General features: G+C 38.6%; 6 protein-coding genes across 18 annotated transcripts; 1 reads left to right on the top strand and 5 right to left on the bottom strand.

Moving 5' to 3' along the window:
- Window positions 1-2,838: 2,838 nt before the first annotated feature.
- tnk2a (tyrosine kinase, non-receptor, 2a) lies at window positions 2,839-14,254 on the bottom strand. Of its 7 annotated transcripts, none has more exons than XM_056738787.1 (18): window positions 14,088-14,254; window positions 12,941-13,071; window positions 11,606-11,655; window positions 11,323-11,500; window positions 10,680-10,750; window positions 9,959-10,186; window positions 9,655-9,807; window positions 9,294-9,571; window positions 9,086-9,212; window positions 8,861-9,007; window positions 8,686-8,780; window positions 8,162-8,356; window positions 6,645-6,736; window positions 6,454-6,498; window positions 4,999-6,356; window positions 4,827-4,922; window positions 4,613-4,740; window positions 2,839-4,248 (listed from the first exon to the last, which is right to left on the bottom strand). In XM_056738787.1, the coding sequence occupies exons 3-18, from the start codon at window positions 11,651-11,653 to the stop codon at window positions 4,242-4,244; spliced, it is 3,246 nt and encodes a 1,081-aa protein (XP_056594765.1). In that variant the 5' UTR covers window positions 11,654-11,655; window positions 12,941-13,071; window positions 14,088-14,254; the 3' UTR covers window positions 2,839-4,241. The 7 variants fall into 7 exon arrangements, with proteins under 7 accessions (XP_056594765.1, XP_056594770.1, XP_056594768.1 ...); XM_056738792.1 differs by having other exon boundaries at window positions 9,959-10,165; XM_056738790.1 differs by having other exon boundaries at window positions 12,941-13,006.
- Window positions 14,255-14,775: 521 nt separating this feature from the next.
- On the bottom strand, window positions 14,776-23,520 carry tfr1b (transferrin receptor 1b). Of its 2 annotated transcripts, none has more exons than XM_056738870.1 (19): window positions 23,373-23,520; window positions 21,604-21,653; window positions 21,285-21,507; window positions 20,911-21,085; window positions 20,631-20,765; window positions 20,335-20,422; window positions 19,934-20,056; window positions 19,622-19,717; window positions 19,402-19,541; window positions 18,957-19,120; window positions 18,751-18,867; window positions 18,590-18,678; window positions 18,424-18,487; window positions 18,190-18,257; window positions 17,987-18,051; window positions 17,816-17,906; window positions 17,203-17,445; window positions 16,955-17,104; window positions 14,776-16,656 (listed from the first exon to the last, which is right to left on the bottom strand). In XM_056738870.1, exons 2-19 carry the CDS (start codon window positions 21,646-21,648, stop codon window positions 16,414-16,416), a joined length of 2,319 nt encoding a protein of 772 aa, XP_056594848.1. In that variant the 5' UTR covers window positions 21,649-21,653; window positions 23,373-23,520; the 3' UTR covers window positions 14,776-16,413. The 2 variants fall into 2 exon arrangements, with proteins under 2 accessions (XP_056594848.1, XP_056594849.1); XM_056738871.1 differs by having other exon boundaries at window positions 17,203-17,442.
- A 1,304-nt stretch (window positions 23,521-24,824) lies between these two features.
- On the bottom strand, window positions 24,825-27,108 carry ccl20b (chemokine (C-C motif) ligand 20b). The gene is made up of 4 exons (XM_056738549.1): window positions 26,896-27,108; window positions 25,988-26,090; window positions 25,647-25,724; window positions 24,825-25,541 (listed from the first exon to the last, which is right to left on the bottom strand). Exons 1-4 carry the CDS (start codon window positions 26,963-26,965, stop codon window positions 25,502-25,504), a joined length of 291 nt encoding a protein of 96 aa, XP_056594527.1. The 5' UTR covers window positions 26,966-27,108; the 3' UTR covers window positions 24,825-25,501.
- A 3,282-nt stretch (window positions 27,109-30,390) lies between these two features.
- Window positions 30,391-53,039, bottom strand: map3k15 (mitogen-activated protein kinase kinase kinase 15). Of its 4 annotated transcripts, none has more exons than XR_008905468.1 (31): window positions 51,982-53,038; window positions 50,648-50,787; window positions 49,116-49,139; window positions 46,471-46,548; window positions 45,677-45,870; window positions 44,594-44,762; window positions 44,399-44,505; window positions 44,099-44,269; window positions 43,499-43,611; window positions 43,233-43,392; window positions 42,903-43,053; window positions 42,354-42,461; window positions 42,217-42,266; window positions 41,654-41,749; window positions 41,451-41,538; window positions 41,241-41,374; window positions 40,532-40,659; window positions 40,324-40,454; window positions 40,149-40,254; window positions 39,396-39,553; window positions 38,410-38,593; window positions 37,109-37,286; window positions 35,938-36,112; window positions 35,677-35,862; window positions 35,200-35,305; window positions 34,817-35,048; window positions 34,018-34,133; window positions 33,054-33,172; window positions 32,856-32,932; window positions 31,521-31,671; window positions 30,391-31,369 (listed from the first exon to the last, which is right to left on the bottom strand). XR_008905468.1 is itself a non-coding variant. In XM_056738363.1 (31 exons), the coding sequence occupies exons 1-30, from the start codon at window positions 52,286-52,288 to the stop codon at window positions 31,575-31,577; spliced, it is 4,083 nt and encodes a 1,360-aa protein (XP_056594341.1). In that variant the 5' UTR covers window positions 52,289-53,039; the 3' UTR covers window positions 30,391-31,369; window positions 31,568-31,574. The 4 variants fall into 4 exon arrangements, 3 of the variants coding, with proteins under 3 accessions (XP_056594341.1, XP_056594342.1, XP_056594343.1); XM_056738363.1 differs by having other exon boundaries at window positions 31,568-31,671; window positions 51,982-53,039; XM_056738364.1 differs by having other exon boundaries at window positions 30,391-31,671; window positions 42,217-42,263.
- Window positions 53,040-54,895: 1,856 nt separating this feature from the next.
- Window positions 54,896-88,756, bottom strand: sh3kbp1 (SH3-domain kinase binding protein 1). Of its 2 annotated transcripts, none has more exons than XM_056738711.1 (18): window positions 88,438-88,756; window positions 77,771-77,928; window positions 67,624-67,747; window positions 66,482-66,588; window positions 66,257-66,386; window positions 65,774-65,967; window positions 61,334-61,409; window positions 60,742-60,836; window positions 60,421-60,522; window positions 60,019-60,070; window positions 59,697-59,768; window positions 59,262-59,412; window positions 57,976-58,049; window positions 57,626-57,735; window positions 57,092-57,229; window positions 56,657-56,874; window positions 56,441-56,504; window positions 54,896-55,717 (listed from the first exon to the last, which is right to left on the bottom strand). In XM_056738711.1, the coding sequence occupies exons 1-18, from the start codon at window positions 88,439-88,441 to the stop codon at window positions 55,679-55,681; spliced, it is 1,908 nt and encodes a 635-aa protein (XP_056594689.1). In that variant the 5' UTR covers window positions 88,442-88,756; the 3' UTR covers window positions 54,896-55,678. The 2 variants fall into 2 exon arrangements, with proteins under 2 accessions (XP_056594689.1, XP_056594690.1); XM_056738712.1 differs by having other exon boundaries at window positions 57,626-57,732.
- Window positions 88,757-90,444: 1,688 nt separating this feature from the next.
- On the top strand, window positions 90,445-105,550 carry klhl24b (kelch-like family member 24b). Of its 2 annotated transcripts, none has more exons than XM_056738210.1 (7): window positions 90,445-90,603; window positions 91,636-92,608; window positions 94,903-95,087; window positions 97,173-97,291; window positions 101,221-101,409; window positions 102,965-103,153; window positions 103,531-105,550. In XM_056738210.1, the coding sequence occupies exons 2-7, from the start codon at window positions 91,689-91,691 to the stop codon at window positions 103,729-103,731; spliced, it is 1,803 nt and encodes a 600-aa protein (XP_056594188.1). In that variant the 5' UTR covers window positions 90,445-90,603; window positions 91,636-91,688; the 3' UTR covers window positions 103,732-105,550. The 2 variants fall into 2 exon arrangements, with proteins under 2 accessions (XP_056594188.1, XP_056594189.1); XM_056738211.1 differs by having other exon boundaries at window positions 90,447-90,603; window positions 91,639-92,608.
- The last annotated feature ends 290 nt before the right edge of the window (window positions 105,551-105,840 follow it).

Here is a 105,840-nt window from a genome sequence, read left to right as displayed (position 1 = left end):
CATAAAGAGAGATGTGGCTTAAGACACCATGCAACACGCTTGCGTGTTTTCCTCGTATTCTTGTTTCAGGACAGCATAAAAAACCTTTTCACACTTGTGAATCACACCTAGAGAGTGAGCATAATTATTATGACAAGAATTCTGAAAAAGCGCATGGCCTTAAGCAAAAGAACAGTATGAGCGGAGGTGTAAAAGGAAGTACTTAAAATTTCACACCACAGACTGCACCGCGAAAACAAACGCAGGCCAAAGACGTCTGCTTAATGAGAAGGGAAAAATGAAAAGGCACAGAGCATAAAGCAGAAATAGAGAGACTGTGTACACGTCACATATTTCAGAAGCTCACCTGATGTTTTTTATATTTAATAGATAACTCTGAACTTTAATGGCAGTATATTTGTCTGTTAGTCATCAAGGTGTAAATTAATTCCTGTCTGCTTTTTATCAAGACTGGGGGCTGGTGCACATTGGTGTAATAATGGTGGGGAGTATATTTTGCGACCCACAGTTATCAGTCGCTGTGGAAATTAAAGTTATTGAATTGATAGATGGAGAGCTGTTTGAACTACAGCCATGGTCTTATCTTAAGACGAGCCACCTGTACACAAGGTCCTGTCCCCGCAAACGGCCCACGCTACAAGAAGCATTAAAGGAAAATGTCAACCTTCTTTCTCTGTCTGCCCTTCAAACCTTTTACAACACAGGGAAATATGTTTACGAAATACAGTCTTTGACGATTTGCTGATAAGTTCATGACTCGTATGTAAAGAAAAATGTGCACGTCACATCCAACCTCAACTGGTATTGTTAATTTTTAATTACTTATACACAGTGATGGAATAAAATTAATTAATATAACTTCTGAGTGCGAATCACTGAGTATAAGGAATATGTTTTGAAGATTAACGCACCACTGTAACCAAGGAAATACAAGAACGAAGTGCAAGTCACTAGGAATAATGTTTAATTACTGACATTCAAATTTTATCATGATGTTAAATAATTGGTAATTGACAGATGTCAAAAATCTAAATGATATTTCATCAAGGATTCTCCTGTAGCATTGGGTCACAAATAAACACAAAGTGGGTCACTTGGGTTTAACACATTTGTATGAACCTTGAGAAGAGTGAGACATCATCCAAATGTGACGGGATCAATATATCCAGCGGAATGCGTCACGGACCTTTAAAGTCTCCAGCCAAGGGAATACGGGAATACAGATAGGGAATACGTCCCGTCCTGTGTTGACAACAAGCATTGCAGACAGCACTTTCCTTTCTCTTGGTAATAACAAACAACACACCCTTTGCTGATATTTAAGGCCATCCAACTGTGTCATCTTCCTCCTGAGATCCACCAGATGAAAAGCCTGTATATAAAGTCTTAGTGCAGCTGCTTTGAGATGCCAGAGCAACTCGGGGCCATGAGAAGCACAGCTTTGTTTACAACACAAGTGCTATCGATCGGACGGAATATCTCAGCTGTCTGAGTTGTTTCTGTGATAGCGGTCAGCAGAAGCTTGAACTAGCCTACATGTGGTTGCAGTAAACGGATTTGACTCGTGGCATATGATCTTTGCAGGAATATTAAACATATGAATGTCTTGGGGCTTTTTCGGTACGAAATAAACTTTGATACCCTTTGGTGTGCCTCTTTGTAAGATGTGAAATCCACAAATCGCAAATGATCATGAAATGGCTAACAGTTTAAGATCTCGATTTTAATGATGTCTAAATAATGTCATTAATAAATGAAAGAGCACCTGTTAACGTCCAAATCCTCTATGAGCGGAAAGAATGACTAATATTTCCAAAAACCTGCAGCACTCGGACAACCAAAAGTGTGTACGTCTGCTCAGACCCCGACGTGGCGCTAAGCACTTTTTATTTTTATAAATACGAACGTTGGCATGGATGTTTGCGTAGGTGTGAAAATATACATGGGGCCTCATTTATAAAACGGATCTGATCGTAAAGTGCGCAGGTTTTATAAATGAGGCCCCATATTTATTTTCACACCTTTTTTTTTCAACGGCACAGTAATCGTGTTTTTTCTTGTGTATTTCTTCATTAAAAGCTGAATTATTAAATATATTGGACATGTAAATTAAAGAAGAAAATAAGTTGGATGTAGATCAATGTGATGTGATTAAAACAGTATCTAACAAATAAATAATTGAAATAATCAATGAGCCACTGAAAGACCAAGAGACGAAGCTTAGCCATGGCTATGGGATTTTGAGACCCCTCACCCCTCAAATCAATTATTGATTAAACTGGTAATTTGCACACTTGAAGTGGAATTTAATAGGAGACTGGGGTGCATGCATAACCATAGAGCTTAAAGGGATACTTCAACCGAAAATTCAAATGATGTTATATTATAGGATATTACCAGTGAATTGGAAAAATTTAACTTCAGAGAAGACCTCAAACTAAACCCCAGACACAGCAGCATATTTTTAATCTGAATAACTATTAGATATAATTAAGCAATCAAATGTTCTGATTATATGGTTGACACCCAGATGAAAACAGATCTCTCATCAGGGTTATTTAGTCAACAGACTAATGATTAGTTAATAAAATTAGAGTCTTGACTATTTGAAAGTTATATAATAACAGTAATTCCACATCATCACTGACATGGTTTATTAGGGGCAGAAATGGTTTCCTTATATTTATAACGTACGTCGGTGGTAAATGAGTTCCAGTATATGTAGCAAGTCAACATGAATGTAATTACAAAGGTGCATGCGCATCCTGTAAAGTAAACCTATTCAGTTCATTAAAAAATAAAAACAAGCCATATAAGCCATAAAGAATGCTATCCCTGTGACAAGTTTTAAAGATTTAATTTATTACAAAAATACAGATAAATAGGTATGCAATACACATGTATAAAGCTTTTACAATAAGCCCGTCATTCTGCAAACCACTTCCGAAAGAGTGGAGTGAACTACATGATGAGGTGAGCACTGACACAGGCTATATTTTAAAAACTGTATTGCACCAACGATTGCATAGACATTTACACAATACAAGTGCAGTAAACGCTAGTTATAAGCATCTGGACACAGAGATGATGAACATTACACAATGCAAAGCAGAAGCCTCCGTGTGTGATTGATTCAAAGTGTGACGCGTAATTGTAAACTATCGACAAACTTAAATAAACTACTTTCTAATAGAAGACTAAAGCACATCAAGGCTGTTAAAGGCTACCATTCCACGTGTATAACAAATGCTTATAATAATACATGTGATCCACTCTTCGCCAAAAGACTAATTATAGTTGTTGAACCTGAGAAAAATCGCAAAGCGTGCAACAAAGTTCAGTCCAGCGTTCACTTATCCAAAACTAAAAAGCTTGTTCTTCATTCAAAATGGCTGATGAAGCAGTGACTGTGTAAACAAATGAAAGAACGTGACGCATGTCTTTGGTGGTCTTGTGAATAAACACAAGAGACTGAAGACTTCTGGCAAAGAAACGAATAAATACAATAAATATTGTAGTCATGGCACATGATAAATCGAGCACTGAAAATCCTGAAAATCTAGCGAAAGCTCATAAGCATCAATGAGATCTGTGTTCAGCATGCAACTTCATGAACGAGAGTTATAAGGAGGACTGGAGTGTTAGCCCTGTTTCATACGTCAGTGTAGCAGCACATTAAACTTTCACGCCGCGTCAGAAAACTGTAGTGCTATATACAAAATACAATAATTTCTGTGTTAGCACGTTAAGCATTCATTTATTCAAAGCCATAAATTAAATGACATTACACTTGAAATGAGAGTTTTGACCATACGCTCCTTATTTTCTACTGATTTCAGCACGACAAAACAAAAAGGCTCTGACAATACCTAAACTGTATATGCTTCTGCTAAGCAGTGCCACACCGCCAACAGTTGAAATTTGTGTGAAACAGGCCTAATACAGGTCCATACATCCAAAGTTTTTTGTGCTAGTGCAACATCTTCACAATAAATACACTGAATAAACTACAGGCATTTCTCAGACTGAAGAAAGAAGTCTTGGAAAATCACGACATATGCAGTCAAGCAATGGATTTGAAAACTTACTAAGCGGGCGTTGGGTACAACAAAACCTTGTACGCTGTCCCTTTTTGTAATTCACAGTATTTTATGTCAAGCAAGTGAACTTTGCATTTATTATAAGCACTACTGATGTGGCGTCTGTGAAGCTTGATTATCATTGGCTCCATCCTCTTACTGTTAGAACCTGACACACAAAATGAGAGATTTCAGTCTGATATGCGCTTAATCACCCGTAATACTGTATAAACAGTAACACTTTAAAAGAACGTTGTATTTGTTAACATTAGTAAATGCATTAACAAACATAAACAACAATGACCAATGTACTTAAGTTAAGCTAAGTTAAGTGTGCATTAACTAATGTTAAAAACTACAACGTTTAATTGAAAAATGTATTAGTGAAGGCTGAAATTACCATTTAGGATTCATAAATGCCGTAGGAGTTTTGGTCACTGTCAGCTCATGCTTTTACTAATGTTAACAAATACAACCTTATTGCAAAGTCTTGCCGTATAAATTAATAATCATGCATAAGTATACTACTGTACCTATGTCTAGATGGACTATAGGAATCCAGCATTTGGGTGCTGGCCTGCTCCAGATTCCAGCCACATTGCTCCAGAACTTCCACACATTCAGATCGAGGCTTCAGACCGAGTCGGAACAGCTGCTCCACCTACAAAAAAAAGAAAAAAATATACAATTGGATGCTTTACTAAACCACAAATACCCTCCTTTTCCGAGTCCCTCAGACTCTTGTACCTTCAAGTATTTCACAGACTCCTGAACGTTCCAAGTGTGAGTCTGAAGGGCCGATTGACACTCCTCTACAGTTACGCCATGAACCGCCTCCTGAACCTACAAACACAGAACCGCGCCAATAAATCATCACAACACAACATTATTCATTGCTTTAATAATGGCATTTTCTCACCTGTTGTAGTGGGACACGGCTGTAGACACCGGATTGTGCGGGTGTACTCGGCCATGCCAGACTTTGTGAGTTAACGCTGTTGTTAGGTGCAGGCAGGGGATTACTGACTTGCTGTTGGACCATGGGCCTCACGGTGGCCATATTTGTGATTCTTTTATCATCATTTCCCTCTGGGTCCTTCACGAAGCGATCAAACCTCTCCATATTCGCTGGTTTCTCTGGCAGAAGATAATAATGAGTAGTGGTGGCCTTCACACCTCCGTACACTGAAGGCAGGATGGGGATCTTTGCCGGAGTCTGCTTTATGTCAGTTGAGCCATATTGGGAGCTGTTTGTGGTGGATGTCAACGTGGAAGAGGTTGTGGAGGAGCTGGAGGGCGCTGATGAGTACGACGATGGGGAGAGGCAGGAACCTAGCGACCCGACGCAGCAAAGGCTAGATCTTTGTTGAGGAGAGCCGCCCTGCGGTGCCAAAGGACTTGGAGCCCGGGAGTTGGGCTGGGACACGGCGTGATCCCTTGGGGGTATCTGAGGAGGACAACGGCTCACATCGACGGGGTCACCAAGTGAGACCGAAAGCCTGCTGCCGTATATTCCTGCCCGCTTAGAGGGCCGCATGGGTGGGACAGGGAGTCTAGGGGGGACTTGAGGCTTGTCCTCATAGGAGGAGGGCAGGATGATCTGGCGGTGGGGTGTGAGAGTCGAAGGCACGAGAAGGGGTGAAGACGGAAGGGAACGTCCCGTTGGAGGGACCCGCAGCTTCACCATCACTTCCTTCTGAAGCTCCTTGAAGATGTCTGCCGACTGTGAAAATAAGTGGCTCTCCTCAAAACGTTTGGATGGTAGGAAGAGGTTGTCCTCTATTGTGCGATTATGGTCTGTTTTAGTGTCGTCTTCTGATCGCATCTCGTCTACATGCGCGGCAGATGCGTTTATGGAACGCACCTCGATGTCTTCTTGCTCCTCAAACTCCACAGCCACCTCGTCATACGCCGGGAGAGGAGGCAGGGGACGCACGTCCCAATCCACCACGGGTGTGGGGTGCAAGGGGTTAGGCAGGGAGCGGTTGGGGCTCTGCGGTGGTGCCATATCCAGGATGGAAGCGGCGGAGGACAGGGTTGGTTTTGGCGTGCTGGGATTGGGCGTCTCTGTAATGGGGGAGGGCGAGGTGGAGCTGAAACTGTCGTCTCCAAAGTCAATAAGAGAGACTTCGCTGAGGAAGTCCCTCGGGCTGGTGCTTTCCCAAGGCCGGAGGCGCAAACCCAGGTATGTGGGGGTTTTAAGAGAGAGCTTCTTTACACCCGTCACTATCAGGTCGTCGTCGTCATCATCATCAAGCACAGAATCATAGAACGGTTCTGGGAACATGAATAAAAAATTAACAATCAAAGGAAATAAGGCAAGAAAGAAACGTTCTACCAGAGATTCTCAAATAGGAATAGAAATGGTTCTTACTCTTAAGAAGAACTGCTGGCTTAGGAGGCCTTGGAGGAGGTTGTTCTGACACAGATAGAAAAACAAAGATAAGAAACAGACGGCAGAGGGAGAGCATGAAAGAGAATATGTGATGAATTCAAAGAAGAGCAGAATGTTGTGGATAGCAGAACAGTTGAGCTCCGGCTCAGTAAGATCAAGTGGTTGTTTACTTTTGGCGCGGTTTGGCAATTTGGTAGGCTTGGCTGAAGTCGAATCAAACCCAAGAACATCCGGAGGATCCATTGGATTGCCAAGATACAGGCTGAACACAAAGCACAAAGAATGTGGTAAATAAGTAAGTGCACCTCCACATAAAAGTTTTCAGTTTTTCTGATTAGAAAGTTTCATTAAGCCTTCTTTTTATTCACAAATTTCATCTTGGCCTGCTCTCAGTCTTTAACATTGCCGTTGAAGTGTGCTTTTGTCTGACACGGGATTAAAATGTCTGAAAAACACTAACAATGTTTTCATAGGATTGCTCAAAGGGATTGTTCAGCCAAAAATGAAAACTCTGTCACCCTCAGATTGTTCCAAACTTCCAAAGATATTTGTAGGATTGTCAGTCACCAAACAAATCCATACCTGCAAACTCGGAAGAGGAGGAAAAGGTGTCAGCCATACGTGGGGGGGGGGGTAGATGTAAGGGGGATGTATTGTCCTTTAGTTTCAGGTTTTGGCCTGCACAAGTTATTTAAGTGCAAAACATGACACCAATTGAGCAGCAGCTAATAACATAACAATTTTGAGCTACAGGAAAAATACGGATTTTGTGAGAATTTGAGCTTTTCATAGAAAATAAATATATTGTCCTCGTCTCACGATCCCGATGCTCCAAGTCATAATTAAACATCTAAAATGATCTTCATTTGTTTAAGTTTTCAGAGAGGTGCACCTTTCCTAATCCAAACTGCATGCGTGTCCATTGGAGCCAAAGCGTTTGCGCATCTGGGGTTTTGGTTTCAGTGCAGGACTGAGAAAATAAAGTGCGGGACTGATGTTTAGAGAGATGAAGGGCAGGACCTGATTGATGAGAGGTATAAGAGCTATCATAAAAAAGAAAGGTCAAAAAGTAGATCCAAGCAATTCAAAAGTAATCCCCGCGGCTCCTGACAACATATTAACATATTATGAAGCGAATTGATCGGTCCCTAAAATAATTTTTAAATATCATGTGTAAACTACAGCGTCTGCGACTGAAACCTCAGACGAATATCTATTGCACCCAAGTGCCTTACTCAGAAGGGCAGAGCTCTAGAACTTGAAGTTCGAAAGGGAGACTAGCAACTGTCTCTCATAACATAGCCGTTTCCATCCCAGGGGTGACCTGAATAATAACTATCAACGCCGTTTTCTCTTTGACAGACAATTTGCAGCCGTCGCTTTCAGACCGGGCGCAAACATGAAATTTAAGGATGCAAATCTCATTCACTATTGACTCCCATAGTCTTTATTTTCCTACTATGGCAGTGAATGGGAAATGAGATCTGTTTGGTTACTGACATTCTTCCAAATATCTTCCTTCGTGTTTAGCAGAACAAAGAAATGTATACAGGATTGGAACAATAATCACAGAATTTTAATTTTTGGGGAACTATACCTTTAAAACAACACATTGCTGCCCTCTAGTGGTCAAAACATGTAAAGCAAAGAGATCTATGAGATATATTTTATACTGCTAGTGTCTTACTCGTCGATCTTGTCAGGGGCGCCCCAGCTGCGGTGCGGGTCTGTGTCTCCGTGTCCTGTGTGGATGAAACTGTGTTTGAGAGGTCGGCTGATGTCCTGAGCAGACAGGCCAGCCACAGAGGTCACCACATTTCTGGGAAACTGTCCCACTTTCAAAGTCTGTCTGTTCTGACCCCTCCACCAGTAATTCTCCGCTCTGCACCACAGAGAATAGGATTGTATATGAAAAGATGTAAATATACAATGAGTCCAATTATTATGATTACTGCCGAATTACAGATGTGCTGTATTTAACATGCCTTGGTTAGAAGCTACACAAATTAGATTCACCTGGATGATGTGACATGCTATCATGATGTACACTAGAGGTCTGTGTTGTCATCTAACCACTACGTATTATTATTCTGTACTTTGTCTGAGAATGCACATTCAGATTTTGCAGAAATGCAGACCTTCAATGTGCATTCATGTCTCTTGGGTTTACCCAAATCTAAATGAAAGAAAAGGCAAAGGTGACATGCAGACCTGCCCTCGATGATGGTGATGATGTCATTGGCATGAATTTTAAGTTTGTCAGGCTCGTCAAAGTCCTGGAGTGCCCTCATGTCTGTGGGCATGGTCTACAAACAAGTTGCAACTTTAATATGAGAACAACATAACACAAAACTGTACCAGTACAAGTGGTCATCTGATATCTCACCTCCACCAGAAAGTCCCTGAGGGACACAAATGTCGGTCTGTCTTCTGGTTTGGGTGACCAGCATTGTAGCATGACATTATAAATGTCCTGCGGGCAGTCTTCTGGTTTGATAAGCCTCTCTCCCTCCCTATCGATCTTGTGAAGAATCTATACAGAAGGGCACAAAAAATATAAATACTAACTTGTACGGCTACACAAATGGTCATGTAATGTATGCGCGTATACCTGGCTTCCATTGAGCCCAACCCATGGCTCTTGACCGTGAGTGAACATTTCCCACAATGAAACTCCAAACATCCAAGTGTCACTGGCATGCGAGAAGGTACGTGTCTTCAGGCTCTCTGGAGCACACCTGGGAAGCAGAGAAAGTCAACAAGGCCTGGATCACAAAAATCGATCATAAATAAAAAGCGAAAGAAAATTGAGTTCTTACCAGGCAAAAGGGACTTTGTGGTGTTCCTGCATGACGTAATGATCATCGTTTTTAGGCAGGGCTCTCATGAGACCAAAGTCACCGATCTTGATCAGGTCATTAGAGGCTAAAAGGATGTTGCGTGCGGCCAGGTCTCTGTGGATAAACCGCCGGGACTCTAGGTACGCCATGCCACAGGCGATCTGAACGGTGTAACGACACAGCACTGATATCAATATATGACCCTGTCGCTTCCTCAGGCGGTCCAATAAAGAACCCAATGGGGCAAGTTCTGTCACCTGAAACAAAAATGTTACGATTTTTAGATATTTGTTACTTAATTATCACATTTTTAGTTTTCCGGATGATTCTCCGCCCTCACCATCTTCATGGGGTGCGTAAGGACGACGCCATATAGGCGAATGAGATTGTGGTGATCGAGCGAGTGCATGGCATTCACTTCCCTTATGAAGTCATCTAGACCATCACCCTGCTCCAACAGATCAGTCTTCAGGCACTTCACGGCCACATTCAGCTTTAACACAGACAGAAGTGCACATTTACATTAAAACACAGAGCACACTGATTTTTTATTGGCATGCGTGTTCAAACGCACAACCTTTGCGCTGCTGATACAATGCTTCACAATTTGAGCTACAGGAAAACTATTATTAGGAGTTTCTTACGACTCTTCCTGAGGGGGCTTGCCATTCTCCACGTTTCACCACTCCAAAGGATCCATCTCCTAGTTTCTCGTTGAGGGTGAGGTCTCGGTCAACGATAAGGCAGGTGAGATCCGCTGGCTGGCCTTCTGGCTGTGCCGGGGAGGGGGATAAACTTCGGAGTGATGTTGGGGTGTGGACATCAGAGTCGGGTCGCTTTCCGGTGAATACCTGCTGGCCCAAGCACAGAGACTACGGCTGAGGGTGATTCTACCTGCCTCTGTCTGCAAGGTATGGGAATGCCAGAACTATGTCTCAAAGTATCTTTAAGGCAGTTGTGATACACTATAGCAGATGTTCTCAAAGATTTTAAGGTAGTGGAGAATTATGACACAGTATTTACAAAAATGCTCTAAGGGAACGGTTCACCCAAAAATAAAAAATCATCCTGGAATTGTTCCGAATCTGTATACATGTCTTTGTTATGATGAACACAGAGGAAGATATTTGGAAGAATGCTTGTAACCAAACAGTTCTTGGCCGCCATTGACTACCATAGGAGAATTAACAATGGTAGTCAAGAGTGCCCCAGAACTGTTTGTTTTCCTACAACCTTTAAATTATCTTCTGTTGTGTTCAACAGAACAAAGAAACTTATAAACAACTTTTTCCCACTATGGTAGTCAATGGGAAAGACAGAATTTTCTTTTTTAGGTGAACTGTTCCTTTAAGATCCACACCATACCTTGCTCATCCACGACTTGCGCTTACACATGGCCCTTCTTCTTTTCACTGCATCCCACAGACGCCTCTGTCCTAAAGAACCACAAACACACAGCAACAATGATAGGAACCCAAAGCTGAAATGCACAGAGAAATAACTATTAAAACTCTTTCCAAGAGTAGTTTTTTATTCATTATAATTATAATTTATATGAAAAAATCATAAAATCAATTCTATATAAATTCCTTTGTTCGAATAAAGAGAAAAGAAAGATATTTGGAGGAATGTTCAGTTATGGGACATTATTCGATTACCACAGTCGAAAAAATATTATATCATTTTTTTGTTCTGCTAATCGCAAAATTAGATATTTCAAAGAATTTAGGAACATCAACAGTTCTGGGGCACTTTTGACTGACAATTTAATTTCTTCTACTAGTGTTACATGTCCCACAGCTGAAAATTGCTGAGATTCTTCTAAATATTTACCTATTTGTTCAACAGAGCAAATACATTTATACAGGTTTGAAACAACTTTGGGGTAAGTAAATAACAGACTGTTCATTTTTGGGAGAACTATCCCTTTAATAGTAAACATATATTAGTCCTACTGACTAGTTGGTTGGATGTGAGCATTTAACAAGTGACTGTCCTGCCCATTCACCTGGGCGGCCCATGCCAATCTTTTCAAGGTCCTCGTTTTTGACATAGTCAAAGTGTGAGAGACGTGTGACATTGAGGTCGTCACGGATACGCAGGAAGTACTGCTGGAGCTGCACATCCGTCAGCAGCTCTGTCAGCCACTCCGTCCCCTCGTCCGACTGCATCTCCACACCGTCTACCTACATGTGCACGCAAACACACACAAAACAGCAAAACAGTATGCACACAGTATTTCAAAAAATCACCTGGCATTACAGTAAAAAAACAGTAAATGTTGTATTTACCTCATCTTTCACATTATAGTGCCTCTGGTAATCTGAGGCAGTCGCCATTTCTGCGAGTAAAGCAAAGATTTTAGTGAGTGTGTGTAAATCGCACTCCCTCAGGGTGTGTCCTGTTTTCACAGAAAACTCTTGAGCTTTTCCTCTGATGTATGAGATATTTCGGTATGATTTTCACTCCCATCAGCAGCTCGAAACTCTCTTTCGTAAGCTAAAGTTGCAGGGAGAATAAAAAGTGTAATTTGATTCTGCGGCCATGCAATACAGTGCACAACAGTCTCTTGTGGGTCTTCTGTTGCAAAACCTTCTGAGAATGAATGTGAAAGATTATTCCCACCCTTCTCGATTCACGTTTTTAGTGTGCTGGCTAACTGCAGCATCGTCCGGTTTTCCAAACAAAATGTCAACATCCGCCGTGTTCTTCATCTTAAGTCTCCAGTCTGGGTCTGGTGAATAAAAGGCTTGTTAATAGCCCGTCTTGAGTCATTTTTGTCCGTTTTTAGTCTCTCATCCCGTATCCTGCGTTGTGTTTACTCTTGCTGAGTCACTGAGAGCTGCAGTACAAGTGAGGCAGACCTCAAAACACTCTCTCTTTGTCAGCATCTACCTGGAAATACTACCGTTTAAATTATAGGATCTGAAATTTGTACCCAACCCGACTATATGTTGGATCTGGACTCAATGTACAAATCACACTAAACAGTTTAAGTGAGAGATACTAAACTAGTACAGAAATGAAATGAATTAAGTATCTAGGACAACAGTAATGACCTCATACGAACATATTTAAATATGCAATGACCAAATTGACCAATCAGAAGCAAGCTTTTATATATAAAGCAAGTATATGGAGAAAGAGTGTGTACAACATAGCTTTTTATGGGAGGTATGCACATAACACATGCAGACACATTCATTACTGATGAATTATGCAGTCTCCAATGCGAGTATGTGTGAGAAGTAAAGTGTGTGCAGACTGTATGAGTTTCCAAACACCCTGAATGAACATAGTTTGCCCGCAGACACAAATGACATCAATCATTTGTTACATTTATATAGCGCTTTTTTAGACACTGAACAAACATATATATTCACACTCTGCCTCTAAACATACAAACCTTCATAAACGGAGGTCGATGACAGCACATCATCACCATGACAGTGACGCAACTACCCTTAGTGACTAGAACATGAGTAAGAGGTGTCAACAGATGGCACATGCTATCTCTAACCCACCTACATGCCTACAAACATTAGGACTTCATAATGTAGGCTGTTCAAATTTTTTGATACATCCTTGTCTTTAGCTTTAGATGAAATATCCAGAAGTGGTCTTACCAATGTTTGGGTCTGCCCTGAGGTCTTCAGACAGTGTCTACTGAATTCAGACAGGTGTCCAGCATCCTGTGTTTGACAGGTCCATGATAGGCACATGAATTCAAGGTTCCCTCAGTGTAATAAACATTTAACTGCAAAATAAAATGATATATAGAGGCCTACATGACCCACGTCACAGAGAGACTGAGCGTTTATAACCTTTGTAAGTCGTGACAAACCTTCTTTTGAAACCCTGTATCTCCATATTTCGTGGTTTTTAATTTTAGCCATAAACCATTATGATTAGTCTCCCTTTATATTTGTCACTGGGTTTGGCAAACATCTAACAAATAAAAAGTATGCACGACAACGCAGTATGCAATCATTTAATATGTATTTTTTTCCATTTCTTGAAAAACAGAAATATAGTTCCCACGTCTTTTGTTTTTATTTAGGAGGGTGATAAAAGGATTTAACATTTAACAGATCGAGAAACTCCGAATTTGATGAAATGTTCATGTTTTGTATATAAATGTAACAAAAACATTCGTATCACAAGGAAAATACATCTTAGATCATATCGTATATAAAACTGAACTATGATGATCGTGTGAATCTCTAATGTATGACTTGTGTTCTATTGGTGGGATGTTACCTGATGGATGTGAATCAACGCCATTAAATCCTAATGAAATAAGGCCCAAAACACACTACGTAAAGGAATTGTAATGGTTTTAATGTTACACAAATTCATAATGGTATCTCTTATGGGAAACATTACAATTTGTGTTGTTATTTTTCACTAGGAAAATCACTGTCGTTCAAGGCCTCTCGTTGAATATAGCTTTTAAATAATTGTTTAAACTAGATACACATTTAATATAAATAAGAGTCGATAACTAGAAATCTACCCGTGTCCAAAACAGTCGCTAATGATGCAAATTTGTGACGTTACATTATTTAGTCGGCGCGTGCCCGGGCTGTATAACCAGTGCGCGCTTTACATTTGATATAGAGATATAGTCATATATAAGCGTTTCAATCATTCGTAAGGTAATATATATATATATATTTATATATGCAGTTACAATCAAGCACATTAGATGCCGATAAGGACCACAGGCTGGCTACTGTATGTTGTAATGATGCAGCAATAGGATTCGGTTACCTGCGGTGATTCGTGATCACCATGAACGCCGACTCGGTCCTATATCACGCAAGCAAAGGATTTTAACAGGCAGACAAATCATTTACTTGGACATCATTTTAATTTTAACTAAAGACAATTAGCTTCTTAGCGGCTGTAATCCTTCAGCTTGTTCATTCAGGATTGATCTCTTAAAGGGACAGCGCACGCTCACGAGCACACAGAGTGGGCGGGGTCTCAGTATCAGTGCGGTTCAAAGCATGCGATTTTGTTCTTAAACTTATTCATAAAGCTGTTAATATCATGTTTAATAAGCAGACAAATGTCCCCTATGGATTGGTCCCCAAGAACATACTTTAAACACTAGCCAAACATTGTATTGTACACACATCTTTACTAGCCTACTACACACAATACCACCAATTTGAAAACTTTATTTACAAAAAATAATGTGAACTTCAAGTTCTAGTTGGCACAATATAGGGATTTTTTTGTCACTTCGCTTGGTCCATAATTGTTGAACTGGTAAAGACTTGTTTTACTGCATTGGAGAATGCTGTAAAAAGTTTAGTCCTCACAAATATAGCAAAACAGGTACACACAGATGCCTAAGATTGAGGGAATGGTACCAAAATAAACAAAAATCTTTTTTTCAGTTCTTGTTTTTATAAAGGTGTAATTCACACACAAAAACAAACACACTAGACAGTCAGAGTAAAGCCAAGGTTTATTAAAGTTGAAAGCTTTTGCACACATAGATCAGTTCTAAGATGACAATCAACAGTTCATAACCCCTACGCATGTTACATTATGACAAACTATGACCAACTTAAGCTCATCAAATGGATGACTGCTGAAAAAACTAAGATTGAATCATGTAACTGGCAAGAAATAAGAGTTGAAATGTCTAAGTAACTTCGCTTTTAAAACGTTGCAACGTTTAGTTATGTTTCATGCAAGGAACGACCAAACAAGCATTGTTACTATCTGGTAAGTGCCACAAGAAAAGACAGAGATTGAAAAAGGGACTAGTATGTGATATGCAAACTTTAACAGAAGTACCTTCATTCATAAAGCCATAACATAAAATCAACAGTACCCCTTATACCTTAAACAATATTCGCATTATGCCAATTGACCACATCCTTTTTCAAACACCTGCTTTGAAATATGAAAAAAGTGCAAACTCAAACAACACTCAAAAGACAAGAAAGTGCCCAGACCGAGGAGAGACAGCCGATAAGATGAAAACCCACAACCTACAATGACTGCCCACAGATCACGTGTAGCTTTTAATAGTAAAGCAGAAAAGAGCCACACAATTAAATGAAAAACAAATATATACATAAACTATGGGAAACACTGTCCCCGATAATTCGATCCACGCTAGTGAAATATGAAGGTCTCTGCCCTCGATATATACACACTGGTAGGCAAAAACTACCTTCAAACACTCTACATTATGGAAGACACTGCTCCCGATAATGGTTTTAGAATAGAAATATAAATGTTACAGAAATGCGTTGTCACAGAAATCTTCGAGTCAGCCAAAATGGAAATTGCTTACCAATTCATATTGGTTTCAACCAACAAAACATAATAACTGAAATAATAAAGTTGTTGTCCTAAATGCCTTTTCTTTATTTTTCATTTAATTTCCAATTTTTTTTAGAAAAAAGGAACTGTATTAAAATGATTATGTTGTGTGTATTTGCACCTGTAACAACAGACATTTCTGGTGACAGCTGTTGGTCACATGTATTTCTGTAGCAGATGCTGCTTTTGAAGAACTGACAGTATAACCGTCATAATTATGGAAGGCACTGCTTCCGATAATTAAAAAAAAAAAAAAAAACTTTTATAGTGAACACTGTCACTGATAAATAAATAAATAAATACAGAACTCAGTCACTGCTAAATGGGTATAAAAGCAGAGACTTTCCCTGCAAAAGTTCAAGGTTTACATTAGTGCGAATCAGTTTTCACATAGCAGCCAAATACAAAAATGTCTCGATATGCACCTAAACAAAATCATAAAAGCATCAATTTTGACGATATAACTGGGGACGATAACTTCAGCCTGAAATTAACCTTAAAACAAGGTTATGGCAATAGCATTAGATTATGGCGTTGTGCTCAGATTCCTTTATCGATTACATCAACAAAACTCTAAATATGGACTTAACCATATTCAACTTCTTTTGCGTATTTCAAAGTCAAACGTCGAAATTTTCTCGATACACGGCTGCCAGATCACTCAATTTGTTTATATAAATTGTTTTGTTGTGTGGTTTACGTTTTCTTATTCATGTATCGAAACACTTTTTAGATCAAATCAAGGTTCTCGTTAGATCTGATTGTCTAAGGACCAGATATCTCCAGCCAGGTCATTGGCGCAGCCCTGAATGGTCCAGGTGAGGAGAGCAAATTTGCTTAAAATACGGTCCACGTCCAGGGTTGCCTTGCCTTCAATCACATCTTTCAAGTCGTTTTCCAGGTCTGAGGCCGTTTGCCACCCGTTACCGAAGAAAATATGACGGAATGGGACATCTCTCAGAGAGACGTAAGGAGAGAGTAAATTACGCTCCACCTTTAAAGAGGAAACAAACGACAAGAACGTGAGATTTTGACCTTTATCTATCAGTGGCACTTATACACCATCCGCAAAAGCAGATATGAAACAAGAAACATCAAATCATTGATATGGGATAATTATTGGCACAGTAGGCCAATATAAAAGAGCACCTGCGACCAATTTTACTTCCAAAAAATGAACACAGTTTAATGAAAAAAAAAAAAAAGTGTTTTAAAACAAATGCTTATTAATGTAAATCAAGTCAGGTTGCGTGTTTTATGAATGCTTCGTATGCACAAAAAAATGACTTCACCTTCATTTTACGATTATTGATGATACGAGACATCTCCAAATCTTCCTCATCACTGTTCCTCATATCATTTATTAGGCCTGTCGAGGCCCGATCAAAAGAGCCCTTTGCTTCCAACAGCCACTTCGTAGACACAGACTCAATTTTATTGACCTGTAATATTTGAAGAGAACACGGAAAAGGTTAATTTGGAGATGCAAACTTAAACAGGCATTTTTTATACAACGTGCATTTGAAAGGGATGGCGTCACCTCTGCATTTTTGAGTTGGTTAGTGTAACCGACGATGGCGCTGACATGTTTGTCAATCTCGACAGTATACTTGGTAAAGTCCAGTTTGAGAATGCGGTCGTGAACGAGACGAAGTGCCATCTGTCCGGCCACCTGGGCGCCGCCCAATGCCAGCTCAACCACTTTATTTTTAGTGACACATTCCAGATTACCCTTATCATCCTGAGCCGTTCCAAAATTCTGGTAGTCAAACAACCTATTCTGCTGGATGGTAGTCATAAAATCATAAAATCAGTACACTTTGTAGGCAGTCATCTCAATGCTTTTTGTATACAGTCTTTAAAAAAGGAACCCACCCTTTTAAGAATCATTTCATAACACCATCATAAGATACCAAAACCATCTTGAATTGCAAAAACAGACCGGAATTTGATGTCAAATAATTAACAAAATAATCCAAGTAAGAAAACAAGGACATAGATTTATTATTAGTGACTATTTGCATTAAAGGTCCAATGCGTCATTTTTTGTCGGATCTATTGAAATAAATGCAATGTATAAAGACCTTACAATACATAATGAAGCGTTGAATACACTGGACCTTTAAATGTTCAGCTCCACAACAAACACTTACCCCCTCAGATGTAAAACCAAATGACACAGAAGGGATTCCAGAGAAAGTCAGGAAAGGATATGCCCCATCTTCCATCTCCATGGGTTTCAGACTGAGAATGGCAACCGATAAGAATAAAAAGCAAGCACCTTACCAACATCATATCAAGAAAAACAAGACAGATTCACTCACAGAGATGAAAGAGTGCCACCATAGTTCTTCAGTAGGCTTGTTTTTGGATTAACTGGACTTTTTACCTTTCGAAGAGAAAAGAGAGATTGAAAAACTGTGGAAAAAGCTGATTTTTGCTTCTCATGAATAGCCAACATATGCCGTTACGATTTCAAAATGTAACACAAATATAACACAAAAAGTGACTGTTGCAGATGCTTCACCTTCTCCAGGGTCATCTGCAGAAGACCCTCCAACAACGGACTGGCAGAAGCTTTGAAAGATCCCTCACCTGCCGTGGCAAAACAAGTGCATTCAAGATTTCACAGTATTCTCTATCTACATCAATAGTTTAAAACAGCAAACATGTAACAATACATTACATGACAGTGAGTCATCCAGTAATAAAGTGGGACCAATTTGTAATTTGTAATTTGTAATGCGACCAGTCAACTCACCAGTAACAACTCCATCCAGGCTGATGTAGGTAAAGGCTTTTTTGTCCAGTGATGTTGCGTAGCCCTGAATAACACAAATCACACATTACTGTACAGTCGCAACTGCATTCCAAACAAAATCGTTCACTCTCGCCAGAGCATCATGTGTCACAATCCCCATACAAACCTCAAGCCATTCGGTAAGGCCGACGTTACCGAAATCCCCCGCGCTCCAGCTGGCGAACACAATGCTCCTCTTGGGTCTGAAATCACCTACTGCAAAGAGATCGAAAAGTGAGTGCAAAACACAAACCACCACAACTAACAAACACAGGGAGATGAGTGTACCTTTCACCATCTCTGAGAAAGCTCTCGCAAGCTCCATCAAAAGAGCAGTGCCAACTGCAGACTTGGCAAAACCCGAGCTCATGGAATCTCTATTTGCTCCGATCACGACGTAACGATCTGCAGGAGTCATTTGTAAGATCATTGGGTCCACCGATGTGTACAATGACGTGCATTTACGCAAAGCGCAATGTAAGACTGAAACTCACCAGCGTCTATGAAGCCTTTGATGACTCCAAACACGTTATGAATCTTGGTATCGTTAAGTTCGTTGTTGACTTCTACGGTGAGCAGAGGGCCACTTTCGTTTCCTAACTTGTAAGTGGACAAGCCACTCTGAAAGCTTTTTGGGGCAATGTTTCCACCCGTTTTACTGCAAGAAATTTGAAAATAACCCTTGAAAATGGTTCAAAGAAGAAAATAAAATGTAGCATGCAATTTCTGCACAAAGTCATCGCAAAAGGCAACCGCAAAAATTACTTTTCAAACTTTTTTTGTTTAGCCAATACAATAAATGGAGCAAAGTCATAACAGTGATAATGCTGATCAACTTTAAAACAAAATATTTCTGTGAACCATATTTAACTGGGACAGGAGAACGTATTCTAGTAACAAATAAAAAAGATTTACATTCAATCTAAACTTATAACATACTTGAAGATTTTGTCTGCCATGTCAGCAGTGATCGTCTGGGCCAGAATATCAGGAAGACCAGAAGACCTTATAGGAGAAAACTGGGTTTGCTTAAAGGACGGGAATCCTGGAGTATAAGGATCACCTGATCCCAAGTGGACCTACAATAATACAAAAAAAATCAAAAACTCCGCAAAACCACATTGTGAAGACACTTAAACACAAGAATGGCATAACTTACGTGACCATAGAGATCAATATTTTGAGGCCTGCCTACATAGTCTGGGTCTGGATAGATCAGAGCTGCTACGGCACCTTTCTTTGCAACATTCGCAACCTAGAGAAACAACAAATAAATGTTGGACAACAGTAACAAAACGTCAAAAGTTATTAAATTGTTCCCACCAACTATACATGCTCTTCTAGGGACCATGTGAGCGAGTAGAAAATAAACGTTTTTTTTAATATTTTACAAGTTAGGTTACTGTACAGTGTAACTAGCTGTAAATATAAAGCGTGCATTAAATTAAATAAGTAAGAGTATCGTAATTACCTTCTGTGCCATACTGATTTTCCCAGCCCGCATCAGTACAACAGATCCATTTAGATTTACTTTATTCATCTCCAAGATGGCCAGGTCCTGTGGCTCCCCATAGTTGGCATACATGACTCTACCCTGTGAGAGAAAGGCATGCTATGTAATGCTATTCAACCATTTTTATTACCACATAAAATATTCACACCTCTGATTTAATTAAAAACATTAAATTACCCAAAAATTAAAAGACTTATCGATCAATAAGTATACAATAATAAAAAAGCAAGTTTACAAACATCAGTACTGCATATAAAAGTAAACCATGCTTTTTTCACTCGGCTCTCTGAATCGACATTAAACTAAAAGCCTTTTTTGACTCCCAAACGAAACAACATATTAAGACATATTTAGCTCACCTGTTTCATTCCTGTTGCACTGTAGGCCAAGAACCCATTTGTACTTCCAATCTCTTCTGAACCAAAGCTCACTTTGTTTGGTTTTGACCTGTTTCAGTTTAAAAATGTCTGAATTACAAACATGCAAGCAATGCAAATATTCCATCTTTAAGTCTATACGATATTTACATTTCAAAATATGTCTACGGTCTGTAAATGAAAGCTAGTGTGCAAAAATCATGCTTGTTCTTTCATTCTCCCCCTCATTTGAGGCATATATCATATTGTGTGCAGTTTCTAAAGAAAAAAGCGCTGACCTGTTAGGATACTGTAGCTTCACAAAGTGATCATCAACCCAGGTTTTCATGGACAGATTTCGCAAATACACATGGATTTTGTCAGCTAAAGTACTATCTTCAGATGATCCTGCCTTATCGACACCTGAAAACTCACTTAAAAGAAAAAGAACATTGAACATCAGAATTACATAAGGACGGTACAAATTAAATGTGTACATTTAAAAATAAAAGTCTTTCATTTTTTGCTCTATGTAAAACAAGCTTAAGCAGCAATGTACAATCGTATAAGAACAGATACCTGATTCTTTCCTGAACGCTTTCAGCTGTCAGTATCGTATTCAGAAGTTCAACAACATCACTCCAATCCATACTGGGTTTCGGATTATCAAATATCGGTGATTGAACTTCTTGGCTCGATAATGGGCAGGGAGGCGTCTCGGGCTGATGGTGGACAGAATAGCCGATGAGGAAACCTGATACATAGGAAGAGGAAAACTATGAGTGCCATTTCAACCAAGGGTATTAGAAACGGAGAACATCTCGACAAACAAACCTTTATCTTTTCAGAATACATGTTTCTCATTGGTCAATACTTAAAATGCAACTTAAACTGTGCATCACGTTAACAAAAATATACAAATATATAAAGAAATATATTGCAAAAGCAATCACCAATGCAGAGGAGGAGCAGCACAACTGTGAATGAAGCGCAAATCTTCCATTTGTTCCACGACGGGGGACGTCTGGGGGATCTCGTGTAAATCTCATGCTCTATATGACCCTGCTCAGCACCGTCCATTTCCTCTTCTTCAGTGTCCGCAGACATCTTCACCTCCACGTGACTGCCCTCTCCATCAGGGTTCTGATTGAACCTGGTGTACGAGCGACTGTTAACCTGTCAAAAAGGAAACAAAACATTCATCAGATTACAATAAATCCGATTTACAAACACAATTAGGGATTTATAAAACATGTCAAAAACAAAACTTACGATTTTTGAAAACTTCATTTTTGCTTGATCTATTGTTCCAGCCATTGAATCTGAAATGAAAGAGATGGTCTTTAATCACCAAGGTTTTTATGAAATTCTGCCCAGACAAAGCCCCTTATGAGGTCTTGTGAATTCATACACGCGGCCCCCCCAAATTCAAAGTCCAAGTGCGGTTTGATCTTTTAACAACAAGACTGTCTTTTGATTCGCTGAAATCCATCCAAAAGCAGAGCCACCCTCTGCAGTGGCTCCACGGCTAGTAAAAGGCTTATCAACGCTGATAAAAATCGATTGACTTTATATAATAATGAGTTTGACATTACGCATAGATCACGAGTCCACAAACAATCGGCAATGCATTCAGCCTCATGTAAAGTTAAACCACAAACTAATTCACCTTAAAAAGCTTGTGACAAAAAAACACCAGCCAGATGTCACAAGATCAGTGTTTCAGATGTGTAAAGAAAAACTAAACGGAACAGGCCGTGTCAGTCTGGGACATCAAGTTTTTTTTTTTTCAACACCTCAAAACCACAGTTGGCGCCTTTTTTACAACCGATTTATCAACCCCAAACAGCGTCTAGTTTCACAGTAACAGGACAAAAGGTTTATCAGTTAAGACTTGCAACAGAATCAGAGGGCTAAAGAATGAGTCATTCAGGACATCTACGAATAAACTCATTTCGCCTAAACTAAGCCCAACCCAAACCGATATAACGCTACTTTACGTGTTGCTTTGCATGAATGTAAACTCACATCACTGTTAACAATGTAGGTTTCGGGTATTTCACATAATGTCGTGGCGCCTTAAATAAGCTTAGAAATGTGCTTAAAAAAAATCAAGTCATTACTTTAATGGACCAAGACATGTTCCAGCAAATTACCCAATTGGATCTGGGTGCATTTAAGTTTTATCCAATAAAGCATAGCCTAAAGACCATGAAGAACTGAAGAGAAGAGAGTATGACGACAAGGGTACATGAGACATGTGAGAGTCACAATCACAATGCGACGTTCATCAGGAATGATGCTGCATAATGATTGTAAATCTGACTATTTCTTGAAGAGAATTTCACTTTGAAAAACAGCTATAAAGAACTAGTATTTATTATAATTTTGATTTTACAGTAAAATGTAAAGAAAACTCCATAGGACAACTCTGAGCTGACCCAGAAATCACAAGTTAAAGTGCATGCCATGTGTCATTTAAATGAGTTTTTAAATGAACAGTTTTAACGTAATTTAAATGCATGAATAAAAAAATCAAAGCATGTATTTAATGTCAGCACGATAAGGTCAAATATTGACAGCACGATAAAGGTCAAACATTCTAGGCACTTCCTGCCCACGTGCACGAAGCAAGAATATTAAAGCTGTAATTTATTTGTGGTAAGGAAACAATTAATCAGAAACAAAATAAATAAGAAACGATATCCAAGTATGATTCTTTAAGAAGACCTAAATATGATTGTTGCGATATTAAAACATGTTTTTAACAAAAGAAATAAATCAATGGACTTCCGCATATGAGCCATTTTCTTTATCAAGGTGACTGCCGTGTCAGTTCTATCCATTCATAATTGAACAATTATTTTACACGATTCGTATCGAAGAATAAAAAACAAAAAGTATTACGCAATATATAATCGTGTCACACACATCTTGCAAGTTCATGGTACTTGACATTCCCATTAAACTGTCAAAGGCCACCCGACTCATTTATAAAATATCATTTCACTTCGCTGGCGTACAGAAAAAAATCAACTTACTTTTCACGGGTGAACTGATCCTTATACAATGTTTCTTCTTTTGTTCAATTTGTCAGCTATTATTAAAGCGAGGATGGATATTTCTGCGCTGCACCATGCGCTCAGCCACTGCACCGGTGTGGTTCTGCACGCACGCACGGAGACGTCTTCTTCAGGTCTTTGGCACGTTGCATCTTTCCGTGATATCGCCACCTACTGGTCACTATGTGAATTTAGATCATTTTTATACATATTAATTTCCTTCTTAAATCAGAATTGCTATTTCTAATATTTCAAATACACATTCGGGATTATCGATGTTGGTTTTCCTCCATATATCTGCAATCTGATATTTCGTTGCTAACTGATTTATATTCCATCCACGCCCCCTTCCTTTTTAATTTACAAAGCAGTTTTTTAAAACACCATCATTAATATGATTTCCAGCAAGACTCTTTGAAAATAGTCCAATAGCCTATGCCAAGAATCTACACTTTACATAAATCCAGTTGCCTCAACAGTATAGACTTATTATTTAAAGTGATAGTTCACCCAAAAATGCTTTTCCTCGCACCCTTGTCATTTCAAACTTGTGTGACTTTCTTCTTCCGCAGAACACAAAAGAAGATATTTTGAAGAATGTTGGTAACCGAACGATGGCAGTACACATTCATTTCTATTGTATTGGCGCAAAACCTCAATTGTTTGATTACCAGTTTCTAAACATATTCCATACACTGTAATGTAGTCCTGTTGTCTTTTTACTTATGTCCCTGATACAAACATGTGTTTATTGTGTAACTTCATACTTTTCATCTTGGTTGAAAAAACTTTGCCATCTTGGTTGAAGGTGAAATCTGAAAGGCTTACAAAACCAGAGGAAAAGGAAGTCGAATAAAAAAAAAACCCTTCACTGAGATTAGTCATGCTATCCAAACACCTGCAGAAATCTTCAGTTGAGTGTATACGTGTAAATCGATGGGTACTGAAACTATTCACTCAGATGATATTCAGACACCTTTACCATATAGTTTACATACAGTAGTCAGCAAGCTATTTTAAAGCAGCTTTAAAAATTGTCTAATGCAGCCTTTTTTATTATTATTACTTAATATATGGGCAACTCTTATACTCTCATGCACCTACTGTACATACATGTGTTTTATGTACACCCATACACGACAGGTACTGCTCAGACTGCTTCATCTTTTTTAGACTTCTCAAAACAAGAGACTGTTAGTTTTAGTTGAGATGTTTGACAAAAAGTGTCAGATCACATAGATGCAGTATAACTGAATACTTTAGAGGTCTGTTTCATTTAGTTATTTCTTTAAAGGCTTTATTCGTGAGCTTTAAGCCCTCTTAAGATTGTGTTTCCTTAAATTATAGTCTTCGGTACATTTCAGTGCACATGCCTTCGATTCAATTTCAGAAAATATGAAAAACCTGCTGAGTAGATACACAACAGCAATGAAAAGTGAAATGAAGGACGTTTATTTAGAAATACAACAGCAAATAAAAATTATTAAAATTTAATTTACAATTAGTTTAAACAATTACATTGAATATTTAATTTCACCCAAAGGCAAAAACACATAGCTTACTATACTAGCTTTGAACAGAAGAGGTCAGCACTAGGCCGTTCCACAAAAGAGAACGTTCTGAACATAAGAACATACGTTCAATATACAACTTTTAACATTTAATTTACAGAAACCATGTGGAATAATCTCTAATATGCGTGTCTCTTAAATACGTACACATTTTAAATCCATATTAAAATATAAACCATTATTTAAAAAAAAACATTTACAAACTTTAACCTAAAAACTTAACTTCATAAGCTGCCTGACATTTTTAGGTTTGGTCAATTGGTTCAACTATAAATTATAAGAAAAGCAACTAAAGCCAGGGACAAATTAAGGCTGTCTGCAGAATATAATATCAATAATATATTAATATATAACATATATTTTACAGTGAGTGTAACAAGCTGTAAAAAAACATTTTGTCTTATAAAACACAAAACTTTCCAAATTTATTAACAACATCCCATAAGAGGCTTACAAACCAACACATTTTTAACAGGTTCACACTAGCTGTAACAAATATATGTTTTATTAAACTTCTTTTTGCGCACTGTAGACATCCTAAAACATATTGACACTCTTCATTTTTTCTGCCTTCATTCTAAAGGAAAGAGACAATTTGATTAGTCAATTACATAAAAAAACACAAAATTTGGTTGGACAGTATTTCTTAATGTTAGTGATTGATAATTCACTTTTCACATACTTCAGGCATGAGACTCGGTTTTGAGTCCAGTTTTCCTTTGGGTCTGCACATATTAATCTTCCTGTCACCGTCTGAAAGCTGCAATGATATGAAATACATTGAACCCTAATACATGCAACATTATCGGCAACCTTATCTCTCTCTAGTATATAAATCAGAAAACAAGGTCGTTGACAACATTGTTTGTTATTCTATCCTGATATATGCTATGCAACCAACCATACAAACAAATGTATAAACCTCCTCCATCACAATAGATCTAAAACACTTTTACTGCCGATTTCATGTTGCAGGCATAATTGGACAAATGTGTCATACATAAAAAATGAAGTGATACATACACAATTGCAGGGATGTCACATCTTTTGGTGATGTCCTGGATATAGTAGCCTTTCATATTTCGACAGTCTATCGGTGATTTACGATAGTTGAGGCAACATCTTGCTGTGTCGGGAGTGAAAGGATTGTTAGATGTGTGTAAAACGCTCATGCTTTTAAATCATGACAACTTTAAATGATATACCTCAAATAGTCATAATTATAGTATAGTTTAGCAAATACTGTAGTATTACTATAGTTATAAAAGTAGGGTCTTATTTACACAAAAATAAAAATTCTGTCATCATTTACTCTATAAAGTTGTTCCAATTCTCAAAAATTTCTATTTTATGATGAACACAGAGAAAACTATTTGGAAGAATTCTTATAAACAATTGGCCACCATTGACTACCATAGTAGGAAAAATGACAAAGTTATTCAAAAGTGCCCCAGAATTGTCTGCTCTCCGAAACTCTTCAAAATATCTTATAAAGCAAGACATTTATAAAGCAACTTTTCCTACTATGGTAGTCAATGGCAGCCAAGAACTGTTTGACTACAAGCAATCTTTGCCACATCATTCTCTGTGTTCATCAGAGCAAAGGAATTTTACTTGGAACAACTCGAGGGTGAGTAAATGAAGCCAGAAGTTTCTGTTTCTTTAAGGCTTCTTGAGCTGCCAATCGAGGTTGCCGGTATGAAATAAGCTGGGAATTTGTAGAGGTAATAAGATCCGTCTTCTGTATTACTATTTTGCCCTCAAGAAAGTTGTAAGTTAACATATAATAGACGTGCATTTAATGCAGAATAAAAAACATTTCAAAGCAAATGCTTAATACTAAGAAGTTGCTTTTTCAACCGTTTGCAATATAACATACATGACTATACAATTCAGCAGAATAATGTTGTTAAACACAGCAGCTCACTGACCTGCCTCTGTCTCCGTGCTGAAAAGGACAAATAAGATGAGGCACAATGTGCAGATTTTAATGTTCAACATCTTTGAAAAGAGTTAGTGTTCAAGTTCAGTTAAGGAGAAATCCAAACCAATCCAAAGACCTTGTGGAGATATGCACCAGCCCTCCTTTAATTTATACACGTCAAATGGGGTTTACCCCACCCCCAGAAACTACGTTTACCCTCCTTCACCTCTCCAGGTCTGAGGCCATGTCGCTCTTATTACAAACAGTACAGGTGCGTGTGTATGTGTGAGAAAGAGAGAAAACAAGTTGCCAACTTCCTGCTTTCATCATCACATTCCACTGGTCAGCACATTGAGGTCATAAAACACACACATACAGCAGTTTTTTACTGTGTGAATAAAAACATTTTTGATTATATATTTGATTACTTTTAAAAGAAATCTCTTTTTCCAGGTCTTTATAACAAGTCTGTATATGAGGAATGTCATTGCTTCCCCGTAGAAGAAGTAAAAAAAGTGTCCATTTATTGTGTATCATCAAAGTTTGCAGTGGCATCTAACGGTACAGTTTAATACATAATGTTTCTACTATGAGATACAATGAGACATGTAACAGGTTATAAATGTTATGTCTTACACATACGTATCATAATAAATGTGGTGTTTTATTTAAATTTTTTATTCAAAAATATTATTTAACATGACTGTATCAACCTGTAAGGTTCCAATATCAAAATCAAGTTCCAGATTAGATCAAAATAATTAACTGTAACAGCAACACGCTTTCACTTTTTACAATAAAAAAATTGCTTAAGCAAATAAAGCTGCATGCTCACACCTACAATGTTGTCATGAATTCAACCTCAGTTTATTTTTTATGGCTGTAAATAGAAACGCAAAACGTCATATAGCTTAAATATTAATTTAGGATGTCATTTCAATTACTCAACATCCTGTCTGACATCTGAGTCACTGAAATCTGTTTAATTAAAGAACATAAAAGGCAGGCAGTTTGCCAAATTGTATCTTCTTTGCGGCACGGCCACTAAACCGAGCATTTGTTGAGCCGGCCTAAAAACCAGGGTAGAAAATAGCCTATTACTTATTGATTGTTTTTTAATGTAAAAACCACGCGAATGTCACAAGTAGACCTTACACAACAGTGTAAAACAATAAAAAATGCCAGTTAATCACACCATTAAGATGAATGCATTTGGCAAATTCTTTTACACGAAGCTGTGATATGTATTACATTATTGTGTGACATCAGACCCAACCAACGCAATGATCTATCAAGTGAGCAACAGGACTTCAGGATATCTGACGTCATACTAAATATTTAATTGTATTTCAAAGCAAAAAAAAAGAACACAGACTATGTACTCTCTATAATTTAAAAGATAATTATTTAAAAAGGAAATATCATGGGAAAACAGATCTAGTAGTTTTGAATATGACCTTTAAAATAGTCTCAACTATCATAATAGCTGTTTCCAATTTTGGGTGCCAAGCTTAAAATAGACTTGGCATAGCGTTTTTTAGGTAGAGGTAGGTCTTAAATTAGCTGTGAGCTAAAATTAGATGCCCCTTCTATACTGAAACTAAAAATAGTATACTAGATAACACTGTTTCCTTTACCTTTATAGTATATGACTTTGTCACCTTGCCCACCGTGTGCAATGTGCATGGCTATGATTAGAAGCAGTATTTCAGAGATACTGTACTATGCCAAAATACTTTTTAGAAAAAAATAAAAAAATAAGCACATTTTGAAAACAGGGATGTATTTCCATAACATGATTTGAAACAAACAAATTTTAAGTTTGGACTTCTCAATACTTTTGAGTAATTTAGTCAATCTAGAATGTGGTTTTCCGAAGCATATGATTCAAGTGAATTGAACTTGTTTTAAGGACACAAACTTCAACATCACAATCATCATTTTAATTTCACAATTATTTTATTGTATTTCAGTTCAGGGGTACACACTATCAACTGATCTTACCCCTACGACCATTCCAAAATCATTTATATCCCCTGAATTATTTGAATAAGTACAAAATCTGGGGTCTTCTGCTGATGTCGTTCTGAAACCTTGTATATCAACATATTTCTAATTTTTTAGTCACCCTTTGTGTTTGTCACTGGGTTTTGCAAATATCGTACCAATATAAAGTATCAAAAAGGCTGGTCATCTTTGGAACACAGTATTTAATAGTTTAAAAAATAAAGCAATTTTTTATGTCCTGAGAAACAGCGATTTGGGGGTTTCAGAAGGACATGCTATGTAGGCTAATTTTAAACTATGCAAGAACAAGAAGTAAATCTATTAACAATCGAATTCACAAAGTAAAGTTTTTAGGGCAGATTCTTAAGGCAGCAGGAACTGAAAACAATTTTCAAATGTCAAGTTCAGGTGGAAATTATCTGAATGCTAAATTTGATATTTTGACAATTGTTTGAATACCAGAGCCCGTTATTTGATGCACAATTACTCTTATCACGTCTGTGTACAGTCTAAAAAAAGAAATAGATATGTGTAATACTTTAGTATGACCAAATCGGAAAGCAGGGCCCAGTTGCATAAATTAGGAGCAATCAGTCTTACTTTTCCAATTTCAACAAGGTATGTAAATTAGTTACATACCTTTTTATGTAACTAATTTAAAGATGTTATAACCAGTCTTGAATATTTTTTTAAGACTATCTAGGCTACTAGTCTAAGCTGTTTTTGCAAGTTTATCCAGGTCTAATGATTTTTGAGGTAATCGGCTAATTTGTTGTTTTCATTTTCCTTTTATTCTATTTTTAGATTCAAATATCAGTTAAAAGAAAAAACTTCAACATCATGCATTATTTACGTACATCGATTAAGATAATATTTGGTATAAACGTTAACTTTTGCAAATCAATAATGAAACATAAATTATTAAAATACTTAGTTCCCTCAAACCGGTCAGCTTTCCCTTTTATTTGTATAAATGAAGAATAAATATGACCTCATACACAGGTGGACAAAAATGTCTCATATGGCTGCAACTGCTGCTGACATCATTTGTATATAACATCAGTGTCATGCCTGACTTTTCTTTCGTGTCATTTGTCTAATGGAAAAATTCCAGGAGGTCATTCGATCTTTAACGTGTCAAATTCAGAATTTGGAAAGAACTGATCAAAATCGTTCAGTTTTCCAAAACGTGTTAGCTAAATATCATTCTGCTGTTTGACCTTTAACAAAAGCATTTCCATATCACAGTGAAAAGCACCATTACGACAAAACCCAAAACTGTTATTGTTTCGAAAACTTTTGGTGGAAAAAATACTTTAGATGGCGTGCATTACTGAGGACATAAACAGGAAATGTGAAGTCTTTAAAATCATTTTAAAAGATTTAAAAAATCCAGTTCGTCAATACCCTTGTGAAATGGTCCAGTTGAAAGAATTTAAAACATTTGAAGGCAGTGAAAACATTTTGCCACGTTGCATATGATCAGTTCTGGTGAGATTTTTGCAGGTATGAACTTTATTCACCCGAAAGTGTTTTGCAATCAGTGTAACAAGTTGGCATCTGGGCTCAGACACGGCTTGAATATCCTGTTCACAAATCATTTGAGTGCCATTTTTTATAGAAGTCAAGAGGAGAAAGGAGAACTTTCATTGTCAACATCGCTGTCATCTTAATACCAACACAACAGAGAAATAACTTAAATAGCTTAGACGGAACACTGGTGCCCTGAGCGCAACCATTCTCAGAAAAATATTAACAAACACAGTGTGTTGAAATACAGAAAATGAAATGCAAGATCACAAGTCACACAGAAGAATCAAGTGAATCTGCAGGTAGTTTTGGTCTTAATTCAAAGAAGATTTATCACATTGATCTTCCATTCATGCCACTGACATCAAGGTCAGATAAGCCTTAAAATCCTTGATTCATGCTTTGGCATGATACTTGGTTGAAATGGTTGGTTACAAGTTCAACTGACACATGAAAGTTGAAAAAAAAACTGTGGCGTAAAGTTAACCGCATCTATTGGCTTTCTGCAAGACTGGTCTTGCAAATCATTTTGAATGGCATGCGACGGTTACTACGGTTAAGCATTTGCTTTGGTTATCAGCAAATTCTTTGCCTTTTACAACTATTTAGGTTTGGTTATCAAAACACATTTCCCATACAAGCTTCTCACTGTAGCTCTGGTCCGAGAGGTCATTTTTCCAGACAGTACCTCCATAAAGTGTCACATAAAACATTCTATTACACATACATTTAATAATTGAATTGAAAAATGATAAAATATTATAAAGCTAAACCACATAAAGTTCTCTTTAACGTCTAAAATCGGACGGGTTGGGTTCTGAGCGGCCCATCACTTGGAGTGGAGAGAATCATTCCGTGTCTGCTGACACCTCGCAGCACGCCGGTGTAAGAAGCGGAAAGCGTAATCTTTCCTGGATAGAGTTGTTGACATCCCTGTGGGTTTCCTATTGAAATTAAATGGAAATGAGACGGAAATTTTGGAAAGACTGAAATAATACCCTAAAAATGGCACAAAAGCAGCAGATGAGAGAATCGGGCAAAGTGCGTCAGAATTAGGAGGTTTGTATCACGTATTTAGAATCCGTCTCTCATTACATGTGAATGTTTATGCTGGCTCAGGTGTCTGTGAATGATAGATTTACAAAACTTTCATCCTTCTGAATGTCCCTCTTCATTCTTGAGTTTTGTAAGTCCTTTGTCACGGTGTCTTTGAATGGCCCGCCAGATGCGACACAGCACACCGCCCCTGTTGTATACACATTCAATGATTATATTTTTGACACTAAAGCCTCACAATGAATTTATAACATCAAACGACCATCTTTAAACTAAAACTATGTGCCGGTAAAAATGAAAATTCTGTCATCATTGATACACCATCTTGTCAATTCAAACCTGCATGATTTTCTTTCTTCTGCAGAACACAAAAGAAGAAGAAAGTTGGTGGCCGAACATTAGTGGAACCCATTCACTTGCATTGGTTTTGTTTCAATAAAATAGAAGTGGATGGGTGCAACTGCGGTTCGGATACAAACTTTTTTCACAATATTTTCTTTTGTGGGTGAAATACCACTTTAAGCTACCTATAAGGGTTACACATCTGTAAACACATTAAAACATGCTTCATAAATGTGGGGTCACAATACTGTACTGTAAATTATTTTATGCACTGCAGCAAATATCAAAAACAGAATATGTTATGCTCGAGTACTCCTGCTTTTACAGTATATACCCAGAAAACAAGCAATATGGGTAGTTGACAGAAAAACAAAACAATGGAGATGAATCTCTCTTATGCGGTTTTATTTAATAAATCTAAATATTGATAATATATTATTAACAGTTTGTTTACAACATTTTTGCAGTCACCGTAGGTCACTTTATTCTTTACGTCGAGTCAAGAAGTAAAGGTGTCATGTTCCGATCATCTTTTATTATTCTATTTTCTTTTATCAAGTTCCTCTTTTTTATATAATTATTTTACTACATTTTGAATCCTTATTTATGATAATCATTTATAATTTATTATTAAGACTTTCACTTCGCATATTTGCGGGACAGGCACCTCCCTGAACCCTTTCACGGTGAAAGACAAAACTTGTGTTTCTGCAGTCCTGGGGCTAGATGGGTGTGAATGCAGTTGTGAAAGGAATGTGAACAGTCATGTGATTGTAAACATGATGTTCAACACCTAGAAAGTCTTCAATACTTTTACTCGGTCCGTTGCTTTTCAAAAACGTCTTTTTGTGAAACATTTTGCATGAAAAGTGTGTACGAGCACAATTTTCCTTTGCACATTTTGCTATAAAAAATGATTTTGTTTTCAGATATGTGTTTTCAGTGTTGCTCAAGTGTCCCAAACATGCTTTAGTGTATGGAACGGCACACAAACTCACACGTAGATAAACATCTACCCAATTAAATCCTCACCTGAGCCTGAGGCAGCGAAGGTCTTCCTTAGTAATATCACAAAGAATGTCGTTAAGTGAATAATCTTCCGAAACGAACTGCCAGGGACATAAACCAAAGAAACCTTAACATTAATTTTCGATTCTTCTTATTGTTATATAAAAGAACGTGTTAGTCAGTATGTTTTGGAAATAGTTCTGTATAGACGGTATGAGTCACCTTGTCTATGGTCCCAGAATCAGCGCCATACTCCTTTAGCCAATCGGTGAGCTTCTTATCAGGCTCGGGCTGTGTAGCAATCTGAAATATGGACGGACCGGGCGCCTCTGGTACGGGGACTGCATGGAAGTTGAAACAATAAAGAACAGATGCCAAGATAAACGTGTTTTCAAAAACACAGACAGTATTGTTAGGCGTCAAACTCAAAAACCCAGGCTTTACCAACAGGTACATTTTCTCAACCAAATTTTAAAGCACCATCACATGTATCTTTCATGGACAAGGGAATCCCAGAATGCTTTGCAACAAGCTCTGAAAACCGAATATCTACATGAAATCGGACTATGCATGTTTAAGTCATAATGTATTGAAAGTGGTATAGATCACATGTAGATACCCTTATGTCTATGACAAAATGTAAATTGTGGTTCCAAAACGAGATAACTCATGGTTTTTATTACGATATAATATTTTTATTGTGTTTATTGTGTTAGTTAGCTGTATTTGTTGAGTTATGGCATAAATCAAAATAAACAACTGTAGTTTGATTGATTTTAATTGCACAATGAAAACATATTAAACTCTTTAACAGAGTTCTCATTTTAGGACCGAACTCTTCAACTAATGTTAGCACACACCTGTAGTCGGGGTTAATTTGTAAGCTACAAGGATTTTTTTCATTATTTATTGTCTAGGCTGCAAGCCAAAACACGTTGTACCAGGACACGTTGTGTTCAGCAGTGACATGTATGAAAAGAAATGAATGGAATGAGTGATTTGTCAGATCTCCAAAGAAGTGTTACTAATTGTAGATCTTTTTTTTTAATTGACACTCCCCACATCTATGAGATGAGTAAGAGGTGATATCTCTTATGTAAGGGAATCTGCTCGTTTTCTTTTATCCCTGCGTTTTTACATTATTTTGACAAAGAACGAAAGGCCTTTCATGTTTAACGTAGCCGACCTGCAGCGGGTTGTTGTCTGATCTTGATAAGCTCGATGTCGTGTGCTCGCTGTTGTAGAGTCTGTCTAAGAACCTGCTGGTACTCTCTCTCCTTCTGCACCAGTTCCTCGAGCAGCCTGCAGGGGGCGACATTACACTGAAAAAGTCTCCATTCAAACATCACTCTCTACTGCATAACAACAAGAAATGTGGGGCGCTCGGGACACATAAACAAAAATCACAAAAAAGTTGAAAGATCTAAATGAATACATACTAAATGAGCTGTAAAATATCCCGTGGTAAAGTTAACGGATGACTGCTTACTAAAAATATAATGTTTACCTTGGTGGAAAATGAATGATCAGAATTTAATCTTAGATCTCTTATATTTCTTTTCAAAACTTCCTGCAGTGTCACACGCAGAACATGCATCATAAAAGGGCTCCGAAACAAAAAGCATTCGTGTTGACATTTTACATGGTGAGCAGTTTCCTTTGAAGCATCTTGTAGATTCACAGAGCATCTATCCATTCATGTCATTATCTAATCAACAAATCAAACGGTTTATCAAAGAAAAAAATGCGATCTCAGTGATTTGAGTTGTGAGAACTGACAACAAAGTGCTGGGTGAAGAAATATAATGCTGTGAGAGAAAGAATGACCTGTGCTGTGTCTCAAATATACAGCAAATACTTGGATATAAAAATATAATTTGTATTTTTGCAAAGGATTTAAATTTCACATTAAAATTCATATTTTGGACCTTGCTGCCGTTAACTGCATAAAACACTAATGAAAAGTGTTGAACTGTTGTGTGCACCTGTTGGTTTCCTGTTTGAGGCGTCCCAGTTGGATTCCCAGTGGGTGCTGTGGCCGCTGAGCCTCATGGGATGTGACCGAGCTGAGGGTGCTGACCCCAGAGGTAAGCACTTGGTCTTCCTGCGGCGTGCGTGCCACCGAAACAAAGTCGGCATCGTCTTCTACATCAACTTCATCAGCATCCTTATCAGCTCCTTCACTCTCAGATGCCGGACCAAAATGGGTTTGCAGCTCTAAGAGATAAAAGAGATGTATTCAGCTCTCCTCATTTTAGTTCATTAAATGTTGTATTTAATAGTTCTATTTTCTTTCAATTGATGTTATTTTATTTACAATTTAACTAAGGCACACGGACAACTGGTTTCGGTTTTCTGTCACACGTACCTGGAATCAATATCGTGACAGCTGCCTGCACAGCCCGTCTGATAATGTTGTCCATGGCAAACATCCAATGAGGTTTAATGTGATGGTTTCTCAACACTTTATTTACCTATGACAGTTATGAAGACAGACAGGAATATTCTTGTTGTCATTCGCACACCAAACACAGGGGGGAGGTAGTGAGCTACAAAAAACAGCATTAAAACATTAAGGGGATAGTTCACCCAAAAGTCAAACTCAAAATAGATTTAACTTATATTATAAATTTTTGAGAAATCTGTATAATACAATGAAAGCCAATAGGGACCAATGTCGTTTGGTTTCCAACGTTCCTCAAAATATCTTTATGTGTTCTAGAAAAAGTTGGCTTTGGGATGACATGAGGGTGAATAAATGATCAAAGAATTGTCATTTTGGGGTGAACTCTCCCTTCAAATAAACTGCTGTTACTAGAAATAACGTAACAAACTGTTTTCTCACCGAATCTTGAAAGCCAAACAAAACCAGTTGGATCTGATTGATGGAGGTGCTGTCGAAGTCCAGGTCCAGTTTGAGTTTTGAGATGGTGGTCGCCATGACGCGTCGCTCGGGGCAGCGTATAAAGTCCCGCAAGATGCAGATGATCTGTTTGATGTGGTCTACTGACAACTTCAGCTCTTCTTGACCCTAAAACACATAAATAAATCCCCTGTGTAAAATGCAAACAGACAGACATAAGCACAAGCCCACAGACACACACACCTGGATATGGTTCTCCATCAGGTTGGAGGTGACTTTATCTTGGTCCTCATTGAGGACCTTGTAAAGAATGGCCCGTCGTTCGCTGTCTTTCTTGAGGAGAAAGAGCCCAGAGTCACTGTTCTCAGAAGAGGCCGGAGAGCTCCGATCTTCTGCTGTAGGACTTTCATCTGGAACACTGAGAGGACATCACAGACTGGTGATACATATTGAATGACATGACGTCATTCCAAACCTGTAGGATTTTTGTTCATCTCCAGAACGCAAAAGAAGATATTTCGGGGAACGTTGTTAACCATTGACTTTCATTGTATGGACTAAGGACACAAAACCACTGAGACATTTCTCAAAATATCTTCTTCTGTGCAAAAGAAATAGTCATATACAAGTTTTGAATAACATTGGATATTATTATATAATTATTTTGGTGTGTGCTATCCCTTTAAAGGATCATTTGAAAATTCTGTTTCCATTGACTTACCCTCAGGTTGTTTCAAACCTGTCAAAATGTCTAAAGATATTTAGAAGAATGTTAGCAAATCTTCAGTTCTTGGACATAATTATGCCAGAAGTGCTTAAAAAGCATTTCTAATTTTTGAAACATGTCAATGAAACAACGTCCAAATAACTTACACAAAAGTGCATCTAGATATTTACGTATGTAGCAGATCACTCAGGCGTGACAGGTGTGTGTGTTAAAACGGAGGTAAAGAAGTGGTCAGTGAAGTGTTCATGGGATTATTTTATTAGCAGTCAGTGAGTACCTGCTGTAAAAGACATTATCTCATTACGCACACGTCCATACACCTGCACAGCACACCTGTCCTTTCATTCCTGCGTGTTAATTAAACAGCGTTTCCAAGGAGTCCAGAGACGGCTAGAACGGACCCCGACGCTTCATACCCGGAGAGTTGATTTACAGGTGCGCTGAGTGCCGTACCGACCGCTTCGTAAACACGGTCACATCATTAACATTCCAGACTCGAGTTCGACAATCGCACAAACGCACGCTTACACACACACAAACTAAAACAGTCGCACACGTGCCAGGAACTACGGTCGTCAGTTCAGACGCGACTAATGTGTTTGAAAGCTGCTGTGTGGAGGAACATTAAAGCTTCAGATTTGAAGATTGCTGATGTTTACATGCCAGTTGGGAATGTTCCGAGCTCACCTCAGAAAGTTTGAGCTGGGCGGTTTGATGAGGTTCTCAGAGCTGGAGCGTTTCTTCTTCTCGAAAAACACGTCTTGTTTGGAGTCGCAGTCTGGAGACACGGAGCCTGGTTCACTGCTGCTGCTCCCCGTGGCCTCCGCCTGCAGCTGCACCGGCAGTGAAACGCTGCGGATGTAGTCTGAAAAAAGTCAAACACAAACGCGGTCACAACATTTCTGTTTGACCCCCTGGAAGTGTGAAGAAGACCTTGAGATTCCCCTGAGAAGAATGGGAAACATGTCACGGCCTCAGCAACAAATATTAATAAATATCGCACTTGCATACATTTATTTTTTTAAACAGTATTTCTTTACTTTTAATTATTTATGTACGATTTTGAAAACATAAGCTAATGCACAAATATCGAAATAATACCACTGTACTGAAAACAAATCAAAGCCTCGACAAGAAGTTAAACACGTGAGCCACATGAATCCAAAGCCACCGAGAAAAGAAAGTAAAAGAAAAATGACGAGAATGAGGAAAGACACAAATTGTCCAGAGCACACCATGAGGATCTCACACTTCTCTGAGGACACACAAGGACACAAACATTGAGACACAAACCTTGCCACACTGTTACACAGAATCCAAGCCAATGTGAGCCGAATGGATGGCATGAAGGGAAAAGGAAACGAAGTTGTTAGTATTTAGTCTGTATTTTATAAACTAGTACACACACTACGCCACAAAACTTTGACAACTACGGCACTTGAGAGCCGTCGCAGTTACAGTTGACACCCGTTTGATGTTATATATTGGACCATAAACAGCTGTCGCAAACTGACATTTTTGTCACGTGAGAGAAAAATTCTGAGATTTCTGATAATACAAAGTGTGTTTTGTTAAACACAAAACTGTGAGAAGCTGTCTGTGGACTGCGGGGTGCGCGGCAGGACGGATCATGCATGAAGGTAAAGCGAACCTGTGATCTTGAGATTTTTCTCATGCTCGATTTTTCTCAGACCCCTCCTCTGCCTAACCCCCCGATGTTTTTAACGTTGCTTGTGTAAGTCCTTTCCCAGTGACCGGCTGAGGGCAGTTTGGACAGGTCGCAACTTATCCACACAGCGGCGAGACGCAGGAATGTTGTGTTGTGAGGGGTTTGACAGCTCTGCGTGGTTGCTGGAGTGTAAACGTTTTGTTTGCACTCGAAGGACCCTAACTGCCATGCACACCATGGATATGAGCAGACGGGTCAACCCGGGTCATTATTATCACAGCTGCGGAAAGCGTGTCGAAAAGTGGGTTGCAGATGTTACCTGAGGGTTTAAATGCGATCTTGTTCTTTTTGCCTTTGATGTTTTGACGCAGAAACAGATCTTTGAGCAGCTCCCCGGCCATCGTACGTTTGTTGGGGTCCGGCTCGAAGCAGGAGAGGATGAAGGATTTTGCCTCGGAGGAAAGAGATTCTGGGATCTCGGGGTGGATCTTAAACATCCCCACCTGGTAGAAAGAGAGAAGACATGATTGAAGATGATTTTTAAGACAAATGCTAAATAAATCTCTTTGAGTGCCTTCACTTCCAGGCCAGATTATTGCACTGCAATGATCAGAAATTTGATTTGGATATTAATCTTTAACATTTTTGTTTAAATAATAAAATTGTAAACGTTTTTTATCTATTTCTGGGTCTTTTCTTTCCTTATATATGACTAAATAAAATTTATAAAAATTGAGGAACATTGCAAAAAATTTGCTGGAAAACGATTAATTGTGATTAATCGCATCCAGAATTAATGTTTGTTTTTACATATTATATTTCTGTGTACTGTGCATTTTCATTTTGCATTTATAAACACGAACACATACAAATACATGTATTCATATTCAGGAAATATATACATGTTTTTATTTATATTTACTAATAAATATTTAAATAATTATATACAAATGTTTATTCATTCTTTTGCATGTATGTGTATGTTTTTATAACACAAAATTAATTTGCACAGTACACAAACAAATATTATGTAAACACAAACTTTTATTCTGGATGCGATTAATCGCAATTTAAATGTTATTAATATTGCTTCATAATTAACTTGATATATTATATAATAATAGTATAATAGTATAATATTATATAATATACCACGAGAGGCTGAGTAATGTTGTGACATCCTGGAAAACTCCTAAATTTTTACTGTGACTTCCACCAGCTAATGAAATGAGACCTGTCCAAACCGGTTGAATGCATCATCTACATATGCATATCTTTGATAAAAATACAAAAAACGATCCTGACCTTAAACATGGCGGCCTGTGGCTCTCCCAGCTCATGAAACGGAGGTTTGCCTGTGGCCATCTCTATGATGGTGCACCCCAGCGACCAGATATCCGCCGGAGCCCCGTAACCTCTGGGGCCCTTATCGATGATCTCAGGGGCCATGTACTGTAACGTACCTAAACAGAGGTTTACCAAGAGAGAATGTAATTAAATAAGAAAGCGCTATCACACAGAAAACATACAGGAGTGCTGATAATGAAGGACGAGTTGGTGAATGGATGTCTGCACCTGTTGTGATGCTTCAGCGGCCACTAATGAAACACAAACACACTCCTGTCTCAGACGCTATGCTAATCTAATTACTCTTCCACGGGAGACATTCTCACGTTACCAGCGACAGGACTCATTATCGCGTACCGTAGTGGAAGCCTTGCTGTTTTGTGTCAGGTAACACAAGTTATCTAAGCCCTGGAAAGGTGACCTAGTTCACCTTTTACAGAAGTCAAATACAGGTTTTGAACGATATATGAGAGTGAATAAAAGATGAGAGAATTTGTATTTTGGGTGAACTATCCTTAGACATTGTTTGGATGTGGGGGTGCCTGATACTCCCGCAGATCCTCTTTGGTGGGGCTAATGAGTGACTGAACTTTAACCAAAACTGTGACCTGGCAAGACCACCAGGATGCACACAGCAAGGGTCAAACCGAAAAGGGTCAGACTGCGTTCTACAGCTAACAAAAGGCAATGAAATGGAAACAAATGTATTACCGGTAAATGTCTCTGTGCAGGGGTTGACTCCAGCGAGTCTCTTAGAAGTTCCGAAGTCAGAGATTTTCAACACGCCACTGTAGGTGTTGACCAACACATTGTCCCCCTGTTGACAGACATGTGTTCAATAAAATTCACCGAACGGAGATCGAAGCAGTTATGGGGTTATTTATACCTTGATGTCCCGATGAACGATTTGGTTCTCATGCAAGTAACGGAGTCCTTCCAGGATCTGTCTGGTGTAGAAGATGATGGTGGCCTCTTTCAGGGGACCCCACTTGGAACGAAGCAACGCTGACAAACTTCCTATGACAAATATGAAGCGCAAAACACATAAAATACCAAATATACCCTCAGGTATGTGTAACAACAACTACACACACCTCCTGGGACTTGTTCCATGAAGATCTTGATATAGCCGTCCTCTGACACTGAACCCAGGTACTGAACGATGTTCCTGTGTTTCAAATACTTGTGAAGGGCTATCTCCTCATGCAGAGGCTGAGAATATCTGTAAGCATCATAATATTTAAGATTTAAAGAGTGCATAACATGAGATCATGAAAACTACATGGAAGTCTACCAAGTTGTAAATCCGAAGGTGAATGAATAACAAAGTTAGTGGCTTGGAAGAAAGGGAGTTGACTCCCAATCACGCAAATGAGTCGTCACTAGTCCGATTCGCGAACCGACGTGGATTTACGTCACTACATGTATTCCCCGCCTACGTTTTGCTAGGACTGCACATGAAAACTTCACTCTTCTCCCCCAAACAGTGTAGCTTGTGAGCCTCAGTCTCGGAAGACCAATCACAGGAGACTAGACCATCTGATCAATCACATCAGACTAGGCTAGCGGAAATGAGGGGATTATAGCCTACAGATGAATTGCCAAACTAATCATTTGAGAGTCAGTCAAGAGGTAAGGTAAGAATAACTGCCTATTATTACAAAATAATCGTGTTTTTACACCTTCTACGTACAGAAACTTGTTGTTGGACACCCCATACAAGCAAAGTAGGAGGATCTTAAAAACATCTAGTTATGTACTCGACATTTGACATAAAAATATGATGCATAAGATGTTTCCTACCTGCTATCCTTTTCTGGGATTTCTTTGATGGCGATGCGCACCTGGTTGCTCAGGTCTCGCCCTGCGTACACAACTCCATAAGTACCCCTGCCGAGAACCACCCTGTCGCCATTCTCATTGTAGTCATATTCGTACTGAAGGACAATCCAGGATTTAAGTACCACAAGCCACACAAAAACCACACAGAAACTAAATGTGAGGAGTTGTCACCTCCAGGGTGTCTCCATCACCCTCCCCCTCCAGCTCGACGGCATTTCCTGATCCGTCTGTTATTAACTCCTTCACCATGGAGCAGAACCTGTAAAGACCATCCGGGTGTCAACCAATCACTAATCAGAGCAGCCATGCTACAATAAAAAGTGCTACAGTCTGAAACCTAAAGCAAACGTTGACACAACTTAAGCAACACCAACCTGCCGCACTGGTCCTCTGTGGAAAAGTAGATCTGGAAATCATCCGAGTTGTCATGCACATACAGAAAGCAGCAGCGCTCATCAAATTTGGAGATGCTATAAAGAATAAAAAGACATGGAGAGCATTTGTTACACATTATGTGTGAATCACATTTTAATGAAGGTTTGGTTATGATTTTGTCCAGAAAGAAGGTTCAAGTTTGTGATCGTTTTTGGTGTTAAAGGAATGATATTTGGAAGTAGGTTAGTAACCAAACCAAATATTACTGTGGTTGTCAATGGTGCCCCAAAACAGTTTGGTTTCCAACATTCATCAAAATATCATCTTTTGGGTTGATGGGTGTAAATAATGACACATTTGTGGGTGAACTACCCTTATAAACCACCAGCTAAGACCAGCACACAACAAACAGCTCAGTTTCTTTCTCCAGGGTAATGAGATCTTACACTGTATGATGGACAATATTGACATTCAGTCAAAGATCAGTGTGTTTCGAACAGACAGAGAATGTGCAATCTTTTATCTCAGTAAAGAGAAAGTGGAACAAGAGAGAGAGTCCCACCTGATGCCTTTGATGGAGGATGCCGTAAAGTTCCACTCGTGTATCCCCTTCTGTGCACAAACCAATAAACTCAGAATCTCTACAATATATACCATTATTGTGTAGGCTGGTAAAAAACAAATATTGAGTGCACTGACCGTCTCAGCCGGAGACACATGCCATATAGAAACATTCTTCTCTTCAGCTTCACTGTTAATGGACACATATGAGGGCTGGTAAACTTTGGTGGGCTCCAAGATCAACACCTGCACATCGACACAAGTGAAGAGTTTATTAAATGCAGCTCTATATCAATGCAATGATTGCAACACTTAGGGCCAAATTTACAAACAGGTTGCGGATGTGCCTGCAGCACCTCTTTTGGCGTTAAAACTACTGTCTGTATTTACTAAAGACGCAAACTTTATGGGAGAAGAGTATTTAAATGAATCACACAACGCGATTCGTAAAGTTTGCAATCATCGTTCTATTGGTATTTGCGGCTCTATTTAACGCCCAAAAAACTGCTCTTGGTAGATTGCGTTTCATTATGGTAATGCAATATTGTGCCTGTGTTTTTAATTTGCGTCTTGTTAGAAAATCCCCTGCAGAAATGTCCATTCCCATCTGCGCTATTTTTGAAATGGCACTCTCAAGCTATTTAACCCTGGTAAGTAAATCTGGCCCTAAATGTGGTGGTTTGTTACCGGAAAGCGGAGGCCGTTGGTCGTTCCCTGGGTGGCCTCCACGATGATGTCCATCCAGAAGTTGAGTCTCTCTCTCTGGGGCGAATACTCAGTGTTCTGCTTCTTAAAATGTTGAATTAGTTGAAGGTTCTGGACCACTGATCGCAGGTACCTGATTTTAGAAAAAAATCAACACAGGTAAGTTCTAGTCAGTTCTGAAAAATTAGGCATTGCAAAGGACCCACTGCACCAGACCTGCTAAGCCACATATCATACGTAAATCTACTTCTGTCTATGTGACATTAATATGACATCTGACATTCCACATACAGTATACATTTTTATGTTTACCATATGGGTGGCTTGAGTTTGAAAAGTTTTTCTGCCGCTTGTACAGCTTTAGGAATGTCATTGGCCAGCATCCCGACGGTGAAGAACTGTCCCACATCCCAATAGTTATTCATCTTCTCCAAACTGCCTTTACGGCCCAGCAGACTATTTAACCTTACACCTGTAAAAGAGAGTGGGTTAGAAAGAAAAACATTATTTTTGTAAAGATCCTATAGTGAAGTAAATGGACAAGTAGGAACTGGAAACAGGAAATGAGTTTCCCTCACCGATCTTCCTGAGCTCTATAGAAGTCTCAAACTGCTGTCCGGACACTATAAGAAGCACTGCCAAGTTAATTCCTGAATAGAGCGTGGGCTGCAGTTCAAAACCTTTTCTATACCTGCAACACAAAATAAATATATTCAATTTTGCCAGGTTGTCAGGGTGTTGCTATGTGATTTGTACGGTAGTTTAAGTGGTTGCCAGAGTGTTGCTATGTGACTTTTATGGTGGTTTAAGTGGTTGCCAGGGTGTTGCTGTGTGACTTATATGGTAATTTAAGTGGTTTCCAGGGTGTTGCTTTGTGACTTTTATGGTGGTTTAAGTGGTTGCTTTGTGACTTATGGTGGTTTAAGTGGTTGCTTTGTGACTTATGGTGGTTTAAGTGGTTGCCAGTGTGTTGCTATGAGACTTTTATTGTAGTTTAAGTAGTTGCTAGGGAGTTGCTAAGTAGCTGCATACTGCCCAAAACTAAATATTCTCTTTCATTCATTCTATTGTTTGCCATGTGAAACTTGAAACACCTCCAAATGGCTCATTAGTGCTATTGTCTTGGCGCATAATGTATTGAAACTGTGAGAATCAAGCAACACCTCTGACTCACTTACCACTGGATGGCATTTTCTCTATTCTTTGTGTCCTTGCAGTCAGAGTCGAGGAAGATGTCTTTGTAGATACGACCGCAGAGGCAGAACATGTCAGGTGCGGGATGTTCGCAAGACTGAAGGACCTGCAACATCACACGTAACGCCTGCTCTCTGTCCCCGGGACTATTCCGTCTGCACACACACACAAATCCAGTTGTTCTTCAGATCAATGGGCTGCGTTATAAATAGCACTGAGCTGAATGTATGCTTGCCAAGCATGTGAATAGAAGAATATACCACACAATGTAGATTTGTGGTCACCTATTTAGAGCAAAAGCATAGTGGAACTGAATCATGGGCTGGTTGGCCAAGTCACAGGTGGGCAACATCTCAATGGTCTGAACCAGTTTAACCATGGCGTCGTAGTCCTGGAAGACACGGCATTTACACATTAACAATGACCAACAGCTTTGTGAATTAAGCAGGATGGGAAACATCTGTAATGCTCAGTTGTACCTGTATATCTCTGTAGGAGAAAAGCAAATTCATTACAATGTCCTGAGTTAAAACCTCTGTGTTGTCGATGCGGAGTTTGATTCGAGTAAGCTCCTTGGCCAATTCTTCTCCCTGGTATTTTTCTCGAGCTTTTCGGATGTCGTTTAAAAGTGTGTCTTTGTACGAAGCACTATGAGGACAGAGGAGAAAAACAGGGTTTATTGGAATAAAATAGATGTCTCTGATTGGTTGGCTTTTTGATATATTAGGACATTAATGTATACAGCAGCGGAAAAGTATTTCTGAATTTATAGGTATGTGTTAAGGTTAAAATATCAGCTAACAATATTTTGTTATACTAACAATATTTCTACCCAATTTAAAATGTAAATATTGTTTCTATTTGCATTTATTTGCAGAAAAAGAAAACTGAAGACACAGGTGAAAATAAGAGAAAAGTCTGCATTTTTTATCAGACCTCAAATAATGCAAAGAAAACAAGTTCATATTTACTTTTAAGCATTACAACAGAAATATTAAGAAACATGAATTTAGTAAATTTAGTTCAAAATTATTTCTTTATGTGATAACCTACATAAACATATATATATATATATATATCTTGGGAAATATAAGCATAACTTCCAATATATGATATTAAAATTTACAAATTTGGCAGACGCTTTTCTCCAAAGCGACTTACTTTGCATTATCCTATTCATTTGTTTCTAAATTTGTGCAATCCCCTGGGATGGAACCCACAACGTAGCGTTGTTAGCTCAATTTTTACACTTTTCTGGGATGACTTCTGAGCACTATGTGAAAGTACACCAACACTTGTTAGGAGGTACAGGAGCACCCAATACATCCTGCAACACTTGTGTGTGTCTGTCTCGATGATATAATCTGACTATGTGGTCTTCACTTTCTCATCCAGTAAAAGTCCTGTTTCACCCCTGTAGAAATGAGATGGACACTTGAACGCTTGAGGATCATTTGACACCCAGTTCAGCTCCAAGTCACATCTCTGATCCTATGATAAACACAAGCTGCAGAATTTCACAGCCCTTCAAAATGACAGCACATATCTAAACGCAATCATACCATGAAGTAACGTGGATGTCTTTGAGCAGGTTGGCGAAGCGATCCACCAGCGGGACACAGAGAGGACCCAGAAGGTTATCCCAGTTGGGCTGCATGTACTCTGATGCTCTACGTTGGGCCACGTTCTCACAACACAAGTACTCGTTGTTGGGTGTCATCAAGTACGGAATGAAATAATAGTTTCCGCTGGAGGCCTGAGGAACAGACGCAGAAACAAACTTTTTAACAAGAAAAAGTTCTAATTTGATAATTTGCTTTTTGATATGAAATGGCAGAACAAAAATGTCTGGCAGAAATCTGATGTACTCTGCCGGCTGCCACTCTGAGAGCCTAAGAAATCTTGTTAACACCTTTGATCCTATCCCAGAATTCCACTGGGAAATGGATGAGGGTGGACAGCGGTCCACCACATCAACACTTCAAATGTAAGAGGTCACATCCACCTTATTTCAAGTCACCGCTACTCTATTAAATGATCGTGGTCTTTGGTCTTAACATTAATGCAAAGTATAATTTTAGCATTTGGACTCTTTGTATCGATCCACAACCAAAGCATGACAACTATTAAAGTTTACTACAGGAGACAAAATGTTAATCATAATGACTTAAAAGTGTAACAAAAACTGAGACTCACATTTCACATTCAACTGTAACTTTAATGAGACAATGAACCATCATGTCTGTCGAAATGTCAGATGTGAGTAATGTTAGAAGTCACTCTATTTCCCATACATGCACATGAGAAACCACAAGTGCATTTTCCCAGCATGCACCAGCATGCTTGCAGCACCTACTTTGTTTCTTAGGCCAGAGCCTCTGTACTCAGGAGGTAACTGGACCCATGGGAAGCCGATTTTAACTGGCCTTGACATCTACTCCAGATGACACAACCGAGAGAGAGAGAAAGACAGAGAGAAAGAAAACGAGAGCAAACAAATAAAGGAAAAAAAAGGAAGGAGAAAATGAGGGGGAAATGTGACAGATATAGAAATATAGACTACACTGTACATACAAAAACAGGAAGGATAATGGTAACAGAGGGCACTGGACTTTAGCATGTCAACATGAGACAGAAACATGAAACCATTTTAGTTCTGTAAGGGGAGTTCAACAGGATATAGGATGTAAAAAATAGGGCACTAATAATAAATGACTGGATTATGATAAAATGATTTGTAAGATGAAGACCTGAATGTAAGAATGCAGTGGATTGATGAGTCAAACTCATTTGCTGTTATTGCTTAAATCATTTGTACACTTTGATGTATTAACTAAAAGAAATGCCGGATTATTTACAACCATAGCTTAAAAAAAATAAGGCTAATATGATACAATATATTATATTACATTGTAGAAATAAAATGTACTAATCATTTTACAGACACCCAATGCAGTTCACATTTAAAATTCAGGTGAAACAGGTGTAAAAAAGCCATAGGGAAAATTTCTGAATATTAATACAATATTCTGTGCCTTATTTTTACTGTTACAGTGTATATTAATTACATTACATTTTATCATAGTTTGATTATATTATGATTATCCAATAGCTTTTACATTCAAAACCAACAGTAATTTGGATTTACTTTGGACAAATGTTTTTTATTTGGTAAATCATTGACATTCAGATCAATATTTTGTATGAAGAAAGCAAATAGGGTGCATTTTAACTTCATGTGGAGATTAAAGGTCCAGTGTATACATTTTTAAAGCATCTAGCGTTGAGGTTGCGAACTGGAACCAACATCCCCACTCTACCCCTCCCTATCGAATCACTACGGTGGCTGACACAGGAGTAAGATGTTGTAACTTTTTGCTTCTTTGCCGAAGGAGATAACATATTTACGAAATGCGCTCTGTAGAGCAGTTTGTCCGATTAAAAGCCGAAAGATGAATTCCATGAAAGGGGACTCCAGTTTATGAAGATATAAAATAGCTTATTCTAAGGTAATAAAAACATAACGTTTCATTATGTAAGGCTGCGTTTCTCAAAGTGTGGGGCGTGACAGACGGAAGGAAATTTGGTAACTTTTGTGCCCATCTCTATTTACGCCCTTATTTATTGACCAAAACAAACCAACGACACATTCAAATCTAACACTGGGTTCACACCAAACGCGAATTAAGCGTTCCACGCCTTTTATTACTAATAAATGTATTCCATTCCATTCCATTTTCTACCGCTTATCCGAACTACCTCGGGTCACGGGGAGCCTGCGCCTATCTCAGGAGTCATCGGGCATCAAGGCAGGATACACCCTGGATGGAGTGCCAACCCATCGCAGGGCACACACACTCACTCATTCACTCACGCACTCACACCCTACGGACAATTTTTTCCAGAGATGCCAATCAACCTACCATGCATGTCTTTGGACCAGGGGAGGAAACCGGAGTACCCGGAGGAAAACCCCGAGGCACGGGGAGAACATGCAAACTCCACACACACAAGTCGGAAGCGGGAATCGAACACCCCACCCTGGAGGTGTGAGGCGAACGTGCTAACCACTAAGCCACCGTGCCCCCCTAATAAATGTATAATTTATAAGTTATTTTTTGCGTGAATGACAAATATTTTCTACCTTCGCGGTAGACGAGATTCGCATCATTTGCACCGCCTGCTGTGAGTTCGCATTTATACGTCTTTGCATAGATTTTACATGTAATTTGCTTAATTCACGTTTGGTGTGAACCCACTGTCACTAAAAACAACATCAGACTGCCTGTCGTGCCTGTTCACATGACAAATGTTACCATTTTTTGGGGGAGATTGGGGACAGGCAGGGCTCAGAACCCTTCCCTACCTCCAAACTGGCAGTCTTTATACACCTCTGAAGACATAGTTGTGTATATTATATTGCATTTCTGTCAATAGATCCTCACATTGCACATTGGAGTTTTAAGGCAGAGAAACTACAACGATTTCAGAGAAAAATAGATCATTTCTTACTTAAATGATGCCAAAGTTTAGATCAACACCTCAGCAGGCGGTCTATTTAAACACATGGACTGGACCAAGTGTCTGGGACACAGATACCATCAACCAGCTCTTTTGTCACAAAACACTAACACCCACTGACTCAACAAATTGCCATGACAACCCTTTTGGGTTAATCAAAATTTTATTTTAGCCTGGATGTGATGAAACAGAACCTTGTGTCCGTTCACAACACATTAGTACAGTATGTACATAAAAGAGAGTTCAGGAAGCAGTCTATCCGCCATTAAATGTTTATTTTAAGGCCCTGACACAGAGTAGCATGTAAACCACAGCACAGTGTGTCATAAGAGATCCAAAAATAGCCTCATACACAAAGCTCTTGACACACAAGCCTTCTCAGCCAACAGGAGACACCAACCCTCCTTGCATTGCAGGCAATGTTCTTAAACCTCATCACGTTACAAATCCTTCACAGAGAGAGACTGATATGATACTTACTGTGTTTTTCTGTCCCACCATGTCCTACATAAAAAGAAAAGAAAGAGTTACTAATTTAGGCCGTTTACAAAAGTACACGAATGCACTACTGCAACAGGTTGACGTATTAGCCCTGATAAATAAAGTTGAAGTGCGTTACATGTTGAACTATTTTAAAATCTTTTACATTTTTAACAGTGTTCAAGTGATTTTCTGTACCATGTTGGGGGTGGTTAATAGGTGGATGATTTTGTATTTAAAATATGTTTTTGTAATTTTGCCCAAAAGAAAATTAAAAAGAAAAAAGAAAATTAAGACAATTTAAATTTTTACAGAATATTTTCGTTTTATTATAATTGATTTATCTATTTGTCTTTTTTATTCATGACATGTGCCCTTAAAATCATTCATCAAAAATATGGACATCCTTTCCCCTCCAAACATCTCTTCATGCACAACGTACATCTCGATGCGGAGATTGAACTGCTGTCCAATGGCTTTGCTTCTATCTTAAAACGATCCAATTAAAGCAACACTATAGAACTCATGCTCACCTTTCCTCCATGTGGTTGATAAGCGCAATTGTCTGTAACCAGTGTGGTAAATAATGTAATGTGATAATAAACGTCAATTTAAATGTGAATTTGTTTACTAAGCAGGTTGAACCAGCGAATACAAACACGTTGTTGGAAACCATGTCACACTCTTCGGCAGGCAGATGATATGGGTGGAGCTGTGTGTACCGATCCGAACAGGATTTACAGAGCAGGTAGCTGCTGTACTAGAATTCGTCCGGTTAAGAGTTCTTCTACCCCTCAAATCATTTTGAGACATTATTTTAAGGTTGAAAAACTACAAAGTGTTGCTTTAACTCCCAAAGGACGAAACCAAATCTCGCAATACACTGTTTCTTGTTTTCGAAGCCATTTTTTTCGGATTTGCATTTGAGAATGAAAAGAACACTTTGGCAGCATTCACATCATGCCAACTTTAAAATTTTGTGTATTGCCATTACGATCACATCATAACTCATCCCACTTATTATATTTGTTACATTAATGACATCTGTGCAACATAGTGAATGGAAATGGACTCAGTTCTGGACTAGTTGATATTGTCACAAGGCACTTTAACAATAACAGTTGCACAAACACACCTCATGACACCCCACCTAATGCCACAACGCGTGATTGTCATCATATCATTGCACTAGAACGCATGCCTTGCAATGCCTCCCTGGCAACGTGGCCATGTGCAGCTGTCCTGGGACTTGGGATCGCATGTCTGAGCTGTTCAGTGCCCAGATAACTGCTTCCCAGGCTGAGAATAGCAGGCTGGCCCTTGATAGTAAGCAACCACTTTTTCAGAAGACAAAGATGCTAAAAGTAAATGTTAGAGTCTATGGAACCCCCGTATAACCTCACCCAACCTCTGCAAGTGCTTGGGAGGGGGCGGAGCTCAGAATAAGGCACATAGTGAATAAGCCAATCAGGGGCTCCGTGGGAACATGAAAACTGATTAAAAAAAAATGACAATCAGAGTTTGTGTCTCACCTTTAGGGACTGTGCTGTGTCAGGGTCTATGTCGTGGTAGAGGATGACATTGTTGGCCATGTCGAAGCTCTCACGCACACCAAGGTGATAAAACAAGGAGGGCTGTCTGAACACATCGCTCATGTCCACCACTGCAATATCTGCAATCGGTCAGGGACACAGTGAGCACGCTGAAGGAAAATATACAACAGAATCCCACCAATGCAGTACAGAGTGTTGCATTTCAAATGCTTTAAACGCATATAGGCTACTGGACGTACATATTGGACAGCCTCTCGTAAAATCTACCCATTACGTGATCTTTACGAAGAACAGATAAACAACTGTAGTTCATGTCAGTTTCAGGGCACGTTCGTTGAAAAGCATGAGGCTTGTCAACAAACCCTCCTCCATGATCTATGTTTGTTTAGAATTGACTTTCCGTAACATAACACTATAATGTCTTTTAATAGATATCCTTTATCTTTTTTCAATATTAGGTTAGTTACATGTGCTTTCAATCAAACGCAAATGTGGTTTCAAAGGAAAGCAGGCAATCGTGCAGGTTCCAAAATACAAGAACAGACATGATGTGACCAGAAACTGATGCACCACTAAGACACATGTGGGTGTGGTACAATTAACAGAAAACTTGTCTATATGTTTCTTTACGTAACTTGCTCTCCCTTCTCATTTCCGTAAACGGTTCAACTTATTTTAAACTCTAAAAGTGTGAATACATTTTAAGTGCCCTTTTACTCATACACTGTTTTTTTTGCTCAAAATTGCTAAATGAACCAGGTCTAATCAAATTCTGCATACACACAAAAACATCTCATGGTAGAACCCTTATTATTAACAGACCCCAAAAGTAACCCACGTGGTTTTTAACAGCAAGTGAAATATACTTTATACTAGACCTGGCAAGCAATTTCCAAGGAAAGGAATGTGCCTGAGGCAGAAATCCCAACTGCACCCCTGCAGTTCTTGAAAGATTGTAACACCCATCCTATGGGAATGCCCAGTGATATCTAAGCCCCTAACATAACTCTTCTGATAGTTTACATAAGCAAAAAGTTCAATGACTTGAAAAGTTCTCATCTTGCTGCAAGTCTATAATCATGCAGAGTTCTGTATGATCGGACCCTAAACCTAACGGGACATGTGCCATGCATCTAAACTTTGGAGACCAGGGTCATGCAGAGCATAAGATGTTTCCTAAGGCTAAAATCGTGAAGAATATTGCTTTTAACAGGGAATACGCATAATCAAAAAATGTGTAGCTTTCAAGTTGGAAAGCGTCAACCAAATGCAACGTTTGCGCATCCAACAGGCGTCTCTCCAGTGTAACTCACCCGCGTCATAAAAAGTATCGAGCACCGATGTCTCTCCAAAGTCTAATCGTCCAAAGGTAACAGTGGTTAGTATGGCACTCTCCGCGTCACAGGCGCGCTGGAGACACTGCAGCGCGCCGGACTCCGGGCTGTTTGCGGCTACCGCCTTTAGTCCATCATTCAAAACATAAACCGCCCGCAGAGACCTCTGTTTGGTTACGGGACTTGGGCTGGTCACATCGGTTCTGTCCGCGCCCGCAGACATGGATCCCGCGGCGGTGTGATCTCCACCGGCCTCTGCTGTAGGTTGGTTGGGCATGATCTCCATAGCGCGAGTAATCGTCGTCCCCCGTGCGCGTCCCTCTTTTCTTTCCAAAGTTAATCAATAATGAATAACCAAAGTTTAGCCCGCACCTGTGCCGAAGAGAGACGCGCGCCTCTGACGTCCAGCGTCTTGCTATGCATTAAAGCAGCGCACATCACTGCATATTATAATAGAGCAACGTCCCGGTCCAGTTTTATCTCGTTTGCGCCAGCAGTCGAGCAATTTTACCAAACAACGCACAAAGCGGTTTTCTAGTCAGAGGCAACAAACTTCATATCAAAGACGCGCAGCGCGTTCTCTCTCTCTCTCTCTCTATCTTTCTATCTATCTCTCTATCTATCTCTCTCAAAGACAACCAGCTTTATCTTCCTATTTGAGGAAGTCATTCCTCTCCATCTGCCTTCTGTGAAAACGACACAAGCCGATCATTTCCTCAAACGCGTATCCTTCCGTTTAACTGTGGGACGTGTTTCAAAAACGAGGAGAATTGTGCAAAAAGTTCTGCCTTTGACTGAACCTTCTGCGTCAGACCCCCTTAAATCATCTGGTGCAACTATCTAAATATAAAACTGCGCGTGCCAGAGTTGCGCCAAACATACAACCCTAAATTTGCTACACGTTTAAAACGGTTCAACTTCGGACCACTTCTTTGAAAGACGAGACAAACAAACTACACAAAAACACTAAACCCTTAATACTATAATACTATATAGGTGTAGTATTTGTTGTAAACCATCGTAAACATGGTTGTAAACCATTTTAAACATGGAGCTACAGCGGTAAGAGCATTGCGTTAATAACGCAAGGTTGTGGGTTCGATCCCAGGGGACTGCAAATACCTATGTAAAATGTATAGAATAACGCAATGTTAGTCGCTTTGGATAAAAGCGTCTGCCAAATGCGTAAATGTAAATGTAAACACAGAACGTTTCCCTCACTCATCCGGGTATTTTGCTGAATGGATTGTCTTTTGTGTACCTCACCCAGGTGTGTGAATGAGTGTGTTCGACTGCGCAGACGCGTCATCAGCATCATCCTACCGCGAGAACGATTCAAAAGGAGCTGTCTCCGTATGCTTTGTAAACGCTCTCGCGATACCTTGACGTCCTGCCGTTGATGGTCTGCGCGGATCACAATGGAAAGCAACCGTTTACATCCCTGCTAACTGAACGGATTCATTATCATTTATTCACAGAACAAATTACCCAAATACGAAGTCTTACATCACACAGGTCACAGACATGACCAATTTGTGAGTACTTCGTCATACTTCTTTGTCAAAACGCGTCATTGACTGATTTGGAGTCTTGCTTAACTGTGATTTCTCAGTGGTCGGCTCATGTGGTGTAATACCAGTATCACTCCAAATAACTTTTCAGAAGTTCCTCATTCATATTAGTATTTTTAAAAATGTATTAAAGTTGAACTTGCCCTTCAGGTGTTGTTACTGTGGAAAGTGTTGAGCAATTTGGATCTATATTCTGCAAATATTCAGAATATGGATCTATATTCTGCATAGATATGATCCTCATGGTAGACCGCACCCAGGAGAACTTGGCCTGGTTGCATAAAGCACCTTAAGTTTGTCCATTATGTGTGACACTTAAGGAGTGTTTTCCCTTTAGCAAAGACAATTGGAGAATAACTTAAGTCAAACTTAAGGTATATTTAAGGCCACACTTAATGGAAAATTACACTTAAGGTGCATTATGCAACAGCACTGCAAAAAATGGCTTTCTTACTCAAGTCTTTTTTTCTTGTTTTCAAGTAAAAATGTCTACAAATTCTCGAATCAAGAAGCATTTTCTTGATAAGCAAACTGACCTAAAAAAAGAAGGTTTTTTTTAGTAAAAACATATGGAATTTCAGAAAATTTGTGCTTAAAACAAGCAAACAAATCTGCCAATGGGGTAAAAATAATCTTGAATTAAGGTTGACCTTTTTCTTAGTCACTCAATTCAAGATTATTTTTCTGACCCCATTGGCAGATTTTTTTGCTTGTTTTAAGCACAAATCTACTGAAATTTCATAGTTTTTGACCAAAAAACAAGACTTTATCTTATGTCAGTTTGATCGTCAAGAAAATGCTTCTTGATTCAAGAATATTTAGTCTTTTTTTCTTGTTTTCCAGTAAAAATGTCTAAGTAATAAAGTCATATTTTTGCAGTGCGGGCCCTTGTCCTCAAATACCACATTAAATGCCATAAAGAGCAGCGTGTATGAACTGATACCAGTCCATGTCTTGAAATGTGTTTGACAGAAGCATCCACATTAGTTGCAGACAGTGTGTATTTCTCTCTGTGTTTCTGCCTTCGTGAAATGTGTGTGTTCTTTAAACTGAGAGATGTTGCATCTTAAACTTAAAACGTCCTTCACCCCATAAAACACTACACCAATATATGAGCTTTCAAGTGTTAGATAACAATTGCACCCTGCCACCCCCCAACAGCTTTCATCATATATATTCATACTACAATGTAAACAATTTTATTTTTGTTAAAAACGTCTAATAAATCCAGCCAATGAGCAGCAGCATGTACACATATTAAAGTTTGCAATGTTGCGCCACCTTGTGGTTAAGAAACCCCCTTGAATCAAAAGCACTGCAACGTTCTTCAAGTATCTTTTTTTAATAAAATCTGCACACATAATTGCATTTTAGTACATTAAAATATAAAAGTATATATAGAAGATTTCGAAGAAATCAGAGTCAAGGAAAGAAAATGGGAGTTTTCTCATTGTCATCACCAACATAAGAGAAACAGAAAAGACAGAAAAGTTTGGAACGTTCCAAATAAACAAGGCCTCTGTGTGGGGTTTGCTGTGCAAGGTGAGAAACGCACCTTTGCATATAATGACAATAAAAGAAGGCCTCAGAGGCTAAAGAAAAAAAAATGTAAGGTGAACAGTATTTAAGTAAAACGCACCAATCTCTCCTTCATTTGACGTTTTCTCTGATTGACAGTACGTTCAGAGGCAGTACCAGAGAGAGAGAGAGAGAGAGAGAGAGAGAGAGAGAGAGAGAGAGAGAGAGAGAGAGAGCTGGGGTAACTGTTGTGCAATCTTGTGCAGAAGACCAGCTAATCCCAATCGCAACCACCATGACCTCTCTCCAGAGCCTTCATCTTCATTGAGTCACATGTCCCACAGTGCGGTCACACTCAGGCAATGGGTGTGTGAATCAGTGCCCAGTTTGAGCATAACAGGCAAAAAACAAACTTCTTAAAAACAAGCACACAAACAAAACTAAAAGTGAAATTGGGTAAACAGTTGTTTGTTTTTTAAGCAGTTGTTCTGATACGATTTTGTCCTTTTTTTTGGCACAGTCTGCTTTCGACATCAAAGATGTCAGCCCGATCCTTCATGTCCTTCATTCATCCAGCATGCTTGAGTTTATTTAGACAGGGATTTCTTAATCTGCTCCACTTCCATCTGTAAAAGATACAGAAAAAAAATCCATAATTATATTTATGAAATCGAATATGAAACATAAACAAACCATGGTTATTTTCACTAACTATAATTCAAGTTTTAAAGTCTAAAATAATAATTTCTGTTGAATATCAAAGTATTATTTGAAAACCTCTGCCTCTGCAATAAGCTGAAATAAGTTTAATTGAGGCACTAGAATTATTAAAGGAACATAAATAAAATAAATAAAAAACGTATCTAGCAATATAAAAAAGAAAGTAAATGAGAAAGCACATATAAAAATGCTTAAAATTTAACCTAAAATAACACTAAAACAAAACTGGGTTTTGCAAAAATCTCATCAAAAAGTATTAAGAAGTGCTTGTCAACTTTGACAATACAGTATTTCATCAAAAAGTTTTTTTTCATTTTCTTAACATCCACGGTTTTGGAAAGACAGCGACGAAATATAAAAAAGAAAGGTAATTAAAAATATGAATACAACTAGAATAAAATGCCTCATTTTACAAAATATTGACATTAAATACTTCTACTGTTCTGTCTGTATTTGACTGTTAAAGACCGAATAATAATAGCAGCACTAGAACAGTATGAATTAAATAGTTTGCAGAACCCTTCACCTTTTTCCCCTCATACATCTTAAAACACACAAATAAGTAATACGGCTGCTTTTACTATGTAACACACTATGATCCACAAGTGACCTGTTTAATGTCTCCTCACCTGCAATGATATACGAATCCTCTTCTCGTCATCCAGCTCACTAACCAGCTGCTTGATTTCTTGTCTGAGAAAAATAGGTTCGAGAATTACGCACATTTCACATCCATCAAAAACAAATGGCAGATATCAATCTCTTCCTCGTCTCAAACACCTTTCTATATCTTTTTCTGTCTACATTACACTGTGTCTTTCAGTCACCCCCCACCCGATTCATACTTGTGTTGGCTCTTCATCAGCTCAACAGTCCCTCTCAGCTCTCGTAATTGGGCTCGGAGTTCCTCCAGTGTGGCGGTACCCTGTTCGTTTTTCCCTCTGGCGTCGGTGGAAGGGGAGCGGGGTCGTAGACTAGCGCCGCCCTGCTGTAGAGAAGCACCACTGGAACAGGATGAGGCTGGAATGGAGGGCTTGGGAGGCAAAGCTGTTTTTTCAGGACCCTGTAAATCCCCCAAAAGGGTATTAAAACCAATAAAAACATCAATATAAAAGAGTTTGTACCATCCACACTCGGCCGTTCCACAGGGCCTCAGTCTCCATGTGTACTGTGTGTGTCAACACGTGTGAAATTCTTGACTAGTGTGCTCCCTTGTGGTAGGACAAGGATAGGCATGCAAAGGAAAGGTGGGTGGGGTGACAGGGAGGGGCGGGGCTTACTGTTATCACAGGCACTGCCTTGGGCATCTTCTTGGAGTTGTCAAAACTTTTGGGAGGGAATGTGTCCTGCTCCTCCTTGTCTCTCCTCTCCTCCTCTGGAGATGGGGAGTCCAGGAGGTCAGGACTAGAGAGAGAGGACTAAGAAGAAGAAAGAGATTTTAATGAACTCCCGAAGACAGGCAGAGCAGGACAAGACCACGTGAAGGTCACACATATCAAATACAACAATTATATCTGACGATTACGTCTAGCTTCTGTACGGTCACAAATATATGTTGTCAGTCGATTGCGTCTGATAAGTGTGAAAAAATGGACTAGCAATCTGATTGGTTGAAGGAACAGTTCACCCAAAATGAAAAACTGTCACCCTTATGTTGTTCCAAACTGTTATGACTTTTAAAACAAAAATCATGAAATAATCAAGTCTGGATTTAGAACAACGTGAGGGTTAGAAAATGACAAAATAACGTTTTGATAAAAAATGTTGCTTTAAAAAAAACTTCTGATGCCCATGTGTTTTGAGTGAAGACTTACAGACATGAAGATCTGCGACCGTGGCCGTCGGTCCATCACGCGTGGACGCGATGCTGTGGGGTGGTTCAGCTTCTCTGTGGATAAGATGACGGAGTCGAAGTCTTCTACTTCTTCATCCGAGCACAACACAAATATAAACATGAACACACAAGACCACGTTCATATTTCACAGATACATATGACATCACAAACATCAGCACATCAGACTGACATCGGACATCTCCAGAAATACAGTGAATGGAATCTAATGATGTGTGAGATGGACAGCTCTGTGTCAAGTTGTAATCTCATTAGGAATGGATTATGTCTTATTAGATGTGGCAGAGTTATTGTGTATTAAAGGGACTCACCCATATCTACAGATTTGTCAGTGGAGACTCGGTCAGCTCCGGTCACACTACTGTCAGCCTTCGGACTGTCACACCTGTAGAATCCATAATACACGCAGAGAAGAGGTGAATTATAAACACAAATATTAAACAAATTCAGATGGATATGTCCAATGGCTTGTCCGTAGTGTATTTTGTTGTGGTTTAAGGGATTCTGTTGTGCTAGCAAAGCTTTGCTTTCGTTTTCAATTTTTAAGATGCCATGTACCACCAAGTATTATCATCCTCAGTTGGGGGACTTTCCTAAACTTTTAATGGTGGTTTCCCGTACAAGGTTTAAGACTAGTCCTAGACTAAAATTAATGTTAGAGGCGTCTAAATTGAAAAAAGCCTGCACAGACACATCTTAAAATACATCCGTGCCATTGTTTGTTCTTTAAATGCACACCCGTAATGTTTTTCATTAAGAATGTTTTTAAAATTTATTTTAATGTCCTAATTTTCCAAAGGCCTTGGTTTGCCTTAATCTAATCCGTGTCTGGGAAACCTCCCCTAAAAGGCATAAAACATAAAGGGCATATTTATTTGATAAAAAAAACAATTATACACTGAAAAATGTACATTATTATTAACATGATATATTATTTTCTTCTCACTATCGTTACATTCCGTCACAAAATAAAATACATAATTATAAATATACACAGATTATAAAAATACAAAAATAATTACATAAGTAAATTGAACTTTATCAAATTAAATCTTTTTGTCTGAATAGATCAATAAAATGTATTAATAATCAATACAATATGTGTGGTGTTTTAATCACACATTTTTATTTAAATCTTATTTATTTACTTAATTTAATCTTAATTTTTTATAAGGTTCATTTTTATCTTCAGATAGTTGAAAAACCTGTTCTAGAAAGTATTTATGCATGCATATATGAGACTATAGTTATGATGTATAATCACTCTTATATCAAACACAATTTATACGTCTTTTATATTTCAAGAGTTTGGTTCGATAATGAGATACATTTGATTTTTATTAAAATAAAATGAAAACATTTTATAATGTTGTCATGTTTTATTGTTAGTTAGCTGTATTTCTATGTTATTATGGCTCGAATCAAACAAAACCAACTGGAGTTTGATTGATATTTATTGAAACGCAAAATAAAAAGACATTATAAGAGTTATCTAATTTTGGAAACAAACTCTTCTTTTAGAATATAGTTGTTTAAGGCATGCAGAGAAGGCAGTTTTGTTTGTGAGCTTTTACGTGTGTATTTGTGTGAGACTGACGGTAGATTGGGCACAGCGGGTCTCTCAGGGCGTTTGGGTGGCAGGGATGACGGCCGATTTAGCGAGCTGTTGTTCTTCGGTGGGAGGGGCTTCTTTGGGAAGAAAGCTGAAAGAGCGGGCTTCGGAACCTCCGTCAACTTCGTCTCTTCGCCTGTGTGTAAATTATCACCACCGTCATCGTTGCGAATGACATCATCATCGTTAAAGGTTATAAAATGTCAAGGGCTGGCATGCATGGTTGTTTACAGGAAAGTTGAGAGAAAACATTATTCCAACATCTGTTAAATTTCGTGGAAGCAAGAAATTTCACACCTCACACACACTAAGCCAATCTACACCTTTTATAGAAAAGCAGGGTTTACAGCGAAAGGTCAAAATAACTGAATTAGATTCGACCAGGGGGGAAATGAAAGACCAGAGGAAATGTTTTTTTACCTCTTTCCTCGGCTCTGTGTGGGAGAGATTCAGGTCGCTCTGGTGGAACCTTTTTGACTTCCGTCTTTTTGTCTGAGAACAAATACACACAACACTGCTGACTCAAACTTTCAGCTAAACCAACATAGCGATGTGTCAGAGCATTTAGGGATTTGTTCTTATCACTCAACCCAGGTAGCTAAGCGAAATTGGTTTACGACGAATAAAATGATGATTTGTACTTTGGGATCTGTGATCTGTAAGACCACAAGAAGAGATGAAAGAGAAAAGATGAGAAAGTAAAGCAAAGAGAGATGTATTGAGATAAAATGACACAAGTTACCTGTGATGTGTTTAGTAGTCGGTGCTGCTGGAGGAGGAGGTTTCTTAGGTCTCTGTAAGCATACACACAGTTAAAACACACAGTCCAACTAATAAAACACACATTTTCACGAACACGCTGTTTGGCAATTGAAACCAACACTTAGACATACACATCAACGTACACATTTCTCTTATTAAAACCACAATCCCTGTAGGACACCTTAATCATCAGGTAAAGGGTGGGAGGCAAAGGTGCAGGACATAGAGGGCAGTGTGTGTGTGTATGTGTGTGTGTGTGTGTGTGTTTCACCACAGCTCGATGGTTCAATCAGAGACTGAGGCCCTCCATCACACAGACAGGAAGCATCCTGCTGACAACAGCTGGAGTTTGTGTCACAGAGAGAAATAAACGAGATCTCACCTCTTTTTCTACCTCAGGAATGAATAACTTCACAAAGTTGTCTGGAAAAACTCCTTGTTTGCCATTCAACTCTCCAAGCCACCAACCAGCATCTGCGCAGTCCTGCGCACACGCAGGAAAAAGGAAGTACGTTTAAAATGGAGGTCAAAACCAGACAAAACCCTAAAGGCAGCTTTTTCAGTCAGGCAACAACAGCCCAAGTGACCAAACGTTCAGATGAATTTGATTATTAAACATTAGCATTTTTATCAATGAACCTATCATTTGTACTTATTTTATGTCAATTTTTCTGCAAATGTCAAAGAAGTATTTTGGACTCACCTTATTGACAATCGTAACAATTTCTCCTTCTTTGATTGACAGCTCATCTTCGTTCAGACCTTCGTATGGGAAAATTACTTTGCAAAACTCCTTTGCTGTAATTGGAACATTTTTGTCAATTTTACGTTAATAAACAATTATATAATATTTGCATCAAATTTGAGTACATAACGGAGCATTTGTACAGCCGCAGGAAAAATACGGGACCGTTTCAAAATAATTTTTGGTTTTTGTAAATGTAATATTATAGGTGTTTTGTTTCATTCAAATTTCAAATGTAAATATTGTTTCTATTTGCATTTATTTGCGGAAAACTAGAGAAACAGGACAAAATAACAGAAATTATGCACATTTTTGTTCAAATCATTTTTTTTTATGTGACAATCGCAACTTTATCAAGGTTTTCATGGGTCTTGTCATGCTGTCAGTCTTTCACATTGCTATTTGATGACTTTGTCACGCCTGAGGCTTGATTTTGTTGAAATTCAACAGATACTGGACTGGAATGGCCACAATCCATCTAGAAATTATGATTAAATGAATATTTGGAATGGTGTCTTCATTTTTTCCACGGCCTATACAATAATCTTACCTTTGGCCTTGTTCTCAGGCTCCGCTTTCATGGTTTCCTGGGCAACAGGCTGGGACACTTTCTTTACCATTTGAGGCTGTGGGGCAGAGAGCAATTTTATTCAAATATCAATTTGAGTCAACAATTTAAAGTCCCAGTGAAACAAAAAATGACATTGCCTATTTTTTTCCTGAAATACTGCAGCATTTATTGTGAATAGTTTATCAATGTGGGTCATTATCTTTTAAAAATCATGTGCCCTCATAATCTTGAATTAAAGGGTAACTCCGACCAAAAATGTAATTTAACATCCCTAGGACCTCTGTTTTCCCCAGAACGCAAAAAAAAGGTAGTTTTGGAAGCTTTCTGACTCATCAATTGATTTAAACGCAACCAAACTTCAAAGCGCTGAAAGTACGTAAAGACATCGTAAAATAGTCTATGTGACCCCGGGGGTGTGACGAGGATACTCTTCGTGCACGAACAAACGAAACTAACAACTATATTCGAAAACTTATGTTGGTTTCCAGCGCACTCTCTTTTTTTCCGAGGGCCATATGATGCCGACACCGGATGTGTTGCAATATGTGGAGGAGTAAGAAAGCTTCCCAAACTACCTTAATTTGCGTTCCGGGGAAAAACTGCGGTCCTTGGGATGTTAAACAACTCAAGGGTGCAGAATTTTTATTTTTGGTCGGAGTTCGCCTTTTAGATCTGAAAATGCACTTCTTCCCTGTAACGACTATCCATCTAAAATGATGTATGTTAAGCGGCTTGGGCGGAGCATTCGTTAACTCCTCCTCTTCAACTGTCAGTCTGCTGCCAGCCCCATTTCAAAATGCAACGCATGTTTTTATACAGCCAATCAAAATCGAAAGATGAAAGCCACGACCAACTCTTTTTCTCATTAAAAATTCCATTTCGCTCGGAAATGCGTCAAAATGCCGAAGTTAAAACGATCGCAACTTCCTGTTCAAGGGGACTTTAAAGGAATGTAAATTCATAATAAAAACAGCATTTTAGCTGTTGAAAAGCTAATGCTTTTATACACAAGGCTGGATTCAAGACAACAAAAACACTGATCTAGGTCCTCGCAGAATAGCCCTCTGCAATAACTAACATTCATTTGCAGCTGTTTTATTTTTTGTATCACATGAGTGGTTCTGGGATTATGGGGTCATGTCTGTGCATGGGAGGTGTTTGGCCCCACCCACAAACATGTTGTCCTGGGCCCTGTTAATTCAAGTGACAGCCCCGCTTATGTGTGTGAATAGCATACTGTACTTCTGACCGTGTATATCTGGCCTCGTCCCCACGGGGAGCCACAGTCCTTCCACAAACATGGCGGGAAATCAATCCGACCCAACATACAACAAGCGCTTTAACACCCCGCGCTCCCCATGTGACCTTCACACAGACACAAGCACTGTTCAGGGAGGAAAACCCTCCAACCCCACTCTTCCTTCCTTGTTATTCCCCTCATTTAGAGCCGGCATGATGGAGTCAGACTTACAAGCAGCATGTGGCAACTAAATGTTAAAGCGACAACATCACCACAACATCTGATCAACATCTGGCCAGCCGATTCCCTGAGGACGACTCTTCTCATAGACCTCACATTATCACTGTGAATATACTTAAGCGACTTACAACTCAGAACTTTATGTTAGCAGTAAACCAAAGGAAAACAACAACATCACGCCACCTAGAGCGACACAAACCCCGTCTGTCGTGTTTGACAGTTTTAGCGTCATCAACCTAAACAGAAATATTAATACAGAGGTATTATTTACCTTTTTCTCTGTAGAATTGACCAAATGTCCACAAAGAAATGACAAAGCAATCTTTCAGAAGCAAACGTCCAGTATGAATACCCACTACTGTCCAGGCTGCAAGAGGAACTTCCAACTAGCTTTCGGTGTAACCACGGTTCACTCCCCCTGAGTCATACAGTGTATTACAGTCCTACAGAACTTCTGCTTTAAAAGTGCATAGAAGTCTGGAAACCAGAGAGAGAGAGAGAGAGAGAGAGAGAGAGGAAGAGAGACAGAAAGGGTGGACATGGAAACCATGCTGTGTCGGGGTGTGGTGAATTTGTATATGGGTAAACTCACGGCTTGTAAACGACAGGGAGCATTCCCATTATCCAATGGGCAATTGCTTTGCAAAGGGGAAAATTGTCTATGTTTGTAACAGGAGGAATAGTTAATGACTGGAATATATAATAGTACGGTATACAGTGGACCTAAAATGTATGTGGAGATTTCTAGTGGTAGAGTTAAACTGGTGTTCAAATCATTTTAGTGGGTTTTAGTAATCTGTTTGCAATGATGTCCTAGCAGAGCAACCAGAGGTGTAATTTATCAGATGAAAATCCCAAATCACACCAGTTTGACAAACAAAAAGTGATACTTTGAGAAATGCTTGTCTTAAATTTGAAAAATATGTCAATTGTGTGATAATCTGAAATCAGTCTTCTTACTTACTCCTTTTTGTAAAATGTAATGCTTCAAAGTGTCTTTGTGCTTAATGACTCGGTGTTATACAATTCTAAGTCACTGCCATATGTATCTACGAGCCAAAGGGACAAAGTGCAGAAGATGTAAACACTTCATTGACGAAGATTTCCTGTCTCTGTGACCGACGGTACTGAACTCTGCTCTGTGTGTGTCATTTCCCTTTAAACACATGCACACTTATTAATCTGTTTAAACTGTAATAGTCGTTTCTTTGAATACTGTTTAATGTAGAACACGCTAGAAGCTGCATACAATTATCCATAAAACATTTGAAATTTGGAAGCCTCTAGTGGTGAGGTTGTGAATTGAAACCAACAGCTCACTCCACCGCTAACCCCACCCTTTCAGAAGCACTACGGTGGCTGACACAGAACTAAGATGTCGTCACGTTTTCGCTTCTTTGCTGAAGGGAATAAGGTATAAAAAACCCTCTGTAGAGCAGTTTGTCCGTTCAGGGCTACTGTAGAAAGAGCTCATTCTTATGTTATAAAAACATAACGCTTCATTATGTAAGGTCTGTATACACCTCAAATGACATACTTATGTATGTTAAATTGCATTTCTGTCCATAGAGCCTCCAAAAAATTACACACAGCACCTTTAAGATTTAACAACATGCTAGTTGGTGATAAAAGTACTTCGTAATAAAGGGTACATTCATTGAAACCTAACATATCAATTTTTCATAAAATCAACTTTTAATCCAAATTCTAAAATAAATCATGCACAACTTTTCAATAAGAGAGCAGAGTTAGAGAGCAACTTTCTCTTTTAAACAGTCTCCCAACTCTGAGCAACGTCTCTGTAACAAAAGCCACACACATACACCAAATGCACTTCTTACACAGTTTCAATCCCAACAACCACGCATTTGTTTTGGGTGTCTTCAAAGGGACCAACCACAGACTTGTATTGACTGGCGTAGCCTGTTCACTGTCAACCGTTCCGTATACGGGACACCTAAGATTGCATCAATATTGTGCATGTAATTTCTAATTGAAACATTACAAACTACGGAAACTGGAAAGGTCTAAGACTCTAGAATACAGATTTCTTTGGGTTTTTTTTGAATAATTTATGTAGGGAGAGTAATTGATTCTTTTTTATAAAGGGTGTGCTTAGATTTCCTGTTATCCTTTTGCATTGTTTTTTTATGTATTTTTGAATCAAAGAAAAACATAAACTTCTTTATTTATATTTTACACTTAACCTAACAACATACCTTTAATTATTTTTTTGTGTGTGTGTGTGATTTGTTTTTTGCAATAATCAGTTACTTTTCATTTTTCAAAAGAGACCAACCGTAAGTCTGTATTCCAAAGAATTCATGAGTTACCACCAACATGCGTTTTCATGTGCAGGCTCAAAAAGGGCTCCGACAGTTAACAGGTTCACGTTCTATCCCATAACCACACCCATGAAATGTTTATGCATTTTTATATTTTTGAATGAGCATCATTTAGTATGTCATGTATGTAGTGGAGTCTACACAAAACATCATCCTAACAATGAATATACACAAACAACAAATGAATGCAAAACGACAGGATGGAGAAAAGCAGGAAGGATGTATGATGCTCTCTGTGGGAGAGAAAGACAGGAAGCTTTTAATGAACATTAGACTGTGCAGCCAGAGGCAAACTGAACGCAGAGAACCCTGATCCCTTTTGACCAGACCTGACTGTAATTACTGAGGAAAGGAGTCGTAAAAATAAATTCAACCCTAGACCAAGGGTCTCGATCTGACTCTACCTGGGGGCCATGAGCCAGGTTCTGTCTTCCATTGAGGGCCAATTGAACTTTTAACTATCTACAAATATTGACACGGCTGATACTAATTCATGGAAATATCTTTTCGGTGTTAAGCCTTATACATAAAAAAACACTCTCTGATATTGCACTACCTTAAACTAGAACAACACAGATTTCAAAAGAAATTCACCTTTTCTGCCTCATTCTCCATGTCCATGGATCGTGGGCGGAGCCTGAAGGGCTGGTCTTTGAAGATGTCCCCGAAGCCAAACCCCCGGACCTTTTTGGGTTGAATCTCAGAGGTCGAGGATACGCTGCCGGAATCAGAACGTAAACTGATGGAGTCCCCGCCGTCGCTCTCTGAACCGGTGCTGTCCTTCATACCTGCACACACAAATGCATTTCAGAGACGATTCCAAGAGGCTGTTCATAAGTCTGTCCGTCTGTAGTTTTCCTTTAGTTTAAAATCGGTTGTTTGCTTGGAAATCTACACCATTCCTTAAGTAATAAACTCAAATTACTGAGAGGCGATATATCTTCAATGAAAGCACATCCATCAAGAATAAATTCAACAAGACATCCAACCATGAATGCCTGGGACACGGCCTGGTTTATTATATGTGGGACTGTTTTCAGATATGATGAAGTGAGAATGTGATTGATGCAGACTGACTGGTCCTCGTGCTTCTAGAGTCGGCCTGTGGATTAACATCCTCCGTCTCAGCCAACAGCTCTTTAGTGAAGTTAGAGGGGAACATCCCAGATTTTCCATTGAGAAATCCTTCCCACCAGCCCTCCTCCACCTTTGCCATCAAGAGACACACTTTAGAAATGACGAAGTAAGATCTACTTTCAATTGTTATTTCACATCTGTGTCCTCTCATCCATGTGCACTCACCTCTCCCAGAATCTCGACAACATCTCCAATCTTCAGCTCCAGCTCGTCTTCATTCTGTGGCGTGTAGCTAAAGGAAGCTTTGCAGCGTCTTTTTCGGATCGCTTCACCTGCAAACAAAACCCCAAAAAAGAACGCTTTACATCTTATAATGTCTAAGAATAGAGAAGCAGTACCATCTTTTGCCACTAGGTGTCTCTCTATCCCTGTCAGATCAGCTCTGACTGGTCACTAGACACTCTAGTCTCTCTCATAAAATCTGACAATAAACACCAAAAGTTTCAGTTCTCCAATATGCAAAGTCTCTTCACGTTGACTTTTAACATACTCATATTTCAAACACAAAACAAACATGTGACTGCTCTAGATGTGCCAGGGAAACAGACCCAAGTAAACTTTCGAGTCTAACCTCACGTAAAAACCCAAATTTGAACAATCAGAGGATTTACAACGGGACGGTAAAGGTTATAAGCAAAGATTCCTTAAAGGGACAATTCGCCCAAAAATGAAAATTCTGTCGTCATTTACTCACCCTCAAGTTGTTCCAAATCTGAATACATTTCTGTGTAGAAAGATATTTGGAAGAATGGCTTTTTCGGCCACCATTCACAACCAAAGTAGGAAAACTTGCTTTATAAATTTCTTTGCTTTCTTGAACACAAAAGAAGATATTTTAAAGAATGCAGGAAAGTAAACATTGTTGTCATTTTTCCTACTATGGCAGTCAATGTTGGTCACAAGCATTCTTTCAACTTTCTCTGTGTTCTTCAGAATAAAGACATTTATACAGATTTTGAACAGCTCGGGGGTGAGTACATGATGACAGAATTTTTATTTTTGGGTGAACTGTCCCTTTAAAGGCTTCTCTACATAGTACAAACCTACACGACACTGTTAAAACAGTGAGGCCCAGTTCCCGCCTACAGGCTTCAAAGACCATTTTTACAGTTATCTCTCACTATTCATCTACTCGTAGCAAACCTGACCCAGATCTGCATTTAATAACATCTTTGATGTGGGGTAACCAAAACTCAAAATCTCTGATCTGAATAATCAGTCTCCAGGTGTGTTTGTGCAGGAGTCTGTTCTGCTAAATAAGCACTGAATTAGTATTGAAGATAGAAGGCAGGGTGCCAGCACGCTACCTTTCTTGGCGGGTCTGAGGCTGGGTTCTGATTTCGGGCTGGAACTGCCGTTGGACAGGTCTGATTTGGATCCGGCCAAACTTGACTCTTTTTTAACCTCCTTCTTTGTGTCCTTTTTAATCTCCTTAAAACAAAACAGAAAGGAGAGATACATGTCATTTGACTATTTCTGCAATTAACAGTACACTGCATAGTATGCAAATTCACAACATAGAAAGCAGAGATACACTTCATTGCCTAATGTGCACAACAAGAGAGCGTGTTGGACAGAATCGTGTATCCCACACCATGCAATGCACCATTTTTCAATTCCAATGGACGAATCAAGAGTTTGATTTTAAAGGTGCTCCATCTTTAGGGGGGTAAAGCGTCTCTAGGTTCACACAGATCTGTCATTCTTTCTCAATTTCCTGGATGTTATCTTTCGGCGTTCACTGCAAGATCTTTCTTCATGCTTTTCTCTCTCTTTCTTGCTCTTTATCGTTCTATTGCTTTGACATTGTCATTTATTTAAAGCAACAAGATCTGCTTCCTGGATGTCCTAAGTTTTTTCAGTTTCCAGGTGGACAAAATGTAACATCCAAAAAACCTCACACCAACTACATCATAATATTTTACAAAGCACTGCAATTCCAGATTTTACATCAGGTTTATACAGTTACATAAATATTACATTTAAAAGTTATCAGATCAGGAAATAAAATAAGATTTGAGTTGTTATAATGTAGTTTCTTTTTGCAAACTCTTGCACTGACCGTATTTGTGCTTGAGTGATATTGTATGTGAGTGTGTAAAGCGTGCATGTTAAAGTCCTTCTTTAAGTGATGAAACAAGAGATATTCAGACAGAAAGCTCATAGGGATTTCATCATCTTTAGCATTTAACATCCGCTTAGCAGACCACACAAAATGTAACACACTAACACACAGACACACCTAAATGCAAATAAAAGAAACAATTCAAACATGTTATAGGGATAAACTGGCAGACGCTTTTGAGATATTTATGCTTTTCAGATGTTTGTACACTTAAAATAGAGCAAAATACTTTCCAGATGATGAGCTTTTCCACAGATGTCTTGGCGAGGTGTGTCTGCTCACAGACTTTGCTCTTGCTTTCTAGAGATTTTAAAGCAATATTGCAAATTAAAATCTGTGAGTGTGTTTTTTTTTTTGGCTAACCAGGGGAAATATAAGTGAGAAAATACTGTAGATTGCTACTGGAAATTAAAGATGGGTGAGAAACACTCACACACAACTTCGCTAATACATCTAATCAGGACCTTTAACAAACTTCTATTGTTTTTAAAGGGATCATTTTCCCCCAAAAAATTATCATTTACTCACCATCTTGTCATTTTAAACCTGTATGGGTTTCTTTCTTCTGCAGAACACAAAAGTTGGTAAACAAACAATGGTGTCACCCATTGACTTCCGTTGTGCAGATACAAGCAAGTCAATGGGTATCGTCATTGTTCGGTTACTAACATTCTTCAAACTATCTTTTTTTGTGTTCTGTGGAAGAAAGAAAGTCATACAGGTTTAATTGAGTAAATTCTGACAGCGGTTTCATTTTTGGGTGAACTATCCCTTTAAATACATAGATAGTAATGAATGCTATAATGTACAACGAATTTGGGTACAAACTTGTTCCCAAAACACGGTTAAGCAGACCCACAAACATCCAGACATTCATTGGGAGATCAGCGAGATAAACAAAGATTGACATGAACACAATTTATGATATATAATATTATATACAATAGATAATAAAAGTTAACCTTTAGAGTTTATGACATAGATCCTCTAAATGACTTTACTGCACATTTTATTGCATTGGCTGCAGATACGTGAAGCGTTTAAAATGCAAATCACAAAGTCTGTCCATCTTGAAATATTTACCCACAGTCACAGTTCTCTGGTGTAATAAGAGATTTATTTTACTACAGATGCACAAAATGTCGCAAGCATTATATCTAATTTAACTTTCAATTCAGTCAAGCATATTTTTTACACTTTGAAAAAGGATATATAGCACTACTGTGCAATGTGTCAGCATGCAGCCTTATTGGTGCTGAGACACCGACTATGTTGTTGATGATATGATCAACTGCACCAAAGGTCAAAGTGTCTATAAGCAATGCTAGTCATCTTGTCAATGTCCACAAGACTCATCCAGTAAAGTAGACCCCCAAACTCTACTTTAACCACTTCCTTTGTCAACACTCTGAACACAGATGTGCAACATGATCTACAGACACCTCAACTTTTTCTTTTTGGCTAACACATTCTTGCGTTTTTGCTTTAACATAGAAGGGGTAAGAACTCCTTTGGACAATTCCTGTCAAGTGGCACATCTATGCATGGGAAATTGAGTATTAGCATTGCTAAGGTCTCTCAGTCAGTGTGGTAGCAGACATGCTGGGGCCAATGAGAAATCAATAGATCATTTCAAGACTTCACATTTCACAAAGCCTTACTGTGTGACGCAGGTCAGTGTGTGTCAGTCGGCAGTGTTGAAGTGATTAACTCTTAACCGCAACGGGATGTTGAGTTTGGAAATGACAAGGAGTTAACTGAATTGTAGTTTGAAGACGGCATGAAATCAAAAATGGAAAAATCCTATTTTATGTGGAATATTGAAGTGTTTTTATAAGTGACTTATCGGTGCACTTTTTTTTATTCATGTGCCCGCATAATCTTTCATCAAAAATGTTGACCCACCCCCTCAAAACGACTACTCATCACTTCCTGTCACGAGGAATAGCGTGAGGGCGGAGCCTTCTTTATGGGAGGGTGCCGGTGGGTAATAATCCTTGATGACTGCAAATCCTCATTCAAATCTGGCTCCATTTTGTCATCCAATCAGTTCTTGATGTGGTAAATAAAGTCCCGCCTCTCTCACTTCTGAAGCTTTTTCACATGGATATACTTCACGATATGGAAAAGAATACCATCACAACAGGTCCATCAGTGTGACGCAGGTTTGTGAAAAAAGATACAAAAATACACAAATAATTGGCCTATTCACTGTTATTGATATCCCTGCAACATGCATTAAGCAGATTTGCAACACAAACGGTAACATTTTAGATACAAACTGCAGTACATCATAGTTTTTAGATGCTTTTCAAATAAAAATAAATCATTTTCACCTGAAAATGAAAGAAGATATTATGAAGAACGTTGGTAAACGAACAACATTGGCCCCTATTAACTTCCCTTGTATAGACACAAAACCACTGACACGTTTCTCGAAATATCTTCTTTTGTCTTCCACAGAAGAAAGAGTCATATACAGGTTTCAAATGACATGAAGGTGAATAAATGATGAGAATTTTCTTTCCCTTAACATTTAAACTATATTACATACTAAGGTCTAAACATATACAAGTGTTTATAAAAGTCACATTTATCTCAAAACTAAACTTCAATTCTCAACTCAATTCTGAACGGTGCATAACCCTGGAATTGTAACACTATCTGTATCAACATAATAATATTTGGTTTCACACGAGTGTCTACCTGCATACCTTCTGGTGCGGCTGTCATGGAAACACATAAAATGCCGGCCCCTACGGGCCAAAGTACAGCTGGAGATTGCAGAGAGCAGGTTGAACACTGAAACTCGAGCAAAAAGGACTGCGACGATCGAACAACCCACAGCACACACATCTTCATATAGCAACATATCAAGGATTTAAAGCATTAGTAATATTTTGTTTACTTCATTTTGGAGATGATTTATCTGAAGATGTGATATGAGGTAAATGTGGTGTGGAGGAGACAATCACAACCCCTTGTTTTTACCCTCTTGTCATGTTATGGGACGCAGCTGCAAGGCTCGCTCTTTTAACACACACTTCCTGTCAGAGTCTTCGACAGACCTAGAGTCAAACCACAGTTTGTAGCTGCAAACTTTTGCAGAGCGCCCCATCTAAAGAGTGTGTGTAGACATATATACTATACTGTACACAACATCACATGCACAGACAAGACCCGGCCAGACTTCTTCCTTTTGAACTGTAAAAATAGACATGCAAAAAGAAACAGAGGCTTTACAAAGCTCTGAGAGTAGCATGGAATCCCAGAAAAACTATGCATTTTAAAAATTATCATGTCGCCAGGGTCACCACTTTTTAAGGTGGTGAAAAATGAGAGAAGAAGAACCACCAACCACCCACTGGCCCAATGGCGGAGTCCAGGGAGTGTCTTTCCGGATGATCTGCTCTACTGCTGTGGAAAATCTCTACCAAAAAATCTCAAATGATACCAAACATGCATATGAAGATTTTTTTGTTGTCATACGATATGGTATTGTCATACCCAGTTTATAGGTGAGCTTTGTATTGGTCTGAGCTTAGTGGGAGAGAAAGAACAGAGGCGGAGAAGAGAACAGAAGTTCTGTGTTTCTCAGGAAGTGGTTCCCTTTTGGCATGGACACCTTGGCACCGGCCTTACAAAATAAAGGCTTAATAAGACTCGCCTGATAGTGAGTGTGTGTCAGATGATCAGATTTGGAGCTGTACTACACAACCAGAAGACGGACCATAACTCTTATGTAGGTGCTGATCCACCCTTTGCCATACCAATACATAAAAATGGGGTTTGCTTTTTAATTCATCCCAAAGGTGTTCAATGGGGTTCAGGAGCGGGCTATGTGTCAGCCAGTAAAGTACTTTCAAACCAGACAGTTCCAAACATTTCTTTTAGGGACCTTGTGTGCAAGAGCCTAATCACGATAAACCTAAAAAGTACTCTACTCTTCTTCAAATGTCTGTTTATGGAGACTGCATGGTTATATGCTTCATTTCATGTACTACACATGAGGTTTTCTGCATCTCCCTCTCACTGAAGACGTAAACATGACGTTTGCTGTTCGTCGGACCTCAAAATTTGCTGTTTTTCAGGAAATGGAAAAAACACTGTAGTTCTGTAAGGATTAAAAACCGTGATGTCAAAATTGACAAGCACTTTTTGTATATTTTTTAATGGTTAGATATTTGCAAGATCTAATGACAAACATAAAGGGCGACTAATCATAGGTTTATTGGAACAAAATAAAAATGACAATACGGAGATATGTTTCAGATGGACAGCAGCGATAAAAACTTCATCTTCAAGTTACTCTGAGAGTTTACTTCACGAGATTGAACCGTTTTTTATTTGAGAAAAGTTACTATCAAACACACACTAAGTCCGTTTCTCAATTCTAAGAGCGCAAAGAACGGACTTGTGTTCTAGTGAAGGCTGGTCTCACGAGGAAGCCTCTGAAGAACAAACTTGGATGGACATGCAGCAGCGACCTCTGGGACAATGGGTTCCGTACACGCCCAAGGCTGCATTCGATGCATCCTTGATATCGAGAACACATCCGGGTACTTTCATGCGTTCTCTGTTCTTGTGTCTTGGAACCAGACTTTGACGGTTCTTGATGATGTAGAGCGAGAACATGAGGACACGAGACAGCTGAACGCATTTTGAAAAATGGCCTAAAACTCTTAGGTCTATGTAGCAACCCACCAAAATAAAAGTCTCTTTAATTTGAACAAATTATGGCACAACTGCACTCTACTATTATTCTGTAGTTTAAATTATAGTAAATGAATAAACTAGTAAATAATGTAGCATACTTTACTATTACTACAATAAAAGTAAGTGTGGTTAAAGAATATGGTATCAAGCAATTTAACTAGAGTTTACTATAGTAAATGTCTATAGTAAAATACCTGCAGTATTTTTTATAATAAATCAACAGAATCCAAAATAAAACTTGTAAAAGTTTGGACGCTAGTAGTGTGCACTGATCCGTGCTCTTATCACAGGAAACAACAGATCAACCTTAAACTCAATTCGGTCAACCACGTGAACTCAAATTCCTAATGTAGTTATTCTATTAAAAATGCCCACACAGAGCTGGGAATCCAATTTGCCCTATCACAAGACAAAAGCATTTGCAAGAGAGCGTTGTGTGTGTCAGTGTATGCAATGTGCATTTTTCTCCCCCTCCCACTGGTTTGTTCCAGATTGTCAATGGTTGCTGGTTTCCACAGCGTTCCATCATTCCTCTGCTGGTACTGACTCTTGCGCCGCACTGTGAGAAAGTCAGAATGTGCTTCGGGGAAGACGGACTCTCACAACACAACAGTGTATGGCGACCTGGGTACGACTAGAGCGGCTATCTGATCAATGCCAAACGCCTGCTTGTGCTGAGCACCAGGCTGCTCGGTCATTGGATTTAAATCTGTAAAACAGATTTCATGTTTAAAATAGAAGGCCGGGTGCAAGCCCAGTCTCAATGGCTCTCAGGAAGGTTTAGCAACGTCATTGACCAGCAAGGGATAACTGGGCCATGCTAACCAGCCAACATCCTGTCTACAGTCGCCTCAATAGATCATGTGATCTGTGTGTGATGTGTCTGTGCTCGAACTGGAACTGTAGTCACTGCATTGCATTTCTGCTTAAAATAAAGTTGATCTTGAAGTGCGCTTGTTCCACAAATCGACAATTCTCATAGAAAACATATGACCTGAGGTCACAGTTATCTTATTAAAAATACATCTCACAAACATACAAATTAAGTAAAAAAGACAGAATTTGAGGGGAGGCTTGGAAAAAATTATAAGACAAATTTAATAAAAACATAGTCCAGAGGAATGACAATAAAATATCAACACAAGGATTAATAATGCATTTTTGTATATAAGAATACAAATTTCCTGATATGCTGGCGTTTGGCATTTTGGTCAAACAATTTTGTCCAATAAAAATATTTAATTGTTAGTCCATTTTGTATCAGACACCTCATATTTTCATGATTTAATCTAACCTGAAAGGGCATTAACAGCATATATTGCACAAATATGCCCCCTGGACATCGCAACTGGCTTCATAAAATGGAACTCTGTATTTCAGGGTGAAATGCATCATTAGTTACGACACTGTTTTTCGAGCTGCCACCCTGTGAATTATCAGGTCACTGGAGCGAGAGCGGAGCAGGTTTTTCTTAGATGTGCACAAACATTCTCATAGGTAGAAATGGCTTTAACACACACAAAATCGTGTGCATGCATGCATATAGACAGTATATGTTTAAGTGAAGGAATATGACAGAAAGCTCATAGACAAACAATACACAACAAAACTGTCAGAAGAAGAAGAGAGAGAGCGACGGGAAATGAAAGGTGTAAAAAATAGCACACTCAGAAATAAACATTATCTCCATCACGTATGACATTCTTTCGGGGAACACAAAGAGAGATATGTTTATGCACAGGAAAAGCTCAGAAATGACCAATAAAACACAGAAATTACAAAAAATAAGAAGTGGTCCGTAGATCTCATTTAAGATTTAAAGCTTTTTGGTTAAAAAACATTGGTTACCAAGCAACTTAACATAAAACTGTATTTAAAACTCTCTGTGCTTTATCACAAATCAAAACCTGCGATTTATTGTTTCAAACAGAGAAGGCGATAGTATAGGAAGGAGGATTATAGTAATAGATTGCAGCTTTACCGTTACGCATTTCATATTGATATTTAAAGGGATAGTTCACCCAAAAATGAAAATTCTGTCTTCATTTAGTCACCTGTAAAAAATGTTTTGGCAGTAAATGGGGGATGAGTTTGGTAACCGACATTCTTCCAAATATCTTCCTTTGTGTTTAGCAGAACAAAGAGATTTATACATGTTTATAACAACCCGAGACTGAATAAATGATGACAGAAATTTCATTTTTGGGTGAAAAGTCCTTTTAATATATATTCTAACATAATATGTTCTATGTAAAACAAAGCTGTTTATCTCAGGTTAAATAAAAACTTGATGCTGAAACTATTTTTTCCAAATGTGTCGATACGATTCAGAGAACGAGCAAGAATAGACTACGAATAGAAGCATGGCACCAAAAAACGTATACCTGTCTATTCTAAACTTCACCGCTCGTTTAATCACACAAGAGTTGAAATTATCGACCCATTATCACATCAGCAAAACAGGAAGCTGGCACGCATGCACGACTGAACCAATCTGCCGAAGAGGAAGTCACCCGAATAAGACCTGTCCGGCCCATTAGAGCGCAGATGAATGTGAATTCATTATCCTTCATATCATTGCCTCCTAGAAAAGACTGAGATCTGATTAAGCTTTGCGAAAAGGGATTTTAATGCCTCGGGAGAACGCAGATCAACAGAAAAACCGGTCCAGGATAAGAATGAGATTTATTTTGTGGTAGACCTCAAGCAGGAAACACCTGTGAATGGCATCATGTTTTCTCACGTCGCCCCCTACATTCCCAACTGAGACGTTTATACGTATATACATATTATAAAGGTTATAAGATGCAAGTTAACCACATTTATTTATAAAATTCATCCAAAAACAAATCATCGGAGCTATTCTGTGTGCATAGATTGTCTTATAGCTCTACACTTTTGTATGGCTCTTATACTTATCTCACACCCGGTGAAGCGTCAACATGGTGCATGAATTATGTTAACGTAGACTGAAACGTTCAGACTTCGTTCGTGCGCTCGGAGACCATTGTGAGCTGTTCAGGTGGAATATGACTCACAGGCTGTACTGATACCCTAACTCAGCAGAATCTAAACCCACAGAGAAAACGTACCATGACAAAACCGGACCTGCGCAAGTGTGCAAGCACTCGTCTAGAAACACCCAATGCATCTTTATCAGCGATTTGAAAGCAGCTTTGAACATCAATTTGCCAGTTTTTTATATCTGTCTGAGTAGACAGTCTTAAGATAGCCCAGTGTGTGGAGGTATGGTGATGATTATAACGGCATTCTAGATCTTGAAAATAGATCAGTAAAACCAACACACACCAAACTAAATGATACAAAGTACCATGGCAGTACAACCTGATATAATTATTTTGCCGTGATACCTACAAAAGAGCCCAAAAGTAACTTTTCACATCATTGTGTGTTTGCTGGATTTAATAGAAATCATTCCTATCCTATTTGGTTTGTGTTTACATTCATGTTAACAATTTTATAAATTTTAAAAATGTTTATGTCAGGAACACCCTCTGGTCATGCTCAACTGTTAAAACACATTTAAATTTGCACCCTCTAAGCTTCTCAGCACCACTATGTTAAGCATTCACCCTCCCTAGTGCCATTAGAGGAAGTACACACTTCCCTCTGCCGTGAGCCAGAAAAAGGAAGTGACCTCACAGCACTCTTACGTCTTAACACCCTGCACACTATATCTATACACAAACTGCATAAATGAAAGGCAGTCTTACACATGATCAACAAAAAATTTAGTTCTCAAAAAGGACTAGCAGTTTGTGGGCCTATAAGATGGTGAGATCCAATTAAAGCCCCCAAAAAAATTCTGTCATCACTCTCATGTCTTTCAAAACCTGTAACATCTTCTTTCGTGGCACACAAAATAAGATATTTTGAGAAATATCTCTGTGGTTTTGTGTCCATACAGTGGAAGTCAATGGTTACAAACATTCTTCAAACTATCTTCTTTTGTGTTCTACAGATAGTCAAACAGCTTTGGAATTACATGAGGGTGAGTACATTTTTTCGGGCACTAGTTTTGCGCCTGTCAGTGATTCTGATAGAAAATTGTCAATTTACACTAAAGAAAAGAAGGAGAAAAAGTAAAGAAGAAAATGCAGAAAATTCTCAGAGTGGCTAGAAATGTCCCATATCACACATGACTGGTGCTAACAAGCATGAAGTGCTACAACGCTACCAAGCTTCCATGAATTCCTCGCACCCGAATTTGTGAGAATCTGCTGGTGAGGTTCACAGGATCCCTTGTGCGATTCCGGGCAGAAGTACTGCTGTCATTGCAGCACATATGTGACACATATACAGACAATCTGCAGCACTTCAGCTCAATGTGACCAATAACCTTTGGGTACGCACGCCCACAAACACACACACAAAAAAACACACAAGTTCTCCATCCTCTGACAGTCAGCGTTTGTAATCGCCTGCAGAGTTCAGCTCAACAAACACACACACGGTCCAAAGTAAGTGTTGATAGGAACTTATTCATGCTTAAATTAATACGAAGGTCTGGATGCCAGCTGTGTGACTCAGAACCCGTCCACTAGTTCCTGCAGCGCGAGGTCAAAAGAGCAAGCGCTGAGCTCGGCACTTACCCTGACGAAATTGTCGGGGAAGAGGCCCCTTCGACCTTCCAGTTCCCCCTCCCACCAGCCCCCTTCATCCTTCCTGATGTTACTGATGATGTCACCGACAGTGATGGTCATCTCGTCATCGTGCTGGGCCTGGTAATCAAACTCCACAATGGCTTCCACTGTGAGAGAGAGACAGAGAGAAACAAACAGAGTGAGATTTTAGAGGTCACGGTTACCTACACGAAGCAGGATGCTGAATGAAAAGTTTTTTTCTGATTGCTGTATTTTTATTTCTTCCGAGTTTTATGTTTTCAAGTTCTACACTTCAGAAAAAAGGATTTTGCAGTTTAGTTGTTTTTAATAGTGATGCAACGACACTTTGGCTGCCGAAAATTTTCAGCCGAAAATGGCATTATCGGTTTTATAATAATAAGCCGAAATAAAAGCCGAAATGTCAATATTACCTGTAACTAATAAATTTAACAAGAGCAGCTTAAAACAAGCAGACAGAAAATTACATGCAAGCTCTGTGTGATGCGCGACTGCATTAAATTAATGTAATTTTCAAGTACACAAATGTCAAATCAAGTTTATACAAATTTTCGAAAACTCCAAGTTCACTCAAAAAATGTATTTGTTGAATGTACTTAAAAAAGCTGTGTCAAGTGGTCCCACGCAACAATATTAAGTAATTTGAACTAAATAACACTTTAGGTGTATGAAGAAAATAAATTAAGTAATGTTGACAAAACTTTTTTGAGTAAATCCAAACCATTCCGATTGTACCAGTAATTTTAACTTTATTAAACTCAATGATTATCCTTTTTAATGGTACTTTTTGTTGTCATACATAAATGATATGCAGACTTACTGCATGTGAGTCATAACACAATGAGGAAATCAGACAGGAGGCATCTCAGTACTGGCATTAGCACAGTTAAACCTTATTGAATGATGCAATAGACATCATGGGCGCACTTAAACCTCTCACAGCCTAAGTATATACCCTTCAAATTGAATTGAAATTGAATATTAAGCTCAAACAAGTCTTTATTCTTAAAAAACACTTAAAATAACGCTACATTTTGAAATTTACTGTCTGTCTTACGCAAAGCATGCTGGGAACTGAAAATCCCCCTCAACCAGTCATGTTGAAATAAATTTTTTATATTAAGTAAACTCAACAAAAGGTCCAATATTATAGGGTTTTGCGTTCTACTTAACAATGTTAAATTGACAAGTTTAAAAACTTGTTAAGTATAGCTGACAGATCTACAGTTTTAGTATAAATAACATAGTTAACTTGACTTTAACGTTAATTCAGTTACTTGCATTCTTTATGTACTGTGAACAAGGATGGGTTAAGTTAAACTAACAGCAGCGACAGTTACATTTTTTGAGTGTTGTCAACTTAACAAAAATACAGTAAAACAACTCAACTGCGAAACCATTTTTACCAGGTACCTTTTAATTTAAAACACAAGTTTTATTTACATTTGTTTAACCTGTTATTTTCAAAATTGTGGCTGTGTTTAATGCAACTGTAAAAACTTCGTAATAGCTTCAGAGTTCATTTTTGTACCTCCTTTGCTCTGTAACAATGCCTAGAAGTAAATGTTATTGTTGCTCGCCCATGAAAAAGATGTCACTATGACGCTAGGAAGCAGTAGGTGGTTTCCATGCCGATGCTATGTGGTTTCTAAGGGTTTTTGCCTCTGTGATATTCTTAGTGGTTCTCGGTCATCCACAAATCATCAGCGTGATCATAGGATGCTAAAAGTGGTTTACTTGGGTACTTGGTACCTATCCAGAATGAAAAGAACTTGGGCCGCTTTTATTACAGAATACATTGAAAATGCATCTGAATTGCAGTTGTTTTACTTATTTTCTTTCATCACTTCAAAAAAGCAATAGGAGAGCAAGCATCAGATATCCCCTCTGCAGAAGAGAGAGTTCCTCTATGTGACACAGAGGCGTATAGTGAGATTATGCCAAAGAACTAGGAAACTGAAGCGATACACTTAGCTACGAGATGTTGTTTTAAATACAGATCCTAGAACATCAAAGGGATTCTCTTTGCACTTCAGGTGCTACTGCGGTCAGGGAAATACACTCCTGAATATTACCAGCTTTGTGACCATGTGGGTTTGAATCTGATAGTTTGCATGAGGTCATAAATCCTCAAGGGTGGTAACCATGAGGATGTGAGCTAGAACATTGCACTGATGTCTCTATGAATCATCAAACCATGCCACACATGCAGGGTGAGATCGCGCCCACGCCCTGCACGAATGCACACCCGCAAAAACACATACAGTTGGACGCAGCAAACATCCTTTTTCAATACGGCAACTCTCGATGTTGACTAGAAGCGAGTGCATCAACAGATCGGAGCAAAAAGCGTTCCATCATTTCAGTGCAACCCGACCTCAGCTCAGAACCATCTCCGTGGATACCGCCACATAGAGGCATTACCGTACCGCTCTCTGCTCAGGGGCATAGATGCAAGTTCATCAGATACGTCTCTGGGGATGATAATGCAGTTTAGGCATGAAATCACATTCCACAGACAGAGTAAGGTTCCTCAGATGACCCCACAATCTCTGGAAAGTTAGGAGTCGTGCTGGGAGAGAATCATGAGGTAGTAGAATATAAAAATTGGTCAGCCCGGAGCCATAACAAATACAAAGGTACTGAAGACGTCCAAACATCTGGTACAACATATCAACACATACCTACCTACACACACAACACCTACAGGCACACACAATATAAATACAGAAACGCTGCAGACGTTATTGTTATACAGAGATTCATTCATCGTTCTAAAAGGCTGATCGGGACCAAAAGGAAGCGGCAGACTTTTGTGCACTGAACAGATACTAGCCAAAATACACACAATCCACAAATACACAATGTCTACTGCGGTCTATACATCACATATAATCCTAAAGGAAATGTTAACCCAAAAATAAAAATTCGGTCATCATTTACTCGCCTTCTTGTCATTTCAAACCTGTATGACTTTCTTTGTTCTGTTTAACCAAACAGCGATGGTACCCATTCACTTGCATTGATTTTGTGTCCATACAATAGAGGTGAATGGGTACCGACTCTGTTTCTTCAAAATATCTTCTTTTGTGTTCCGCAAACGTAAGAAAGTCACACAGGTTTTGTTTGAAATGACAAGAGAGAGAGTAAATAATGAATGAATTTTCATTTTTGGGTGAACTTTCCCTTTAGGATCATATGTGATTAATAGACCGCAGTAGACATTGTGTGTATTTGTGGATTGTGTCTATTTTGTCTAGTATTTTTTTCAACCTTCCCACAAGCCTGAAGACCATGTTGGCACTTTCATACTCTCCTAGAAATGTTTTTCTTGGCCTTGAGGACATCATAACCGATGAACTTTAAGACTGTCCATCTCAGTATCCTGTTTGCGATTGGCCGTGTCTTCACTCTCTCTTTCTCCCTCTCTGTCTCTCTCTCTCTCTCTCTTGTCTTCCAGCTGTTTGAGGTCTGGATTACAGAGAAAAATGTGACATAAATCGCAGCTGCCATGTTTATGGTAAAACATCTTCCAAAAATCCCTCCTCCTCATCCCCACATACATACAGCCCTGCACCAAGAGTACTTTAATATCTGCCACGCAGTTTCATCCTGTTTAACTTTTCAGTGTGACCTTTTCTCAACAGGCCCACATACAAACACAGACAAGAACTGCAAAGTCAGACAGTCAAAAAGACAAAACAACAACGTAACCCTGTGCTTCCTGTTTGTTGTTGATGTTCTCCTTTCAGTGGTCCGTGCTACGACCCTTTTCCTCTAAAGCATTAAACTTTTGCGTCAAACTGAACATAAATGAGATTTGTAGAGGAGGGGTAATACTTTTATAAGCAATCAGATTTGGGATTTTGACCTTGGAGATGATAATAATGCACACGACGACATTTGTCCCATAAAACAACACTGACGGAGGAATCAGCAGCCAGAATATAACACATGGATTCTTCGAACGATAACCTAGAAACCATCCAGAACACACAGCCAATACTATGTATTGTAGTATTTGATGCTAAAAGAGTGTTTGTATTGTCCTGGCCAACCATCTGATATTGATGTATTTTGATTTCCCATGTTCTTACAAACCTCTCAAGCGTATCTCTCACTACTCCACCTGTGTGCTTTAAAGATTAGAGCTATTATTTAAAACTGGCGTCATTGTGTGCTGTTGATCTTCTTGAGGAACTGTAAATACCGCTATTCTTAAATCGCTCTATAAGACTGTGTGTCTGGAATCAGCTGATCTGTGAGTCAAGTGTTTGTCCTGGTTAGACGACCTCAGTGAAAATCTACAATGACATTTTCAGCAGCACAGCACCCGAGTTTATGCAGTAAACATCAAAACACAAAATCTATAATAGATGCTGATTTAATGTATGGCCCATCCATTACCATTATGTTATATAACCACCGCACCCATTTTGCACTGCATACATCTCCTGAACCGAATTTCAGTGTAAGTTTAGAAAACAGTGCATTATTTCTACATTAGTATATTTTATGTGCATTTTTTGGCTAAATGAATGGCACTTGCAATGGTAATGTAAAATAACTAATAAGTGAAGAAACGAAGGCCTGAATGTATATAAACGTTGTTCCTAACTTTGATTCCGAAGAAAATCAACGTTCAAGCTTTGTACGTGCAAAAGATGTGAAGGACTTGAACTAAAATCCCACTTTGTTTCTAGGGTTGGGCCGATAGACGATGCCTGACAGACATGAGACAGACGTTGAGTTGGCATCGTGATTCCAACAAATGTTTAATTTTCGTCACGTTTGCGTTGTATAAAGGAGACGCGCCTTACTGTAAAACACCTTTAATGAATTTAACATCAGAATTTGAATACAACCAAGCATCACTTTATAACTGTGAAGCTCGCGCTGTACTGATGCCTGAATTGATAACTGCCCAGCTCGCGCTGTATAAAGATGTGTCTCCTCACTTTAAAACGGCGCAGGGCGATGTCATCGTCCATCGCAATGTATAAGTGTCGCTACCGCCCAATGCTAATTTGGTAAACATCGGCCAACCCTTTGTTTCCTGGTTTATGGTGAACTTGTGACTACATGCAGTTTTAATTGATACCATTTATATGGTCCCTGTGGTTGAAATCTTTAAAAGGTTAATCAAATGTACTGTATTACTGTAGACACCATTAAATAGACTGACATTAATTAAAATTATAATTACTTTCGCAGTGTAGTGTACTGTAATACAGCGAGACCTGGTATAAAGTTCCGGCTCATGTTTAACCGGAGAAGCATTAGGTGTCATAGACCCATGCAACACATGCTTGCGCTCTTATCAGTGAGAAAAGCTGAGGTGCTAAACTTTGTTTTTATTTGTTACAATTGATTCTGTACTGCAGCTCAAAAGAGCCTAAGTTCAATTTGTGCTGCTTTGATTCTGGGTTAAAAGAAGAAAGACATGGAATTTACATCCAGTTTTTCTTGTACCTCTCATTATAGTCACAGGCGACTTTAAAGAAGAAAAAAAACATATGTATTGCCCTGGGATAGATGTGTAACTTATACATAAACAGATTTGTACAAATGGGTACTGAACGAAGGAAATTAAAGGGGTAGTTTACCCAAAAATGAAAATTCTGTCATCATTTAATTAACCTCTTGTCATTTCAATCCTGTAACTTATTTCACAGAACACATAAGAAGTTAGTTTGAAGAAAGTTGGTTATCGAACAGCACCAGCACCCATTCACTTCTATTGTATGCGCACAAAACCAATGTAAGTGAATGGGTGGCGGTTAACAACATTCTTCAAATTATCTCCATTTGTGTTTTTTGGAAAAAGGAAGCCATACAGGTTTGAAATAACAGCAGTGAGTAAATGATGAGAGAACTTTCATTTTTGAGCGAAATATCACTTTAATGTCAATGTTCTACCATTGAGCAACACAAAGGTGTATTTGCAATAGTACAGTATAATAAAAATATATATAATAGAAAATAGTCTAAATATATCAAGAAATCAATGGATGCAAATGTTTTTAACAGAATTTTTTCCTCCTATCGAAGAATCCAATCTGCGAACGAAGATTTTATTTTCTCAAAATATCCCGGGGCCATACTGGATTCCTCTATTGTGTGTTTCACATTCAGAGAAATAAAAACACAGCAAATGTCCTTCCAGCCAAACCATTTCATGCACCTATTATAAAGGTTGGAAATGGGGGACGCAGGGGGACCGAGTCCAGAAGATGAATTTAAAGGAGGGATGGAGTTCCGCCTCAAAATGTAAAGGTCTTCCATCTATGAACTATGAAGCATAGTATAAATATGATAGCATAAAACTCCTGCACAGCCTTTCTGTTCAATTACGCGCACACACCCTCATCAGTACACTGCAAAACACAGCAGAATCTACCAAGAGCCAACTACATTCACAACACGACTGTGATCACGATAGCCCCATTTCAGATCATGCCTTCCTCTATATATTCTGAGCTGTGGCCTGGATAGGAGAGAGACACTGTCCTTCCATCTGAGCTTAAATCAGCTCAGTCGTCACGGCAACACAGGAAGTAACAGTGACATGCCTATGCACGAATCAGCTGATTTAATGTGTGCGGGCGAAATAGATGACTTTCCACCTCACCTGACCAGGGAAATAACTATTAAGGCACACAGTCAACTGTAACGGTCTCATTGCATATGGGAGCCCTTGTGAACCTCCAAATCCTACAAACTGGGCAATTAAAATGTTGGGCGAAATATCTACTTCAATGTAAAGAAGATTGTATGAGGTTAACATAAAGTAGAAATGGACCCCATTTCATTTTCAATGACACCATTCTGCCCTTCATTTTTTGAAACACCCGCAGACACGTATAAAAGAAGTAAACACGTTAGTAAATGTCGCTTCACGTCTACGTTTGCCTCTCCGACACCTTCCCTAAAAGCCATGTCACATGCTGGTGTAAGACCATGAATATGACTCCAGAGTCACTCAGAGTTAAACCAGACTCGCGAATGCACCATCCAACTCCGTTTGGGAACCAGACCAGAAGTAACCCCAAAGCAGATCATACAAAATAGATCAAATGCAAGATAAGCCTGTTGATAAACAAATACAAACACAGTATCATGAATTAGTTATTCAACCTGCCTGATCTTCTTGAACCTTTGCAGTTCCACGCAGAAGAGAAAGGGAAGATCATCTTATATGAATGACCACATGCGGCTCACCGAATCTCTTAATTTATCTCTTACTATTTCATCCAAACCACTAAATTCAGAGATGCTGTATACTGACATTATTCTTTTTACACAAGTAAAACATATGGTTTGTTAAAATGAGCTCAGTGTCCAAGGATGCTTCGCTTCATGCGGTTTCTAAGACATCTTAATAAACCATGGTGTTTGTATGCTATACTGAAGGCATGAGAACGCCCTGCTGCAGAGATCAATTTGTTCAAATGTTTCATCGCTGCTCCACAAACTTTGCATTATTAAAAAAGTGTTTTTGACTTGGTGTACTGAAGTGACATTTATTGCACAAACTAACTTTTTAAACTGCCAGTGGATGAGATTTTTGAAACATGGGGATATGATGTTCATAAAATAGATGTACATTATTCATCAAAACCTCTCCAGTACTGCATGAAGTGACTAACACTTGTAGTCAGTCAAAACCTTTAAATCTTGAATGAAGCAATCTCCTGCTTAAGAAATCAGCGATTACTCTACAACACACATCTCTTTTCTCTTTTAAGAAACAAGTTTTATGAGGAAACCTTGTTCTGCCTCGCGATACATTTAAACCTCAGAAGTCTTATTGGATTTTAGACTTTCACTGTGCATTTCCCTTCAAATGATATAGTTCATGATAGTTTAATTACCCTCTTGTCATTTCAAACTTGTATGACTTTCTTTCTTCTGCAGAACACAAAAGAAGATATTTTGAAGAATATTGGTTCCAGAACAATTGCGGTGTACCCATTCACTTCTATTGTGTTGACACAAAACCAAGCCAATGGGTACTGGTTTGGTTACCAATTTTTTATATATCTTCTTTTGTGTTCTGCAGAAGAAACAAAGACATACATGTTTGATATGACAAGAGGGTGGTTAAATGATTTCAGTTTTGGGTGAACTATCCCTTTTAGAACACAAAATTATTTAAAAAAATAAATATCTTCGATATTATTAAGCTCTTTGGATATTTAAATAAAACACACAGGTGCGTTCCCATTACTCAAAGTCTTGTGATATGCATGCAGTAATAAAACTGTGTTTTTTTGTTTCCTGTTTCCAACTATCACAAAACTACGATACAGAAACTACACTGCAAATACCTTAAGATATGGGGAACTCTACAAAGTAAAGGCAAACATGCCTACTTCCCTATTCTCTGCTAAAATGCAATGAAGGAGAATGACACAGCATGATACAAAACAGACTGTTACACCTGAATCCACAACTTTATAACACATCACTTGGTGGTAAAACTTAAAAACCTTAAATGCGGTATGAGAATTCATCGGTCTTCTACTAAAAGCGCGTATTCAATTCGAAACTGATGAAACGTTGCATGGAAGTAAAAGAATGCAGTCAGTCGAGCAGGTCATCGCTGAACCAGAAATCACGGGTGAATCATGTGAATCCTCTTGTCTGAAGTATTTATATGTAAGCTTGGCCTATTAAGAAGATTTCATTATTTAATCACTTAAAAAAATAACTCAATTATTACAGATGTTTGTGTAGCTAGGAGTGTCTTTTGAGAAATTGCTGGTTCATAAGACATGTGTTTATCAAAGCGAATAACTTGAAAGGTTTTAGTCCTTTTATCGCATATATAATGTGTGTTTGTACACACAGCTGGCTCAAAACCATTAATATCTGTAACTGTTGTATGTTTCAGCAGTAAAATTTGTAAACTTGTTCCTAAACACCTTCCAATGGTCTAAACACCGATGGCCTTCCTCACTAAAGAATGTAAGCACTGGTACAGAATGTGATGGTGGTATGCTTCACCGTGCCGATTACATTTTCACCACGTAACCCTGTCGATCTGAAGGCTTTGATGACTTTCGCGAGAAGATCTGTGAGACGTATGGACTGACGTGTTTTGTCAAAGACGAACCCAAACCTCTTGTTGATAAGCTCATCGCGGTTGAGAGCATATAACCGAAGCATCTGTTTTATCAGAGCAAAGCCAGATGTTACTTTTAATATGGAAATCTTGTAAGGATACAAATCATGAACGATTTTCCTCCAGTCTACAATAATTAGCCACAGAGTTTGAAATATGCTCATTTGGCCTCTGCAGCTCTAGCAAATTACTATAGTCTGGCAGCACAAAGGTCATGGGTTCGAATTCCTGGAGAACAGACAGTAAAATGAACATCTTGAATGCTTCTGGATAAGCATCTGCCAAATGCCAAATGCATTAATATTCACTCATCTTCTGTCATACAAAATCTACACAATTTCACAAAGGTGTGTTTCAAATATGTGACCCTGGCCTGGACAAGCACAAGTACAAGTCTTAAGTAGCACGGGAACATTTTTGGTAATCGCCAAAAATACAATGTAGGGGTAAAAATTTCAGATTTTTCTTTTTGCCAAATATCATTAGGATATCAAGTAAAGATCATGTTCCATGAAGATATTCCTACCGTAAATGTATAAAGCTTTATTTTTGTGAGTTAATGGCCACCTAAAGTGCCTCAGATGAACAATTTCAAAGGCGATTTTTTCAATATTTATCTTTTTTTCACCCTCAGATTCCATCTTTGTAAACAGTTGTTGTTCCGCCAGATAGTGTCCTATCCTAACAAGCCATATATCAATAGAAAGCTTATTTCTTCAGTTTTCAGATGATGATGAAATCTCAAATCCACAAAATTGACCCTTAAGACTGGTTTTGTCGTCCAGGGTCACATATTGTATGTCGCGTTCCCTGAAAGCATTTCATGCACGCTCACGTCATACGTCAAACCTAAATCAATACACATCAGCTACTTTATTTTTTAACTTGGATGCCAAAAACAGTTGCAACTGTCCAGTAATCGAGTTGAGCGTCAGGGGAGGCATTTTGTTTAAAATACAAGCCAAAAACATATTTATATTTCTGACTAAAGAATCTAAAGCAATGTCACACTGACACTTTTAATGTTTACTGGAATACCTGCACCTCACAGCATGTGGTGTTCAGGACTGCTAACAAATCCAAACAGTGATGCATGTACACCAGGCTGAACGCGACGCGCTGTTACGTCACAACCGAAAGAAATACGTAAAAGCGCGTTCCGACCGCTTCCTAATGAAACAATGTCGCCACATCTGTGTAACGGGCAGCTGGAGGAGAGCAGGAAACCTCCGCGTGAAATGAAATTCACACTTTTAACTCTTCATTGGCTCGAGGCAGCAAAGTGGATGAAAAAAACATGTAAACGTGTCCACATCTTGAAATGATCGTCTTTTCTTTATGATCCAGTTACGGTGTAATACAACTGACATTAAACACGAGCGCTACGGGCGTTAACACCTTTCATGATTCTATCATAGTTATCCAAAATGTTTTGTGTCACACCGATAGATATTTTCATCCAATATCTGGGTTCAAATGAACCGTCTTTCAACGAATCGGTTGTACTTACCCATTTATGAACTTGTTTGCGCGACGTGTTTGTCTAGGAGAGCGATATTTTCAATGAAGAGAGAAAGATAAAAAATCCGCTACTTTCAGGAGATGCGACCCCGCGGACTCAGTCCTGATCGGAAATACTGCCAACAATCATTCAGAAAGGCGGAACGCGGCTTCTAAGCATATTTCTTAAATTATATATGCATCTGCCCCTCATTAAAATGGCAACAGGGGCAAAGACATTAATGCAAATGAGGAATAGGTGATGTGGATGTTGCCCCGACCGTATATCGTCTCGCAGTCTCGCCTCCGTCGCTTTCGAAACTCCAGCCTGCCGTCACTGCGCTCTAGAACTGAGAGATCTCGCGAGAAGTAGATGGATGCTCTGTAATAATCGCTCATTTTCTATCGCCCGTTATTTAAATAAGTGGAGCGTGTAAATCACTTCTTTATATTTAAAAACGCATTTATAGGTCTATAAACCGCCTTTAGGTTATAGTTTAATCAAAACATTTTATAACAATCAAACATAGATGTTAACCACGGTGTTATATCACGTTTGGGTTACTTTTAAGAACCTTTGTAGAAATGTAGAAAATGTGTCACGATGTTTTAATACGTAAACGTAGTGTGGAAGAACTATAAACTAGACATGTTAAACTGGTCATTATAGATGATGTGTATGACAACACATAAGGAATAAAATTTAAATATTTGTACAAAGCACTCAACAAAATCGCTCTGAATCACATTTGCTTCAACAAAAGTAAATGCAAATCTTATTTTGGTAACTAGTTTTGCTTGCAAATTCTCTCTTGCACCGTTTCAATAGTCAATGCTGCCTCCCCCTGGCCAGTTTAGGGTACGACCGGTGCACCTTTTAAATCATGTTTGTTTACGCCTCTTTAATAAATATATAAATTTAAAACATAAAGACATGTTTAGCGTACTTTTGCCACAAGGGGGTGTGTGTATTAATTTAGCAATTGTACTTATTATAATCTTGTAGAACTTCAGGCCAGGGATCTAACAACATTTGTGGAATGTATTCCTTTCAGGGCTATGTTTACGTAAATGCACTAATTAATGAAGCTAGATTTCTTTGGATAAAAACATATTTTATTTAGATTCATATTTTATTGTGTATCGTATTAAATTACATTAAAACTACTCAGTAGTCGTTTATTCTTTGTGAATGTCTACTGGAAGTTAAGTTTGTGACACATAATGTTTGTTTATGTTGTTCCACCTGAAACTGTCTGTAATAAAGTGTGAACAATGTCTATATTATTAGTTGATCTTTAGAGACTCAATGGAATAGACTAGAGATGATTTTGGGGTCTTTTAAAATGTGGTTGTTTTTCTTTTTAATGATGTAGATAGAAAACGTTTCCACTGCAAGAATTCGCAAAACCTACATTTAGTAAGTAGCTTCACCTTCTTTCCAAAGAAGCCAGACGTCAATGTTTAAATTATGCACTGGGGCCTGAAAGGACTGAGACAGGAAGGATTAACGTTACTGAAAAACTGAAAGGCCTTTGTTTTACAACTGGCACAAGTTGAAAGCTGAACCTTGACCCCATTATTGGGAATTTAACAGGTATGGTTTGTAAACAATTAAAAAACGAAATGATCCTCAGTTTCACAATATCCTCACAAAATGATAACTGCAAAATGAAGATTGCATTCCATCTTTAACACGTAAACGTTATACATTTGTTCCAGTATTCACACAAGTCAAAATGTAAATCCAAAGGTTTTAGATAGCTTCACACTACATTAATTTGACCTACTCTTCCTTAGAAAAGGAAATAAGAGAATCTTTTGTTCGTGTGATTCACATCCACCCCTTCTGTGACTTGAAACGTTTACAAACAAACCCTGGCCATGTGTGTCTATGAAAACTGGTATTTGTAGTTTCCTGCACCTCTAGTGCGATGGAATCATCCGCACTAATAACTACAGCTCCCACAATCCACTGCGCAATCAGCTGATTCCCGTTCGTGTTTTTAGGATGCGATGATGGCAATAAAGCGCCCAGCGGACCGCTTTTTCCAGCAGATCTTTTTGGGAACAGAGAGATGACAGCCGAAGGGTAGACGTGGAGACTTTCTAGCCTGGTTTTCTTTTAAGATTTATATATTCATAAAACTTTCACAAGAACGTCTTTTCAAAACAGGTGAGATTATGCTTGTGAAAATATTACAAAAGTTTGTTGTGTTTTGCAGGGCAGGTTTTATTTTTTTAGATTTGTCTGTTTAATTTTCTATTGTATTTTTATAGCACATATACAATTTCTTTTTTATATCACTGAAGGTTATATTATAATTTACTTTTTTTTTAAATTTACCTATTGTTAAAAAAGTATAGATTTGTGTTTGTTAATTAATAGTTATAGATTTTAAATCAAGTCCCAGACCACAATGCAGTATTTTGACATTTGTTAAATTATTTATTATTAAAGTATATTATGCTTGTATTATAGTTCCTCATACACAGATAATCTGATTTTGACAGCGTGGCTACAGAATATGGCTCTACATAACGAAAACACGATTGTTTGTTACTTTGCAGTACACTTAACGTAAACTCGTGGTATAAAATTGCTATTGTTTAATAATTTTGTACATAACGTGTGGTTTTGCTATGACAAAGTCAGTTAACACGTGGTGGCAAGTCAATCTTTAAAGTCGATGTTGTTGACGCTTCAAAAGTTCTTTGTTTTGATTCTGTCGTTGAATACGGAAGTGACCGCTAGAGGGCAGCACTCAAACCAGCATGTTTATGCTAAAGGTATATTTACCTGAGCCAAAAGAGGACAATGAGGGAAACAAAGGGTTGCCAGGTTGTCATGACAGTGTCAGCATGAAATTGATCTGCTGGAATGATTTGTGAATTTTTATGCATCTGGCAGAAACTACATTTCTAAATATGTACATCAATTCAATTACATTTCTGTTGCATTTGACAAATTGGCCAACGTGGCAACATTTAGTTTGTTGACATATCCATTTAAGAAAAGCATGTAGAGCTACAGGTTACGATTGTTATTGTAAGCTTATTTCTAGGTAAAACGGCATCTTCATGTTTTGTCACAATTCACAACACACAAGTTGGAGAAGTAATGACTCATAAATATGACTCATGGTGCGTGCGTGTAACCCGTTCATGAATTTCCTGATGAAATTTATCTTTTTGTTTTCATTTCCAGCAGCATCTTTTCATATTGTCCGTAGGGGCTCGTGCCTCACTGGTTTGACAGCAATGGTACTTATTCTGGGCAGAAGACTGAACCGGGAGGACTCTGAAGTCCGTGAGTCACCAGCAGTCAAGCGAAAGGTTCTGGATGTGGACAACAGGATTCTTAGCAGTCACGATGTGTTCGATTTCTCCTCCGGCCCGTGCCACTCCGAGAGCGTCCTACAGATGTTCAATGAGTTCCGTGACGGGCGTGTATTCACCGACGTGGTGATCAGTGTGGAAGGTCGTGAGTTCCCATGTCACCGCCCCGTGCTGTCCGCCTGCAGCAGCTACTTCCGCGCCATGTTCTGCAACGACCACCGGGAGAGCCATGAGATGCTGGTTGAGATCAACGGCATCCGTGCCGAAGCCATGGACACCTTCCTGCAGTACGTCTACACCGGACGTGCCCGCATTACCACCGAGAACGTTCAGTTTCTCTTCGAGACCTCCAGCCTCTTCCAGATCGGCACCTTGCGCGATGCCTGCGCCAAGTTCTTGGAGGACCAGCTTGACCCTTGCAACTGCTTGGGCATCCAGCGTTTCGCAGACGCGCACTCCCTCAAGCTGCTCGCCAGCCGTTGCCGCTCTTACGCGCTGCAGTGCTTCGCCGACGTGGCCCAGCATGAGGAATTCTTGGACTTGCGTAAGGAAGAATTGGAAGAGTACATCGCCAGTGATGAGCTTGTGATCGGAAAGGAGGAAATGGTATTTGAGGCCGTGATACGTTGGGTATACTTTGACATGGACCACCGCCGAATTATGCTGAAGGACCTTCTCAACCATGTCCGTCTGCCTCTGCTGCATCCGAATTATTTTGTGCAGACGGTGGAAGGTGACCAGCTGATCCAAAATGCCCCAGAGTGCTATCAGCTTCTCCACGAAGCCAGACGCTACCACGTGTTGGGGAATGAGATGATGTCACCGAGGACTCGTCCACGCAGGTATGACAAAGTGTAACCTTTGTGTGCTTTTAAATTTATGACCTAATAATGTACACTAATGCAATCACCTCCTAATCTACGTGTCCATCTTAACATGCACCAAATGTACCAATCGGTTTGAAGAGAAATGTGAAGTTCACTGAGATATGTGAAGAGTCTGTCATGAATTCTTTGATGTTTTTTAGACAAACAGTCACTAAGATTTTTATAGTGTAGTCTTTGAGGTTCTCTTCAGAAAAGGAAAGCGAGCGAGTCTGGAGTAACTTGCAGGCTTCTGTTTCAAACCAAATCTCCAGAGTAATCCAAATGACATTACGAGCACAGAGAGACACAGCCATGAGGCGTTTATTCAGGGCTTCTGAGTTATTATACACTGCGGAAAAACGTCTCGGCAGGGCTTGCCCGTGCACATTCTTCCTAACACATAAACACCTGAGTTTCCGAACACGCTCCCATTGACCCTGCCTGTATGCGCTCTGTTGTTGTTATGTTTGGAGAAATGCGGGTGAGAAGGAAAAGAGGAAACAGAACGGTTGCGTTATGCTCTGAATTTAACGTCTGTTGGCCTGGAACCTGTCTGAATGCGATTCACTCAAATATCTGCCAACTGTGATAGTTTAAACTTCAGAAGGGTGTCTGTTTACACTTGGCAGAGAGCTACTGTTTTACTTCCTCTGTTTCCAGGCAGATTTGGGATGGTTCTTCTTCATTTGAATTATGGGATAGATGGACTGCTCTCAATTGATTATCCTCATTACAGTACGGGTGTAGCAATTCGGTGTTAGCTAGAACTATTACGATAAAAAAATAATATGCCAAAATTAGGAGATCGTCTCATTTTGTAATTTCTATCATAAAGAGCTGATTAATTGGATGAAAATAGGTGTGAGCAACATGAGAAACGACCAATCGGATTTTGCGTTTGCCTTTTGGGGCGGCACATTTTTTTATTAATGACACCACACAGTATAAGGCGGCTATTTGTGTGAAACATTGTAAAAAACACATGCTATTACAGCAATATTATTTAATTAATTCAAGTTAATGATGCGTTTATAGCACTTAATTGATAGTGTTTTGCTGGGAATTCAACAGATTTATCTACAGTGTTTTTATATCGAGAAGTTTGTGAAAGTGTATTTTGTGCCATGACATGTGAAGTTGAGTTATAAGGCGAACTAAAACTATATATAATTTTGCAAGATGTAAACAATACTGGTTCAGAAACACTTCCTGTTTCAATTTTTTAACACCACACAAACATTGGAACAACATACAACCAACAGAACATTTAAAACGGACTCAAAATGGTAAAAACAACACGTTCAAGTCTTAAAAGAACAGTGCATCCAAAAATGGAAATTCTGTGTTTATTTATTCGACCTCAAGTTGTTCCAAATCTGTATAAATATAAATTTCTTTGAACACAGAGCAAGATTTTTGGAAGAATTCTTGTTATCAAACAAGCAAACAGTTCTGAGGCACTTTTGATTGATGGTAGTCAATACTGGCCAAAAACTGTTTGATTCAAGCATTCTTCCAAATATATCTGTTCATCAGAAGTTTATACACATTTGAAACAACTCGAGTGAGTAAATGATGACTGACTTTGTGTTTTTGGGTGAGCTGTCCTGGTAATTATACATTATATGTCAAGTAAAAAACATTCTGGACCGATGTTGTTTACATCTTGTTTCTTGCAAAATGGTCTATACTGATTCTGAACACAAACATGCATGATAAAAGCGAATCAGAGATTAAAAACAAAAATATAAAAGAATTAAAATGCAGTGCACAGAGAACAATTACACAAACATGAAAGACCCATCGGATGTTTGCATGAACAGGCCGAGGAATTGACCGTAGCGCTGCTCATTTCTTTTCCCCAGCGGGAGGGCATTCTAAGTTCAGCTCTAACTTTAGCGTCCTGACTCGTACACTCTGTAAACCCCTGATCATTTACACAGAGTCGCAGTCTTCTGTGCGAGTGATTTCACAGAAAAAAGGATGGGAGGGGGAGTTACTTCTGGTTGAAATGTGTTTGCCTTTGGACTGTAGAATGTGTGCTGTGCTTCAGGCTCTAGTTGACCGTGTTCACAGATTTTGCATGTGATTGCGTACCTTTTGTCTTTACGCCTACTAGAAAGAATAGCAAATGAAAAATATGCAATTAATACATAATCAAATATGACAGGGGCCCTCAGCTTGTTGTGTGGTTCACCAAATATGATCCCTTTGTTTTACAATTACTTTTGAGTAAAACTGTAAAAAAATCTGATCATGTGTCCCTGCAGGTCTACTGGATTTTCAGAAGTTATCGTTGTGGTTGGGGGTTGCGAAAGAATGGGGGGTTTCAACCTGCCCTACACCGAATGTTATGATCCTGTGACCGGTGAATGGAAATCCTTAGCCAAACTACCAGAATTCACCAAATCAGAGTATGCCGTGTGCGCGCTCAGGAATGACATTCTGGTCTCAGGTAAGCATCTATTCTATTCTATTCTATTATTTTATTTTTATTTATTAGGGATGCACGAATGTTCGGCCATCGAAAATATTCGACCGCATTTGCAAATAAGGGCATGTTCGGTATTCGGCCAAATTTGTGAAATAGGCGAATAATTTTTACCAAACTTTGACGCAGCCAACGTAACGTTACTCTGTGTTTTCAGACCAAACGCGAATGAAGCGTTAAGCGCGAGTGATTTACATGTTAAGTCAATGCAAAGACGCGATAGACTTGCGGCGCGATTTGCGCGAATGAGGCGGCTCGCGCGAATTGAGCGTTCACGTGAGTTGAAAAATATGAACTTTGGCGATAAGCATCGCATTAACCAATCAGGAGCTTTCTCTAGTAGTGAGGTGATTATGATGTTGCGAGCGGAGGCAGAAATCCCAAACAACAATGCAGGATAAAATCAGCTTTGCTGTATGTGGATATCTGGAGCTGTAAGATACATCTTACTTTTATCGAAACAAAAATTAAAAAGATCTTGGAAGGGCCATTTAAAGATGACCAAATATTTCGTAATTTATTTTTAACTTATATTGTGCTTCAGTTTTCTGATTGTCTGCTGATAAAATGTTCAGTTTTTAAATAAATATTTTAAATTGAATAGTTGTGTTACTATTTTTATTGAAAAGCAATACAAAGAAGCATATTCTGATTATTTAAATAAATGTAATGTGATAAAATGGGCTAAATAAATGACCAAATTGCAAGAACAAAAAACATGTTCGGTATTATTCGGCCAAGTGTTTCACATCAAATTCGGCCAAGAATTTTCATTTCGGTTCATCCCTATCATTTATTTCATGATGGATGATTGGGAGGTATAATACATGTTTGATATCGGAGTCTCCCCCCCACGGTCAATCAGTTTCCCTCCTCTTTAATTTCTCCTTAAATTTCGTTGATGACCCAGTTCGTTGTTTAACTCTCATGGGGTTTAATCCGCAGGGCTTGTTAGACACAGCAGGGCTCCACGAATAACAGGGCAGCTCGAGTAAAGACATGAGTAAAAGAGACGGGCTGCCTGCTATCTGAGAGAGGAAAAACACTGAGAGAGTGAGCGAGGGGGAGGAGGCGGGGCGATCTCTGTTTACATTCGGCATGTGCCAAGCATGCACGTGTTTCCCTGAGAACTGAGTCCTGTTACTGTAGTTAATGTTTTTTAACTCTTTCTCTACTTCCCCACATATTTTATTTCTTCTTTCAAGTATGATTTGTAAAGTCGAGCTGGGACCAGCCAAACTTTTCTAAGTCAGGAAACAGGTCATGAGTGTGTTGAATGTACCGTAGCGATCAAAAGTTTAGATACAATTCTTCATTCTTTACTTAAATGTGGAAAATATCACGGCATTGGTAGCATGAAATAAAGCACATGATTTTGATTAACTTATTCAAGAATCTTAAGTTTTGTTTATGATTGTGTCTGTTCATAAACGGGGCATTTTCTAAACCAAGTTCATAAGGGGCCACCTTACTTTTTTTAAAAACTGTATTGAAAGAGCTTCCATAAAACATGATTGCTTATTGAATGTGTTTTATTTAAAGCTTATTTCAAGCCTTCAGAGTAAAAAGTTAAACATGCATTCAGTCAAGCTTATCTTGACTTTCAGATTGAGATAACTGATATGGTACATAATAGGAAATACAGATTTAGTTCAGTAGTTTTGTTGTAGGCTGTTCATACGGCACTGCTGGTCTTTCAAGATGAACTGGAACATTTTTGAAGATGAATTAACTTTTGTTTTGACAGCCAGACACAACCACACACAGATACACAGACACACAGACACACAAGTATGATATACGGTTATTCTTTTTATAGCATAATTTGATTCGTTAGAATCCTGGTTGAGCTTAAATAGGTGCAGAACTAGAAACAAAAATGTTTTTGTATGAGATATGCAAACAGGAAAATCCTCCAAATTGTCACGTGTCATTGACCTTTTGACCTCACTATGCATGATAGAGACGGTGTGTGTTCGCTGAGCGTTAAAGTGAGTGTATTATGGGATGTAAAAGGCTGGTGCTGACCAACTGGTGATACAATTTCAGGGGGGAGAATCAACAGCAGAGATGTGTGGATGTATAACTCCCAGCTCAACATGTGGATCAGGGTGGCGTCGTTGAACAAAGGCCGATGGAGACACAAAATGGCTGTCTTGTTGGGAAAGGTCAGTCCATTTACCTTTACTTTCGTACACAGATCAAAATATCACATTTTATGTCTCAAAACGTCTTCGACAGATGCTTAGGGGGCCACTGATCGGGTCACTCATAGCTGAGAAAGACGCTGAACATTTTCCGAAATAATACAATTCCTATAATCATATTAGGTGTGATGTTAGGATAGTAAAACAAAACAATTTAAAGGGAGGGTACAGTGTTCCCAAATATTTTGTTATTAAGGTCAAGGGGTGCGCATCCAAAATAAACTTTTGCCTCGTTTTCATTTATCATTTAATTGTATCTAGTAAAATTCAACATGTATAAAACAGAAGAACATGAAGGAAACTTTGAAAGGTCAATAAACATAAAAAGAAAAGAAAACATTAATGATGAATAACTTGCAATGATACTACACATGGTTTGTGCTGCCAACTAAGAACCTACTAAGAACATTAAACCATCAAAGATATTTAGAAAACAATTATAAACTCATTAATAAATATTAATGTTTGATGTTCAGGTCATTTATGTCGGTCCACACCCGATAACTGGCGTAAATGCACCAGGTCAGTTAATCTGTAGGATCACTTTAAAGCTTCTCTCTGTTTTAATGTTTTCTTTTCCTGCTCGTTCCTTTGTGCAGTATTAAAAGATGACATCATTCGTAATTCAACCTCTTCCTTGAAGCCGGTTGACTTTGCAGTTTTTTCCGCGACTGACATGAGTCATCAGATGTCAACAGGGAACGTGTTCAGATCGACGCCCTTCAAATGATATTTCATCATTAATATCAATCGCGTTTCAAAATTTCTTAACGTTCACGGATTCATTTATTTTTGGCAGGGGTTTTTATTTCTCATCTAGATCAGTCGGCACGTTGAACAAACTGAACGGGTCAATAAATGAGGTGTCTTGTTTTGAATGGAACAACAGCGCCAACAAAAACGTCTTGTGCAATAACTAATTTGCATGCGCTGTAAGTCATTTCCAACTGTCGGTGTAACGCCTCTCTAGTGGTTTGGTTTTCAGATTTTTTGTCTCTGCTCATTGTCTCTGGGCTTCTGATAAAATCTCTGATTCTTTCTTTCTTTTCAGTGACAAAGAACTTGAATTATCTAATGGGACAAACAGAGTCTAAAACTATTTAGGCTTTGTTTTCAAGTACTGACTGTTTACTTTACACAAAATGTTTTCATAAATGTAGTTTTAATAAAAAATGATTTATTAATACGACTTGTAAATGATAAACACATGTAATGAACTGAAGACCCAACGTTGACTTCACATTAGATAAAACTCACATTAACTCCGTGTCAGGATGGCTCAGATCAGATTATCGAGGCATAGCTCTGTTAAGATGTACAGTTTGTGTGTTCATGATTGTTGTACATGCATATAAGTGTGTGTGGTACAAAATAACAATGATGTCTCTCATCCTCAACATCCTGTCAGCTTACATTTGTTGATATTACAATCTTTTGATCACAAGAAAAATACTTCGAAGTTCAGGCAAAAGAGATCTAATACAGTTCAACCACAGGTTGCCTTTACTTACACTCACTGAAATTTTTTTGAAAGCTAGACGGCACTTAGTTTTCAGTTTTGTGTGAACTTTTGTGGTCATTTTCTCAATAACATGTGCGTCCAAACAAAGAGATCCTCAGCTAGCACGTGGCTTTGTTTTGTATAAGTGCCGTGTTGTCCATTCTTTGCCCGTGCACCACTACTGGGACGACCGGTTTTCTCGGTTTTCCATTACGGGAAACTTGTTTACCTTCTTTCTTTTGAGCGATGTGGAAACATGACGCAGAAGAAAGAGGGTACAAGATCCTCAGGGTTCTTTGTTTTCCACGTGTTTTCAGAGAGCGAGAGGTACAGAGATCAACAGAAGTAAAGGTCTTGAAAAGTTACGCAAACAAGACAGAGTGATGTGTTACAACACTTTGAATTTCCTAGAGGCCATGTTCTTGCAATACAAATCAGAGATGTTTTGAGTACTGATAGACCAATCAAACAAACTGATCAATTGATTGATAACAGCCTGTTTTGAAGTTCTTGGTAATGATAATAAATTGAGGTCTCTACTATCAGCCTTGCAAGAAAGTAATAACTTAAATTAAGAAATTAAAAAAACGGAATGATATAATGTAAAGTAAATGCTATTTGTAAAAACTATGCATTTCTTTAAATTTTTTCTTCATACCTATCCTATATATTAGCATTGCTTTAAATGTCAAGTGTGTAAATTTCTGGGGGATCTTTTGACAGAGATGCAATATAATATACATAACTATGTCTTCAAAAACCTTACAACAGAAGCGTATGTTTTTATTACCTTAGAATGAGATATTTCTATCTACATTCACCACGGGTCACCTTACATGGAATTCACCATGTTGTTTCTACAGCAGCCCGTTAACTGTGTTACTATTTTTATTGAAAAGCAATACAAAGAAGCATATTCTGATTATTTATATAAATGTAATGTGATAAAATGGGCTAAATAAATGACCAAATTGCAAGAACAAAAAACATGTTCGGTATTATTCGGCCGTTACAACAGCCTGTTAACTGTCACCCGTTCCGTATACGGGACACCTAAGTTTGCGTCAATATTGTGCATGTAATTTCTAATCGATTCATTACAAACTATATATCATTGGAAAGGTCTAAGACTCTAGAATACAGATTTCATTTGTGTTTTTTTTTTTATAGTTTATGTAGGGAGAGTAATTGATTCTTTTTATAAAGAGTGTGCTTAGATTTTTTTGTTATCCTTTTGTGACCCGTATTTTTTAAATATATTTTTTAATCAAAGTAAAACATAAACTTTTTTAATTAATTTTTTACAATAAACCTAACAACATACCTTTAATTTTTTTGTTTTTATGTGTGTTTTTTTATTTTATTTTTAAGCAATAATCAGCTACTTTTCTTTTTTCAAATGAGACCAACCGTAAGTCTGTATTCCAAAGAATTCATGAGTTACCGCCATTTTAGTTCCAACATGTGTTTTCATGTGTAGGCTCAAAAAGGGCTCAGACAGTTAACGGTTATGGACAAAATGCTTGTTTCGTAAATATGATATCTCCTTCGACAAAGAAGCGAAAATGTGATGACAGCTTAGTCCTGTGTCAGCCACCTAGTGCTTCGAAAGGGAGGGCTGGAATGAGCCATTGGTTGCAATTCGCAACCTCACCGCTAGATACCGCCAACTATCGAACAAAATCCAATCGAAATGACAATAATATTTAAAAACGGAATGTTATATTTTTCTTGCAAATACTGTACATCATCGTCTGTTGGATTTGGTTTGTCTAGTCCACTTACGCAGGAACACGGGTGTAATCACAGATTTGTCTTTTGCCGCATTGTTATGTGTAATGCAATTCAGCGACAGCTGCAGGTAATGCATTGATCCCGTTTTAAAATCAATTTGTGAACATGCATACAAAAGACTAAACTGTAAATCTTGTTTAACCAGATCTACATGCTCCATTTCAGTTGTCAGTCGTATCATCAACACGTTAAATGTCATGTTTACCATTGAAAGCCTTTTCAAAACTGTTTGAGTGTATAAACATTACGCAACAATATACAATAATAAGGATTCATGGTTTTAGGCAGTCACTGGATGAAAGGGATTGTTCACCCAAAAATAATAATTTGACCACATGTATTCACCCTTATGTTGTTCAGAACCTGTATATGACCAAGTTGTGAAACAAAAAACGTATTATAAGAAATGTCTCTGCGTTTTTGAGTCCACACAATGAAAGTCAATGGGGTCCAATGTTGACATTCTTCAAAGTATCTTCTTATATGTTCTGCAGAAGAAAACAATTCATACAGGTTTAGACATTTTTTATGTCACTCAACCATGGGATCCAAACTGACCCTTTTGTTTATGGCAACACGTCATGTTTCTCTGCAGGTGTATGCTGTAGGTGGATACGACGGTCAATCTCGACTGAGCAGCGTTGAATGCTACGACTCGTTCTCGAACCGCTGGACAGAAGTGGCACCCATGAAGGAAGCCGTCAGCTCGCCAGCCGTCTCCAGCTGTGTCAATAAGCTGTTTGTGATTGGAGGAGGACCCGACGACAACACATGCTCAGATAAGGTTTGTAGATATTGATGCAGATGGTTAAGAAAGAGGGCGTCTTAAGTTGCCCACTTAGCGTGTTTGTGTCATAGTGGAGTTCAAGCATAATGTTTATTTTTAGGTTAGGGTGGAGAGTGTGACATCCTTTGGTTTGTGGGTTTCTTGAACATTGCAGTGAACCATAGTCGTATGGTTTTATTTGATAGACAGTTAACATTGAATTTTATTGCCTTTATTCTGACTATATTACTGTTTGTTAAACTTTCTTAAAGTTAAAGTCAAGTTCATTAACTCTCCTGAACCTAACACGGGTTCAAAGGTCCTTCAAAACAACAGATCAAACTGTCCCGAGACCGAACTGTTCAAATACATCTAGCTGACAAATGACAGGAAAGTGCAGTTTACAAAACAATTTCTATGGCGACTGTGAGAGCTTATTGTGCGAACCCACATCAATGGCTTAGATCTCCTGAGTGACTATTGAAAGCACCAGCTATTAGATTCTCCCCATTGTTACATGATGGCAGCTTGTACACATTACACTGCGGTCAGAAAGAGTTTTCCCTTTGTGTCACGCTCTCAATTTGCCCACACTGAACAATAGAGATCCATCAAATGGGCTGACCGCTGCCCCCTACTGAAGATGCGAAGTTATGACCATCTGACCTGGATCTGTCAGGCCTGCTCTGATACATTCTCCAGGTGTCTCTTTGGAGAGAAGCACTTAGCCTCAGATATTTCATTGGGTTCCCTCAAGACATTTTCTGGGATTCAGTTTGCACTCCAGGTGGCAACTTGTTTTAAACTACTTCCTGCTATTTCCATAACGTTTTAAAGTTTGGAGGCATAATTCTACTGAGCAAACGGCTATGTGTGTTTTGGATGTTGTTGTGATGTTTGCTTAGGATATTACAGGGGACGTCTCTATCCTGAGGGAGTTTATGTTCCAGATAACACTGGAGAACTTCCTGCTTCGTCATTAGAATTGTCTGATGGTTCCGCCCATCTTGATAATGATTGGATAAAACATGATAGAGGGTGTGGTTTGTGTCATTTGTCTATGCCTGTTGTTGCGGTCACGTTCATGATAGTGTAGTTGTGCGTTTTGCACAAGTGTGTGCTATTTCCAAAATGTGTTGAGCCCCTATAATACTACCCCTCCCTTGTCACATTCTCCACCAGAGAGAGAGAGAGAGAGAGAGAGAAATATGTTTAGACTTCTCGCAAGAGATATTTGTGTCTAAGCGATTATATTTCCTTTTTATGAGGAACCTCAACTGCTGAGTTGTTTTTGTGCGTTTACAACCCCTCAGGGTGGGTTTCAAATTTTTCCGATCTTAAAAACCAGTCAACTATGGAGCATTTATCAATAAGCGTTGTCTGGACCCTCATTTCTCAGATGAAAGGTGGGTTCACTGGATGTATGTCTGATGCTCCTGGAACTTGGCTTTCTTAGAATTGTTTTGTAGCCTGAAGGTTTCATACCTGTTATGCAAGAATACTTTTTTTTAGTAGTTTTGTTAATTTATCGCAGATGTAATCTTTTGTAACCCCACTGAGTGTTTTCCCCCAGGTCCAGTGTTATGACCCTGAAGCTGATGCCTGGTTGCTAAGGGCCAACATTCCCATCGCTAAGCGATGCATCACGGCTGTATCTCTGAACAATCTCATCTATGTTTCTGGAGGTCTGACCAAATCCATCTACTGCTATGACCCCGTTGGAGACTACTGGATGCACGTGGTGCACACCTTCAGCAAACAGGTAAAAGACAACGTGAAGTAGGGGCTTGAAGTCCTCGACAGTGGTTTACAGCAAGTTTGGGTTCAAATGTAGTTTTCCAAATTAATTTCCCAGGCATCAAAAATGATTGAGTGTAAAGTTATTGGAATGAAAAAAAAAAACGTCCAGCTCCCAAAGGATTGTGGGTAGTGTAGTACTTGACAAGATGTTCACCAACTAAAGTTTAAATCACACGAGGATTTATGGCATCTGCATCTGTCTCCAGATTTCTATCGGAATAAATTTGATCTGGAATAAATTTAAATATTAATAGACATTTATAAAATGTATTCTTAAATCGAAGAGGCCTGCAATTGCCTTCTGTCTTTGTGTAACTTGTTCTCTCTCTCGTCTTTCAGGAAAGTTGCGGTATGTCGGTATGTAACGGTAAAATCTATATCCTGGGTGGGCGAGGTGAAACCGGAGAGGCGTCGGACACTATCCTCTGTTACGACCCGTCCACAGGCATCATCACAGGTGTTGCCGCCATGCCCCGGCCCATTTCTTACCACGGCTGCGTCACTATCCACCGCTACAATGAGAAGTTCTTCCATACATGACACTACAAAAACCAACACACTACAGGGACGTAAACAGGCCTGTAGATAAGGTAGCGCAATGATAGATAAGATAATACCTGTGTGTTTCAAATTCTCTCAGTTCACAAGCTTTGAGTTAGTAGACCTGTCAGTTAAATCACAATAACCCATTTAATAGTCACGTTCAAGCATTCACATTTAGATATTAAAACAACAATGGTCGGTTAAAGTAAATGTTTTACATTCGGTCACCATGACAGAGATAAGAGATCGTTTTAACAGTATCAGATTTGAATACACTCAAAATATCCAAATGCCTCCAAACGGATTGAACACAGACTGATGTCTGAAGGGAAATGACGTTTGGGTTCTCCATCAGTTTTGACTCGATTCTGATCTCATAGATTCTGTGATCTGGTTCACCGCTTCTCTCCTTGTCGGTTGCCTCCAGTTGTGTTTTCGTTTTTCGTTACAGTACTATTGTATTTTTATTTTGTGTGGTGTCTGGGGTTGTTTTGGAGTGTGTGAATGGTGTGTTTTTGTGGCAAGTAGACAGTGGTTGGTTCTGATGTTGGACTTGTACATATAACAAATGTGTGTGAGAACATTCAGCACGCCTTGTGTGAGAGAGATGGAGGATCTTTTTGCAGGAACCACTTTATGATGTAAGGCCCATTGAGAATCTAATTTTTCTAAAAATGTTGTGTAAGGTATGCATGAAGGTATTTGGGTGATATTATATTTCATACATCTTGGTTATGAAATTTCTTAAATAAATATTAAATTAGATAATCTAGAAGTAATCTACATGCATTTTTCTTTTGATTTCATGAGAATCCTGCGTTGATTGAATATTGCATGTTTGTAAGTTAATCATTTTCGTGATGGACTTTTTCGAGCTATTTATTCATGGTAAAAGTCGGAAAGCCCCAACCGAGCACTTAACGTTTCTTGTCTATATGTATAAATATCTGTGTCCAGAATGTAAATATACGTTAAAGTCGTCTTCAGGTTTACTGTATCAGTAAGTTTTGGCCAAACGGCCACTTCACATTCTCGCCTTCCTCGAGAAAACCTTGTATTTTCTCTGGCTTACAATAACTTCACATAAGATATGTGTGTGGGGAGCAGGGTACAAAACATGACATAACAGCAAAAGATTGTGGGTTTGTGTGGGTCATGTACACCTGGGTTTCCAAAACCAGTGACGTAATATTGCCTGCATTTGGTTAGCATAATTTGTCAGCAGCAGAACACAATCGGGCACACTGTTTTCTTCACATACTCTGAGAATTATTACAGGGTGAACAAAGGGCCAAAGCAAAGCCCCGCATACACAGACGCTACAACTCAACTTTTATTCTTATGCCTTTTATTCTTTACATTTTTGAGATCGAGTCTGATCAATCTTATAAGAGAATTTTCAGTCGCTAAAAGCCATAGAATGAGTGCTTTTTGTTTGTAAACCTGTCCTTGTAGGGTATTAAATTACATGTGCATGCCAAAAAAACGATTTAACTCGTACGTCAAACAATGTCTGTTGTTAAGGATGTGCTTAAGCGCTTTATAGTGGTGACAGTTTTGGCAGAGGGATGTGCTAAATATTACTCAAGTGCATTTTAAGAAAATACGTATTTGTGCCTTGTGGCAGAATAATAGACTCTTGCAAACTAGCCAAAGATGTTTGATGTTTGGATCTGTCTGTTAATTCCTGCACAATGTTGTAAGAGTTTATATTGTGTCATCGTTTTTTATGTATCAAGCTTCTGAGTAATAGCCTAATGCAATGTACGTGCCCGTTTTCCTCAATAAAGCATATTTTTTAGTACGGACTTGCAAATGAGTGTCATGTTTTTTTTTTTCTCACACTGATATTCAAAATCTCGAAAGACTTTGATAAACCACCAACCAGAAGCATCTTAGTGTCTCTGTGGCTGAAAAGCATACAAACTTAAGATGGTCTTAATAATAGTCATGTCCTGATAAAACATGTTGGAGGTTAAAGTACTACAAACGTCTTAGATCATGTTCCCTTTGATGTACTGTATTTTCCAATCCCTTTTTCTTGCGAGACATTGATTTGTGTATTCTTGCTTTGAATATAAACCGTCAGCTAACTGAAAAGAGAAA

This window comes from Triplophysa dalaica, chromosome 23 (genome assembly GCF_015846415.1).
Source record: "Triplophysa dalaica isolate WHDGS20190420 chromosome 23, ASM1584641v1, whole genome shotgun sequence".
In the NCBI taxonomy this organism is placed as follows: domain Eukaryota; kingdom Metazoa; phylum Chordata; class Actinopteri; order Cypriniformes; family Nemacheilidae; genus Triplophysa; species Triplophysa dalaica.
The sequence above is the reverse complement of the archived record's forward strand: the minus strand, read 5'-3'. Positions and strand labels throughout refer to the sequence as shown.

Bases quoted from the DNA above. Each gene is read 5' to 3' on its own strand.
- tnk2a (XM_056738787.1), bottom strand. From the start codon at position 11,653: ATGGCGACTGCCTCAGATTACCAGAGGCACTATAATGTGAAAGATGAG. The intron at 10,751-11,322 runs GTGAATGGGCAG...GTGGTTCTTTAG, and splicing joins GATTGGCATGGGCCGCCCAG to GACAGAGGCGTCTGTGGGAT. The intron at 4,741-4,826 runs GTACAAGAGTCT...TTTTTTTTGTAG, and splicing joins AGTCTGTGAAATACTTGAAG to GTGGAGCAGCTGTTCCGACT.
- klhl24b (XM_056738210.1), top strand. From the start codon at position 91,689: ATGGTACTTATTCTGGGCAGAAGACTGAACCGGGAGGACTCTGAAGTC. The intron at 97,292-101,220 runs GTCAGTCCATTT...GTTTCTCTGCAG, and splicing joins TGGCTGTCTTGTTGGGAAAG to GTGTATGCTGTAGGTGGATA. The intron at 103,154-103,530 runs GTAAAAGACAAC...CTCGTCTTTCAG, and splicing joins TGCACACCTTCAGCAAACAG to GAAAGTTGCGGTATGTCGGT.
- tfr1b (XM_056738870.1), bottom strand. From the start codon at position 21,648: ATGGCTGGAACAATAGATCAAGCAAAAATGAAGTTTTCAAAAATC. The intron at 18,488-18,589 runs GTTTGTATGGGG...TGTGTTATTCAG, and splicing joins GCCTTACCGAATGGCTTGAG to GGCTACGCAACATCACTGGA. The intron at 17,105-17,202 runs GTGACGCCATCC...CAAATATTACAG, and splicing joins ACCAACTCAAAAATGCAGAG to GTCAATAAAATTGAGTCTGT.
- map3k15 (XM_056738363.1), bottom strand. From the start codon at position 52,288: ATGGAGATCATGCCCAACCAACCTACAGCAGAGGCCGGTGGAGATCAC. The intron at 45,871-46,470 runs GTAGGTGCTGCA...TCTGTTCCTCAG, and splicing joins GCTCTGGCCTAAGAAACAAA to GCCTCCAGCGGAAACTATTA. The intron at 35,863-35,937 runs GTGTGTGTGTCT...TATGTGTTTTAG, and splicing joins TGATGGAGAACCATATCCAG to GGTCAAGAAGAGCTGAAGTT.
- sh3kbp1 (XM_056738711.1), bottom strand. The intron at 67,748-77,770 runs GTAAGTGCCGAG...TTTTGTTTTAAG, and splicing joins TCCCCGACAATTTCGTCAGG to GAGATTAAAAAGGACACAAA. The intron at 65,968-66,256 runs GTCAGTCTGCAT...TTGTGTGTGCAG, and splicing joins CTCTAGAAGCACGAGGACCA to GTATGAAGGACAGCACCGGT.
- ccl20b (XM_056738549.1), bottom strand. From the start codon at position 26,965: ATGTTGAACATTAAAATCTGCACATTGTGCCTCATCTTATTTGTCCTT. The intron at 26,091-26,895 runs GTCAGTGAGCTG...CTCCCGACACAG, and splicing joins CAGCACGGAGACAGAGGCAG to CAAGATGTTGCCTCAACTAT. The intron at 25,725-25,987 runs GTATGTATCACT...ATATCATTGCAG, and splicing joins TGTGACATCCCTGCAATTGT to CTTTCAGACGGTGACAGGAA.